The 144,179-nt window shown below is 40.1% G+C and overlaps 1 protein-coding gene and 1 pseudogene across 1 annotated transcript; one reads left to right on the forward strand and one right to left on the reverse strand.

Annotated features, from left to right (window-relative positions):
* Positions 1-34,451: 34,451 nt before the first annotated feature.
* Positions 34,452-87,184, reverse strand: LOC146893723 (uncharacterized). The gene is given in 4 exon segments (XM_087900686.1): positions 34,452-36,213; positions 36,215-37,331; positions 86,212-86,449; positions 86,521-87,184. Coding segments are annotated over 4 exon segments (2,124 nt in total). The 3' UTR covers positions 34,452-36,108.
* A 45,462-nt stretch (positions 87,185-132,646) lies between these two features.
* Positions 132,647-137,848, forward strand: LOC148118625 (2'-5'-oligoadenylate synthase 1A-like; annotated as a pseudogene).
* Positions 137,849-144,179: the final 6,331 nt, after the last annotated feature.

Here is a 144,179-nt window from a genome sequence, read left to right on the forward strand (position 1 = left end):
ACTGGGGTTCTACCTAGGAAGTGGTCTCCTGTGCCTATGTCTTGTAGACTACTTCCCACTTTCTCTTCTATCTGGTTCAAAGTGGTCAGATTAATGTTGAGGTCTTAATCCATTTGGACTTGATTTTTGTGCATGGTGATAGATATGGATCTACTTTCATTCTTCTACAGGTTGACATCCAGTTATGCCAGCACCATTTGTTAAAGATGCTTTCCTTCTTCCATTGCATACCTTTACCTCCTTTGTTAAAAATCAAGTGTTCATAGGTTTGTGGGTTAATATCTGGGTCTTCTATTCAATTCCATAGGTCAACTTCTCTGTGTTTATGCCAGTACCAAGCTGTTTTCAATACTGTTGCTCTGTAATAGAGTTTGAAGTCAGGGATGGTCATACCTCTAGACATTCCTTTATTATATAAGATTGTTTTGGCTCTCCTGCGTTTATTATTTTTCCATATAAAATTGATTTTTATTCTCTCAAGGTCTGTGAAGAAGTTTGATGGGATTTTGATGGGGATTGCATTGAATCTATAGATTGCTTTTGGTAGAATTGCCATTTTTACTATGTTGATCCTCCCAATCCAAGAGCAAGGGAGATCTTTCCATTTTCTGGTATCCTCCTCAATTTCTTTCTTCAAAGACTTAAAGTTCTTGTCAAATAAGTCTTTCACTTCCTTGGTCAGAGTTATCCCAAGATATTTTATGCTATTTGTGGCTATCGTGAAAGGTGAAGTTTCTCTGATTTCCCTCCCTGCTTCTTTATCCTTTGTGTATAGGAGGGCAACTGATTTTTTGGAGTTGATCTTGTATCCTGCCACATTACTAAAGGTGTTTATCAGCTGTAGGAGTTCTTTGGTAGAGTTTTTGGGGTCGCTCATGTATACTATCATATCGTCTGCAAATAACGAGAGTTTAACTTCTTCCTTTCCAATTCGAATCCCCTTGATCCCCTTATGTTGTCGTATTCCTATTGCTAGAACATCTAGCACTATATTGAAGAGGTAATTTGGGTGTTCTCTCTCTACCGTTTGAATTGTTTGGCTAGGGATTTGTCAATCTTGTTGAGTTTCTCCAAGAATCAACTTTTTGTTTTGTTGATTCTTTGGATTGTTTTCTGTGTTTCTATTTTGTTGATTTCAGCCCTCAGTTTGATTATTTCCAATCTTCTACTCCTCCTGGGAGAGTCTGCTTCTTTTTTTTCCAGAGCTTTCAGGTGTGCTGTTAAGTCTCCAATATGTGCTTTCTCCGTTTTCTTTAATTGGGCACTTAGTGCTATGAACTTTCCTCTTAGCACTGCTTTCATTGTGTCCCATAGATTTGAGTATGTTGTGTCTTTATTTTCATTAAATTCAAGGAAGACTTTAACTTCTTTCTTTATTTCTTCCTTGACCCAGGGATGATTCAGTAGTTGACTGTTCAACTTCCATGTGTTTGTAGACTTTCTGGTGTTAGAATTGTTATTGAATTCTAACTTTATTCCATGGTGATCCGACAAGACACAGGTGGTTACTAATTTTTTTTGTAACTATGGAAGTTTGCTTTGTTACCGAGTATGTGGTCAATTTTCGAGAAGGTTCCGTGAGCAGCAGAGAAGAAGGTATATTCTTTCCTTTTTGGGTGGAATGTTCTATAGATATCTGTTAAGTCCATTTGATTCATTACCTCTAGTAATTCTCTTATTTCTCTGTTGAGTTTCTGTTTGATTGACCTGTCCATTGGTGAGAGAGGTGTGTTGAAGTTTCCTAATATTAGTGTGTGTGGTTTGATGACTGCCTTGAGTTCTAGAAGTGTTTCTTTTACATAAGTGGGTGCTTTTATATTAGGGGCATAGATATTCAGGATTGAGACTTCCTCCTGATTAATTGTTCCTGTTATGAGTATAAAATGTCCATCTCTATCCCTTCTGTTTGATTTTAGTTTGAAGTCAGATTTGTTAGATATTAGAATGGCCACGCCTGCTTGTTTCTTAGGTCCATTTGCTTGGAAAACCTTTTCCCAACCCTTTACTCTGAGTAGATGTCTATCTTTGTGGTTGAGGTGTGTTTCTTGTAAACAGCAGAATGTTGGATCCTGTTTTCGTATCCAATCTCTTAGTCTGTGCCTTTTTATAGGTGAATTGAGTCCATTAATATTAAGTGATATTAATGACCAGTGGTTGTTGATTCCGGTTATTATTTTGTGTGTGTGTGTGTGTGTGTGTAGTAGAGTTTGTGTGTTTCTCTTCTTTGGATTATGAACTTGAAAATGAAATCCCTCTGCCTACTGTTATGTGTTAGATGGAATATATTGTATTTTTCTACTTAAGGAAAATAATTTTAAAATCATAATCATGCTTCTCTATTGAAAGATGTAATCTGATGATTCACTAAAAATATATATAATTGCTATATAATAAAGGATTTAAAATGTAAAAAACAAAAAACTGTCCATGTAAGGTCAAGCAACAGCTCTCACGAATGACAGTCAGTTTATTTGGGAGTAAAATCTGAGTCATCATGGCCCAAAAACACAAATTTAGGTTATCCCAAATTCTGTGTGCCAATGTGGAGGCTGTTTTGTGAGGTCTCTATAGTAACAGAACAACAAAAGTCACAAAACAAGGCATTTGAAAAAAAATGCATTGATGGGGCTGGAGAGATGGCTTAGTCATTCAATGCTAGGCTCTCCAGAGAGATGGGTACAGGCAGGGAGGGATCTCAGCTACAAGTCTCAGATGCAATCTGATAGCATTCATTGGACCTCTGGTTGGTTTTGTTAGTACAGTCCAAAGTTTGTGTTTTAAATCTGTTCATCAGGATATTAGCCCCCACACTACAAAGTGGGTGAAGAATACATCTATAGGGAACTAATGACAGCATTAGATAAATTTTAATTAGACTCTGGACCTGCAACATTCCAAACCCTCAAGGTCATTGAGTTTTATTCAACAACCTCTGTAAACATAGACTTTTCACAGGGATTCCCACTAACACAACACTGTACCACAGCAGAGATGTGCTAAAAGAATAGATTTGATCCTCTCTATCACACACCTATACACAGAAAGTAACTATGAGGTGTGCTACACTAACTCTGTGACTTGTATCTATTATTCTATAATTTCTATAGAAGGAGAAAAGATTACTTTTCCTAGGGATATCTCAGTCCCTCTACAATGAATGATAAATAACTCCTCTATTCCATTGGTCTGCAAGACTGTGTGTCTATTTCAAAATAGTCAGTATGGTTCCTGTTTCAGCACAATACAGTCACACCCCTTATGCAAAATAAGATGTACCAGATTAGAACCTAGTATCTGCAGATTAGCACCCAGAATCTCACCAGCACAGACACTGCATTGAGCAAACTCCTTCACTCTCAACATGCTGGACCTGGACTCCTGGCCTCATACTCCTCACAGTATCCTGCTGCTGGCCCTACTGCTGGGACTCTCAGGAGAGCATGCCCAGGAGTACAACAGTATCTCCTGTGTGAAAGAGAAAGTATTGACTCAGGACCCCCAAGTTCAAGTTCTTAGACCAAGTTCTCAGGACAAAGGTTCATTTGCCCTAGAGGGACAAAGGGTACTGATAAGAGATAATGACAGGAAACAGAGAAAGAGGGGAAGGGAACCAGGGAAAGGGAGCTGGGATATTTGTCCTGGAGCGACAAAGTACTGCCTCTGGATAGAGAGGAGACAGATGAGGCACATAGGAAAATGTCATTTTATAAAGGAAAAATAGGAAACCCCATGTTAGAAAGACGTACTTAAGTTTAATTGGGCATGTTAATTAGGTTAGCCCAAGAAGGCTTTTGATTGCTGGATTTTAATACTTTGATAGCAGAACCTTGGCAATCAGCCTCAGGAAAAGGGATTGTCCAAATACTGGAACAGACCTTAGGGGACTAGTGTCAGGAATGTAATCTAATGGTTTTTAGCAAGGCAGAAAGAACTGGGGAGAAAGTCAATGTCTGTTAGAGCCACATGCTCCAGTGGGCTAGTGTCCCCTTCACTGTGAACAGAACTGAAGGGTTCCCGGTAAACAACAGAACTGCCACAGGAGAGAAGCTCAGAGCATTGTTTATTTTCTAGAGGCCATGTGTGGAGTACTGCTATGTGAGTCCATGGGTTCCCACAGGTGACCAGAAACATTCTGTCTGAAAATCATTAAAAAATAATAATGAAATTTTTCTAATATTATAGCTGACAAACTTATTTTAGTAGAATCCCACTTAAATCCATGTACCTCTGAGTCCCATCAGAGACAGCATGTCAGTTCCAAAGTGGTTGATGGCCTGTCTGTCTCCACACTCGGCACTCTCTGCTCACTTCCTGAGTCAAGGGCCATGACTTGGCTAGAGGGAAGTGTCTCTGGCAGTGATCAGCCACCATCCTTCTCAATAAGTTTCCTCATTCTGTCCTCCAGTTCCTTCCTCGTGTGACCACAAACTTCTCAGTGAGTGTTGCTGTCTTACTAGTGCTTGTGTTTTATTGGTAGGGTTCCCACAGCATTGTACCACATACTGGTAATCAATAAAATAGACACTCATTTCATCATAGTTCTGGAGGCTGGAAACCAAGGGTCAAGATGACCACTAAGGTATTATCTTCTGTGATGTCTCTGCTATTGTGAATTGTACCTTCTCCTTCTCTCCACATAAGATCTCATTTCAGAATGTCTCTGTGCATCTTTTGTTTCTTGAAATGAAACCAGTCACATTGGGTCAAGATCCACCTTAATTGACTTTTACGCCTTCAAAGACCCTGTTTCAAAAACAGCCACATTATGAGGTACTGGGCTATGGCTTTGATATGTAGAGTGTAAGCAATTCATCTATACCAGGTACTCATACATCCCTGATCTTGTTGATATTCTCCAGGGAGCTTTGTTTCCCTTCATCTCATATAAGGATAATTGACACTCTGAGTGGTCCCTGCTCATGATTCTCAAAAACAATTTGACCTCAGATCCTTCTTTGATTCTTAGAAAAACTTTATGACTTCAGGTCAGGGCTTATCAGCCCTCAGGCTCCCACTTTGGTTAGGGGATCTATTGTGTCATCTAATAACAGAAGTCAAACTTTTAATCTGTCCTTACTGTTCTCTCACTGCAACTGATACTAGCAATAAATGATGAGTCTTTCTAGTGATTTGAGCACATTCTGAAACATTTTTTGTTTTCTAAAATTAATATATCATTACATCTTTTTCCCTAGTCGCATTCTCTAATTTATTGACTCTGTCTCTTTAACTGTTCTCTTTCTCCCTCACTTTCTTTATACATATTTCCTCTGTATCTCTGTTTTTGTCTCTCTTTCAAACACACACAAACACACTTCTTTCTAAATATATAAAAGCAATTTTCTCAAACCATATACTGTTACTGGAACAAGGACAATACCAATGCACATCATAGCATTAAAGGAGAATATTTTTCACTGACGGACATTGTGTGTCCTTGCTCTGTCTTTATATTCACATTTCATTCAGCCTTGCTTGCATTATTCCTATCTCCCCACCATTATCATCTGTTTTCCTACAGTCTCCATTACAACAGAATAGCCAGCAGATTGAAATTTCTAAACTGTGATATTTAGTACAACTTTGTCTTTTATTGACTAATTTACCTTAGGCATTTACTTCAGTATTGTGAAGTTGTCTAGTACGAATGTCATACTTGGAGTATGAAATACACCCAAAAACGTGTGTATTAAAGCCTTTGTTCCCAGCTGATGGAACTACCGTGAGAGATGATTGGGTGTTTGAAGGTAAGATGGACATGAACAATATTGTCCCATTATGCTCTGTCTGCATGAGGAGGTTCTGCCTCCCCTGAGACCACAGCAATGGAGCCAGTGAGAACTGTGACCCCTGAACTCTCTGAAACATGGAGAAAGATGTAATATTATTTCTTTGCACCCTCCAGTATTTTTCAAATCAATAGAAATATAATTTAGCAAGCTATCATTATATCCAGATCTACATCTATACCTAGAGGTAGATGGAGCTCCATAATCTGGACCAAGGTCCATGACACTATGCAGATACCCAGTGTCAGTGAATGATCCATGACCCAGAAAATCAGCTGAGGAATTACTTTTCAATGTCGTGAGCGTGAGCACTTGCTATGTCCCAACTACTGTAGGATGTACTCCACTGTTCTACCTCATATGGGCCTGCATGTCAGGTCAATGCTCTTGTCATACTGCCACAGACACAGAAGAAGAAACAGAAACACAAACAACCCTGACGGCAACATCTAGAGCTGTGGTTTGAAATCAGGGTGATTGAGTGAGGTCATAGGATTAGCAATCACTCCTCCCAGAGACTTTGTTCTCTCCCATGAGCTTTAGCTGGTGAAATGAGGACAGGGTCTATGGGTCTCTTCTCCTGAGCTCTTCAGCTTCCTAACATGAAAACAGCTTTCCTTCGGAAATGTCATTCACATGGGAAACAAGGTTTCTATTTCTACAGAAATTAGCAATTTCAAATGGGTTTGAGTCACATGGGAAGATGTTCACTGAGCAAATCACACATACGGGAGAATTTGTTGAGTCCTGACTATGAAGTAGAGACTGTTGACAAAAGGGATCCACTATCCTTTACTTTTACTCTTATGTAAAGTGCTCTTTTCTCTTCTTTGCTGAAGCGATTTTCTCCTGCATCCTGTGGCACTTGACAGGCTTCAATGTGGCTGTTGTTGTTTTCCTGGATATATTGAATATTGAGGTTGCAAACTCTGTAGTAGTGTTGTATGATTTCTGTGGACTCACAGGTCAGGGTGTATAAAGGACTGTCTACCTTCCACGACCCTAACTGGGTGACACAGAAACTCTTCCCTTGCTTAGATAGTACAGAGTTATAGCAGCCTGGACTCTAGAGATGGGACAGAGAAGAAAGCTCCTGTGCAGACTCCAGCTCTCCCTAAATCAGCTAAAGCCTGGAAGGACTGGATGCTTCTACTAGCTGTGATCATCTTCATCCATGCAAACAAAATTTGACCAGAGTCTCAAATCCACTCTTCATAGCAGATTTCACAGATGTCAGGATATTCAGTTCAGGTTTCTGTTGTCTCCTCCCAGAAACACAAGGTCCTAGCACTCACTTGATGACTTCCTTCTCTCTCTCTCATAGTTGGTGCAGCTCTTGCTATGGCTTTAGTTCTTTGTGAAAGATGAGGTGGGTCCCATGCACATGACATTGACTTTTAAATCTCCCCATACTTTCCATTTTACTTTTATAGAATCAAACTACTTTTTGATAAAATTGGCAAAGACATAATTTCATTTTAGTTTCTATTAAATATGTTAGAGCATCATTGCTAATAAGAAATGTTACAAAGGAATGGCTACTACTCATATGTCATGTTTAAGCAAGTCTATTGGAAAAACAAGCCATACATACTGTTTCTATACTTTTTGCTTCATCTCTGTCTCTGCATTATAGGTCCCATTGATCAATAAAATTGGAAGTTACAATTTTGTTTTTAAATACAACATTAAATCAGTTCATGAAGTTTTGAGAGTTGCTACATTTTTCAAATTCTGGACCTAACCTCATCTTAATACAAAAACTAATTAGGTCTTTTTAATCTTTATGATTTTCCTAATTTTTTTGTTTCTTTTTTTTAAAAGAAAACTATTTACTTATTATGTATACAATATTCTGTCTGTGTGTATACCCACAGGCCAAGAGGGCACCAGACCCCATTACAGATGGTTGTGAGCCACCATGTGGTTGCTGGGAATTGAACTCAGGACCTTTGGAAGAGCAGGCAATGCTCTTAACCTCTGAGCCATCTCTCCAGCCCTTAAATTTTTTCTTAAAAAAATTTGGTCTAGGAATTTAGGATTTCCAATTCAACAAATTATGGAACTGTGAGAAAATTATTTATATAATTTTGCATAATTTTATATAAGTTTGACTAAATCACCCTGCCTTAAAGAGTGACACAGCATACATGGCATTCCTCATACATAGCTTATTCTCTCTGAATGACATAGCTGCCTCTTATGTCCAGTCTTGAAAATGTGGGCTAGCCTTGGAATAAGGAGAAAATCAGGTTCTGCAGGAGCCCCTTGGAAAAGAGCCTCCTTTCTGGAGTTACCTGGAATGTTAATTTGGGCTAAAATTCCTCAAGTTTGATTCTTAGAGAAGAAGAGGCAGAGGCAGAATTACAGAAATGAGGACAGTTACTTTGTTGTGGTAAATGAAAGTGAGGCACAGTAAATGACCTCTGAGACACAGCAGGGAAGAGGGACAGAGTCCCTGTTCCAGCCTCAGTGTCCTCAGTGTGGCATGGTGATGATCACAGATCCTTTAGAGGGAGATGCTAGGCCCTCTGCATATCACATGAAAAGCAGCACCCAAGAATCACATGACATCATCATTGTGCAACTTAGATAATTTACTGGATTTGAATGACAGATTCCCCCTCTGTAGAACTTGGATACCTGCACCCACTTTTCTAGAGTGCTATGACTACCCCGAGAATTACTGAGAAACTAGCATCAGGAGGTAATGTTATCACTTCCTGTGATGATAACAGCCATGTTTCCTGATCAAGGGTAAGGACACATTCTAGATGGTGATATAAGTGACATTCCAAGGCAGCTATAGTGCAGTGATCTGCAGGGGAGAGGACTGAGACAGTGTCTGCATAGGCATCCCAATATGCATCCCATAACTCTCCTCTTTCATGTGTGCCCAGGGAAACCCTCCACAGGGGGTGACTCACTTCACAGACTCTCCCTGCTAGCACAGTATATAGACCTGCTATACTGAAGGAGTGAAGTCAACTCTCCACCCAGGGACTCACTTGACAGACTCTCCCTGCAAGCACAGTATATAGGCCTGCTATGCTGAAGGAGTGAAGTTATATAACACACTTAGAGAAACTCCTTACTTGTAGGAAATGTTTCATTAATGTGAACTTTGCTACTCAGAAGCCATGTGACCTTGGACTCTTATTTCCCTCTCCAGGCCTTAGTTATAAATTAAGTTGAGGTAGGGGGTAGGTGTTTCTCAACCTGGTTTCTCTTTTCTCTTTGGAATAATGTGGGAGACAGAGATAAATCTAAGATCCATGTCTCTTTATTTGATACGATATGGGTTTCAGCATCTGAAATATTAAATGTTTCCAGAATGTTCTAATATACAGCTTGGGTTTAAAATTTTCTCAGATACATTTTATGAAACAACAAGAGATATTTCTGATTAGTTCTTTGATAGACCTGATACATCACCAAGCTGAGGCAGGACCATCCTTATGCTTCAGAATAGCAGTGCCCACCATGCTGCACACAACACCCTAGAGACAAAGTAATTGGTTTTTCTTATGAATATTTCTCTTATGAGAAATGCCAGGGATATTTCTCAGGGAGGAGACCCCAGGGTCCCCAACATCCAACTAAGGCAGAACACTGTTCAACTCCAGTTTCAGGGCACAACTCTCATATAATGCACAGGACTACAGAAGAACAAGCTCTGAGGTCTGACATTTTCCTCTTACACTCAGAACTCAACCTCAAAGACACAGTATGTTGCTGAGCTCTGTCCTTCAACCTTCTCATGGTCATCTGCTCTCTATAATTAGCCCCTCTGGAGGAAGTGCTTGCAGTCCTGATTGTGCTGTAAAAGCCACTGGACAACTTAATAAGATCACCAAGAAAGAGGAGGATGTCAGAGTACAGAACAGGGTTTCTCAGCCTGTGGTTCACAACTTGTCTGCTGGTTGAACAGAAATTTCACAGCAGACTAACATCAGATATTTATATTATGATTTATAAAAGTAGTGAAATTACAATTATAAAGCAGCAATAAAAATAATTTTATGGTTGATGGGACCACCACATGAGAAATAAAGCATTGCAGTATTACGAAGGTTGAGAACTACCAGGATAGAGGCTCTGCTCCTTACATAAGTTTTTCAGAGTAGGGGCAGTGACAATCTACAGGCATGCCATCTTACACCTTTATGGATGTTGCTACAGCTATCAGTGGCAAAGAATAAATATATGATCTCACATCTAGTAACAGCTGCAGTTATGCATAGGATTTGCAAACACCTACTTAGGCATAGGAGTCTACCTTCATTTTCATTTTTCTTTGGTGATGTTTTTGTTCAGTTTTTATGGAGGGGAACATTGATGCACATTAGATGAAGACTGGGTTGCAAATTAATCACCTGTTGGGGTGAGACAACTTTTTTCATTTGGCCTGTGTAAATTGTCTACCCATGTACAGTATGATATTAATCCCACCAAAGGTTTGGTCACTGGAAACTGAACAATGTCAAGACAACCAAAACACTCCTGATAAGGAGTGGCTGGTCCCTCAAACCTATAGGAATATCACGTGTGCTCACATTTAAATAGAATGACTTCAATTGACACTTGGTTACACTCCTGGTTTGATGCGCATTTGAGGAACCACATATGAAGACATACAAATGTGTATGATATTTCCAAATGCAGCCTGTCACACATACTAATCTCAGGATAGGGCATCTGCACAGTGCACTGCCTTCCTCCCACTAGTCCACTCAAATGTATGTTTTCAACCAGGAAGTGTTAATGTCTGTTCAACTAGCTTCTGTCTGTGTCTCTTATGATTAACAATGAGGACATGAACCACCTTTAGCTTTTTCTGCAGAGGGTAATCACTGTTTTCAACCTCAAACTAAGTCCAACTTAAGCCCATTTAGAGACACAGACTAGTGAGCTCACAATGTCAAACTCAGGCTTGGCACAGATGAGACCTTTTAGTGTGCAGGTAAAATAAGAGAAAGCAAATGACTGGGAGAAACCGGGAGAGTTCCAGCTTTGTGGCCTTTCTGTGATGCTACTTCCTGAGTAAATGTAAAAATATTTTCCCTAGATTTGCAAAGTTTCCAGTGGAAGCCAGCAAAGCAAATGATAGAAAATATAAAGTACATTGATAATTGCCTTCCTTTGTCCAGAATGACAATCCCACTTGGCTTTGCCCTTCCTCATTTACTGGTGGGGATCTTTGCTAAACTCTGGAGACCATAAAACAAGGAATAAAACAGAAGGACAAATCCTGCCAAAAAAAAAACCCCCAAAAAATAAAAAAAAATCAAAGCAAGGATGATAGTTACTGTCTGTGTCTGGCACACAGCTATCACCTTGGAACAGAGCAGGTCCTTAGTATGGCTGAAGCTCTGGTATTAATCCAAAGGACTCTTCTTACACAGTGTGGAACCCTGTGTCTAATGAAATGGTGGCACCTACACTCTCCTTACCATCTCAACTAACAATCAAGATGATCTGCCACAGATACACTAACAGAATAACCGTATCTATAAAATTCTTTAGCTGAAATGTTCTTCCTAAGCAAATCAATCTTGAGGTAGGTGTACATTTACAACTACCAGTTATAGACAATGTCACAGGAAACGTGAGCTAGTAAGAACTCACACATCTGATATTTTTATTTACACCTTGCTAGTGTTAGTATTATAGGCATTGACTGCTAGACTGGTTGCTTCTTGTTGTTGCTGTTGTTGTAGTTGCTGTTGTGCTGGGGATCGAACCTAGGAACCCAACTAATCTTACATGTTAGGAATCACTACAACCAATGTACAACCTAACCAGTCTGTTTTTATTCCTAAAACCAAATTTTAACCTTTGATTAATTTCAAAATTTAAAACACCTTTTCTTTCCTGAATAACAGAAAAATTTTAGAAGGCATCTACCCTGGGGTGGACATGGGCTGTATAATGACTGAGACCACAAACTGTAACATCTATTCTCATAGACTCATCTATAGAGTCTTGATCCTTCATTTGCGTGTTTTCAGCAAGTGCTTTGATCAGGCTGTTTGCCTCTTGACCAGGCTCCCTTATGCCACAAATCTGGATTTTTTTCAGGATACTTTTATATAAACATGATACTGTGTCAATTGTCTTTCTTTCAATGGACCATCTTTATGTGCATGTCCTGCCACAGCTATTGCTGGGTAATTGAAAGACTGAGTCTGTCTTGTCCAAGGACAGTGTCCCAGGGATCATCCTAAATACCAGCAGTGAGGAGCTTCTCTGAATCCCGCTAACCTTGTGAGCCTACTTACAGATCAGCTTCCACAATGAAGAGTAAATAGTAATACTTAAACCATAATAGTTCAAATAGATCAAAATATGGGGGATCGTACCCAGGAACATAGATTTAGGTCACCTCAAAAGTTACTGTAGAACTTTTAAGCAATTTTTGCAGGAACAAAACAAAGAAAGCCATAAGTCAAGACAGTCACATTGCATTGGTAGAAACACGGAAGAGGTGGGTTACAACACAGCAGAGAATTCTGGTAGAGGCTTCAGATGCCATCTGATGATACCCTTGGTATCTTGGTTAATGGAAGCTAATGATCTGCTAAGTTAATACAATCTAAAGGGAAACTAATATTCTGCTTGTACATTCAAGTTATCGATCTAATTCTCACAAAACTGTTATGTCAAGTACAAAGGGAAGCAATATATAGCTATTAAGAGGGCTGAATATGGCCCAAGATAATTTGACTTTGGACTTGCTACATGTCAAACACTCCAATTTAAAAAATTTCAAAAAGTTAGTAACAATCACAAAAGGTACAGTTTGAAGGTTCAGTTTCTTTATGAGAACTTTTGTTCATAAAAGCAAGTGCTATGTGGCATTGAGTACAAATCCTTCCCTAGTCTCTCTAGAAGGGCAACATGGTGACCTGTCATAGGGCCATCAGGGAACTGGAAATATCTTTACTATAACATCTGTGAAATATTGAAGCTAGGATAGGTTAGAGATTCAAACTTCTCAGAGTTTTGGTGGGCTTGGGTGCACAAATGACCCAGGTAAAGGTCTCTAATGATAAACTCCATGTGTCCTCTCTAATGGTTCATTCTACCACATGATCTCCAGAACTGAAGACATCAGATACTGCTGAAATCCTTGTAGCTGTGTTCGTTGGACCCAAAATGCTACCGGTAATCGGTGTCTCTGCCATCTACATGTACAAGAAGCAGAAGGTCTAAGTGTAAGTTAGGAGGGATGGAGGGGTGTTAGTTACTATCTCTTGACGTGACAACATAGTACAATGAAAATAACTTATAAAATAAAAGGTTTCTATGGTCTTACTCTTTCAGCAGCATGAGTCCATCAAGCCTGAGAAGCGTGGAAGCAGATCAGGGAGCTAAGAGCTCACATACTCTGTGAAGACCATGAAACATAGAAAATAAACTAGAAGTGTGACAAGTCTTTTTAATATCACAGCTCATCTCCTTAACATACTTTCTCTGGAAGGACTGTACTGCCTAAACCTCACCAAAAAGTAACACTGACTGAAAAGCAAATATATATACATACACACACACACACACACACACACACACACACACACACACACACACACACATATATATATATATATATATATATATATATATATATATATATATATATATATACTAGAATATAGAGATTGTTTCTTTTTTTGGAGGGAAAGAAATTTTTAACAACATATTTACTAATAGTGCATTTTAAGTTCCCTTGTGTGCTAGATTATAATCCAATAGATTTATTTGCATGACTTCTTTTAATTTGTATCATTCTGCTATTTTCCCTGAATGGTAACTTTGAAGTTAAATATATATCCTTTACTATCTATCTCAAGCTCATAGACACTTGGCTTTGAAATCTAGTTTGTATTTTGTTATTTTTAATTGGGCTACATATATAGTCCCTAGTCCTTTTCCTTCCTCCTCTCTTGTTGCATAAGGAGCTTCGGCCTGCTTCCTGCAGCCCGGCTAGTTTTACCCAAAACAATACGGAAATTGTATTCTTTTAAATACTGCCTAGCCCATTAGTTTCAGCCCCATATTGGTTAGCTCTTACATGTTGATTAACCCATTTTTAATAATCCGTGTAGCACCATGAGGTTGTGGCTTACCAGGAAAGATTCAGCATGTCTCATCTGATGTCTGCCTCATTGCCCTCTTCCCAGCATTCTGTTCTATCTCTTCTGCCTATCTAAGCTGCTGTCTTATCAAAAGTCAAGGCAGTTTCTTTATTAACCAATGAAAGTAACACATAGACAGATGACCCTCCTACATCACTCTCTCCCCTTCCGCTCCCCCCCTCTGACCTCCATGCTCCCAGTTGACTTAGGAGATCTTGTCTTTCTCTCCTTCCTAGTCAGATCCATTTATTTCTCCCTTAGGTTTTCCTTCCAGGTTGGGGATTGTAGGCTGGTTATTCTTTGCTATATGTCTAAAAGCAACATATAAGTGAGTATATATTATAACTCTCTTTCTGGGTCTGGATTACCATACTCAGTATGTTTTTTTTCTAGTCCCATCCATTTTTCTGAACAGTTCAAGATGCCATTTTTTTCTATCACTGAGTAATATTCCATTGTGTAAATGTACCTTTATCCATTCTTCAGTTGAGGATCATTGAGACTGTTTCCAGGTCTGGACATTACGAATATTGTTGCTATAAACATGGTTGAGCAAATGTCCTTGTGGTATGATTGAGCATCCTTTGGGTATATGCCTAAAAGTGGTATTTCTGGGTCTTGAGATACAATGATTCCTAACTTTTTGAGAAATTGCCATACTGATTTCCAAACTGATTGTACCAGTTTGCACTCCTAGCAGCAATGCAGAAGTGTTCCCATTACTCCACATTCTCTCCAGCATAAATTGTCATCAGCATTTTTGATGTTGGCCATTCTTTCAGGGGTATGATGGTATCTCAGAGTGGTTTTGATTTGCATTTCTGATGACTAAGGATATTTTGATTTGCATTTCTGATGACTAAGGATATTTCCTTAAATGTCTTTCAGCCATTTGAGATTCCTCTGTTGGGAGTTCTCTGTTTAGGTCTGTTCTCTATTTTTTATTGGATTTTTTGTTTTTCTGATATGTAGTCTCTTGAGCTCTTTGTGTATTTTGAAGATCAGCCCTCTGTCTGATGTGGGGTTAGTGAATATCTTTTCCCATTCTGTAGGCTGCCATTTTGCCTTATTGACCATGTCATTTGCTGTACAGAAGCTTTTCGATTTCAGGAGGTCCCATTTATAATTATTTCTCTGTATGTCTGTGCTTCTGGGGTTATATTTAGGAAGTGGTTTTCTGTGCCTAATGGTTCAAGGTTACTTCTCACTTTCTCTTCTATAAGGTTCACTGTGGCTGGCTTTATGTTGAGGCTTTTGATCCCTTAGGACTTGAGTCAATATCCAGTCATATCATCACCATTTGTTGAAGATGCTTTCTTTTTTCCATCATATTATTTTGGCTTCTTTGTCAAAAACCGTATGTTCACAGGTATATAGATTGATTTCCAGGCCTTCAATTTTATTCCATTGGTCCTGCTGTCTGTCTTTCTGCCAATTTCAAGTGGTTTTCATTGCTGTAGCTCTATACTAAATTTTAAGTCAGTGATTGTGATGCCTCCAGAAGTTACTTTATTATACTGAATATTTTGGCTATTCTGGGTTTTTGCTTTTCTTTTTTTTTTAAAGTAATTTTATTAAATTATAAAAGTTTCCATTTACGCCCCTCTTCCCAACACCCTCCTACTCCCCCCCTCCCTCTCCTCCTCCCTTTTGTCCCTAAAGGCAGTCAGGGTTTCCTGCCCTGTGGGACGTTCAAGTTCCTCCCCCCTCCCTCCAGGTCCAGGAAGGTGAGTATCCAAGCAGACTGGTTCCCCAAAATCCAGTATATGCAGAGGAAACATGTCCCAGTGTCATTGTCAATGGCTTTTCAGAAAGACTCCGGGCCAGCCACATTGAGAGAATCCGGCCACATTCAGAGAAACTGGTTGGATCACGTCCTCGTTCAGTCGCAGTCCAGCTGGCCTTGGTAAACTCTCATTAGATCCGTCCCCTTGTATCAGTGGGTGATAGCATCCCTCGCAGACATTATTTCCTTTTTTCATTTTCTTCCTCCTTCTGCTCCTCATTTGGACATTGGGGGGCTGAGTCTGGTGCTCCAATGTGGGTCTCCGTCTGTATCGCCATCCATCGCCAGATGAAGGATCTATGGTGATAAGCAAAATATTCATCAGTATGGTTATGGGCCAAGGCCAGTTCAGGCACCCTCTCCTCTGTCCAGAGAACAATCTGGGGATCTCTCCTTGGACCTGGGATCCCATATATAATCAAGTCTCCTGTAAACCCTAAAATGATTCCCTTAGTTGAAGTATATTCTTCCCTGATCCCATATTCAACCTTCCTTCCTCCCCCTCATCCCGGTCAACCGAGCTTTCTCCATTCCTCCCCTACTCCCTCCTCCCTAACCCTCTCCCCTTCCAACACCCCACCCACCCCCCCATGCACCCGAGGTTACCTGGGACTCTTGACTATTTCCTACCTCCCGGCAGATAGCTAAATAATCTTCATCAGGTTCGTCTTCTTATTTAGCTTCTCTAGGATCACAAATAATAGGCTCAAAACCTTTAATTATGGTTAGAATCCACTTATGAGTGAATACATACCGTGTTCCTCTTTTTGGGTCTGGTTTACTTCACTCAGTAAAGCATTTTCTATTTCCATCCATTTGCATGCAAAATTCAAGATGTCATTGTTTTTTACCGCTGAGTAAAACTATAATGTGTATATGTTCCACAGCTTTTTTAACCATTCTTCTACTGAGGGGCACCTAGGCTGTTTCCAGGTTCTGGCTATTACAAATAGCGCTGCTATGAACATAGTTGAACAAATGCTTTTGTAGTATGTTAGGGAATCTCTAGGGTATATTCCCAAGAGTGGAATTGCTGGGTCCTGAGGGAGGTTGACTCCCAGTTTCCTGAGAAACCGCCACACTGATTTCCACAGTGGCTGCACAAGTTTGCATTCCCACCAACAATGGATGAGTGTTCCCCTCACCCCACATCCTCTCCAGCATAGGCTATCGTTGGTGTATTTGACTTTAGCTATTCTGACAGGTGTAAGATGGTATCTCAACGTGGTTTTGATTTGCATTTCCCTGATCGCTAAGGAGGTTGAGCATGACCTTAAGTGTCTTCTGGCCATTCGAAGTTCATCTGTTGTGAATTCTCTGTTCAGTTCAGTACCCCATTTTTTAATTGGGTTAATTAGAGTTTTAGTGTCTAGTGTCTTGAGTTCTTTGTATATTTTGGAGATCAGACCTTTGTCTGATGAGGGGTTGGTGAAGATTTTCTCCCAGTCAGAAGGCAGCCTTTTTGTCTTACTGACAGTGTCCTTTGCTTTACAGAAGCTTCTCAGTTTCAGTAGATCCCATTTATTCATTATTTCTCTTATTGTCTGTGCTACTGGGGTCCTACTTAGGAAGAGGCCTCCTGTGCCTATATCTTGTAGACTACTTCCCACTTTCTCTTCTATCAGGTTCAAAGTGGACGGATTAATGTTGATGTCTTTAATCCATTTGGACCTGATTTTTGTGCATGGTGATAGGTATGAGTCTACTTTCATCCTTCTACAGGTTGACATCCAGTTATGCCAGCACCATTTGTTAAAGATGCTTTCCTTCTTCCATTGTATACCTTTAGCTCCCTTGTCAAAAATTAGGTGCTCATAGGTTTGTGGGTTAATATCCGGGTCTTCTATTCGATTCCAGAGGTCGACTTCTCTGTTCTTATGCCAATACCAAGCCGTTTTCAATACTATAGCTCTGTAATAGAGTTTGAAGTCAGGGATGGTAATGCCTCCTGAAGTTCCTTTATTGTATAAGATTGTTTTGGCTATCCTGGGTTTTTTGGTTTTCCATATAAACTTGATTATTGTTCTTTCAAGTTCTGTGAAGAAGTTTGATGGGATTTTGATGGGGATTGCATTGAATCTATAGATTGCTTTTGGTAGAATTGACATTTTTACTATGTTGATTCTCCCAATCCAAGAGCAGGGGAGGTCTTTCCATTTTCTGGTATCCTCCTCAATTTCTTTCTTCAAAGACTTAAAGTTCTTGTCAAATAGGTCTTTCACTTCCTTGGTTAGAGTTACCCCAAGATATTTTATGCTATTTGTGGCTATCATGAAAGGTGATGTTTCTCTGATTTCCCTCTCTGCTTCTTTATCCTTTGTGTATAGGAGGGCTACCGATTTTTTGGAGTTGATCTTGTATCCTGCCACACTACTAAAGGTGTTTATCAGCTGTAAGAGTTCTTTGGTAGAGTTTTGGGGGTCACTTATGTACACTATCATATCGTCAGCAAATAACGAAAGTTTAACTTCATCCTTTCCAATTCGAATCCCCTTGATCCCCTTATGTTGTCGTATTCCTATTGCTAGAACTTCAAGCACTATATTGAAGAGGTATGGAGAGAGTGGACAGCCTTGTCGTGTTCCTGATTTTAGTGGAAAGGCTTTGAGTTTCTCTCCATTCAATTTGATGTTAGCTGTCGGCTTGCTGTATATTGCTTTTATTATATTTAGGTATGATTCTTGTATCCCCAGTCTCTCCAACATCTTTATCATAAATGGGTGTTGAATTTTGTCAAATGCTTTTTCAGCATCCAATGAAATGATCATATGGTTTTTTTCTTTCAGTTTATTTATATAATGGATTACATTGCTAGATTTGCGTATGTTGAACCATCCCTGCAGCTCTGGGATGAAGCCTACTTGATCATAATGGATAATTTTTCTAATGTGTTCTTGGATTCGGTTTGCCAGTATTTTATTGAGAATTTTCACGTCGATGTTCATGAGTGAGATTGGCCTGTAATTCTCTTTCTTGGTTGTGTCTTTGTGTGGTTTTGGTATTAGGGTAACTGTAGCTTTATAAAAGGAGTTTGGCAATGACTCTTCTGTTTCTATATTATGGAATACATTAAGGAGTATAGGAATTAGCTCTTCCTGGAAGTTCTGGTAGAATTCTGCATTGAAACCATCTGGTCCTGGGCTTTTTTTGGCAGGGAGATTTTTGATAACAGCTTCTAATTCTTCGTGACTAACAGGTCTATTTAGATTGTTCACCTGTTCTTGGTTCAACTTTGGTGTATGGTACTTATCTAAAAAAATGTCCATTTCTTTTACATTTTCCAACTTTGTGGCATATAAACTTTCGTAGTAAGATCTAATGTTTCTCTGAATTTCCTCTGTGTCTGTGGTTATGTTCCCCTTTTTATTTCTGATCCTATTAATTTGCATGTTCTCTCTCTGCCGTTTGATTAGTTTGGATAGGGGTTTGTCAATCTTGTTGATTTTCTCCAAGAACCAGCTTTTTGATTCATTGATTCTTTGGATTGTTTTCTCTGTTTCTATTTTGTTGATTTCAGCCCTCAGTTTGATTATTTCCAGTCTTCTACTCCTCCTGGGTGAATCAGCTTCTTTTTTTTCTAGGGCTTTCAAGTGTGCTGTTAAGTCTCCAATGTGTGCTTTCTCCGTTTTCTTTATTTGGGCACCTATTCCTATGAACTTTCCTCTTAGCACTGCTTTCATAGTGTCCCATAGGTTTGAGTATGTTGTGTCTTTGTTTTCATTAAATTCAAGGAAGTCTTTAATTTCTTTCTTAATTTCGTCCTTGACCCAGGGGTGATTTAGTAGTTGACTGTTCAACTTCCATGAGTTTGTTGACTTCCTGGGGGTAGCATTGTTGTTGAATTCTAATTTTAATCCATGGTGATCTTACAAGACACAGGTGGTTCCTAATATTTTTTTGTATCTGTGGAAGTTTGCTTTGTTACCGAGTATGTGGTCAATCCTCGAGAAGGTTCCATGAGCTGCAGAGAAGAAGGTATATTCTTTCCTATTTGGGTGGAGTGTTCTATAGATGTCTGTTAAATCCATTTGATTCAATACCTCCAATAAATCTCTTAATTCTCTGTTTGGTTTCTGTCTGATTGACCTGTCCATTGGTGAGAGAGGAGTGTTGAAGTCTCCTACTATTAGTGTGTGTGGTTTGATGACTGCCTTGAGTTCTAGAAGAGTTTCTTTTACATATGTGGGTGCCTTTATATTAGTGGCATAGATATTCAGGATTGAGACTTCTTCCTGATGAGTTGTTCCTGTTATGAGTATGAAATGTCCATCTCCATCTCTTCTGATTGATTTTAGTTTGAAGTCGATTTTGTTAGATATTAGAATGGCCATACCCGCTTGTTTCTTAGGTCCATTTGCTTGGAAAACCTTTTCCCAACCCTTTACTCTGAGTAGGTGTCTGTCTTTGTGGTTGAGGTGTGTTTCTTGTAAACAGCAGAATGTTGGATCCTGCTTTCGTATCCAATCTCTAAGTCTGTGCCTCTTTATAGGTGAATTGAGTCCATTGATATTAAGAGATATTAATGACCAGTGGTTGTTGACTCCAGTCATTTTTTTTTGGGTAGTAGAGTGTATGTGTTTTCCTTCTTTGAGTTGTGCTAGTGAAGGGTCGCTAGATGTCTGAGTTATTGTAGTCAGTGTTGGCAATGTTGGATTCCTTGGGATGTAATTTTCCTTCTAATATTCTCTGTAAGGCTGGATTAGTAGTTACGTATTGTTTAAATTTGTATTTATCCTGGAATATTTTGTTTTCTCCGTTGATAGTGAATGAAAGCTTGGCTGGGCATATTAGTCTGGGCTTGCATCCATGGTCCCTTAGTTTCTGCAGTACCTGTATCCAGGACCTTCTGGCTTTCATGGTTTCTATAGAGAAGTCTGGTGTAAGTCTGATAGGTTTACCTTTATAGGTTACTTGACCTTTTTCCTTTGCAGCTCTTAATATCCTTTCTTTAATCTGAATGCTTTGTGTTTTGATTATTATATGGCGAGGGGATGTTTTTTTTCTGATCCAGTCTATTCGGTGTTCTGTATGCTTCTTGCACCTTCATAGGAATCACTCTTTAGGATGGGAAAGTTTTCTTCTATAATTTTGTTGAATATATTTTCTGGTCCTTTGATCTGCAGTTCTTCTCCTTCTTCGATCCCTATTATTCTTATATTTGGTTTTTTTATTGTGTCCCAGATTTCTTGAATGTTTTGTGATGAGAATTTATTGGATTTGCTGATTTCTTTGATAAGAGCATTTATTTTCTCTATGGTATCTTCAGACTCTGAGATTCGTTCTTCCATCTCTTGTATCCTATTGGTTATGCTTGATTCTGTAATCTCTGTTTGTTTACCTAGATTTTCCATATCCAGCCGGCCCTCGTTTTGTGTTTTCTTCATTGACTCCATTTCAGTTTTCAATTCTTGAACTGTTTCCCTTACCTGCTTAATTGTTTTTTCTTGGTTTCCCAGTGTATCATTCATTGATTTGCTCATTTCTTCGAACTTTTTGTTATATTTCTCCTCCATTTCTTTACTCATTTCTTCAATCTTTTTGTTGTACTTCTCATCCAGTTCTTTAAGGGAGTTATTCATATCCTGTTTAAGGGACTCTATTGCTTTCATAATGGCATTTTTGTCCGCTTCTTCTGAATTAAGAGGTTCAAGACCTTCTATTTTAGGGTCATTGGTATCTGGTGTTTTCATGTTGTTTTTTAGATTGTTGGAGGAGTTCTTGCCTTGGCGTCTGCCCATCTCTTCCTTCAAATGCTCTCTATTGGAACCTCTGGTCCCAGGTCAGGTTCCCTTGTTGGGCAGGGACTTCACTGACAGAAGGTCTACCTTTCGGCAGGTAGTCTATTGAAACACAGGCCCTCCCTCCTGCCGAGTTGCACTCACAGCCCCGGCACAGCGCACAAGGGAGCTGCTCTGGGGAGATATTGTGGACCCAGAGGGAAGGGGGGGAAGAGAGGAAGGTGTGCCTGGATAAAGGCTGGGACAGGATTCGGGAGAGCTCTGCAGGGAGAAGCCTCCTCTGCCTGGTGATGAGAAAGTCGAGGGGGGCGGGGAAAGACTGAATTCCTCCTAGCCAAAGCCCCCGGGACAGGAGAAAACTCACCCCTCCTCCAAAGGATGTCTGCTAGAAGATTACTGTCTCTTGCTGGCCAGGAGTGTGGCTGAGCTGAGACAGAGCTTGGCTGTCCTCAGGCAGGCTCTCCAAGCAAAGGAAATGCCCCTGCCGGCCTGAGCCCACAGTCCAGGCCCAGCGTGCAAGGGAGCAGCTCTGGAGAGATCTTGTGGCCCCAGAGGGGAGGGGGGAAAGAGAGGAAGGTGTACCTGGATAAAGGCTAGGACAGAATTCAGGAGAGCTCCGCAGGGAGGGCCCGACTCTGCCTGGTGACCAGAAAGTCGAGTGGGGCGGGGAAAGTCTGAATTCCTCCCAGCCAAAGCCCTCGGGACAGGAGAAAACTCACCCCTCCTCCAAAGGATGTCTGCTAGAAGATTACTGTCTCTTGCTGGCCAGGAGTGTGGTTGAGCTGAGACAGAGCTTACCTGTCCTCAGGCAGGCTCTCAAAGCAAAGGAAATGCCCCTACCAGCCTGAGCCCACAGTCCAGGCCCAGCGTGCAAGGGAGCAGCTCTGGAGAGATCTTGTGGCCCCCGGTTTTTGCTTTTCTATATGAAGTAGAGTAATGTTTTTGAGGTATGAAATTCTGTTCATACAGATCTTTCACTTGTTTTGTTAAAGTTATCCCAAGATACTTTATGTCATTTGTAGCCATTGTAAAAGATTATGTTTCTCAGGGGCTGGAGAAATGGCTTAGCAGTTAAGAGCACTGGCTGCTCTTCCAGAGGATCTGAGTTCTATTCCCAGCTCCCACATAGTGGCTCACAACCATCTGTAATGAGATCTGGCACCCTTTTCTGGCCTTCAGGTGTTCATGCAGTATAACTGTGTATAAAATACAAATAAATAACTTTTTAAAAAAGATGATGTTTCTCAGACCACTTATCATCTATATATAGGAGGGCTACTGATTTTTTTAAAATTAATCTTGTATCCTGCTACATTACTGAAGGTGTTTATCAATTGTAGGAGTTTCCTGATGTTATATCTGGGGTCACTTCTGTATAATATCATCAGCAAACAATGAAAGTTTGACTTTTCTTTTCCAATTTGAATTCCCTTGATCTTGAATTTTTGTCTTATTGCTCTAGCTATAAGCTATAACTTCAAGTACTATACTGAATAGATATGGAGAGTGTTCTTTCATATTCCTGATTTCAGTAGGATCACTTTGAGTTTCTCGCCATTTAGTTTGAGGTTGGCTGTTGATTTTCTGTATATTGCCTTTATTATGTTTAGGTATGTTCCTTGTATCCCTTCTTGTATTTCCTTCTAGAACATTTTGTAGGGCTGGATTGTGGATAGGTATTGACTAAATCTTGTCTCATCATGGAATATATTATTTTCTCCATCTATGTTGAATGAAAGCTTTGCTGGGTATAGTAGTCTGTATGGCATCCATGGTCTCTTAGCCTGACCATCTGAGTTCCATTGTTTCTACTGAGTAGTTGGGTGTAATTCTGATAGGTCTGTCTTTATATGTTACTTGTTTTTTCTCTTTGTAGCTCTTAATATTCTTTCTTCATTCTGTATTTTTTTAGTGTTTTGATATGACATGAGGGGACATTCTTCTTTGGTTACTCTATTTAATATTCTTTAAACTTCTTGCATTTTCATAGGTTTGACTTTTTATAGGTTAGGAAAGCATTCTCCTATGACTTTGTTGAATATATTTTCTGTGCCTTTGAGCTGAATTTTCTTCAATTCCTGTTATTTTTAGGTTTGGTCTTTTAATGGTGTCTCATATTTCCTGGTATTTTGTATTAAGAATTTGTTAGATTTAGCATTTTTCTTTGTCTGGTGTATCTGTTTCCTCAATAATGTCATCAAGGCCTAAGATTCACTCTTCTATCTCTTGTATTCTGTTGTTTTTGCTTATATTTGTAGTTTCTGATTGTTTACTCAGATTTTCTATCTCCATATTTCCTTTGGTTTGTGTTTATTTTTTATTGACTATATTTCAGTTTTCAAGTCAGGAACTATTTCTTTCACTTGTTTGACTGCTTTTTCTTGGTTTTCTTTAAGGAATATGTTGATTTCTTCCGATTGTTTGTTTGTCTTTTCCTCCATTTCTTTAAGTTCATTTTTATTTCCCATTTAAAGACCTCAGTCATATTCATAAAGTTATTTTAAAGTTATATTCTTCTGCTTCACCTGCATTGGGATGTTCAGACCTTGCTGTTGTAGAACCACTAGTGTCTGGTGATGCTGTCTTGTTCTTTATGTTGTTGAGTGTATTCTAACCCTGTTGTCTATACATCTCTTCCTTCAATGAGAATAGGCAGAGTCTGTGTTTCAGGGGGTCCATTTTATCCAACTCCTGTAGTTGGGGACTGTAGCTATGTTGATTGCTTCTTCAGGTGTGGGCAGAAGAGAGCCTTTGGTGATTGCTCCCCTAGGTGCTTATGGGCCCAAGGCTCAGATGATCATACATCTTGGTGTTGGCAGGATTGAAGCTGAAGCTCCAGTGGTCAGATAATGCCTGGAGGCCACTGCTATCATCATGACTTGCTACATTGCTGCTCCCACTTTTCTTCCCAGTAGTCTGTCCCAATAACACCACTATGCTCAGGCTTCTCCTCCCCAGCAGCCTGATGCAGTCTGTCCCTTCATGCTGATGTTTATGCTTCTCCTCCCAGCCATCTGGCCTGGACTGGCCTGTTGCTCTGCTGCTATACTGCTTCTCCCAGCATTCTAGCTCAGCTACCTGTTTCTCACGGTTCCCCTTCCTGTGGTCTGGGCTTGTCCAGCCTGTCTCATTGCTGCGTAAGCATTTCTTCTCAGCAGGCTGGTGTGGCCACCCTCACTACTGCTCACCTTCTCCTCCCAGTGGTCTGTGGGAATATTTTTTTCAAAGCACCAGGGGAACATCAGTCTATGAACTAACATAGAAGAGGCAGGATAGGAGGAAGGCCAAGGCATTTGTCAAACAGATTTAGGATCTGTGCTGATGACATGTTGTTGAGGATTCTCAGGATACTCTTACAACCCTATGAGACATTCCAAGTAAGGGTTCATTCAGGGTCAGTATTTGATCCCCCCAAAAGGATTCATGGACCACCAGGTTGAGAATCACTGCTCTAAGCTGATATAAATAAAAAGATGAATAAATAAACAGCACTTAAAACATAGAATGAAATTCAAAACCTGGGAAACATTGGAAAATAGAAACAAAGCAGTGATGACAGTCATGCCACTAAAGAAAATGAAATCTAAAACATGATAACCAATAATTGACTTCTTAAAATGATAAAAATAATTGAACACTCAGCTATATGGACTTTGAAACTAAGTAGACACTTCCCTGGTAGGGAGAATGCCATTAGTAAGAGAACCTTGACTTTGTCCCATGTAAAATGTTAGCTGCTGAGTGCTGTATGCTGAAACATTGAGTTACAGTCAATAACATGTGTCTCAAACATCTGAGCTGACTTCACTCTGTCAACCAGGATTGAACATATCTGCATGGGAGAGTTCACTAATTGGAAACTAAATATGTAGTAGTTCAAGCTATCCTCCATAAACTCTATACCCACTGGTGTCTGTCTTCATTCACATGCAAGGAATTAAGGTATGATGGGAAATTACACAGAAAGTCACATACTGTGCCCAACCAGGTTCTCCTTTGTAATGGATACCCCTGAAGCTCTCAGTCCCTTAAATTTCATTCTGTGATCTAGTTATTGTCCAGTCTTTGTCCCCCTTCCATTGTACACAGTATACTGTTCCTACTCTTCTGGTCTGAAGGGAGAAGCCATGTTCCACACAAATCCTTCTATTGTTATTCCAATGGACGCCCCAAGATATGACTCAAACTGATAATTTTAGAACTCTTTGGTGCAGCATACTAGTAATGCAAAAATTTATGGTGGTTAGCCAAGAGGATAACAAGGGTAATATCCTGTGGGGCTACAGACAGGATTCAAGTCCACCTCAATCAGGATAAAGGATATTGACTGTAAACTGCTTTTCTAAAAACTGAAAAATGCAGCTGTTCTAGAATTAGTATACTTTCATGGCACACAGGTTGTGACCCTGTAATGGCCCTGTTAAAAGCATGTTAGAGGTTTTTGACTGGGAATTGGGTCTTTTGGCTGGTTGTAAATCATGGTTGTCTCATTTGTTATAGGAATGTACCTTAATGGCTTATTAATTCTGGTGAACTGTAACACCCGATTCTGTGTTACCCCTTTGGTACAGTTTGCCTGCCACTGCACCATATGTGGGCTGGGTAAGGGCCTGGAGATTGAAAGAACACATAAGAGACCTGGGTCATTTGAAAGGAGATCAACCGAATGCCATTTATTCAACTTTGGGGAAAATCTATTATACCTAGCTGCTGCACAAGGATTTCCTCCCAGGCAGGTGAGAAATTACCATACCAAAGATGAAACAATGTCCTACAGCTAATCACCAGGCAAAGGCAGAGGGAGCACAGGAAGAAACAGCATGTTTTAGCTGGCTGACCAGAAACAATCCTCAAGATGCACCCCAGGAGCAAGGGTAGACCCAGGGCCCTACAGTGAACAAACATTTGCATCTCATGATACTAATATCTAACAGGCATGATTAGCATACTAATATTTGGGGAATTTGGGATGCAGTCCTCCATTACTTAAATTCTACTTTGTGTGACTTAATGTCTCCTCAGAACTGATAAATTCTTATACCATTAATTCTATTATCAATTATGCTCTACTTCAGTTTAGCAGTGGAATGCTACTCTACACAGGAGAAACAATTTACGAGCTCCACATTTAACTACAGATGGATCCTAAACCTAAATGTTAAAAGGACAGAACTTCTTTTTTTTTAAGAAAGTAATTTTATTAAATTATAAAAGTTTCCATTTCTGCTCCTCCTCCCAACACCCTCCCACTCCCCCCTCCTCCTTTCCACCACCAAGATCAGTCAGGGTTTCCTGCCCTGTGGGAAGTTCAAGTTCTTCCCCCTTCCCTCCAGGTCCAGGAAGATGAGTATCCAAACAGACTGGATCCCCAAAATCCAGTATATGCAGAGGAAACAAGTCCCAGTGTCATTGTCAATGGCTTTTCAGAAAGACTCTTGGCCAGCCACATTCAGAGAATCCAGCCACTTTCAGAGAATCTGGTTTGAATCACATCCTCGCTCAGTCCCAGTCCAGCTGGTCTTGGTGAACGCTCATTAGATCAGTCCCCTTGTATCAGTGGGAGATCGCATCCCTCGCAGTCCTGATTTACTTTTTCATTTTCGTCCTCCTTCTGCTCCTCATTTGGACGTTGGGGGGCTCAGTCCGGTGCTCCAATGTGGGTCTCCGTCTGTATCGCCATCCATTGTCGGATGAAGGTTCCCTCTGGCCCTGCCCTCTCCACTCACGTTCTCTTTCTCTCTGCCTCTCATCCGGACCCAGGGAGTTAAGTCCAGTGTTCCAATGTGGGTCTTGTCTCCATCTCCATCAATCGCAAGACGAAGGATCTATGGTGATAAGCAAAATATTCATCAGTATGGTTATGGGCCAAGGCCGGTTCAGGCACCCTCTCCTCTGTCCAGAGAACAATCTGGGGATCTCTCCTTGGACCTGGGATCCCATATATAATCAAGTCTCCAGTAAACACTACAATGACTCCCTTAGTTGAAATATATTCTTCCCTGAACCCATATTCATCCTTCTTCCCTCCCCCCATCCCGGTCCAGCGAGCTTTCCCCATTCTTCCCCTACCTTTAGCTCCCTTTTCAAATATTAGGTGTTCATACGTTTGTGGGTTAATATCCGGGTCTTCTCTTGGATTCCATAGGTCGACTTCTCTGTTGTTATGCCAATACCAAGCTGTTTTCAACACTGTTGCTCTGTAATAGAGTTTGAAGTCAAGGATGGTAATGCCTCCAGAAGTTCCTTTATTGTATAAGATTGTTTTGGCTATCCTGGGTTTTTTGTTTTTCCATATAAACTTGATTATTGTTCTCTCAGGTTCTGTGAAGAAGTTTGGTGGGATTGAATCTATAGATTGCTTTTGATAGAATTGCCAGTTTTACTATGTTGATTCTCCCAATCCTAGATCAGGGGAGGTCTTTCCATTTTCTGGTATCTTCCTCAATTTCTTTCTTCAAAGACTTAAAGTTCTTGTCAAATAGGTCTTTCACTTCCTTGGTTAGAGTTACATCAAGATATTTTATGCTATTTGTGGCTATCGTGAAAGGTGATGTTTCTCTGATTTCCCTCTCTGCTTCTTTGTCCTTTGTGTATAGGAGGGCAACCGATTTTTTGGAGTTGATCTTCTATCCTGCCACATTACTAAAGGTGTTTATCAACTGTATGAGTTCTTTGGTAGAGTTTTTGGGGTCGCTTATGTACACTATCATATCATCAGCAAATAACGAAAGTTTAACTTCATCCTTTCCAATTCGAATGCCCTTGATCCCCTTATGTTGTCTTATTGCTATTGCTAGAACTTCAAACACTATATTGAAGAGGTATGGAGAGAGTGGACAGCCTTGTCGTGTTCCTGATTTTAGTGGAATGGCTTTGAGTTTCTCTCCATTCAATTTGATGTTAGCTGTCCACTTGCTATATATTGCTTTTATTATATTCAGGTAGGATCCTCGTAAACCCAATCTCTCCAACACCCTTATCATAAAGGGGTGTTGAATTTTGTCAAATATTTTTCAGCATCCAATGAAATGATCATATAGTTTTTTTCTTTCAGTTTATTTATATGATGGATTACATTGATAGATTTGTGTATGTTGAACCAACCCTGCATCTCTGGGATGAAGCCCACTTGATTATAATGGATGATTTTTCTAATATATTCTTGTATTCGGTTTGCCAGTATTTTATTGAGAATTTTTGCGTCAATGTTCATGAGTGAGATTGGTCTGTAATTCTCTTTCTTGGTTGTGTGTTTGTGTGATTTTGGTATCAGAGTAACTGTAGCTTCATAAAGAGTGTTTGGCAATGATTCTTCTGTTTCTATATTGTGAAATACATTAAGGAGTATAGTTATTAGCTCTTCCTGGAAGTTCTCGTACAATTCTGCATTGAAACCATCTGGTCCTGGGCTTTTTTTTGGTAGGGAGATTTTTGATAACAGCTTCTAATTCTTCACGACTGACAGGTCTATTTAGATTGTTCACCTGGTCTTGGTTCAACTTTGGTATATGGTACTTATCTAAAAAAATGTCCATTTCTTTTACATTTTCCAACTTTGTGGCATATAAATTTTAGTAGTAAGATCTATTGATTCTCTGAATTTCCTCTGTGTCTGTGGTTATGTCCCCCTTTTCATTTCTGATCTTATTAATTTGCATGTTCTCTCTCTGCCATTTGATTAATTTGGATAGGGGCTTGTCAATCTTGTTGATTTTCTCCAAGAACCAGCTTTTTGATTCATTGATTCTCTGGATTGTTTTCTGCGTTTCTATTTTGTTGATTTCAGCCCTCAGTTTGATTATTTCCAGTCTTCTAGATCTCCTGGGTGTATCAGCTTCTTTTTTTTCTAGAGCTTTCAAGTGTGCTGTTAAGTCTCCAATGTGTGCTTTCTCCATTTTCTTTAAGTGGGCACTTAGTGCTATGAACTTTCCTCTTAGCACTGCTTTCATAGTGTCCCATAGGTTTGAGTATGTTGTGTCTTTATTTTCATTAAATTCAAGGAACACTTTAATTTCTTTATTTCTTCCTTGACCCATGGGTGATTCAGTAGTTGACTGTTCAACTTCCATGAATTTGTTGGCTTCCTGGGGGTAGCACTGTTGTTGAATTCTAACTTTAATCCATGGTGGTCTGACAAGTCACAGGTGGTTACTAATATTTTTTTGTATCTGTAGAAGTTTGCTTTGTTACCCAGTATGTGGTCAATTTTTGAGAAGGTTCCATGAGCTGCAGAGAAGAAAGTATCTTCTTTCCTATTTGGGTGGAATGTTCTACAGATATCTGTTAAGTCCATTTGATTCAATACCTCCAATAATTCTCTTATTTCTCTGCTAGGTTTCTGTCTGATTGACCTGTTCATTGGTGAGAGAGGAGTGTTGAAGTCTCCTACTATTAGTGTCTGTGGATTGATTACTGCCTTGAGTTCTAGAAGTGTTTCTTTTACATAAGTAGGAGGCTTTATATTAGGGGCATAGATATTCAGGATTGAGACTTCCTCCTGATGGATTGTTCCTGTTATGAGTATAAAATGTCCGTCTCCATCTCTTCTGATTGATTTTTGTTTGAAGTCAATTTTGTTGGAAATTAGAATGGCTACACCTGCTTGTTTCTTAGGTCTGTTTGCCTGAAAAACCTTTTCCCAACCCTTTTCTCTGAGTAGATGTCTGTCTTTGTGGTTGAGGTGTGTTTCTTGTAAACAGCAGAATATTGGATCCTGTTTTCGCATCCAATCTCTTAGTCTGTGCCTTTTTATAGGTGAATTGAGTCCATTAATATTAAGTGATATTAATGACCAGTGGCTGTTGACTCCGGTTATTATTATTTTTTGTTTGTTTGTTTAATAGAGTTTGTATGTGTCCCTTCTTTGAGTTAAGCTCGTGAAGGGTCACTAGATGTCTGAGTTATTGTAGGCAGTGTTGGCAATGTTGGATTCTTTGGGTTGTGATTTTCCTTCTATTACTTTCTGTAAGGCTGGGTTTGTGGCTACTAATTGTTTAAATTTGTTCTTATCCTGGAATATTTTGTTTTCTCCATTGATAGTGAATGATAGCTTGGCTGGGTATAGTAGTCTGGGTTTGCATCCATGGTCTCTTAGTTTCGGCAGTACCTCTATCCAGGACCTTTTGGCTTTCATGGTTTCCATAGAGAAGTCTGGTATAAGTCTGATAGGTTTACCTTTATAAGTTACTTGACCTTTTTCCTTTGCAGCTATTAATATTCTTTCTTCAATCTGTATCTTTTGTGTTTTGATTATTATATGGCAAGGGGATATTGTTTTTTTGATTCAGTCTATTCGGTGTTCTGTATGCTTCTTGAACCTTCATAGGGATATCATTCTTTAGGTTGGGAAAATTTTCTTCTAAAATTTTGTTGAATGTATTTTCTGGGCCTTTGATCTGCAGTTCTTCTCCTTCTTCAATCCCTATTATTCTTACATTTGGTTTTTTTTATTGTGTCCCAGATTTCTTGAATGTTTTGTGATGAGAATTTGTTGGATTTGCTGTTTTCTTTGATCTGAGCATTTATTTTCTCTATGGTATCTTCAGACTCTGAGATTTGTTCTTCCATCTCTTGTATCCTATTGGTTATGCTTGATTCTGTAGTCTCTGTTCGTTTACCTAGATTTTCCATATCCAGCCGGCCCTCGTTTTGTGTTTTCTTCATTGCCTCCATTTCAGTTTTCAATTCTTGAACTGTTTCCACTACCTGTTTGATTGTTTTTTTTCTTGGTTTCCCAGTGTATCATTCACAGATTTACTCATTTCTTCAAACTTTTGGTTATACTTCTCCTCCATTTCTTTACTCATTTCTTCAATCTTTTTGTTGTACTTCTCATGCAGTTCTTTAAGGGTTATTCATATCCTGTTTAAGGGACCCTATTGCTTTCATGATGGCATTTTTTCCCAATTCTTCTGAATTAAGAGGTTCAAGTCCTTTTATTGTAGGGTCGTTGGGATCTGGTGATTTCATGTTGTTTTTTAGATTGTTGGAGGAGTTCTTGCCTTGGCATCTGCCCATCTCTTCCTTCAACTGCTCCATATTGAATCTTCTGGTACCAGGTCAGGTTCCCTTGTTGGGCAGGGACTTCACTGACAGAAGGTCTACCTTTCCTCAGGCAGTCTATTGAAACACAGGCACTCCCTCCTGCCAGGTTGCACTCACAGCCCAGGCCCAGCGAGCAAGGGAGCTGCTCTGGGGAGATTTTGTGGCCCCAGAGGGAAGGGGGGAAGAGAGGAAGGTGTGCCTGGATAAAGACTGGGACAGGATTCGGGAGAGCTCTGCGGGGAGGAGCCTCCTCTGCCTGGTGACCAGAAAGTGGAGGAGGGTGGGGAAAGTCTGAATTCCTCCTATCCAAAGCCCTCGGGCCAGTAGCAAACTCACCCCTCCTCCAATGGATGACTGCTAGAAGATCACTGTCTCTTGCTGGCCAGGAGTGTGGCTGAGCTGAGACAGAGCTTACCTGTCCTCAGGCAGGCTCTCAAAGCAAAGGAACTGCCCCTGCCGGCCTGAGCCCACAGCCCCGGCCCAGCTCGCAAGGGAGCTGCTCTGGGGAGATCTTGTGGCCCCAGGGGGAAGGGGGGAAGAGAGAAAGGTGTACCTGGATGAAGGCTGCGATGGGATTCGGGAGTGCTCCGCACGGTGGAGCCACCACTGCAGGGCAACCAGAAAGTCGAGGGGGGCGGGGAAAGTCTGAATTTCTCCTAGCCGAAGCCCTCGGGCCAGGAGGAAACTCACCCCTCCTCCAATGAATGTCTGCTAGAAGATCACTGTCTCTTGCTGGCCAGGAATGTAGCTGAGCTGATTCAGGGCCTGCCTGTCAGGCAGGCTCTCAAAGCACAGGAACTGCCCCTGCCCTGCTGAGCCCACAGCCCAGGCTTAGTGTGCCAGGGAGCAGCTCTGGGGAGATCTTGTGGCCCCAGGGGGAAGGGAGAAAGAGAGGAAGGTCAAAGTGCAGAACTTCTGAAGATACTGGAGAGACCAGCACTCTCCGAGTTTGGCAAATTTGGTGTTATCTCTCCACATGTGACAATACAAGCAATAAAGGCACCATCATTTGCGGCTCCCAAAATTCTGATCTGTGCAGACACAGCCCAGGCAGTGAAGTTATTCAGAGACTGCCAGCAGGGTGTTGAAAGGATCACTTAGAACTACTTAGGATAAGGAAGGAACACACTTAACTCTGTGTTTGCCCACTGACTCCCACCCACCCAGGAAAGGATGCACCACACCAGACAAGAGCCACAGCAGGATGCTCCACCTACTTTGAAAACAGTGGCCCCATGCTCGCCAAGCCCAGCTATTCCTCTGCACATGGGGAGAGCAGCCCCACGCACCGAAGCCAGCCACTTCTGGAGACATTGGCCCCTTACTTACCTTGGCGCACCACTCCTCCAATTTGCAATATTTAACTAAAATGGAACACATTTATAGCTCACTTTCTTGATCAACATTGTTCTTAAGAAAGAAAATAACTGTCTGTGTCCTGAGAGCAATTGACATTTTGTTGATCAGTCTGCTCCGAGGGACACCCTCTACAAGACTAGCCAGTAGGAAAGTAATAAAGAGGAGGCAGGATGGTGAATTGAGGGCCTCAAAAAGATAGAATGTATACAGATATATGTTATTGTGTTGATTGTGTTGTCTTTTGTGTCCTGGACTGGGGAATGACACTTAATTCTGGGAACTGCTAAAAAAGGTATTTTGGCTTTTAAATATGGACCTAAGGATTTGGTGCTTTGGAAAAGAGGTTCTGTTTTTGTCTCCACAGAGGATGAGTGCCTGTGGAGTCATTCCAGATTCTTGTGGTTTGATTCACCAAGAACACCTGGATTTTGTTATTAAAATAACCCCAAGAATGCAGCACCCCCACTCAGCAGGAAGTAGATAGACAGTTTGACTATGCCCAAATTCCCTAAAAGATTGTTCAAGTGGGGCCCCTTCAGTAATTCCAGAGCAGCAGGCCTGCTTTCCCAAGTTTTGCTCTGCTCCATGCACCAGTTTTGAGAGAGGGCCACTGCCAATTTCCATGATCAATATAGTAAGGGTCTCGTTTATGGTCTGATTTATATGCTCCACCTGGCCAGAACTCTGGAGCCTATAATTTCCATTCTGCCCCAAGGGGGCTAGCCCCTGAATTACCCATGCTGTAAAAACAGGTCCATTGTCTGAACTAATCAGAATGGGGGTGCCACACCTGGGAATGGTGTCCTCCAGATACTCCTAAAATACCGATTAGGCTGTTTCATGTTTGGTGGGAAAAGCATATTATTACATTTTGTCTTAGGGTTTCTTTTGCTGTGAGGAGACACCATGACTACAGCAACACTTATAAAGGAAAGTATTTCATGGGCTGGCTTTCCAGTTTCAGAGGTTCAGTCCCTTGTCCTCATGGTGGAACATGGCAACATGCAGGCAGACATGGTGTTGGAGAGGTAGCTGAGAGTTCTACATCTTGTGTAGCCAACAGAAAGTGGTCTGTCTCACTGGTGTGGCTTGAGCATATATAAGTTTTCAAAGCTGTCTTCCACAGTGACACACTTCCTCCAACAAGGACATTCCAAATCCAACAAAACACACCTTCTAATAGTGCCACTCCCTAGGAGCTTATGGGAGCCATGAGAATTCAGCCATGAGCCCCCACAAGGGAAGAAATGGGGCACCACAGGAAAACTCCAACTGTGATCCTTAGAAAACAGAGATGCATGGGGTATGCTAAGATAATACTGAGGAACTGTCCTGCCACATGGGACAAAATGACTACAGTTGCAATGTAGAAAAATAGAATTGGTGATACAAAGGATTGACCAATGCTTAGAAGAGAGTAAGCTGTACGAAATAGAATTTAGCTGAGGGAGGGCTGCCACTGAAATACCCCCAAAGACAAGTATTATGTTAATCAGGACTTTAAGAAATTTGGATGCTAAAATGTAAAAGTTTATTTAGCCTTTGTATATACATGTCTTTAGTGAAAAGAGCAAATGAGATGCTCACCCACAGAAAGGACAGAGAGTCTGCCTGTGTAACTCTAACATTATCAGAAACCAGTATGCACATTCACATACCCACAAAAAAACACACTTATAACACATAATCACAATTAAAACAACTCTTTAAACATATTTTCACTCATGAATGTTTTTCTCTTGTAAGAATTCATTCCTATAATACAGGTGTTAAGGTACCCAATGGCTTACAGAGTTTTTCTTCACCATGAAGCAATCAGGTAGGCATGAAGTCTGAGAAATCAACCCTTCTAAGTTGATGGAATAAATCATTTGAGAGGACTTATGAAATGAGTCCGGTTTCAGGTTCAGGTGTTTCTCTCATTGGCTCTGGATTCAGGAACAAAGTGTGTTTCTTTGTCTCAGTTTTAGAGTCAGAATATATTTCTTTGGCTCCAGCTTCACAGTCAAAATCATGTAATTCACTGGCTCTGGTTTCAGGGTCCAGATGTGTTTTTTTGATTGGCCCATTTACCCTACACATAGAGCTTCATAAATTCACAAATTCATTTTACCATGAGTGTGTAAGTACAAACAGTATAAAAAGGACATCATAAAGCTTGAAAAGATTGTTAACACTGTCAAATTTATTTCTACAGAAGAAATCATCTTGAATTTTAGGCAGAGGATTCTTATTCATTCCTAGCTGTCCAGACCAGAAATAATCACAAAGAAATTATATTAATTAATTAAAACACTGCTTGGCCTAGAATTACCTAGGGTTCTTATTAACTAACTCTAACATCTTAAATTAATCCATTTTGATTATTTTGTATTTTACCATAAAATTTGTGATTTACTAGTAAGGACATCTGCCTCCTTAATCAGCAGATAAATGGAGTCTGACTCCACTTTCTTTTCTCCACTATCTCTGCTTGGAATTCCTGCCTTCCTCTATGCTGCCCTGTCATAGGCCCAAAGCAGCTTCTTTATTAAACAATGGCAACAAAATACATTCACAGCATAAAGAGGAGAATCCCAAATCATTGTGTAGCTGATTATAAGTATTTTGGCTAAAGAGCTTACCAAATACTTTATAATAACAAGTCCTCAGTATCTTTTTCATGTAGTCAATGTCTATTGTAATATGCAAAGATTTTAACAGATTGTTGCACACAAAAGTTTTACTCCTATATAATGTACAAAACTTTATCACACTGAACACATTTATGGGGTTTATCTGCAGTATGATTTTTTCTCATGATTTAGATTATTCATACATGCAAATGCTTTACCATACTGATTACAGTCATAGAGTTTATCTCCAGTGTGTGATTTTTTATGCATTTGAAGAGTACTGTGAATTACAAAGTCCTTACCACAGTGATTGCATTCATAGGGCTTCTCTACAGCATGTGTTAGTTCATCTTTGAAGATGACTATGATAAACAAAGACTTTACTACACTAATTACATACATAATGTTTCTCTCCAGTATGTGTTTATTCATGCCTGTGAAGATAACTGTGCCATGCAAAGGCTTTACCACACTGATTACATTCACAAGGTTTCTCTCCAGTATGGCTTCCTTCATGAGGGTGATGATTACCATACTGTGAGAAGGCTTTATCACACTGATTCCATTCATAGGTTTCTCTCCAATATAGCTTCTTTCATGCTTTTGGAGAGTACTGGAACATGAAAAGGCTTTTCCACACTAATTACATTCATAGTCTTTCTCTCCAGTATGGGTTCTTTCATGACTTTGCAGATTATTGTGACTTGCAAAGGCTTTACCACACTGATTACATTCATAGGTTTTTCTCTCCAGTATGGATTCTTTTATGTTTTTGAAGACTATTGTGACATGCAAAGGCTTTACCACACTGATTACATTCATAGGGTATCTCCCCAGTATGAGTTCTTTTATGACTTTGAAGATGACTGTGACAAGCAAAGGCTTTAACACACTGATTACATTGATAGGGTTTCTCTCCAGTATGGATTCTTTCATGAATTTGTAGATGACTGTGACATGCAAAGCCTTTACCACAGTGATTACATTCATAGGGTTTCTCTCCAGTATGAGTTCTTTTATGTGTTTGGAGAATACACTGACGTGTAAAGGCTTTACCACAGTGATTACATTCATAGGGTTTCTCTCCAGTATGGATTCTTTTATGATTTCGGAGAGTACTGTTTTGTGCAAAGGCTTTACCACACTGATTACATTCATAGGGTTTCTCTCCAGTATGGAATCTTTTATGATTTCGGAGAGTACTGTTTTGTGCAAAGGCTTTACCGCAATGATCACATTCATAGGGTTTCTCTCCAGTATGGGTTCTTTCATGCAGTTGTAGATGACTGTGACGTGCAAAGGCTTTACCACAGTGATTACATTCATAGGGTTTCTCTCCAGTATGAGTTCTTTTATGTTTTTGGAGAGTACACTGACGTGCAAAGGCTTTACCACAGTGATTACATTCATAGGGTTTCTCTCCAGTATGGATTCTTTCATGCCTTTGAAGATGACTGTTACATGCAAAGGCTTTACCACAATGATTACATTCATAGGGTTTCTCTCCAGTATGGGTTCTTTCATGACTTTGAAGATGACTGTTCCATGCAAAGGCTTTACCACAATGATCACATTCATAGGGTTTCTCTCCAGTATGGGTTCTTTCATGACTTTGTAGAAGACTGTGACGTGCAAAGGCTTTACCACACTGATTACATTCATAGGGTTTTTCTCCAGTATGGATTCTTTTATGATTTTGAAGACTACTGTGACATGCAAAGGCTTTACCACACTGATTACATTCATAGGGTTTTTCTCCAGTATGGATTCTTTTATGATTTTGAAGATTACTGTGCCATGCAAAGGCTTTACCACACTGATTACATTCATAGGGTTTCTCTCCAGTATGGATTCTTTCATGCCTTTTAAGATCACGGTAATGTGCAAAGTTTTTACCACACTGATTACATTCATAGGATTTCTCTCCAGTGCATGTTTGTTTATGCATTTGAAGATGACTATGATGTGAAAAGGCATTACCAAACTCATTTTCTTCATAGGGTTTTAATGTAGTATATGTTTTCTCATGACTGTGAAGATGACTCTCATGTGCAAAGGTTTTAACACTTTGAGTATATGCAGAATGTTTCTTTCTAGTTTGACTTTTTTCATGCCTACAATTACAACAGTACATGTGAAAGCATTACTACATTTAATACATTATTGTAAATTTTTATCTGTATAAATTAATTTTACAATTTAGTACTATTTTAACTAGGAATTATATGTTAAGGTTCTATCACCATGTTTACAATCTCTTTTTTCCCCTTCATTAAGGTTTGCCTTTCACCATTGAAGATACCTGAGAACAGCCTTTAATATATGGTTCACATTTACAAAATCTTTTTTTGTATGAGAATTTTCATGTATTTGAAGAGAACTGAAAAATTCAGAGCTTTACCACTGTTATTGCATTCATAACGTTTCCTATACTGCGATTGATGATACATTTGATAAGTGAACTAGGAAAAACAGATGTATTTACACAGTCCTAGTACTCATGGGGCTTTTCTGAAATGTGAGTTTGTTGATATATTAACAATGAGACTAGAAAACCAATTACTTATATATACGTGTATATCAAATTCAACCAGTAGACTCAACATGGGGACTGCTACATATTTTCTATTTGTTCTGAGAGAGAGGTTTGTTATATCTTTTCACATCCCTATGCTCATGTGGTTTGTATCCAGAGTAATATATGATGTACTTAGTAAAGGAAGAATAACAAACAAAAGGTTTCCACATTGAGTTCATCCAATTTGACTTTCTGTCCTCATAGACTTGTGGTTTATGGATTAAGGTCGCTTCAAAACAGCTGCCCCTTGATTCATAACCATTAATGCCCCCTCACTAAACTTAACACAGCCACAAGTATATGGGTTAAACTACCTTTTCTATGGACTATTAGTGTAATAGATAGTTTTAGAGATCTACTTATCACCTATTCAACATGTATATCTTTTATAGTATGAATAATATGAGATAAATGGATTGACAACTTTACAGTATAGCTCTCATTGTATTATGATTCAAATGGTAATGTAAGTTAAGACATTGTTTTCTTTCTTAAAAGAATGACTTGCAAGTTTAGATCACCTATCTGAAATTCAGGTATATGATTTTGTGAGAATTTAATAAACATCAATTTACTTTATTATTTCCACTGTTGCTTTTGTTTAAAACATATAGGATTAATTACAAATTCTTCAGAGGTATATTTGTATCAACTTATACATGAAAATTACCTTTCATGTCTTTTAGAATTTTGACAATGTTCTTCAGTATTATGGTCTTCCCAACTGTATCCTAAAATATAATGCGAGAAATTGTATGTTTTATATTAAAAATTGTAAAAAATTTAGTTAAAGTTTGAAGCAAACCTTACAACCATGCCTGATTTATTTACCCCATTCTTCTTTCTCAATCATATTACAAAAGAGCATCACTAACCAATGAATAGTTGTTCCCTTATATGAAACAAGAAAGATCATATAGTCTTACCTATAGTAGTGAGGTTCCTGTAGGTCTCTACCATCACATCTTTGTAGAGATTCTTCTGAGAAGGATTCAGCAAAGTCCATTCTTCCCAAGTGAAGTTGACATGCACGTCATCATAGGTCACTGAATTCTAAAATATCCCATACAGGTGTACAACAGAAATTATGATTTTGACAACACTGTAAATGTATACTTCTTTGACAGTATAGTCATATAATTCTGGGGCTCCTCATACTTCTTCCATGACAAAGACATCATAATTTAATCACCAAATCACTTCAGAAGCAAACTGAATAGGAGGTTCACCTCTGTCATTTCTGAACCCTTTGAATGGGATATCACCTTGCAAGAGAAATGCTGACTAACCAACAATGAAAGATACATAAACATGTCACCAGTATAGAGTACAGATAAGAAAAATTGTATGAATGCTTAATTCCTAACAACAAAAAGAAAATAAAATGAAAAAGTTGGATGCATTGAATCATGCCTCTAATCTTTGCACTCAGAAGGCAGAGGCATGTATATCTATCTGCCTCTGAGTTGAATACCAACCTAGTCCATGCAATCACTTCTAGGGCAGCCAGAAATACATGTTAAATACTTGTTTCACATGGAAAAAATTCAATGAAACAAACATAAAAGCTAGAAATAACTCATAGGTTTTTGCTAAAGTTTCTACAAAGAGTTACACATTCACTTCAACTCTTTATTCATCTACCAGAAACCTGAAGTTGCCCAATTTAAACTGCAACAAAAATGAGATTTTACTAAAAGGCACTGTGTGTTTAAAAAATTACAAATGGACAAATGAAGACAATAGAAATTATTATGCTGATTACAAATAATCAACCCAGAGCAGGAAAGATGGCTCAACAGCAAAGAGTCCTCCTAGTCTTGCATACAGGTGGGCTCAAGGACTTACATGGGGGAATCATAACTATCCATTATTCCAAGTTCAAAGTTTCTAATACCATCTTTTGATCAATGTAAGGACCGGGTACTCACATGGTGCATATCCATGCATTCAGGTATAATACTCTTTTTAAAATAAAAATTCAAACAAGCAAAACAGGCAGGAAGACGGTTATGCACCTACAATCCAATAACACAGAAGGCACAGGCACTATTAATGTCATGAGTACATGCCATCCTGGGAAACATAATGATACCCTCTGTCAAATTTTAAAATTCAAGATATGGGTGAAGCTCAGTACAACAGCATATGCTTGAGAGGAAAAAACCACCATACAACAATATAAAAGCAAAAAAAGCCCACCTTTATCCCCAGCACTTGGGAGTCAGATTCAGAAGTTCTCTGAGTTTGAAGCCAGCCTGATATATAGAGCTACTTTCAGGACAGCTAGGGCTACACAGGCAAACCTTGTCTTCAAATATAACAAACAAAAATGAAAACAGTAGGCTACCAAACCACCTTAGCACTAAATAGCAGTTAATTCTACTGAATCTTGTGTGATTTAGAGATAGAATTTATGATAGTGGAAAGTTATGACAGCAAAAGAAGAAAGCTGACTGATTAGTTTCAACCACAACATAGCAGGCACAAAGAACAGGAAATGGGTTGAGGCTATAGAAACTCAAATAGTGGAATTCCTTTCTGTATGCTGTGATTATCATTAGTTAATAAAGAAACTGCTTTGCGCCTATAACAGAGCTATAGAACAGAATTTAGGTAGCTGGGGAAAACAAAACTGAATGCTGGAAGGAAGAAAGCAAAGTCAGAGATAAGTCATGTAGCCCCTCCAGAGACAGGGGCTGAGAAATTTACCTGGTAAGCCACAGCCACATGGCAATACACAGATTAATAGAAATTGATTAAACTAATATGGAAGAGTTACCCTCTGTATGCTATGCATATGTTTTATTCCCATTGGTTAATAAGGAAACTGCTTTGGGCCTATGGCAGCACAGAATAGAACAAGGTGGGAGTGCCAAATGGAGATAGAGGAGAAAAGAAGGCAGAATCAGGGAGATGCCATGTAGCCACTGAAGGAGACAGATGCTGGATGAAATCTTACCAGTAGGTCACAGACATGGGGTGACACACAGATTAATAAAAGTGAGTTAATTTAAGATGTAAAAGTTACTTAATAAGAAGTCTAAGCTATTGGGTATGCAGTCTTATAATTAATAAAAATTCTGTATAATTATTATAAGTCTGGGCAGTGGGGAAATGACCAAGCACCCTATGTCTATAAAAGGATATAATGAAGTTTACAAGCTATATAGCACACACAAGATTAATATCTAAGTTCTATTGTCCTGTTAAGCATTCATGATTCCTTGACTATTTAGGGATCATACAAAGAAGCACAAATCAGCCTGAATGCTTCACTGTCTGAGGGAATACAACAGTCTGTCAGGAACTGGGAGGTATATACTTACCCAGGAAGCATGGACCTTAACCTGGTGTCTCAAGATAGTTAGGCTGTGCCAGCTCCATGATTCCCTGAAGAGCCTACTGCCCAGTAAAATCCTATGTCCTTGACCTTCACTGTCTGCCATTACCTGCAACATTTCCATCTTCTAGCTCTTACGCAGATGATTAAGCTCTTTGTCCAGTTTTCTAATATATTAAGCATTCTTATAAGAGTCAACATTCCCAGGTCCTTTGCAGCAACAAAATCCTCTTTGAGTCCCATTTTTGTTCCAACTTTCTTCTCTGTTGCTGTTATTAAATTATGCAATCAAAAGCAACTCAGGTAATGAACATGTTCATTTGGTTGTTAACCCTATTTCACAATTCCTCCTTATGACAATGTAGGATAGATACTCAAGTTAATAACTAACGGCAAAACATGTGGAATCATTGTTTTCTGGCTTTTGCTCTTGCTTTGTCACTGCCTTGTGCTCAACTAGCACTCCTATCTATCCCAGGGCTGCTTGTTCAGAGATATTGCCAATCAGTGGAAGAGCCTTCCTATATCAATCAAAATCAACCTTCTCGGATACCTTAATCAGGTATTCTGATCTAGGCATACTCTCAATTGGTATTTTCTCAGATCAGTCTAAGCTATGTCATGCTGATAGCTGAGGCTATCTAGAAAAAGACAATAATATACAAGAAGGTTTTAAAGATCCAAAGGCAATGTATTAATCATATCAATCACTTAAGCAGCAAAAACACAAACAAAGATAGATATGCCAGGAAATGGAAAGAGGCAAACATCTAAGACAAAGAAGAGAAAACTAAAACTCTCTCCACAGAAACATCCCAAACCAACAAAAACTCAAGGAACTCATAACATGAGAAATCTTCTGAATACAAAATTAGTAAGAACACTATTTTCCAGAAAATAAACAATATACTTAGATAATAATGAATAAAATCAACAATATAGATGGGTAGCACTGACAAAGACTTATTACGCTCCTTTAAATGAAAACAAGATTCTAACCAAACTAAAACTCTAAGAAATTACTAACCAGCACTAATCCTATACACTTCAGTTCTTTATCCTTTACCAATAATAGAAAATGGCTTGGGTGCGGAAGGCTGTTCTACCAAAATTGGAGAGATTCACTTGAAACCTTCTTGTGTCTTAACTTCAGTGAAAATAGTTTTGACTACTTAAAAAAATTTCATTATCTTATAGTAAAGAAAATATGTCTGTTAGGATCACTTAGACACCATTTTGCTCCCCCTGACTGATGATTGCCTGTAAGTCTGCAATCAGAGTGAGGAAATGCAAACATTTTAAAACAAAATGCGAGATAATAGGTTTTTAAAGAATCAGTGCACACCTAAAGCAGCTTCTTTTACTCTATTGCTTTATAAGTGACAAGCACTTTGAAAAAAAATGATTACTGCTATTTTTGCATATATTTGTGCAAGAGTGAAGATTTCTTCCACATGTATACAATTAACAGAGAAAAGAGGGATTAAGATGCCCTCAATCTAAAATGGTAGAGTTATAAGCCTCACAGCTTGATGGTAGGTATCTGAAATTAGGTCACCTCCAAAACTAATATGTGCTGAGCCACCTGCCAACATTTATAATACCTTTTATCCAATAAACAAAAAGTCTCTAACAGATTTACAAGATCAACAAAACCTAAATAAATAAAGAAGTAAATAAATGATCCTTGGAAACAGGATGCATCAAAATTAAGATGATGTGTATGTTAAATTTGCCCCATAAATAACTACAGTAAAATGATAATTCCCAACAATTTATAACAGGAAAGCCGATTACAAAGCTACATTCATATTGGAAGCACAAAGAGTACTCAATGGGATTATGAAAAATAGTACACAAACTGACATAATATGACTTCTTTCTGGGAAGTGGTGGCACACAACTTTAATCCCAACACTCAGGAGGCAGAGACAGCAGGATCTCTGTGAGTCCAGCCTGGTCTACAGAGAGAGTTCCAGAACAGGCTCCAAAGCCACAGAGAAACACTGTCTCAGGGGAAAAATTACCACAAAGCTGATCAATCAAGAATGAGTATGATATTTGGGAAAGAATAAAGAGAATGGAGAGAAAAAGCCAAGAACAAACATAGAAAAATATAGTCAGCTATTAATCAAAAGACCAAAGGAAACTTAGTCAAGAAACATGTAATCTTGACCAATGTTATCCAGATACCTATGATTCTATGTGTATAGAAATTAAATGAAGACTTCACAATTTTCAAAAAATTAACTCAAAGTGACCCTTAAACTGTTGTAACTGATGATCCACCTACTGGTATTTCTTCCTGAGAGGCGCCATGCTCTTGAGCCTTTTCTGCAAAAAGAGATGATCTACTGCTATGGTCCTGCAAGTCCTTATACCTCCTTCTGTTTTCAGGTAAACCCAGCCATACTGATGCCCAATCACAAAAAAATATAGAATAATTTCTGCTTCCTGTCAAACGGATTATAGCACAAGATATTGATTCTGCTCTATCTACCTGCCCAACACCATACACACCTAAGAAACCTCTGCAGCTCTGAAACTCCCTTTGTCCCCTGGATCTAAACATCACTGAATCACACTATTGCAGCTGGTGGTAGCAGAAAGTTAAACATTTTAATCTTGCATTGCTAAATCAACATCACTGAAGGTCTACCAGCTTTTAAACTATTTGAAACATTTATAAGACAAACTTGAAAGTAGGCTGCAATATTCAGAACTTCTAGAAACCAGATTATTAGTTCTCAAATCTGTCTTCCCACTGCATACCAAAAGCATGACTCTGTTTCTACACTGGACAGTGAGATTTCAAGCATAATATCCTACCATACCAGGGCTGCAGAGTCTCCTCTCCCCCTGGAAATCCATACACAGGGAGGCTCAGAGGACAAGGACCACTGCCCAGGTCATTACATAGAGCAATAGAACCACAGCCTGGCTTATGATCCTTCCAAATCCCAGCAGAAATGACAGTTCAACAGACCTTCTCTGAACAGCCTACACTCACTCTGGCATAGCTTGTGGTCTTCCTTACAACTCATTACAACAGAACCAAAGAAGAATCCTAGAAAAAACTACCTGTAAGCTACCTCCCACTATTATTCCTGTTTGCTAAGCCTTCCAAGAGTCCCTCAGTGGCTAATGCCACCCAGCTGGGCCTCAGAATACTATCAGCTCCCCTACTGGGGGTGATCAGAGATCAAATTACTCAGATATCACAGAACTTTCTGCTTGGCCCTTCTAGTCCAGTGGACAGGGCCCTAGTCCAGAAAGTTTGTATATTAGTAGACATTCATCCAATTTCCTAGAGCATACCCTTTTCCTCATCCAAAGCACAGGGTCCTTTGTATGTACATTTCATTACACTCTCAATATCCAGTGCAGCCAACCCATCAACTCATACCTGGGAAATCCTGCAGAAAAACACAGGTCACATTCACAATTTTTGTTAAAGCAAAATATGCCATGAAATAGAAGATAATAAAGGGTCATGGTAAGGCTTGGGGACAAGAAAGAGAATGTGGATACTGTAGCATGAAGGGCCGGCTTGTTGGGGTATCTGTCCCGCTTGGTACCCCACAACCGGCAAGACCCAAAGAAAAATCATACACAGGACTCCATAAGGTTATAAACTGACTGGCCCATTAGGTCAGGCTACTTCTTAGCTCTTATAACTTATATTACCCCATTATCCTTATCTACATTAGCACATGGCTCAGTACAATTTCCAGCAGGCAGCTTACATCTTTCCTCTCCGGTGGTCTGGGCAGCACTGCGGTAGGAGCTTCCTGCTTTCCAGAATACTCCCAGTCTCTTTTCTCCACCTCTACTTCCTGTCTGGCTTTCCCGCCTATATTGCCTGCCTGGCCAATCAGTGTTTTATTAAAATATGATTGACAGAATACAGACAATTCTCCCTCACCATTTCCCTATTTTTTTTAAACAAAGGAAAATACCCATAGTCCATTTGTTGGGAATGTGGGCGTAGTATTTCAGGCTACTTCCTGCTGGTTGGGGGCGCTGATAATCTTATGGGGACCTAAAAAAAATTTAGAGTTATAATCAAGTTCTGACTGGAGTATCCTGTGAGTCTTGATCATCTCAGTCAGCAGTCTTGAACCTGTTCTGGATGAAGAACTCAGACATCTGGGCCATCTGTTCCTGTCGGAGATTTCTCAGGTGGCCTCCCTTGATCAAAGCTGATTTTTCTTAACTCAGAATGAATCCATAGCCTCTCATTTTCTGTGGAAACAAAAGCAAAATCTCTTCTCCAAAGTAACATACCTTTTGACTTCAGTTTTGAAGCCAAGGTATTTTCAAAATGCCTATCTTGGGGTTAGTTCAGCAGCATTTATAAACAAAAGTCTTTTAGCAGCTGTTGCTCCTTCCTCAGCATTCAAACAATTCAAAGAGAGAATAATAGCATACAGTATCAAGATTCTCTGTTTATTTTCCATCTTTATGCAGCTTTATTTCAACCTCTATTTTTTTATATTTTTACTTTTAACTTTTGCCTTTTTTGAGACAGGTTCTCTGTATATATCTTTGTCCTGGAATAACTCTGTAGACCAGGCTGTCCTTGAACTCACAGAGATCCTTCTGTCTCTGCCTCCCCAGTGCTGGGATTAAAGGTGTGTGCTACCACACCTTGAACTCACAGAGATCTGTCTGTCTCTGCCTCCCAGGCATTGGGACTAAAGGTGTGCACTACCACAACTTGAAGTCACAGAGGTCAATCTACCTCTACCCCTTGAAGTCACAGAGGTCAATATGCCTCTGCCTCCCAGGCATTGGGATTAAAGATGTGTACCACCACACCCAACTCTTCTTTTTCTTTCCTTTTAACTTTAAGAACTTTAACTTTCAGCCTGCATATATACACTGTAAACCATTTAGAGGTTTTCTTCAAATTTGAATCTTACTTTTACTATATATCTCTCTTTTTCTGACCACATGAGTCTTTAATTTACCAAGCAATATTGGTAGGACTAAAGCTGTGGCTTTGACAGCTAGATCCAGCCCATTATTTAGCTTTCCAGCCTCATGGCTGAGGTACCAGCCAGAGCTGTGTTCACTGCCACAACTCTATGGCATTTCAAGGTCCTTGCCAGCAAGCAAACTGCAACATTCTGCTCACAGACCACACTTATTCGGACTGCCTGCCTGAAAGAGTCAGAGTTTGCCCTGGCAGGATGGCCCAGAAAGCCGGCATTTGAAAACAGCACAGCTTTTTTCCTGCTACTGCTGAAAACCCAAAAAGCATGCATTCAGCTTTTCATCAACACTGTTTAAGTGTTTCATGGCAGGACCTCTTAATGAGCTGCAAAGTTTTGCAGCTAAAGCTGAGTCAGGAAGCCTCTCTTAGATGAGAGCATTTGCAGAACCGAGAAATTGCTGCTACCAAGAAACCATAATTTACTCTATTCTTTCCCAAGCTTTCTCAAACTTTCTGTGGATTCAGTTATCCACGTCTGGGCGCCATATGTAGCATGAAGGGCCAGATTGTTGGGGTATCTGTCCCGCCGGGTACCCCACAGCCGGTAAGACCCAAAGAAAAATCATACACAGGTCTCCATAAGGATATAAACTGATTGGTCCATTAGGTCAGGCTACTTATTAGCTCTTATAACTTATTAGGATACTATATAATTTTAATCTCAAAAAATTATTTTGAAAAGTAGAAAGAGCATTTATGGCCATGTGCCTCAGAAACAAGGGATTTATATTAGATCACATTAAAGATTTCTCAAACCTTCTATCTCAGGGTGTATATTTAAAACCAGTAAAAAAAAAAAAACAGTCCTGTTAGGCAGGGCCACATTTTACTCAGATCTATTTTGGTTGAACTACTGTAACTACAGCAACTTGGTTTCATGATAAGTTTGCTTCTTTATCAAGATTCTTGATTGCCCGGTCTGTGGACAGCAAGAAATGACGATCAGGACATTTATGGAGCACCTAAATTTTTTTTACCTACTTTCACATTGCTAATCTCAACTATGGTTGAAGTAGGAAAGTTCTCAGCCATTCTCCTGTCTCTCCCTTCCTGCACTGTGAATCTACCAGTTTCAAGCTTGACCTATGTACTCACCCTCTTCATCTATAATCATACACTGAAAGTCAGAGATACCGGAGGTTACTCCTTAGCTGGTTTATTTTTCCTTCCCACTGACCAGTCAAGGCCCAGTCCTGAAGAAATTGAAGGACTATCTACCAAGCACTGGGCAGCAGAGGGAGGATTAGGTTTTTAAAGCAATTCTCCATTGCATAGTCTGAGGCAACAATATTACAAGCTCATAGTCTCCCATGCCAGGATGGCACAGCCTTCCCCACACTCAACAAAGATCAGAGGCCAAGGGCCACTACCCAGGTGACAACATAGAACAATAGAATCTGCTTGGCTCATGGTTCATCCCTCTCTATGCAGCTCTGAAAGCTCAGCCCACCTGTTCTTCCTGGTCTGAGGACAGTTGCTTCTACATTCACCAAAGCATGGCTTGTGGTCCTCCTTACAGCTCTGTACAGCAGAATAAGAGAATCCTGGAAAGAACCTGTAAACTATCTCTGGTGCTCCTAATTGCCAACCAGAGTCCCTCTAGGACCACTCAGCTGGGCTTCAAGACATTAGCAGTTACCCTACAGGGTGAGCAGAGATCAAATGTCTCAGAAAGCAAACATCCTCCAGGTTTGTCTTTACAAGATATAGTCAGACAAAAACCTAATCTGAGAAATTTATAGTTTAATAAAATCTCCTATCCTCCCAGAGCACTTCCTGTTCCTCCTCCAAGACACCAGGTCCTGTGTGTGGTCTGTGAACCCATGAAATGGCCAGATGGGACATTTATGGAACATCTAAAATTGATCACCTCACTACTCACAGATAATGTCAACTACAGTCACAGCAGGAAAGATTTTACCCTCCTTCTTGTCCATCCTTTGTCTGTTGTGACTACACTGGCTTTACAGTCGGTCAGTGAACTCATTTCTTACACAGGTCACACTTCACTATTAAATTCACAATAAAATCTACAGAAATTGGAAGATGCTCACTCACTGATCTTTCTCCATGACACAGACCAGTCAAGGTCTTGCCTGGTAGGATTTACAGGACTGTCTTTCCAGCACTAGGTAGCAGAGGCAGGATTAGGTGTTCACAACAATTCTCAGTTACATAGTATTATGCAAGCCTGAGCTACAGGAGACATTAATCTAAACCAGTTGTTCTCAATCTTCCTAGTGCTGTGACCCTATAATACAGTTACTCATGATGTAGTGACACCCCCCACCTATAAAATTATTTATACTACTACTTCATAACTATGTTTTTGCTACTGTTATAAATTATAATATAAATATCTCTACTTTCTGATGGTCTTAAACCAGTGGTGTGATACGTTCAAAAGGAATCATGGTCCACAAGGTTGAGAATTATTTCTCTAAACTGATATAAATGAATAGACAAATAAACAGCACTTAAAAATGGAATAAAATGCAAAAACTGGGAAACATTGGAAAATAAAAACAAAGAGATTATAGCACTTATGCCATTGGAGAAAATGAAATCTAAAAAATGATAACCAATAATTGACTTCTTAAAATTATAAAAAATAAGAGAACAGTCAGTTATACTGACTTTGAAACAAAGTAGGCAATTCACTGGTAGGGAGAATGCCATTAATAATTTGTCCTATGTAAATTGTTAGCTGCTGAGTGCTGTAAGCTGACACATGGAATTACAGTCAATGGCCTATGTCTCAAATGTCTGAGCTGACTTCACTGTGTCAACCAGGCTTGAACATATCTGCATGGGAGATTTCACTAATTGGAAACTAAATACTTAGGAGTTCAAGCTCTCCTCCCTAAACTGTACACCCACCAATGTCTGTCTTCATTCACAAGGAAGGAATTAATGTATGATGGGATATTACACAGAATGTCAATCACTGTACCTCATTCGATCCTTCTTTGTAATGGACAACCCTGCAGCCCATGGCCTTAAACTTCAGTCTAATATCTAGCTATTCTCCAGTGTGTTTACCCCGTACAATGTACACAGTACACGGTTCCTACTTTTCTGGTCTGAAGGGAGAAGCCATGTTCCACATGCAAATCCTTTTATTGTTACTGCAATGGACAGTCCCACTGTATGACTCAAACTGGTACTTTTAGAGCTTGGTGGTGCAGCATACTTGTAATCCAAGAATCTATGGTGGTCAGCCAGGAGAATAGCAAGGGCAAAGCCTTGTGGGGCTGCACACAGGATTCAAGTCCACCTCAGTCAGCACAGGGGACACTGAGTCACATATCCTTTCCTAAGAGCTGAAAGAACCAGCTTTTCTAGAATTATTATACTCTCCTGGCACACAAGGTTGTGACACCTTAAGAGGCCCTGAGCAGCAGGTCAGAGGTCTTTGATGGGGAAGTGGGTTTTCTGGCTGCTTGTAAATCATGGTTGTCTCATTTGTTATAGGAATGTACCTTAATGGCTGATTAATCCCGCTGAACAAACAATTGCATCTCACCATACTAATCTCTAACAGGCATGGTGTGCATGCTACTCATCTTTGGATATTTGCGATGCAGCCCTCCCTCACTTTAGTTCTACTTTGTGTGAATTAGTGTCTCCTAAGTACTGGTAAATCCTTATACCATTAATTCTATTATCAACTATACTCGTCTACATCATAGTTTAGTAGCGGAGCACAACTCTACAAAGGAGAAACCATATACAAGCCACAGGAAATTAACTACTGATGGATCCCAAACCTAAATGTTAAAAGTGCAGAACTTCTGAAAACCCAGGAGAGACCAGGTGTCTCCGCGTTTGGCGAATGTGCTGATATCTCTTCACATGCCAGGATATATGCATGACAGACACCATCATCTGCAGCTTCCAATGCTCTGCTCTGTGCAGACACAGCCCAGGCAGCCCTCCCTCACTTTAATTCTACTTTGTGTGACTTAATATCTCCTAAGTACTGGTAAATCCTTATACCATTAATTCTATTATCAACTATACTCGTCTACATCATAGTTTAGTAGCGGAGCACTACTCTACAAAGGAGAAACCACATACAAGCCACAGGAAATTAACTACGGACGGATCCCAAACCTAAATGTTAAAAGTGCAGAACTTCTGAAGACCCAGGAGAGACCAGGAGTCTCCGCGTTTGGCGAATGTGCTGATATCTCTTCACATGCCACAATATATGCATGACAGACACCATCATCTGCGGCTTCCAACGCTCTCCTCTGTGCAGACACAGCCCAGGCAGTGAAGGGATTCAGAGGTTGCCAACAGAGAGCTGCAAGTTTATGACTACTCAAGCAGAAAACGCTAAACTCTGTGTCTGTAAGCTGCCTCCCACCCGGCCACCACACAGGCCGCGAGTCTCAGCGCCGCTCCACATACTTTGGGGACAGCAGCCCCTTGCTAGCCATGCCCGGCCACTCCTCCCATCTGTGTAGAGCAACCCCTCACTCACCATGGTGCAGCTGCCAAGCTTACAGGCTATCTGCCCCCACAAGAGAATGCAAGCTGCGGAAATGGATCGGAAGTCTGGCTACCATTAGGACCCTCCCATCTGACTGGCAGGTCTGCTGGAGGTTCTGATTGGCTGGTGCGGTTTGAGTGATGGGGCCGGGTGAGCAGAAGGGATTTAGCACCATGATCCAAAACTGGCTTCTATCTAAAGACAGACCTGTCCGAGATTGGCTGGAAATTTATGCCAAAATCAACAGCAAGTCTCTTGCTAATGTAAATCAATGGGTTCGGTTTTAAAAGGAAGCATACAATTTCAGAATATTAACTAAAATTAAACTAAATAACCTGGCATTAAAAAAAAATGAAATGAACTGATTGTTGGAGGCACAGGGATATAACCCCAAAACTCCACAAAGAACACAGGCAGGTCTCTGTGTGTTCATGGCCAGACAGCTAGGAATGTTACACAAAGAAACACTGTCTCGAGAAAAAAAATCATAAAAGTTTTTAGAAGCTGCTTTCAAGCTTCTGCTGGTGAATATTTATGTATCTGACATATGTGGCTGGTGGGGAAGGGATTTCTAAAAGAAATGGTCTGTGGCCAGAAGGGGCTTCAGGATCTGATAATGAATTCCAATGGCTGCCAGCAGAAGTGAACCTGGGTGTGACTTTAGGTCCCAGGAGGAGGAATGTAGCTAGCATTTACCTTGCCAATAGGCCCCAGTCATATGTTAATATCAGAGCCTGTAGTTCCTCAAAAGGGAATAAATGGAGACCCTTGCTTATCTAAATGCCTGACTTTGTGAAAAGGACTTGTAGGAAGCAGGCAGCACTTGAAACTAAGGGTTTTTTTTTTCTTAGTCTTGCCATCCAGATCTGTTCCCCTCAAAATGCTCCCTCTCAAAAGGGAAGGTCCTGATGTCTTACTCTCTTCCCAGGATAACTTTGTAGCTTCCCTTTTGATGGATTGTTATGTACTGATGATTCTTAACCCTAACTGAACTCTTTCATTGTAAATAAATAAAGTAAGCAAATATGTCAGCAGATGAATGAACGAACGGATGAACAAACCAACAAACAAACAAAGAAAGAAAAAGTTCACAGTTGTTTATTGACTTTTGTTTTCATAATAAAAATTTTGACATGTGACCTAGAAAGTGTCTGGAGAATAACTTTATACTCAACACCCTTTCTACTTTCTGTCTCTGTTTCTGTCTCTCTCTCTATGTCCCTCTCTCTCTCTCTCTCTCTCTCTCTCTCTCTCTCTCTCACACACACACACACACACACACATGTTGGTCCCGGGGGGGTGGGGGTCACACAAAAATGAGAACACCATCAAGTCTAATAAACCAGAAGCAAACTTTATTCCAGAAACCAGATCCTAGGAAAACTAGAACTAAACTTAAAAATAAAAAAAATAAAAATAAAACACCGCTAGGCACAGAAGCTTATCAGCTAGCTGAGACCACAGCCAGAGATGGTGTTTGTTAGGCTGTGACAAGAGGCCGGTTTCTGAACCCACTTTTTATAGTAGGGACACCAAGTATTAACTCTGAACAAAAGAATTTTTACAACCTTGCCCCGACCCTTGTGTTGGTCAGTGGAGACCCTAAAGAGGGGAGTGAGTGTTAATGTCAATGGGTAACAATTCAGCCATCATGAAATATGTATTAGAGGAGATTACAACGAAGGTCACTAATTGCGAGAAAACAGATGTCTTTAATAATTAATCAGAAAGGGACTGCTAGTAATACTAGAAGGTTAATAAATTAGGATTAACTGATTCTTAGGCTGAGAACTTAGGAGATAGCAGAAAGCTTTTCACACTATCTTAAGGTAAAACTCAGATACTAACTGCCATACTTTACAACCTCCATTATCAGAGCTCATTAATTAAACCATTGTGTTTGTCCACAATCTCCTGGTACCTCTAGGTGTAACCTGAAGACTTAGGCCTCTCCTCTGGTGGCACCAGTTTTCCATAATGGAGACAGTGTCTAACCCAAAGGTCACATATCTCTGTCTCCTAAAGTTTATCTCAGATTACATCTGTCGTTTATCAGGGATGGCCAGGACACTACTCTCAATTCGTAGGGTGAAGCTCTGGCCTTGTAAATAAAACAGCCAATTGTAAAATGACCTACGTTTCCCAAGCAACTGAGAAAATAGCTCACTGTGAATGAATGATCCTTGATCTGCTGAGAAAGCTGATGATAGTCTGTTCTCAGTCTCCTAGACTTATAACTTTATATTTCTTTATTCCTACATTCTTATTTTTGGAATCTACATTTTTATTTTCTTATTCCTGGACTCTTCAACACACAGAGAAACACTTGAATAAAATTGAAAATTAAACAAAGTATACAATAAAAAGAAGCAAAACACCTTTAATATCATCATCCCATCACTCAGGAGGCAGAGTTAACTCTGTGAACTCTGAAAGTGATGTTTTCAGGGCTACGTAAAGAGATGCCCCCACGTCAATATATGAACAAAGAAACATGGAAAGACAGTGCTTGCTGGTGGGGGGAGCTGTACATGACTTTACAGAAGAGGTTTTATGGGATTAAAATTCACAGTCTTGTCCTTCACAGGCTGCACAGGAAACCTTCTTTGGTCTTACCAAGGTTCAGAGAGCCATGAGGCACTGTGAGGTAGAAAACGGGACACCTCCTGGAGATTCTCAATGGAGGCCTAGCCCCTTGTTATAAAGCAGAGAGGTGGACGGAGGGCCTAAGTGGTGGGCACAGAGGAGTTGAGATGCCCACAGTGGTATTTAAATGTTTGCTCCCATCTTGGGTAGTGCCATGTCAGTCAGTCAAGCTGATGTCCACCTGAAGAGAAGAGGAGAGATCCAGCTGGGTGGTGCAGTGGTGGCACATTCCTTTAATATCAGCACTTGGGAGTTCCAGAACTGGTTCCAAGGCTACAGCTTAGAGTCTGGTTTCCTGAGCTCACTTCTCAGCAGAGATTTGGGTTTGTGTGCTCCTGAGACCTACCCCAATTTAATAGTGCCATTGCCCTTTCATAAAGGATAATAGGGCATGTACACGCATGCATGGTATCACACACATACACTGGCTGTCTGTCTGCCTGCCTGCCAGCCTCTGTGAACCCTGTGAGAGTGTCTGGTACCTTCAGAAGACAGAAGATGGGGGGGTGGTTTCTGCTGAAATTAGAGTTCTGGATGGCTGCCAGCTGTTTCTTGACTGCTGTGAGGAGGGTGGGACAGGAACTCACCCAAGACAGAAACATGCCAGACAGGAGTTTTCAGTAGAAAACTGAACTGAGTGGAAACCATTTTAGTGTTCCCAGAGTTATGTCTGAGGAACCTTCTACTTATACAAAAGAAAACCAAATCATTTCAAATGTCCAGATGTCCTCTGAGGGGGACAAATGGATGACAGAAAAGAAAAGAAGATAAGAGGGTTTTAGTTTTTTCAAAATCTGCAGGGACAAAATTTCCCCTTATTGGTGTACTGGAGAATAGCAAGAGTTCCCGCTGTGTTGTGTTTAGTTTTTCTCACTTGAGGTTGGATGGTGTCAACCATAAGATTTTCATCTTTTATGATCATGTGGGAGTCTAGTTTTTTTTTCACTTTGATAGATGGGCACATGTTCCCTCTAGTTCTACTGGCTATACAGCTTTGACCATGGAAGCAGGTTGGATTTCATCAAAGAAATTCTTTTTTCATCAAAGAAATTTTCTATTTTAGAGACATGGTTTCTTTGTAGTTTTGGAGCCTGTCCTGGAACTAGCTCTTGTAGACAAGGCTGTCTCGAAATCACGAAGATCTGCCTGTCTCTGCCTCCCGAGTACTAGGATTAGAGGACTGCACTGCCACCACCCGACTGAACCAGCTCTTATAGACCAGGCTGACCTCAAACTCAGAAATCTGTCTGTCTCTGTCTCCCAAGTGCTGGGATTAAAGGCACCAAACTAGATTTGTTTTTTCCTAATTCTTGAATGGGGTAACTACCAAAGGTATTTCTTCCTACTTGAATTGTGTTTGACTGCTGTTTTAAGTTTTTAAATCACCTATTCCCTGGTCCCTAGGCTCCACACCTGTCCCCTGAGGGCACCTGGTAGAGGTGAGGCACAGACTAGTAAAATTCAAGGTCACCACCCCTTGCTAAGGTCTTAAACTCCTGCCTGACCCATTAAAGGGTTAGGCTACAACTTGACTGGTCTGCTTAGATATGCTTTTTGTTTGTTTGCTTGTTTGTTTATGGAGACAGTGTTTCCCTGTCTAACAGTCCTAGCTGTACTGGACCTAGTTCTTGTAGACCAGGAGCTCACAGGGATTCACCTGCCTCAGTGTAATGACCATGAAAACAGATTCCTCTGAATGAATAAATAAAAGGAATCTGTAGTATAGATAGAGCATGAAATTTATAAAACAAAAATGAATGCAACTTAGGATAGTGTAAAAGCATTTCTTCTTGTGTGTGGTGTGGAAAATTACTAAGGTGAAATATTAAGAGAACATTTGCCCACTTGAAGGCTGCACCCAGCAACCTTGGTAATGAGGTAATCTTGTCACAGGAGAGGGACCCCCACCCTTCTGTGGCCAGTCGAGACTGATAACCTAGGATATCTGGTTATCAGAAGGATCAAATTGAGAGGCAGTTTCAAACTGGCGTAAAAAGAGAGGGCAGAAGCAGGGCAATTATCTCACTTCTTCGATGGCCTAGGCATCAAGCTTCATCGTAAGAGAAATCCTCTAAGCCTGTCTCCTTAATAGCAGAAATATTTATTGCCTTGTCTAAACATTTAATGCTCTATCTCCTGAGTACAGAGCTTCATCTTACAAAAGCAGACATTTAACTCCTTGCATCCTGAATGCAAAGCTTCATTTCCTGAGAGTGAACATCGAAGGTCTGTCTCCCGAGAACAGACAAGACACTCTGCCTTCCTGAGTGCAGACAGAACTCTCTGCCTTCCCAAGCACAGGCAGAATGCTTTGCCTTCTGAGACCAGGCCACAAACTACAGGGTCAAGAATTGATGCAGCACCTGACCAGCCTAAGAACAGGACATTGAACACCTTATCTCCCGAGCACAGACCACAGGGTCAAGAGTTGAGCCTCACCATCCAGCTCCCAGTGCTGTCAGGCATCCAACCTGAAGAAATTCAAGGACTAGAGAGATGCCTCAATGGTTAAGAGCACTGCCTCCTTTTCTAAATGTCCTGAGTTCAACTCCCAGCAACCACATGGTGGCTCACAACCATCTGTAATGAGATCTGGTGCCCTCTTCTTGCCTGAAAGAATGCTTGCAGACAGTATACTGTATACATAATAAAAAAGAAAACATTAAAAAAAATTCAAAAATTCCTTTTTAATCTGAAGAACACTAGGTCATATGATGCTATTTAATGTGTGCACAAAATTTTAAGAGAAGAGCATAGATGTGTTAATACATATGTTTATTAGACAGAATGTTAAGAGATATGCTATCAATAAGTGATAAGTTGTATTAAGTTTAAAAGGTGTTTTATACGTAATGGATAAGTTGTATTAAGTTTAAAAGGTGTTTAATAGGTAATGGATAAGTTGTATTAAGTTTAAGAAGTATTTTATAGGGAATGAATAAGTTGTATTAAGGTTAAGAAGTATTTTATAGATAAGTGATAAATTAGATTAAGGTTATGAATTGGTTTTATGTATTAGGATTAGTAGGATTAATAACTGTGATATTGAATTGCCTGTGTGTTGCCCATTATCAAGCCCCCATGCCTATGACGATTGTAAACCCCATTGATGCCTTGGATATTGAAGTTGCTAGTAAAGGATCATTAGAAAGACAATTCTCTTGCTTGGTCTGGTTACTCATCACTCTCTGGGGAGAAGTACACAGGGTCCTCATAGGTGCTACTCACAAAGAAACTGGAGCTGAAGTTCCCCAGCTCTTAACATTCAGCCTTCTGAGTGTTGGGATTAAGGGCACATGCCACCACTGCCAGGCCTAGATAGATAAGCATATTTGCTGCCTTCTTGCTGAAGTTGGGAAACATTACCTTCTTGTTGAAGTTGGGAAATTGATGAATTCACTCATTTTCAGGTTTCTTAGCAAAAAAACAAAAACAAGGCTCCACCCTGCTAAGCTGCCTTGCCAGCCATCCCAGCTTCCACCCAGAGGGCCATTGGAGGGGTGAGTTTGCTTAGGGCCCACGGCAGGGGCCCTGCGAGGAGGAGCTCAGACTCTCCCCGACCCCATAGACCCCCATAGTGACCCGGTACTGCTGGCTCCACCCTGCTAAGCTCCCCCCCCCAGCAGTGAGGGCAAATGGGAGGGAGTCCCTTTGTTCTAAAAGCCTACCTGCAGCAAGGTAAGACTGCAGGCAGGGAAACTTCTGACCAGCAGTGCTCTGATCCTATAGCAGAAGATACAATGGAGGGGTAAGTGAGTTCCTGACCGCCACACGAGTCCAGAAAGAGAACACACAATCTTCCCGCCATCCTTATCTCCCTGGCTACGCCAAAGGGGTGGCTTCCCCCAGCTAAACCCCCTCTCTTCCTACGCCATCCCGGCTTTCTGCCTGGAACCCCTACCCTTCCTCTCTCCCTTTTTCAGGGCTTAAATTCCTCCAACTCAGCCTGGTTGGGCGCCGCGGCCTGAACGGGTGGTGAGTGCAAATGGGAGGGAGTTCCTTTGTTTTAATAGCCTGCCTGTAGCAAGGTAGAACTGCAGGCAAAGTGATTCCTAAATAGCAAGGGGCACTAATCCAGTAGCAGAAGACCCAGGGGAGGGAAGAGCCATTGGAAAGCATCTGAAGGAAGAGATGGGCAGGCGCCAAGGCAAGAATTCCCCCAACAATCTGAAAAACAACATGAAAACACCAGATCCCAGTGATCTTACCACGGAAGGACTTGAACACCCTATTCCAGAAGAAGTGGAAAACAGTGTCATTATGAAAGCAATAGAGTCTCTTAAACAGGGTATGAATAACTCACTTAAAAAAATAGAAGAGAAATATAACAAAAAATGGAAGAAATGAGTAAAGAAATGGAAAAGAAATATAACAAAAAGTTTGAAGAAATGAGTAAATTCATAAATGATACCCTGGGAAACCAAGAAAAAACAATTAAACAGGTAATGGAATCAGTTCAAGAACTGAAAACTGAAATGGAGGCAGTGAAGAAAACACAAACCGAGGGCCGGCTGGATATGGAAAATCTAGGCAAACAAACAGAAACTTCAGGAATAAGCATAACCAACAGAATACAAGGGATAGAAGAACGAATCTCAGATTATGAAGACACCATAGAGAAAATAAACGCTCTGAACAAAGAAAACAGCAAATCCAACAAATTCTCATCACAAAAATTTCAGAAAATCTGGGACATAATAAAAAAACCAAATCTAAGAATGATAGGAGTAGAAGAAGGAGAAGAATTGCAGATCAAAGGTCCAGAAAATATATTCAACAAAATTATAGAAGAAAACTTTCCCATCCTTAAGAACGATATTCCTATGAAGGTTCAAGAAGCATACAGAACACCAAGTAGACTGGATCAGAAAAAAAACATCCTCTCGCCATATAATAATCAAAACACAAAGCATCCAGATTAAAGAAAGGATATTAAGAGCTGCAAAGGAAAAAGGTCAAGTAACTTATAAAGGTAAACCTATCAGACTTACGCCAGACTTCTCTATGGAAACCATGAAAGCCAGAAGGTCCTGGATAGAGGTCCTGCAGAAACTAAGAGACCATGGATGCAAACCCAGACTACTATACCCAGCCAAGCTATTGTTCACTATCAATGGAGAAAACAAAATATTCCAGGATAAAAACAAATTTATACAATATGTAGCTACTAATCCAGCCTTACAGAGAATATTAGAAGGAAAATCACAACCCAAGGAATCCAACATTACCAACACTGCCTACAATAACTCAGACATCTAGCGACCCTTCACAAGCACAACTCAAAGAAGGAAAGCACATACACTCTACTACCCAAAACAATGACCGGAGTCAACAACCACTGGTCATTAATATCACTTAATATCAATGGACTCAATTCACCTATAAAGAGGCACAGACTTAGAGATTGGATACAAAAACAGGATCCAACATTCTGCTGTTTACAAGAAACACACCTCAACCGCAAGGATAGACACCTACTCAAAGTAAAGGGTTGGGAAAAGGTTTTCCAAGCAAATGGACCTAAGAAACAAGCGGATGTGGCCATTTTAATATCCAACAAAATTGACTTCAAACTAAAATCAATCAGAAGAGATGGAGATGGACATTTCATACTCATAACTGGAACAATTCATCAGGAGGAAGTCTCAATCCTGAATATCTATGCCCCTAATATAAAGGCACCCACATATGTAAAAGAAACTCTTCTAGAACTCAAGGCAATCATCAAACCACACACACTAATAGTAGGAGACTTCAACACTCCTCTTTCACCAATGGACAGGTCAATCAGACAGAAACCAAACAGAGAAATAAGAGATTTATTGGAGGTATTGAATCAAATGGACTTAACAGACATCTATAGAACACTCCACCCAAATAGGAAAGAATATACCTTCTTCTCTGCAGCTCATGGAATCTTCTCAAAAATTGACCACATACTCGGTAACAAAGCAAACTTACACAGATAGAAAAAAATATTAGTAATCACCTGTGTCTTGCCGGATCACCACGGAATAATGTTAAAATTCAATAGCAATTCGAACACCAGGAAGCCTACCAATGCGTGGAAGTTAAACAGTCAACTTCTGAATCATCCCTGGGTCAAGAAAGAAACAAAGAAAGAAATTAAAGTCTTTTTTGAATTTAATGAAAATAAAGACACAACATACTCAAACCTATGGGACACAATGAAAGCAGTGCTAAGAGAAAAGTTCATAGCACTAAGTGCCCAATTAAAGAAAACCGAGAAAGCAAATACTGGAGACTTAACTGCACACCTAAAAGCTCTGGAAAAAAAAGAAGCAGACTCTCCCAGGAGGAGTAGAAGATTGGAAATAATCAAACTGAGGGCTGAAATCAACAAAATAGAAACACAGAAAACAATCCAAAAAATTAACGAAACAAAAAGTTGGTTCTTGGAGAAAATCAACAAGATTGACAGACCCCTAGCCAAACTAATCAAATGGCAGAGAGAGAACACTCAAATTAATAAGATCAGAAATGACAAGGGGGACATAACAACACAGTGGAAATTCAGAAATCATTAGATCTTACTACAAGAGTTTATATGCCACAAAGTTGGAAAATGTACAAGATATGGATTGGTTTTTAGATAAATACTATTTACCAAAGTTAAATCAAGACCAGGTGAACAATCTAAATAGACCTGTTAGTCGTGAAGAATTAGAAGCTGTTATCAAAAACCTCCCGACCAAAAAAAGCCCAGGACCAGATGGTTTCAATGCAGAATTCTACCAGAACTTCCAGGAAGAGCTAATACCTATACTCTTTAATGTATTTCACAATATAGAAACAGAAGAATCATTGTCAAACTCTTTTTATGAAGCTACAGTTACCCTGATACCAAAACCACACAAAGACACAATCAAGAAAGAGAATTACAGGCCAATCACACTCATGAACATTGACGCTAAAATACTCAATAAAATACTGGCAAACCGAATCCAAGAATACATTAGAAAAATTATCCATTATGATCAAGTGGGCTTCATCCCAGAGATGCAGAACTGGTTCAACATACGCAAATCTATCAATGTAATCCATTATATAAATAAACTGAAAGAAAAAAACCATATGATCATTACATTGGATGCTGAAAAAGCATTTGACAAAATTCAACACCCCTTTATGATAAAGGTGATGGAGAGATTGGGTATACGAGGATCATACCTAAATATAATAAAAGCAATATATAGCAAGCCGACAGCTAACATCAAATTGAATGGAGAGAAACTCAAAGCCATTACACTAAAATCAAGAACACGACAAGGCTGTCCACTCTCTCCATACCTCTTCAATATAGTGCTTGAAGTTCTAGCAAAGCAATAAGACAACATAAGTGGATCAAGGGGATTCAAATTGGAAAGGATGAAGTTAAACTTTCGTTATTTGCAGACTATAGGTTAGTGTACATCAGCGACCCCAAAAACTCTACCAAAGAACTCCTACAGTTGATAAACACCTTTAGTAATGTGGCAGGATACAAGATCAACTCCAAAAAATCGGTTGCCCTCCTATACACAAAGGATAAAGAAGCAGAGAGGGAAATCAGAGAAACATCACCTTTCATGATAGCCACAAATAGCATAAAAAAATCTTGGGGTATCTCTAACCAAGGAAGTGAAAGACCTATTTGACAAGAACTTTAAGTCCTTGAAGAAAGAAATTGAGAAGGATACCAGAAAATGGAAAGACCTCCCCTGCTCTTGGATTGGGAGAATCAACACAGTAAAAATGGCAACTCTACCAAAAGCAATCTATAGATTCAATGCAATCCCCATCAAAATCCCATCAAACTTCTTCACAGATCTTGAGAGAACGGTAATCAAGTTTATATGGAAAAACAAAAAACCCAGGATATCCAAAACAATCTTATACAATAAAGGAACTTCTGGAGGCATTACCATCCCTGACTTCAGACTCTATTACAGAGAAACAGTATTGAAAACAGCTTGGTATTGGCATAATAACAAAGAAGTCGACCTAGGGAATCAAATAGAAGACCCGGATATTAACCCACAAACCTATGAACACCTAATATTCGACAAGGTAGCTAAAGGTATACAATGGAAGAAGGAAAGCATCTTTAACAAATGGTGCTGGCATAACTGGATGTCAACCTGTAGAAGAATGAAAATAGATCCATATCTATCACCATGCACAAAACTCAAGTCCAAATGGATTAAATACATCAACATTAATCCGACCACTTTGAACCTGATAGAAGAGAAAGTGTCAAGTAGTCTACAAGATATAGGCACAGGAGACTACTTCCTAAGCAGAACCCCAGGAGCGAAGACAATAAGAGAAACAATGAATAAATGGGATCTACTGAAACTGAGAAGCTTCTGCAAAGCAAAGGACACTGTCAGTAAGACAAAAAGGCTACCTTCTGACTGGGAGAAGATCTTCACCAACCCCTCATCAGACAAAGGTCTGATCTCCAAAATATACAAAGAACTCAAGAAACTAGACACTAAATCTCTAATTAACCCAATTAAAAAATGGGGTACTGAACTGAACAGAGAATTCACATCAAATGAGCTTCGAATGGCCAGAAGACACTTAAGGTCATGCTCAACCTCCTTAGCGATCAGGGAAATGCAAATCAAAACCACTTTGAGATACCATCTTACACCTGTCAGAATAGCTAAAGTTAAAAACACCAATGATAGCCTATGCTGGAGAGGATGTGGAATGAGGGGAACACTCATCCATTGTTGGTGGGAATGCAAACTTGTCCAGCCACTGTGGAAATCAGTGTGGCGGTTTCTCAGGAAACTGGGAGTCAACCTCCCTCAAGACCCAGCAATTCCACTCTTGGGAATATACCCAAGAGATGCCCTATCATACTACAAAAGCATTTATTCAATTATTTTCATAGCAGCACTATTTGTAGTAGCTAGAACCTGAAAACAACCTAGGTGCCCCTCAATAGAAGAATGGTTAAAAAAGGTGTGGATCATATACACATTAGAGTTTTACTCAGCGGTAAAAAACAATGACATCTTGTATTTTGCATGCAAATGGATGGAAATAGAAAACGCTTTACTGAGTGAGGTAAGCCAGACCCAAAAATAGGAACACGGTATGTATTCACTCATAAGTGGATTCTAACCATAATTAAAGGTCTTTGAGCCTATTATTCGTGATCCAGAGAAGCTAAATAAGAAGGTGAACCTGGTGAAAATCATGTAGCTATCCGCCTGGAGATTGGAAATAGACAAGAATCCCAGGTAACCTCGGGTGCATGGGGGGGAGGGTCGTTGGAAGGGGAGAGGGTTAGAGAGAAGGGAATAGGGGAGGAATGGGGAAAGATCGGTGGACTGGGATGGGGGGAGGGAGGAAGGATGGATATGGGATCAGGGAAGAATATATTTCAACTAACGGAGTCATTTCAGGGTCTACAGGAGACTTGATTATAAATGGGATCCCAGGTCAAATGAGAGATCCCCAGATTGTTCTCTGGACAGAAGAGAGGGTGCCTGAAACGGCCTAGGCCCATAACCATACTGATGAATATTTTGCTTATCACCATAGAACCTTCATCCAACGATGGATGGCGATACAGACGGAGACCCACATTGGAGCACCGGACTGAGCTCCCCAAAGTCCAAATGAGGAGCAGAAGGATGAAGAAAATGAAAAAGGAAATAAGGACTGCAAGGGATGCGATTACCCACTGATACAAGGGGACGGATCTAATGAGAGTCTACCAAGGCCAGTTGGACTGAGACTGAACGAGGTCGCGATCCACCCAAATTCTCTGAATGTGGCTGGCCAGGAGTCTTTTTGAAAAGCCATTGACAATGGCACTGGGACTTGTTTCCTCTGCAAATATTGGCTTTTGCGGATCCAGTCTGTTTGGATGCTCACCTTCCTGGACCTGGAGGGAGGGGGGAAGAACTTGAACTTCCCACAGGGCAGGAAACCCTGACTGCTCTTAGGGATGGAGAGGGAGGAGGAGAGGGAGTGGGGGGAGTGGGAGGGTGGTGGGAGGAGGGGCAGAAATGAAAACTTTTACAATTTAATAAAATTACTTTCAAAACAAAACAAAACAAAACAAAACAAAAAAATCTAAAAAAACTTTATTTGCCTTCTTTGTTTTATTTCACATTTTAACTTGATTTTTTTTTTTGAGACAGGACCTGTCTTTTTATTTGTGCTTCAGACAAACTATTTAACTATTTAACTACATGGAAGAGGACTTTCTTCTGAACACTGCTGGTGCAAATACAATTTAGAAAAGGAAAATAAAATTAAAATAAACAATTTGGTATTAACAAAGAAAAAAGGAGAAAAGCAGCATTCTCTTTCTTTTTGTTTTCTTCTTTTTTCAATTTTTGAGGCATGGTTTGTTTCTCTGTATAATAGCCATAGCCATTTTGGAACTCACGTTATAGACCAGGCTGTCTTCTTGGTAACATTCTGATTATTTTTCCTTATTTCCTATCTGTAAATAAACATTTCTTCGCATTCTCTCTTTTGTTTAATTTATGTGTTTGGTTTTTTATTCTTTTTGTTTTACTCTGTTCTTGGAACTAGCTCTTGTAGACCAGGCTGGCCTCAAGCTCCAAGAGATTTACTTGCATCTGCCAGATATGGAACCAGTCCCCTCTAATGCTTTCATCTTGGTCTTATGGGTTTCATGCTCTCAATACTGCATGAAAAACTCCAGAGTGCAGGCCCTTGTCTGTCACGTCAGCAGCACTCAGGGACTGGAAAGCAAGGATCAGGAGATCATCTTCAGCAACACAGCAAATGTAAACCATCCTGATGTGAAACAGACCATCTAAAAGAAATTTAAAAAAATGACACTTTTACTTTTTATGTGAAGTAAAAACATTCAAAACAAATCACTATGTCAATATTATTCCTGGAAATGATATCCAATTGGGAATTTTTAAAATTATTCCACAGCTGTTTCAATTTTTTCTGACTCAGTATTTAGTCTGAGAAGGGGTCTGAGTTTGTAAAAACAAAACAACAGAAAGAGAACCCCAAGCAAGCAAGTGGTGGCCATGGTGAAATATCTTTGAAAGGAGACTTAGATGGCAGGGAACTGCACTTGCCAACTTCCTCCTTTCCTCCCTCAGTCCCTCGGTCCCTCCCTCTCATGATGCCATAATTATGGCAGCCCCTTGGCACACATAGTCCTTTTGCTGATCAGTCAGACACACTCTTTGTTTTATTTTGTAATTTTTGAATTATAGGTGAAGTCAATTATTTGAACTCTTAGGTTCATTATTATTATTATTATTATTATTATTATTATTATTATTATTATTATTGTTATTATTATTTGGGTTTTGTTTTTTTGACATAGGGTTTCTCTGTGTATCTCTTTATGCCCTCAAACTCACTTAGTAGACAAGATGGACTTTGGACTCAAAGAAATCCAGCTGCCTCAGTCACTAACTCCTAGTGCTGGGATTAAAGTCATGTACTAAACACATTATGTTTCAAAGCAGCTTTTCTCTGTGTCACTTCGTCTGTCATGAAACTCACACTGCAGAAAAAGGTAGCCTCAAACTCACAGAAATATGCCTGCCTCTGCCTCCCCTGTTCTCTGAGGTCTTTAAACATCTCTATCTATCTGTGTAGTTGTCTATCTACCTATGTATATATGTATGTATGTATAATCTATCTATCTATCTATCTATCTATCTATCTATCTATCTATCTATCTATCTATACATCTATCTGTCTACTCATTTAATATTTTACTTATTTATTTTTTGTTTTTTCAAAACAAGGTTTTTCTCTAGCTTTAAAGTCTGTCCCCTAGAACTGAGAAAAAGGACTGTATCACCACCACCACCCAGCTAGATGATTTTTTTCTTATGGTGGGCAATGAGACCTACAAATTCCCTCAAAGGACTGAATTCACTGTGTGCCAGATGTTCTGTAGGGTTATGTTTTCCTTTGCTTGGGGGAATACTCTGCCTCTCTCTCTCTCTTCCTCCCTCTCTCTCTCATTCTAGATCTCTATTTTGTCCCATTCCAAAAAGAAACTTCTCTGTTTCTCTTGAATATTTTTTTACTCAGTCTGTCTTCCATATTTCTTTTCTTTTCTCTCTCTCCCTCTCTTTTTAACCCTCTCACCCTAGACAGGAAGCTAAAGGCTTACGGTATTTTTCTTTACACATATAGTGTACTGTCACAATGTGCAGAACACTGATTTCAAATTGTGGTCTTATAGAGGCTAGGAGACTGAGAACAAAACGGACCTTGAAAATATGGCTTGTAGTGTCTACCATCTTGGTGAGGTCAGCACTCATCAAGGTGGTTACTAGAGGTAGCCTCCTAAAAGCATCCATCTTGGTGAAGTCATCAACCATGCTGTCTGCAAAGGGCCTTCACTAAAATGTTTTGAACTGTGACCCTGCACACCTCACACACACACACACAGGGACAGACATGGGTGCACTGAGAGAAACAAAATTTGAAGTTAAACTCAATGTATGAGAGAGTCAGAGAACACAAAACAAAACAAAACAAAAATATACAATAAAAACATGCTATGGGGTGGTCTCATGTGAAAGACCCTAGAATTTCTAAGGCCTTGAGGGAAGTCCCCAGATTCATTAATCCAGGCCAGTAGATGCAACAGCAAGAGGTTTATTTCGGTAGCACTATCGGGTGCCTCAGGGCTCCCCAAGCAAAATTTCAGCAAGATTATATAGGCAAAATTAATTACGTAATCAGCAGTTTTCAGAGCATAAAGATCACTAGTTATTTTAAACAGATCAGACAGTGACAATGGACAATGTTGTTTGTTCATGCTATTTCCTAGATGTTTCATTTTGGCCCTGAAATTTCCCATTAACAATCTAAGTTTGGCACATGTGCCAACCATAGATATCCTGTTCTCCTAAGCAAACGGGATGTTCTCATGAGAACAGCTGGCTGCAGGTCTTGATAGCAAACAGAATGTTCTCGTGGGAGCAGGCCAGCTGCAGGTTCTGAGAGGGGGTCCTGAGGGTCTTTCATTTCCCCTTTTCTTTTCTCATGGATTTAATCATAAATCCATGTGTTTGAAAACCTCTATATCATTCTGCTTTAATATCTGATATTGCTGGGATAGAACCATGGTTTGGATAACTGAAAGCCTGTCTTTTATAATTTGCACCAGGTGATTTAAAATGCAGGGGCCGAATGTAAAGATAAGAAGCAAAATAAGTAGGTGCCCAGCTATAGTGGACATTAAGGTCATTAACTATAGTGATTTATTAAACCATCTTTTAAATTATCCTTGTTGAGAATCATATTCTAATTTTCTCTGTTTTTTATTTATATATATATATATATATATTTATTTATTTATTTATTATGTATACAATATTTTGTTTTGTGTATGCCTTCAGGCCAGAAGAGGGCACCAGATCTCATTACAGATGGTTGTGAGCCACCATGTGGTTGCTGTGAATTGAACTCAGGAAGTTTGGAAAAAGAGGCAATGCTCTTAACCTCTGAGCCATCTCTCCAGCCCTTTTTTTCTCTGTTTTAAGTGTTCCCTAAGTTTGGTCATAGATTCCCTAATCAAGCTGGTATGGTTAGCATAAAAACAACATTCTTCCTTGAGTGCAGTGCAAAGGCACCCTTCCTTTAAAAACAACAGATCCAGGCCCTTCCTGTTCCAGAGCACCACCTCTAAAAGTAAAGTTATGGACATATATATATGTGTGTGTGTGTGTGTGTGTGTGTGTGTGTGTGTGTGTGTGTGTATGTGTATGTATGTATATATATAACAAAATTAAAAGACTTGCTCAGACAATAACCATATGAAAACTAGTATAACTGATATGACAAAATAACTCATATTTTACAGAGCATTATTTACATAGCAGCACTGTTGAGAGAAGATAGTAAAACACCTCCAGGGCATGCAGAATAGCTCTTAGAAAAATTATCTGATGAATGAGGCTTGAAAGTAACTACATGGTAGACATTGTGAACCATTGCAGACCCAGGAATAGCACCCATCACTGTGGCAATAATAATCTATTGACTACAAAGAGCTTATCTCAGCCCTAAGAAACACATGGATGCCTTATCACTTTAAAACAATGTCCTTTGTGAAATGTATTTTGCCCTTAAATGGCAAGTTTAGCATTATGAAGACAAATTTCCTTTGCTGTAGACACTGGGAGTGTTGATCCTCAACTCTAGAGAATGTGCCTGAGAGGTCAGCTTCAGCCCAGCTGGCACCATATGACATTCACCGGCTTCCATTGTGTTCTGTAGCATCAGCTTGATCCAAATGTACAAGGGTTGTGCCCATTGCAAGAACTTCAACAAGCAATAAAAGAAAATGCAATACAGAATGACAAATGTTCAAAACAAAACAAAAAGCCCTAAAGCCAGAGGATAGGCAATGAGGAAGCAGAAATCAAGAATTAGGTTTAGTTCATAAGAGGTACAGAAAGACAAATATAATTAACCCAGTAAGTCCTAAAAGCTCAACATGTCATTAAAACATTAGGCCAGCTTGGACCTAGGGACAACATTCAGAAATAAAATCAATGGGGGTGTAAAAGGGAGATGGTGTATTAGGATTTATGTTCAGAACTAAAACAAAAATAGAAGAAAAGGATCCGCAGTATCTTGAGAACCTAAACAGTGGTTCTCCAGCCTCAGCACTCAGAGGGACTGGAAAGGTGATCATAAATAAAACCATATTTGTTTATCTTCTGAAAGTCATGTCATTCCATAATATCATGGATTAAAGCAAGATTTTCCTGTAGAAAAGCAAAACCTGTCAAGAGGTGAGAAAGATTTTGGTGTGCTTGCTTCTCTCTGCAGTTATCTGCACAATATGGTCTATCTGGAAAAAATCTCAAACCGTACAAAATAATTCCTGTCAAGAGGTCCCAGACACATGGGGAGGAACAGAACAGAATTATTTTCTGCTTCTGCTATCTGATACTGTGTTTAAAAAGACATCAACTTTTAAAAAAATGAGCAGAGCCCTGTGGGCTTCTGACTTCAGGAAAGAAGAGCCTTAAAGGTGATGTAAACCCATCTTACAGCAGATGTGCCTGTCCTGTGCAGGCCTTGAGCTCAGGATATCCATCACCAGGGTCAACCACAGTCAGCAGATGCACGAGCAACAGCTAACTAGCCAGGAAACAGAACTAGTGGCAGAGATTGCTGGCGTGTTTTGAACCCAGAACAGGACAGAGGGAGGGAGATCTGTCCAGTCATTTTTTTCTGGTCTCTAGGGCCAATTTTGTCAATTTATAATTTTTTTTTTAGAATTTTATTTATCCTATCTATCTGACCTGAGCTTTGGGGTTGGTAAGCATAATTTAATCTTTAATTGATCCCCAGTGTCTTGGCCATGCCCTGAATTACCTGGGCAACAAAGGCAGGTCTATTATCAGACATGATTACCTTTTGCATTTCAAACCTCAGTAAGATTATTTTTATGATCTTCTTAGCCATTACATTGGCTGTCTCAGTCCTGGCCAATGTATGTTGGCTTTCTTCTTTGGCAAATATTTGGCCTTGAGGAGGCTAAAAATTTCCGCAAATGTCAACAGTCCTCTTTGTCTGTATATTGCTCCGTGTATATGGGTGGTGGCAAAAGCATACCTGCTGTCAGTGTAGACATGTCCTCTGTCATCCATAGAATTTGTGTCAAAGCCACAAGTTCAGCCTTCTGGATGGGCCAACATCCATGAAGGGAGGCTACTCACCCAAATCATTTGATTTCTGTTCACCACCGCTGCCCCCACCTTTCACTTACCTTTAGTCTTGTATACCTGCTTGGCTCCGACCCCCAGCCTTGTGTCCCAGGCAAGCTTCACCATCATTTCCGGCTCTGCCTGGCACTGCTCAGCCTGCCATTCTGCCAGCTGCCTGTCCTTTCTGCAGATGCTGGTATGATCCATAGTCCATCAACGTGAGCAGGGCACAGGAGCAGCAGCCTGGTGCACGAGGGCACATGTCGTAGCATTGTGAGTGCTCTATCACAGTCTGACAGGGGTGAAGGGAACAAGACTGCAGGTTGAGCAGCCAGGGCTCAAGCAGGCTTTAGGGCAAGTGTGGCACCAAGGCAGTTGCTAGGAGACAAGGATTTCTCTGGTGGTGATGGCAGGGGGAGGTGGTCATCCTGGTGAAGAGGGCATGGCGGAGGCAGAGGCAAGCAAGCAGCCTGTATCTCCTGCAGAACTGAAAACAGCAGGGAAAGCAAAAGTCCCTGGTTTAGTCAACAAAAGGCTTTGATCAGGGATGATCAAGGAGTCTATCTGTCTTCATTTGTCTTTGATCGTCTGTTGCCCAGGCTCCCTATCTTTCTGAGTCCTGTCTTGTTTTTCCTAGTTAAGTTTCTTGTCTATGATCCCTCCAGTTTTCTCTTTTCTCTGCCTCCCACCTTTCTCTTTCTTTACTTCCCGCCTCTCTCTCTTTTATTTTACTTTTTCTGTCTTTCATTTAGCATTTTCTCTGTCTCCCCCAATTCTGCAAGGTACAATCTTGCAACCTATCTATCTGCTGTAACTTTCTCCTTATATCTGATGCTGACTGTCCTATGAAGGCCATGGCTATTGCTGCCTGGTGACCTTCAGAGGTTGGGCAAAATGCCTGTAACCTTCATTAAACATTTAAGGAACATAGATTTTAATTGCCCCGTGGAGATCGTCTCTTACCTTGGCCGAATTAGTGGGTTGCCTAGCAGTCCCCCTGAGATTTGCCATTAGCCCGGCATTTTGACTGTCAGTTTCTCCCTTTAAGAATTTATTAGACATCTTCATGTAGAATGAAAATAGATTCATATTTATCTCTATGCACAAAACTGAAATCCAATGAATCAAAGACCTTAACAGAAAACCAGCAATATTGAACCGCATAGAAGAAAAAAGTTTTAATATATATTTTTAAACATAGCCTCAGTGGCATAGACGTCTTAAATATAACATCCTTAATTATTGGGAGAGTGCAAATCAAACAACTCTGAAATTTTATCTTATCCTTGTGAAAATAACCAAGATTAAAAATATTGTTTGACAATTTACACATAAAAGAATGTGAGATAAAAATAAACTGATACAGTTACCTTGAACAATAGTATGATGAATTTTCAGAATTAGATAACATATTATCTTAAATCTCAACAATATCCCTTCTGGGCCTATTTATAAAAGATGTTTAGTTATATCATAAGGACATGTGTTTAACTATATACATAGCAGAATTATTTTATCATAGACAGAATCTGAAAACAACCCATAATGTACTTTTTATATCAATAATATATGAAAATCATCATGTTTTTAAATAGCCATAAATATTATAAAGAATCCAAAGGACCATTTTGATTTAAACTCATCACAAGCATTGTGAGCAGTTAAGTGTCTAATTCAGATCTAAACATGGGCCGGCTAAGAAGCTCAACTGGGCTGTTTATATGGCCCTGGCCCAGGGCCAGGGCTCCTACAGCAATAGTTCTTCAAGACAGTGTAGTCCTGAATCCATCTAAACAGATCTGGAAAAATTTTTCCCCCTGGATACACTGCATAGTAAAAGATACAGAAACCAACAATCTGTAGTTTTTATAAGCACATTTTTAAAAAGTGATTCAGCTTATGTTTTTCCAATTTTTAAACCAGAAGCTTTACCCTGGACATAGCATCTGATGATTAAACAGAGCATCCCTAGAAGAGAGATGCTATCAGGGCTGGGAGGCCCTTGAAGACATACCTGCCAGTAGGAGCTGGGAAGACCTTGGCATTGGCTATAGGGGAAGGGAGCATGCTGGACTGTCTAAGGCAGCCCTCCTCCCCCCAGTCCTCCTGCACAGTGCTGGTGGAATCCAGGTCAGAATGGAGCCCTGCTGGAGCAAGGGAGGATGTCATATTCAGCACAGGGACTTCAGTGGGGCAAGCATTCCCCTCTCGTGGATGCTTCGGCCCAGTCTCTACCTGCTGTAGCAGGGAGAACTAGTTGTGAGCAGAGGTGGGCAGGATTACTTAGCACAATAGCAAAGGCTCCTCACCTGGGCAACTTAGCTGGAGCCTGTGGCGAGCTCTCCCTGGGCCTGTCTTTTCGCCCATGGTGATGGCAGAGGCAGAGGGGCCCAGCAGTCGCAACAGCAAGAGGGGGGGTCAGACTGGGTATCAGGGAGGCAGGGTTTTCTGTTTTGTCACTCCTGCATGGGAAAAGAGACAAGGGAGGGGCAGATTGCCATTATCAAAGTCAGAGGGAAGCCAGCCATGGTGCTTGCACCGTGCTCTGTAGGAGGGGTTCTCTGGACATGCTCTCTCAGGTGACAATATAGGAAACCTGGTCCGGGTGCCCATAAGGGTCAGCCTGGAAAACTTTTTCTTCAACCTGCAAAATAGTATCTAGATTGAATGTCCCACCCTGTGGCCAGTCCATTTTAAAAGTGGGCCATTCCAGGAAGCAGACCTCTTGCCAGCATTTCCTTCGGTTTTCCATAGCTGGGTCTGCAGCATCTCTCTAGAGTTAGAGTTAGGGTCAGAGAGGTGGTTACTTCCTGCCCCATGGTATCATATTTAGACTCGAGTACAAACAGATATACAAAAACAAAGACACAACATAAAAACAAAGCCACGAAGAGCCAAAACCAAACTCAAAATCAGAAGCTGCGCAGCGCTACAGATTCAGAGGAAGTGAACAGCAAAAAGCCATGCCTCCTGGGAACTACAGGAGTGATCTGGTCACTCTTAGGCCCTCCAGATACTGGAGAATCCTCCAGATTTACAGATTACTGGGGCATTCCCCAGATTTACAGATTACTGAAGCATCTTCCAGTTCAGATACTGGCCCTACATAGGTACAATTTCTCAGAATACCAACAAACATAGACTACAATAATGACTAAAACAAAGCAGACAAACAGACAAAGACAATAGACAGTGCTGGCTGGACTTACCTCCTGCTGGGAGCTGGGTTAATTGAGCCTGGGTCCATCAAATCTTGGTGTACCTCCAAATGAAAGACCCTAGAATTTCTAAGGCCATGAGGGAAGTCCTCAAACTCATTAATCCAGGCCAGTAGATGCAACAGCAAGAGGTTTATTTTGGTAGCACTATCAGGTGCCTCAGGGCTCCAGGGGGAGACTGAGAACCCCAGCAAAATTTCAGCAAGCTTATATAGGCAAAATTAATTATGTAATCAGCAGTTTTCAGAGCATAAAGATCACTAGTTATTTTAAACAGATCAGACAGTGACAATGGACAGTGTTGTTTGTTCATGCTATTTCCTAGATGTTTCATTTTGGCCCTGAAATTTCCCACTAACATTCTAAGTTTGGCATATGTGCCAACCATAGATATCCTGTTCTCCTAAGCAAATGGGATGTTCTCATGAAAACAGGCCAGCTTCAGGTCCTGGGGGTCGCGAGGGTCTTCCACCAAAAAAGGATGTTCTCGGCTGAGGAGTTCTACCCAGAGAGGTGAGTGGGTGCTCGCCTTGCAGCCTGCCTGTCCTGGAAGAGAGCACAGCCCCTCCCCCCTCAGCTTTTGTGGCAGGGTCTTCGGTGTTCCACAGGACCCCTCCCTGCCCCCACTGCTGCTGCCCTTTTGTATCCTGGGTCCTGGGTCCTGGGAAAACCAGTTAGCCCTGTTGCGGTGCTGAGGATTTCTACCCAGAGAGTGCTGAGGAGCTCTATCCAGAGAGTGCTGAGAAGTCCTACCCAGAGAGTGTTGAGGAGTTCTATCCAGAAAGTGCTGAGGAGTTTCATCCAGAGAGGAGGAGATGGGCAGGTGGCCAATGCAAGAATTCCTCCAACAACCTGAAAGGCAACATGACATCTCCAGAATCCAGGGATCATGAAACTAGAAGAATTGAACACCCTACTCCAGAAGAAATAGAAGAAATCGACTCTAAGCGGATCTTTATGAAAATAATAGAGGAACTTAAACAGGAGGTGAAAATCTGCCGTAAAGAAATGAAAGATAAATTTAACCAAAAGATTGAGGAAATGAGTAAAGAAATGGAAGAGAAATATACCAAAAAGTTTGAAGAAATGAGTAAATCCATAAATGAAATTCTGGGAAACCAAGAAAAAAACAATCAAACAGGTAATGGAAACAGTTCAAGGTTTGAAAACTGAAATGGAGTCAATGAAGAAATCACAAACCGAGGGCCAGCTGGATATGGAAAATCTATGTAAATGAACAGAGACTTCAGAAACAAGCATAACCAACAGAATACAAGAGATAGAATAAAGAATCTAAGACTCCTCTGAGGACACCATATAGAAATTAAATGCTCTGACCAAAGAAAACAGCAAATCCAACAAATTCTCTTCACAAAACATTCAGGAACTGTGGGACACAATAAAAAAATCAAATCTAAGAATAATAGGAATTGAAGAAAGAGAAGAATTGCAAATCAAGGGTACAGAAAACATATTCAACAAAATTATAGAAGAAAACTTCCCCAACCTAAAGAACGATATCCCTATGAAGGTTCAAGAAGCATACAGAACACCGAATAGACTGGATCAAAAAAAAAATCACCTCGCCATATAATAATCAAAACACAAAACAGTCAGATAAAAGAAAGAATATTAAGAGCTTCAAAGGATAAAGATCAAGTAAATTATAAAGGTAAACCTATCAGACTTACACCAGACTTCTCTATGGAAACCATGAAAGCCAGAAGGTCCTGGATAGAGGTACTGCAGAAACTAAAAGACCATGGATGCAAACCCAGACTACTATACCCAGCCAAGCTATCATTCACTATCAGCGGAGAAAACAAAATATTCCAGGATAAAAACAAATTTATACAATATGTAGCTACAAATCCAGCCTTACAGAAAGTATTAGAAGGCAAATCACAACCCAAGGAATCCAACATTCCCAACACTGCCTACAATAACTCAGACATCTAGCGACCCTTCACAAGTACAACTCAAAGAAGGAAAACACATACACTATACTACCCAAAAAAAATGACCGGACTCAACAACCACTGGTCATTAATGTTACTTAATATCAATGGAATCAATACACCTATAAAAGGACACAGACTTAGAGATTGGATACGAAAACAGGATCCAACATTCTGCTGTTTACAAGAAACACACCTCAACCACAAGGATAGACACCTACTCAGAGTAAAGGGCTGGGAAAAGGTTTTCCAAGCAAACAGACCTAAGAAACAAGCAGGTGTGGCCATTCTAATATCTAACAAAGTTGACTTCAAACTAAACTCTATCAGAAGAGATAGAGATGGACATTTAATACTCATAACAGGAACAATTCATCAGGAGGAAGTCTCAATCCTCAATATCTATGCCCCTAATATAAAGGCACACACTTATGTAAAAGAAACACTTCTAGAACTCAAGGCAGTCATCAAACCACACACATTAATAGTAGGAGACTTCAACACACCTCTCTCACCAATGGATAGATCAATCAGACAGAAACCCAACAGAGAAATAAGAGAATTATTGGAGGTATTGAATCAAATGGACTTAACAGATATCTACAGAACATTCCACCCAAATAGGAAAGAATATACCTTCTTCTCTGCAGCCCATGGAACCTTCTCAAAAATTGACCACATACTTGGTAACAAAGCAAACTTCCACACTTACAAAAAAGTATTAGTAACCCACCTGTGTCTTGTCAGATTACTATGGATTAAAGTTAGTATTCAACAATAGTGCTACCCCCAGGAAGCCATCAAACTCATGGAAGTTGAACTGTCAACTATTAAATCACCCCTGGGTCAAGGAAGAAATAAAGAAAGAAATTAAAGTCTTCCTTGAATTTAATCAAAATAAAGACACAACATACTCAAACCTATGGGACACTATGAAAGCAGTGCTAAGAGGAAAGTTCATAGCACTAAGTGCCCAATTAAAGAAAATGGAGAAAGCACACATTGGAGACTTAACAGCACAATTGAAAGCTCTAGAAAAAAAGAAGCCAATTCACCCAGGAGGAGTAGAGACTGGAAATAATCAAACTGAGGGCTGAAATCAACAAAATAGAAACAGAAAACAATCCAAAGAATCAATGAAACAAAAAGCTGGTTCTTGGAGAAAATCAACAAGATCGACAAACCCCTATCTAAACTAATCAAATGGCAGAGAGAGAACATGCAAATCAATAAGATCAGAAATGAAAAGGGGGACATAACCACAGACAGAGGATATTCAGAGAATCATCAGATCTTACTATGAAAGTTTATATGCCACAAAGCGGGAAAATGTAAAAGAAATGGACATCTTTTTAGATAAGTACCATATACCAAAGTTGAACCAAGAACAGGTGAACAGTCTAAATAGACCTGTTAGTCATGAAGAATTAGAAGCTGTTATCAAAAATCTCCCTACCAAAAAAAGCCCAGGACCAGATGGTTTCAATGCAGAATTCTACCAGAACTTCCAGGAAGAGCTAATAACTATACTCCTTAATGTATTCCACAATATAGAAACAGAAAAGTCATTGCCAAACTCCTTTTATGAAGCTACAGTCACCCTGATACCAAAACCAGACAAAGACACAGCCAAGAAAGAGAATTACAGGCCAATCTCACTCATGAACATCGACATGAAAATTCTCAATAAAATACTGGCAAACCGAATCCAAGAACACATTAGAAAAATTATTCATTATGATCAAGTGGGCTTCATCCCAGAGATGCAGGGCTGGTTCAACATACGCAAATCTATCAATGTAATCCATCATATAAATAAACTGAAAGAAAAAAACCATATGATCATTTCATTGGATGCTGAAAAAGCATTTGACAAGATTCAACACCCATTTATGATAAAGGTGTTGGAGAGACTGGGGATACAAGGATCATACCTAAATATAATAAAAGCAATACAGCAAGCCAGCAGCTAACATCAAATTGAATGGAGAGAAACTCAAAGCCTTTCCACTAAAATCAGGAACACGACAAGGCTGTCCACTCTCTCCATACCTCTTCAAAATAATGCTTTAAGTTCTAGCAATAGCAATAAGACAACATAAGAAGATCAAGGGGATACGAATTGGAAAGGATGAAGTTAAACTTTCGTTATTTGCTGACGATAGGATAGTGTACATAAGCGACCCCAAAAACTCTACCAAAGAACTCATACAGCTGATAAACACCTTTAGTAATGTGGCAGAATACAAGATCAATTCCAAAAAATCAGTTGCCCTCCTATACACAAAGATAAAGAAGCAGAGAGGGAAATCAGAGAAACATCACCTTTCATGATAGCCACAAATAGCATAAAATATCTTTGGGTTGCTCTAACCAAGGAAGTGAAAGACCTATTTGACAAGAACTTTAAGTCTTTGAAGAAAGAAATTGAGGAGGATACCAGAAAATGGAAAGACCTCCCCTGCTCTTGGATTGGAAGACTCAACATAGTAAAAATGGCAATTTTACCAAAAGCAATCTATAGATTCAATGCAATTCCCATCAAAATCCCACCAAACTTCTTCACAGACCTTGAGAGAACAATAATCAAGTTTATATGGCAAAACAAAAAACCCAGGATAACCAAAACAGTCCTATACAATAAAGGAACTTCTGGAGGCATTACCATCCCTGACTTCAAACTCTATTACAGAACTACAGTATTGAAAACAGCTTGGTATTGGCATAATAACAGAGAACTCGACCTTGGGAATCAAATAGAAGACCCGGATATTAACCCACAAACCTATGAACACCTAATATTCGACAAGGGAGCAAAAGGTATACAATGGAAGAAGGAAAGCATCTTTAACAAATGGTGCTGGCATAACTGGATGTCAACCTGTAGAAGAATGAAAGTAGATCCATATCTATCACCATGCACAAAACTCAAGTCCAAATGGATTAAATACATCAACATTAATCTGTCCACTTTGAACCTAATAGAAAAGAAAGTGGGAAGTAGTCTACAAGATATAGGCACGGGAGGCCACTTCCTAAGTAGAACCCCAGTAGCACAGACAATAAGAGAAACAATGAATAAATGGGACCTGCTGAAACTGAGAAGCTTCTGTAAAGCAAAGGACACTGTCAGTAAGACAAAAAGGCTACCTTCTGACTGGGAGAAGATCTTCACCAACCCCTCATCAGACAAAGGTCTGATCTCCAAAATACACAAAGAACTCAAGAAACTAGACACTAAATCTCTAATTAACCCAATTAAAAAATGGGGTTCTGAACTGAACAGAGGATTCACATCAGATGAACTTCGAATGGCCAGAAGACACTTAAGGACATGCTCAACATCCTTAGTGCTCAGGGAAATGCAAATCAAAACCACTTTGAGATACCATCTTACACCTGTCAGAATAGCTAAACTCAAAAACACCAATGATAGCCTATGCTGGAGAGGATGTGGAATGAGGGGAACACTCATCCATTGTTGGTGGGAATGCAAACTTGTACAGTTGCTGTGGAATTCAGTGTGGCGGTTTCTCAGGAAACTGGGAATCAACCTCCCTCAGGACCCAGCAATTCCACTCTTGGGAATATACCCAAGAGATGCCCTATTATACTACAAAAGTATTTGTTCAACTATGTTCATACCTGCACTATTTGTAATAACCAGAACATGGAAAAAACCTAGGTGCCCCTCAATAGAAGAATGGTTAAAAAAGGTGTGGAACATATACACATTAGAGTTCTACTCAGAGGAAAAAAACAATGACATCTTGAATTTTGCATGCAAATGGATGGAAATAGAAAACGCTTTACTGAGTGAAGTAACCCAGACCCAAAAAGAGGAATATGGTATGTACTCACTCATAATCGGATTCTAGCCATAGTTAAAGGTCTGTGAGTCTATAGTTTGTGATCATAGAGAAGTTAAATAAGAAGGTGAACCTGAACAAAATCATATAGTTATCCTCCTGGATATTTGAACTTGGCAAGATTGCCAGGCAAACTCGGGTGCATGGGGGTGGGGGGTGGAAGTAGGGGAAGATGGTTAGGGAGAGGGGAGAGGGGGAGGATTGGGAATGGCTTGGGGGAATGGGAGGGGGAGGGAGGAAGGATGGTTCTGGGAGCAGGGAAGTTTATATCTCAACTAAGGGAGCCATTTTAGGGTTTACAAGAGACTTGATTCTAGAGGGGTTCCCAGGCCCAAGGAGAGGTCCCCAGATTGTACTCTGGGCAGCAAAGGAGATGGTGCCTGAACTGGCCTTCGCCCATAACCATACTGACAAATATTTTGCATGCCACCACAGAACCTTCATATGGTGATGGACGGAGATAGAGACAGAGACACATATTGGAACAATGGACTTAACTCCCTAGGTCCATATGAGAAGCAATGGGAGGGAGATCATGAGCAAGGAAAGCAAAATCAGAGGGGGCCTTCATTCAACGATGGATGGAGATAGAGACGGAGACCCACATTGGAGCACTGGATGTCAGGACTGCGAAGGGTGCGTTCACCCACTGATACAAGGGGACTGATCAAATGAGAGCTCACCAAGGCCAGCTGGACTGGGATTGAACGAGCATTTGATCAAACCGGATTCTCTGAAAGTGGCTGACATGGGGGCTGACTGAGCCCCCGAGGTCCAAATGAAGACTGAGAAGCCATTGACAATGGCACTGGGTCTTGATTCATCTGCATGGACTGGCTTTTTGGGATCCTGGCCTGTTTGGATGCTCACCTTCCTGGATCCGGAGGGAGGGGGGAGGAACTTGGATTCCCCACAGGACAGGAAACCCTGACTGCTCTTGGGAATGGTGAGGGAGGAGGAGAGGGAGTGGGGGTTGCGGGAGGGTATTGGGAGGAGGGGAGGAAGTGGAAAGAGTGTTTTCGGATACTTGAATAAACAAAAAAAAAAGAAAAAAAGAAAAATAAAAGCTAATAAAGTGAAAAAAAATTGGGAGAAATAAATATTTTTGTATGTTGATACAAATATAAGAGTATTTTTATTATACTGTATGTATGTTTCTACCTCTGTTTGAAATATTTTGTATATGTATGCAAATTAAAGTTACTTTTTTCATATTGCAAAAAAAAAGGATGTTCTCATGAGAGCAGCTGGCTGCAGGTCCTTATAGCAAACAGGATGTTCTCATGGGAGCAGGCCAGCTGCAGGTTCTGGGGCGGGGTGGGGGGGGTTGGGAGGGGAGGGTCCTGCGAGTCTTTCACATGCAGGACTCTCATGCATTTGGCGATGAAATTCTGCCAGGGGACTTTGATTTTTAGTGTTATTCACATCCCATGGTGACGGTAGTTCTCCTCTTGAACAAGGAAAGTATCAGAACTGGAGAGATGAAATTTCTGCAACTTTCAGAAACCACAACGTGGGGGATCTATTGCACTCTTCTGGTGAAATGGAGTACATGCAGACAGAGTGCTCATGCATAAAATAAATACATTAATTTTTTCCTAAATTAAAGAAACAAACAAGGGCTGAAGAAATAGCTCAGCGTTTAAGAGCACTGGCTATTCTTCCAGAGATCCTGAGTTGTATTTACAGGAGAAATATCTCAGTGGCTCTTCCTGAAGAGGTGGCTTCATTTCCCAGCACCCACATGGCAGCCCATAAGTGATTGTAAATCCAGTTCCTGGGTGATCTGACAACCTCACACCATTGCACATATAATAAAGTTAAATAAATTATATAAACTTCTTCTCTCTGGCTTTGGACCTTGTCCTCGACCTAGGTCTTGTAGAACTGGGAATAAAGAAATATGCTGCCACCACCACTCAGCTAGATTTTTTTTAAAGATAGGCAACAAGACCTATAAATTCCATCAAAGGACTGAATTCACTGTGTGCTCTCCCGGCCAGCGGGATACGAACGGGGTCCCTGATAAACCTAGTGGAGAGGAATGATAGGAGACAAGAGACACAAGAAATGATGGCAAGACAGGATTTCAAATCAAGCCGTCTCAGTTTATTTCCTCAGAAGCTGTTTTGTAGCAAACGGGCAAAAGGGGGAAGGGAAGGGTGTCAGAAAACTCAGGTCTGCTGGAATTCAGGTCTGGAGGCATCCCCAGCTAATAGGTAAATGCTGAGGGTCTGTGATTATTGACTAACAAAGCAAAATGCTAGTGAGTTCCTAGAACCTGATTCCTGCAGGTCTCTGCTAGGAGATAAGACACCAGGTTGATTTTCTAGACCCTGCAGGGGGGAGAGGTAAATATTTTTCTTAACCTGTGAACTTAAGATGGCTATTAAAAAAAGTGCAGATCTCAAAATACAGGTCTTTGCTTCCTGCAGTGTGCCAGGTATTCTGTAGGTTTATGTTTTCCATTACTTGAGGGAATACTGTGTCATCCCATCCCTTTCTCTTCCCCTCATTCTAGGTCTCTATTTTGTCCTGTTCCACATAGGAACTTCTGTTTTTCTTGATTTTTTCCCTCAGTCTCTGTTCCACATTTATTAAACTTAATGTATGAGGAGAGAGTAACCAAGCATGTTGTTAAAAACATGGCTGGGGCTGGGAGGTGGTAGAACAAGCCTTTGACTCTGGCACTTCATTCAACCAGATTTCTACCTGCAGGAGAACAGGAAGAAACAGATCCTGCCAGGTGGTCATGGCCCATTCCTTTAATCTCAGTTCTTGGGTGTCAGCCTGGTCTACAAGAGAGTTCTGGATCAGGTTCCAAAACTATGGAGAAGCCCTTTCTTGGATATAAAAAAAGGAAGGAAGGTGCTGCAGGAACTCCTTCTGCTCCTTCAGCCAATGCCCACTACGGCATGGTCTTAGCTGCTTTTAAAGCAGCAGTAGCCCTGAGCTCTCTTTCTTGCTTCAGACTCTGCTTCCATCTACTAGACCCATTTGACTGGTCATCCAGAGGGTTGTTGTCTAGGATGGTAATCTGTAAGTTTTTCTTTTAAATAAATAACTCTTTTTTTATTTAAAATAATTCCAAACTGGTGTGGGATTGTTTTGTGACTTATGCATTTAGGAAGGAAGGAGGGAGGGAGGGAGAGAAAGGGAAGGAGGGAGGAAAGGAAGGAAGAAGGAAAGAAGGAAGGAAGAAAGGAGGAGACATCTTGAAAGACTCCCCAGAGGGTGTCTTGAACACTTGGAGACCCTTGCCCAAGAACCGAGTCCGAGCCACTGGATGCAAGAGGCAATTTTTATTGTTCACACAGGACCTGTGGGTGCTGCAGTCATATAGAGAACTGAGCACCCCGGTCTGGGTTTTGGGACAGACTATATAGGGTTGGGGTAGGCAAAAGCAAGTGTACAGAAGCAGATGCATCTCATTGGTCAGTTTGGATGAGGAGAGGGGTGAATTTGAGGGCAGGTCCCTCGGCCCCCTGGCCGGGATCAAAGAAGCCAGATAATAGCTGACCTGACCCTATCTAAAGCACATATGGTTTTCCCAGAACTTTCCATTCCCCTCCCAGGCCAGGTGTCTGACCATAAATCTCCTGTTTAACCAATAATTGACTTCTTAAAATGATAAAAATAATTGAACACTCAGCTATACTGACTTTGAAACTAAGTAGACACTTCCCTGGTAGGGAGAATGCCATTAGTAAGAGAACCTTGACTTTGTCCCATGTAAAAGGTTAGCTGCTGAGTGCTGTATGCTGAAACATTGAGTTACAGTCAATAACATGTGTCTCAAACATCTGAGCTGACTTCACTCTGTCAACCAGGATTGAACATATCTGCATGGGAGAGTTCACTAATTGGAAACTAAATATGTAGTAGTTCAAGCTATCCTCCATAAACTCTATACCCACTGGTGTCTGTCTTCATTCACATGCAAGGAATTAAGGTATGATGGGAAATTACATAGAAAGTCACATACTGTGCCCAACCAGGCTCTTCTTTGTAATGGATACCCCTGAAGCCCTCAGTCCCTTAAATTTCAGTCTGTGATCTAGTTATTGTCCAGTCTTTTCCCCCTTCCATTGCACACAGCATACTGTTCCTACTCTTCTGGTCTGAAGGGAGAAGCCATGTTCCACACAAATCCTTTTATTGTTATTGCAATGGACGCCCCAAGATATGACTCAAACTGATAATTTTAGAACTCTGTGGTGCAGAATATTTGTAATGCAAAAATTTATGGTGGTTAGCCAAGAGGATAACAAGGGTAATATCCTGTGGAGCTACAGACAGGATTAAAGTCCACCTCTATCAGTATAGGGGACATTGACTGTAAATTGCTTTTCTAAAAACTGAAAAATGCAGCTGTCCTAGAATTAGTATACTTTCATGGCACACAGGTTGTGACCCTGTAATGGCCCCCTAAGAAGCATGTTAGAGGTCTTTGACTGGGAATTGGGTCTTTTGGCTGGTTGTAAATCATGGTTGTCTCATTTGTTATAGGAATGAACCTTAATGGCTTATTAATTCTGGTGAACTGTAACACACGATTCTGTGTTACCCCCTTGGTACAGTTTGCCTGCCACTGCACCATATGTGAGTCGGGTAAGGGCCTGGAGATTGAAAGAACATATAAGAGACCTGGGTCATTTGAAAGGAGATCAACCGAATGCCATTTATTCAACTTTGGGGAAAATCTATTATACCTAGCTGCTGCACAAGGATTTCCTCCAAGGCAGGTGAGAAATTACCATACCAAAGATGAAACAATACCCTAGAGCTAATCACCAGGTGACGGCATGGGGAGCACAGGAAGAAACAGAATGTTTTAGCTGGCTTACCAGAAACTATCCTCAAGATGCACCCCAGGAGCAAGGGTAGACCCAGGGCCCTACAGTGAACAAACATTTGCATCTCATGATACTAATATCTAACAGAAATGATTAACATACTAATCTTTGCGGAATTTGGGATGCAGTCCTCCCTTACTTAAATTCTACTTTGTGTTACTAAATGTCTCCTAAGAACTGGTAAATTCTTGTACCATTAATTCTATTGTCAATTATGCTCTACTTCAGTTTAGCAGTGGAATGCTACTCTACACAGGAGAAACCATTTACGAGCTCCACATTTAACTACAGATGGATGCTAAACCTAAATGTTAAAACTGCAGAACTTCTGAAGATACTGGAGAGACCAGCACTTTCTGAGTTTGGCAAATTTGGTGTTATCTCTCCACATGCGACAATACAAGCAATAAAGGCACCATCATTTGCTGCTCCCAAAATTCTGGTCTGTGCAGACACAGCCCAGGCAGTGAAGTTATTCAGAGACTGCCAGCAGGGTGTTGAAAGGATCACTTAGAACTACTTAGGATAAGGAAGAAACACACTTAACTCTGTTTTTGTCCACTGACTCCCACGCACCCAGGAAAGGATGCACCACACCAGACAAGAGCCACAGCAGGATGCTCCACCTAGTTTGAAAACAGTGGCCCCACACTCGCCAAGTCCAGCTACTCCTCTGCATGTGGGGAGAGCAGCCCCACGCACCAAAGCCAGCCACTCCTGGAGACATTGGCCCCTTACTTACCTTGGCGCACCACTCCTCCAATCTGTGGAGAACAAACAGTTAATCATCATGTGCAGCTGCCTAGCTGAAAAACTCTCCCCACAAGGGAGCCCAAAGCACAGTGCATGAGAGAGACTGTGATTTCTTCAGGAAGTGCTAAGCCAGAATCCTTGCTCCTGGAAAAACCCTCCCATTTGAGGGGTGGAGGCTCTGATTGGTTAGTGAAGTCTGAGTGTCAGAACCAGGTGAGCAGAAGGGATACAGCACAGCATTCCCGGGATGCTAATCTAAAGACAGACATATCCCAGACTGGCTGGAGATATAAGTCAAATTCAACAGCAAGTCTCTTGCTAATGTAAATCAATGGGTTCGGTTTTAAGAGGAAGTATACAAATTCTGGAAGAGGCTAATCAGACAATGTTGCACAAGAGGAACATTGGGTAAATCAAGAACATTATAAACAAAGTCCACAGCGGTATTGGAACTGGTAACCACAGTTTTCACCCTTTTGTGAAAAGTCTTGGGTTCTGAGAATCTGAAACAATCCTTTTCCAAAGGCCCTGGCCCCACATCTTTATCAGCTTTCCCAAGCATATTCCTGAGATTAAAGACAGAGCTATGTTGTTGCTTTATACATCAGGGCCTTCGAGTAACCTCCAAAAGCCTAGGCAGGTTGCCAAAGACTGAGAGGCCTAGTTTCAAGTATTTTCTAAAAGTTCTGAACTTAGCATTTGACATTTAGGTGCAAGGTCCAATTGGAGTTAATTTGTGAAAGTTGAAAATGGGGTCTCATGTACTGTGTAATAAATACACTACAAAGTTGCAATGTAGAAAAATAGAATTGGTGATACAAAGGATTGACAAATGCTTAGAAGAGAGTAAGCTGTACGAAATAGAATTTAGCTGAGGGAGGGCTGCCACTGAAATACCCCCAAAGACAAGTATTATGTTAATCAGGACTTTAAGAAATTTGGATGCTAAAATGTAAAAGTTTATTTAGCTTTTGTATATACATGTCTCTAGTGAAAAGAGCAAATGAGATGCTCACCCACAGAAAGGACAGAGAGTCTGCCTATGTAACTCTAACATTATCAGAAACCAGTATGCACATTCACATACCCACAAAAAACACACTTATAACACATAACCACAATTAAAACAACTCTTTAAACATATTTTCACTCATGAATGTTTTTCTCTTGTAAGAATTCATTCCTATAATACAGGTGTTAAGGTACCCAATGGCTTACAGAGTTTTTCTTCACCATGAAGCAATCAGGTAGGCATGAAGTCTGAGAAATCAACCCTTCTAAGTTGATGGAATAAATCATTTGAGAGGACTTATGAAATGAGTCCAGTTTCAGGGTCAGGTGTTTCTCTCATTGGCTCTGGATTCAGGAACAAAGTGTGTTTCTTTGTCTCAGTTTTAGAGTCAAAATATATTTCTTTGGCTCCAGTTTCACAGTCAAAATCATGTAATTCACTGGCTCTGGTTTCAGGGTCCAGATGTGTTTTTTTGATTGGCCCATTTGCCCTACACATAGGGCTTCATAAAATCACAAATTCATTTTACCATGAGTGTGTAAGTACAAACAGTATAAAAAGGACATCATAATGCTTGAAATGATTGTTAACACTGTCAAATTTATTTCTACAGAAGAAATAGTCTTGCACTGTATGCAGAGGATTCTTATTCATTCCTAGCTGCCCAGACCAGAAATAATCACAAAGAAATTATATTAATTAATCAAAACACTGCTTGGCCTAGAATTACCTCAGGATTCTTATTAACTAACTCTAACATCTTAAATCAATCCATTCTGATTATTTTGTATTTTACCACAAAATTTATGATTTACCAGTAAGCACATCTGCCTCCTTCATCAGCAGATACATGGAGTCTGACTCTACTTTCTTTCCTCCACTATCTCTGCTTGGAATTCCTGCCTTCCTCTATGCTGCCCTGTCATAGGCCCAAAGCAGCTTCTTTATTAAACAATGGTAAGAAAATACATTCACAACATACAGAGGAGAATCCCAAAACATTGTGTAACTGATTATAAGTGTTTTGGCTAAAGATCTTACCAAATACTTTATAATAATAAGTCCTCAGTATCTTTTTCATATAGTCAATGTCTATTGTAATATGCAAAGATTTTAACAGATTGTTGCACACAAAAGTTTTACTCCTATATAAAGTACAAAACTTTATCACAGTGAACACATTTATAGGGTTTATCTGCAGTATGATTTCTTTCTCATGATTTAGATTATTCATACATGCAAATGCTTTACCACACTGATTACAGTCGTAGAGTTTATCTCCAATGTGTGATTTTTTTATACATTTGAAGAGTACTGTGAATTGCAAAGTCTTTACCACACTGATTACATTCATAGGGCTTTTCTCCAGCATGTGTTAGTTCATCTTTGAAGATGCCTATGATAAACAAAGACTTTACTACACTAATTACAAACATAATGTTTCTCTCCAGTATGTGTTTATTCATGCCTGTGAAGATAACTGTGCCATGCAAAGGCTTTACCACAATGATTACATTCATAAGGTTTCTCTCCAGTATGGCTTCTTTCATGAGGGTGAAGATTACCATGCTGTGAGAAGGCTTTACCACACTGATTACATTCATAGGTTACTCTCCAATATAGCTTCTTTCGTGCTTTTGGAGAGTACTGGAACATGAAAAGGCTTTTCCACACTCATTACATTCATAGGGTTTTTCTCCAGTATGTCATATTTCATAACCATGTAGATTACTGTGCCATGCAAAGGCTTTACCATGCTGATTACATTCATAGGGTTTCTCTCCAGTATGGGTTCTTTCATGCAGTTGTAGATGACTGTGACATGCAAAGGCTTAAGCACAATGATTACATTCATAGGGTTTCTCTCCAGTATGCGTTCTTTCATGTCTTTGTAGATGACTGTGACGTGCAAAGATTTTACCACAATGATTACATTCATAGGGTTTCTCTCCAGTATGGATTCTTTCATGAATTTGTAGATGACTGTGACGTGCAAAGGCTTTACCACAGTGATTACATTCATAGGGTTTCTCTCCAGTATGAGTTCTTTTATGTGTTTGGAGATTGCACTGATGTACAAAGGCTTTACCACAGTGATTACATTCATAGGGTTTTTCTCCAGTATGGTTTCTTTTATGTTTTCGAAGACTACTGTGTCGTGCAAAGGCTTTACCACACTGATTACATTCATTGGGTTTCTCTCCAGTATGGGTTCTTTCATGCAGTTGTAGATGACTGTGACATGCAAAGGCTTTACCACAATGATTACATTCATAGGGGTTCTCTCCAGTATGGGTTCTTTCATGACTTTGAAGATTACTGTTACATGAAAAGGCTTTACCACCATGACTACATTCATAGGGTTTCTCTCCAGTATGGGTTTTTCATGATTTTGAAGATGACTTGTATATGCAAAGGCTTTACCGCAATGATTACATTCATAGGGTTTCTCTCCAGTATGGGTTCTTTCATGACTTTGTAGATGACTGTGACGTGCAAAGGCTTTACCACACTGATTACATTCATAGGGTTTTTCTCCAGTATAGATTCTTTTATGTTTTCGAAGACTACTGTGACATGCAAAGGCTTTACCACACTGATTACATTCATACGGTTTCTCTCCAGTTGGGTTCTTTCATGACTTTGAAGAAGACTGTTATATGAAAAGGCTTTACCACAATGACTACATTCATAGGGTTTTTCTCCAGTATGAGTTCTTTCATGCCTTTGAAGACTACTGTTCCATGCAAAGGCTTTACCACAATGATTACATTCATAGGGTTACTCTCCAGTATGGGTTCTTTCATGCCTTTGAAGATGACTGTGACATGCAAAGGCTTTACCACAGTGATTACATTCATAGGATTTCTCTCGAGTATGGAATCCTTCATGCCTTTTAAGATCACTGTAATGTGCAAAGATTTTACCACACTGATTACATTCATAGGATTTCTCTCCAGTGCATGTTCGTTTATGCATTTGAAGATGACTATGATGTGAAAAGGCGTTACCAAACTCATTCCCTTCATAGAGTTTTAACGTAGTATATGTTTTTTCATGACTGTGAAGATGACTCTCACGTGCAAAGGTTTTAACACTTTGAGTATATGCAGAATGTTTCTTTCTAGTTTGACTTTTTACATGCCTACAATTACAATTGCAATGGTACATGTGAAAGCATTACTACAATTAATACATTATTGAATATTTTTATCTGAATAAATTAATTTTACAATTTAGTACTATTTTAAAGATGAATTATTTGTTAAGGTTTTATCACCATGTTTACAATCTCGTTTTTCCCCTTCATTAAAATTTGCCTTTCATTATTGAAGATACTTGAGAACAGCCTTTAATATATGGTTCACATTTACAAAATCTTTTTTTTGTATGAGAATTTTCATGTATTTGAAGAGAACTGAAAAACTCAGAGCTTTACCACTGTTATTGTATGCATAACATTTCCTATACTGCGATTGATGATACATTTGATAAGTGAACTAGGAAAAACAAAAGTATTTACACAGTCCTAGTACTCATGGGGCTTTTCTGAAATGTTAGTTTGTTGATATATTAACAATGAGACTAGAAAACCAATTACTTGTATACATGTATATCAAATTCAACCAGTATACTCAACATGGGGACTGCTACATATTTTCTATTTGTTCTGAGAGAGAGGTTTGTTATACCTTTTCACATCCCTATGCTCATGTGGTTTGTATTCAGAGTAATATATGATGTACTTATTAAAGGAAGAATAACAAACATAAGGTTTCCACATTGAGTTCACCCAATTTGACTTTCTGTCCTCATAGACTTGTGGTTTATGGATTAAGGTCGCTTCAAAACAGCTGCCCCTTGATTCATAACCATTAATGCCCCCTCACTAAACTTAACACAGCCACAAGTATATGGGTTAAACTACCTTTTCTATGGACTATTAGTGTAATAGATAGCTTTAGAGATCTACTTATCACCTATTCAACATGTATATCTTTTATAATATGAATAATATGAGATAAATGGATTGACAACTTTACAGTATAGCTCTCATTGTATTATGATTCAAATGGTAATGTAAGTTAAGACATTGTTTTCTTTCTTAAAAGAATGACTTGCAAGTGTAGATCACCTATCTGAAATTCAGGTATATGATTTTGTGAGAATTTAATAAACATCAATTTACTTTATTATTTCCACTCTTGCTTTTGTTTAAAACATATAGGATTAATTACAAATTCTTCAGAGGTACATTTGTATCAACTTATATATGAAAATTACCTTTCATATCTTTTAGAATTTTGACAATGTTCTTCAATATTATGGTCTTCCCAACTGTATCCTAAAATATAATGCCGGAAATTGTACGTTTTATATTAAAAATTGTAAAAAATTTAGTTACCGTTTGAAGCAAACCTTACAACCATGCCTGATTTATTCACCCCATTCTTCTTTCTCAATCATATTACAAAAGATCATCATTAACCAATGAATAGTTGTTCCCTTATATGAAACATGAAAGATCATATAGTCTTACCTATAGTAGTGAGGTTCCTGTAGGTCTCTACCATCACATCTCTGTAGAGATTCTTCTGAGATGGATTCAGCAAAGTCCATTCTTCCCAAGTGAAGTTGACATGCACGTCATCATAGGTCACTGAATTCTAAAATATCCCATACAGGTGTACAACAGAAAGTATGATTTTGACAACACTGTAAATGTATACTTCTTTGACAGTATAGTCATATAATTCTGGGGCTCCCCATACTTATTCCATGACAAAGACATCCTAATTTAATCACCAAGGCACTTAAGAAGCAAATTGAATAGGAGGTTCACCTCTGTCATTTCTGAACCCTTTGAATGGGATATCACCTTGCAAGAGAAATGCCTACTAACCAACAATGAAAGATACATAAACATGTCACTAGTATAGAGTACAGATAAGAAAAATTGTATGAATGATTAATTCCTAACTACAAAAAGAAAATAAAATGAAAAGGTTGGATGCATTGAATCATGCCTCTAATCTTTGCACTCAGAAGGCAGAGGCATGTATATCTATCTGCCTTTTAGCTGAATACCAGCCTAGTCCATGCAATCACATTTAGCGCAGCCAGAAATACATGTTAAATACTTGTTTCACATGGAAAAAATTCAATGAAACAAACATAAAAGCTAGAAATAACTCATAGGATTTTCTTAAAGTTTCTACACAGAGTTACACATTCACTTCAACTCTTTATTCATCTACCAGAAACCTGATGTTGCTCAATTTAAACTGCAACAAAAATGAGATTTTACTAAAAGGCACTGTGTGTTTAAAAATTACAAATGAACAAATGAAGACAATAGAAATTATTATGCTGATTACAAATATTCAACCCAGAGCAGGAAAGATGGCTCAACAGCAAAGAGACCTCCTAGTCTTGCATACAGGTGGGCTCAAGGACTTACATGGGGGAATCATAACTATCCATTATTCCAAGTTCAAAGTTTCTAATACCATCTTTGATCAATATAAGGACCAGGTACTCACATGCTGCATGTCCATGCATTCAGGTATAATACTCTTTTTAAAATAAAAATTCAAACAAACAAAACAGGCAGGAAGACGGTTATGCACCTACAATCCAGTAACACAGAAGGCACAGGCAGTATTAATGTCATGACTACATGCCGTCCTGGGAAACATAATGATATCCTCTGTCAAATTTTAAAATTCAAGATATTGGTGAAGCTCAGTACAACAGCATATACTTGATAGAAACAAAACCACCAAACAACAATATAAAAGCAAAAAAGCCAACCTTTAACCCCGGCACTTGGGTGTCAGAGTCAGAAGTTCTCTGAGTTTGAAGCCAGCCTGATATATAGAGCTACTTTCAGGACAGCTAGAGCTACACAGGAAAACCTTGTCTTCAAATATAACAAAATAAAATGAAAACAGTAGGCTACCAAACCACCTTAGCACTAAACAGCAGTTAATTCCACTGAATCTTGTGTGATTTAGTGATAGTATTTATGATGGTGGAAAGTTATGATAGCAAAAGAAGAAAGCTGACCGATTAGTTTCAACCACAACATAGCAGGCACAAAGAACAGGAAGTGGGTTGAGGCTATAGAAACTCAAATTGTGGAATTCCTTTCTGTATGCTGTGATTATCATTAGTTAATAAAGAAACTGCTTTGCGCCTATAACAGAGCTATAGAACAGAATTTAGGTAGCTGGGGAAAACAAAACTGAATGCTAGCAGGAAGAAAGCAGAGCCAGAGAGAAGTCATGTAGCTCCTCCAGAGACAGAGGCTGAGAAATTTACCTGGTAAGCCACAGCCACATGGCAATACACAGATTAATAGAAATTGATTAAATTAATATGGAAGAGTTACCCTCTGTATGCTATGAATATGTTTTATTCCCATTGGTAAATAAGGAAACTGCTTTGGGCCTATGGCAGCACAGAATAGAAAAAGGTGGGAGTGCCAAATGGAGATAGAGGAGAAAAGAAGGCAGAATCAGGGAGATGCCATGTAGCCACTGAAGGAGACAGATGCTGGGTGGAACCTTACCAGTAGGTCACAGCCATGTGGTGACACACAGATTAATAAAAATGAGTTAATTTAAGATGTAAAAGTTACTTAATAAGAAGTCTAAGCTATTGGGTATGCAGTCTTATAATTAATAAAAATTATGTATAATTATTATGAGTCTGGGCAGTGGGGAAATGACCAAGCACCCTATGTCTATAAAAGGATATAATGAAGTTTACTAGCTATACAACACACAAGATTAATATCTAAGTTCAATTGTCATGTTAAGCATTCATGATTCCTTGACTATTTAGGGATCATACAAAGAAGCACAAATCAGCCTGAATGCTTCACTGTCTGAGGGAATGCAATAGTCTGTCAGGATCTGGAAGGTATATAATTACCCAGGAAGCTTGGACTTTAACCTGGTCTCTCAAGATAGTTAGCCTGTGCCAGCTCCATGATTCCCTGAAGAGCCTACTGCCCAGTAAAATCCTATGAACTTGATCTCCACTGACTGCCATTACTCGCAACATTCCCATCTTCTAGGTCCTACAAGAACAGATGACTAAGCTCTTTGTCCAGTTTTCTAATATATTAAGCATTCTTATAAGAGTCAACATTCCCAGGTCCTTTGCAGCAAAAAAATCCTCTTTGAGTCCCATTTTTGTTACAACTTTCTTCTCTGTTGCTGTTATTAAATTATGCAATCAAAAGCAACTCAGGTAATGAACATATTTATTTGGTTGTTAACCCTATTTCACAATTCCTCCTGATGACAGTGTAGGATAGATACTCAAGCTAATAACTAAAGGCAAAACATGTGGAACCATTGTTTTCTGGCTTCCCCTTTTGCTTTGTCACCACTGCCTTGTGCTCAACTAGCTCTCCTATCTATCCCAGGGATGCTTGTTCAGAGATATTGCCAACTCAGTGGAAGAGCCTTCCTATATCAATCAAAATCAATAAATCTTCTCAGATACCTTAATCAGGTATTCTGATCTAGGCATACTCTCAATTGGTATTTTCTCAGATCAGTCTAAGCTATGTCATGCTGATAACTGAGGCTATCTAGAAAGAGACAATAATATACAAGAAGGTTTTAAAGATCCAAAGGCAATGTATTAATCATATCAATCACTTAAGCAGCAAAAACACAAACAAAGATAGATATGCCAGGAAATGGAAAGAGGCAAACATCTAAGACAAAGAAGAGAAAACTCAAACTGTCTCTCCACAGAAACTTCCCAAACCAACAAAAACTCAAGGAACTCATAACATGAGAAATCTTCAGAATACAAAATTGGTGAGAACACTATTTTCCAGAAAATAAACAATATACTTAGATAATAATGAATAAAATCAACAATATAGGTAGGTAGCACTGACAAAGACATATTATGCTCCTTTAAATAAAAACAAAAGATTCAAACCAAACTAAAACTCTAAGAAATTACTAACCAGCACTAATCTTATACACTTCAGTTCTTTATCCTTTACCAATAATAGAAAATGGCTTGGGTGCAGAAGGCTGTTCTACCAAAATTGGAGAGATTCACTTGAAACCTTCTTGTGCCTTAACTTCAGAGAAAATAGTTTTGACTACTTAAAGAAATTTCATTATCTTATAGTAAAGAAAAGTATGTCTGTTAGGAACACTTAGACACCGTTTGCTCCCCCGAATGATGATGGCCTGTAAGTCTGCAATCAGAGTGAGGAAATGAAAACATTTTAAAACAAAATGTGAGATAATAGATTTTTAAAGAATCAGTGCACACCTAAAGCAACTTGTTTTACTCTATTACTTTATAAGTGACAAGTACTTTGAAAACAAGTTTACTGCAATTTTTGCATATATTTGTGCAAGAGTGAAGATTTCTTCCACATGTATACAAGTAACAGAGAAAAGAGGGATTAAGATGCCCTCAATCTGAAATGGTAGAGTTATAAGCCTCACAACTAGATGCTAGGTATCTGAACTTAGGTCACCTCCAAAACTAATATGTGTTGAGCCACCTGCCAACATTCATAATACCTTTTATCCAATAAACCAAAAGTCTCTCACAGATTAACAAGATCAACAAACCCTAAATAAATAAAGAAGTAAATAAATGATCCTTGGAAACAGGATGCATCAAAATTAAGATGATGTATATGTTAAATTTACCTCATTAATAACTACAGTAAAATGATATTTCCCAACAATTTATAACAGGAAAGCCAATTACAAAACTACATTCACATTGGAAGCGCAAAGAGTACTCAATGGGATTATGAAAAATAATACACAAACTGACATAATATGACTTCTTTCTGGGAAGTGGTGGCACACACCTTTAATCCCAGAACTCAGGAGGCAGAGACAGCAGGATCTCTGTGAGTCCAGCCGGGTCTACAGAGAGAGTTCCAAAACAGGCTCCAAAGCCACAGAGAAACCATGTCCTGGGGGAAAAAATTACCACAAAGCTGATCAATCAAGAATATGTATGATATTTGGGAAAGAATAAAGAGAATGGAGAGAAAAAGCCAAGAACAAAGGTAGAAAACTATAGTCAGGTATTGATCAAAAGGCCAAAGGAAACTTAGTCAAGAAACATGTAATCTTGACCAATGTTATCCAGATACCTATGATTTTATGTGTATAGAAATTAAATGAAGACTTCACAATTTTCAAAAAATTAACTCCAAGTGACCCTTAAACAGTTGTAACTGATGTTCCAGCTACTCGTATTTCTTCCTGAGAGGCGCCATGCTCTTGAGCCTTTTCTGCAAAAAGAGATGATCCACTGCTATGGTCCTGCAAGTCCTTATACCTCCTTCTGTTTTCAGGTAAACCCAGCCATACTGATGCCCAATCACAAAACAATATAGAATAATTTCTGCTTCCTGTCAAACGGATTATAGCACAAGATATAGATTCTGCTCTATCTACCTGCCCAACACCATACACACCTAAGAAACCTCTGCAGCTCTGAAACTCCCTTTGTCCCCTGGAACTAAACATCACTGAATCACACTATTGCCGCTGGTGGTAGCAGAAAGTTAAACATTTTAATCTTGCATTGCAAAATCAACATCACTGAAGCTCTACTAGCTTTTAAACTATTTGAAACATTTATAAGACAAACTTGAAAGTAGACTGCAATATTCAGAACTTCTAGAAAGCAGATTATTAGTTCTTAAATCTGTCTTCCCATTGCATACCAAAAGCATGACTCTGTTTCTACACTGGACAGTGAGATTACAAGCATAATATCCTACCATGCCAGGACTGCAGAGTCTCCCTCTCCCCAGGAAATCCATACACAGGGAGGCTCAGAGGACAAGGACCACTGCCCAGGTCATTACATAGAGCAATAGAACCACAGCCTGGCTCAGGGTCCATCCAAATCCCAGCAGAAATGACAGTTCAACAGACCTTCTCTGAACAGCCTACGCTCACTCTGGCATAGCTTGTGGTCTTCCTTACAACTCATTACAACAGAAGCAAAGAAGAATCCTAGAAAAAACTACCTGTAAGCTACCTCCCACTATTATTCCTGCTTGCTAAGCCTTCCAAGAGTCCCTCAGTGGCTAATTCCACCCAGCCTCAGAATATTCTCAGCTCCCCTAATGGGTGTGATCAGAGATCAAATTACTCAGATAGAACTTTCTGCTTGGCCCTTCCAGTCCAGTGGACAGGGCCCTAGTCCAGAAAGTTTGTAAATTAGTAGACATTCATCCAATTTCCTAGAGCATACCCTGTTCCTCATCCAAAGCACAGGGTCCTTTGTATGTACATTTCATTATACTCTCAATATCCAGTGCAGCCAACCTATCACCTCATATCTGGGAAATCCTGCAGAAAAACACAGGTCACATTCACAATTTTTGTTAAAGAAAAATGTGGCATGAATTAGAAGATAATAAAGGGTCATGGTAAGGCTTGGGGACAAGAAAGAGAATGTGGATACTGTAGCATGAAGGGCCGGCTTGTTGGGGCATCTGTCCCGCTCGGTACCCCACAGCTGGCAAGACCCAAAGAAAAATCATACACAGGACTCCATAAGGTTATAAACTGACTGGCCCATTAGGTCAGGCTACTTATTAGCTCTTATAATTTTTGTTACCCCATTATTCTTATCTACGTTAGCACATGGCTCAGTACCTTTTCCAGCAGGGCAGCTTACATCTTTTTTCTCTGGTGGTCTGGGCAGCACAGCAGAGGGAGCTTCCTGCTTTCCAGAATACTCCCAGTCTCTTTGCTCCACCTCTACTTCCTGTCTGACTTTCCCACCTATACTGCCTGCCTGGCCAATCAGTGTTTTATTAAAATATGATTGACAGAATACAGACAATTTTCACGCACCATTTCACTCTTTTTCTTTTTTTAAAACAAAAGAAAATACCCATAGTCCATTTGTTGGGAATGTGGGCGTAGTATTTCAGGCTACTTCCTGCTGGTTGGGGACACTGATAATCTCATGGGGAGCTAAAAAAAATTTAGAGTTATAATCAAGTTCTGACTGGAGTATCCTGTGAGTCTTGATCATCTCAGTCAGCAGTTTTGAACCTGTTCTGGATGAAGAACTCAGACAACTGGGCCATCTGTTTCTGTCGGAGATTTCTCAGGTGGCCTCCCTTGATCAAAGCTGATTTTTCTTAACTCAGAATGAATCCATAGCCTCTCATTTTCTGTGGAAACAAAAGCAAAATCTCTTCTCCAAAGTAACATACCTTTTGACTTCAGTTTTGAAGCCAAGGTATTTTCAAAATGCCTATCTTGGGGTTAGTTCAGCAGTATTGATAAACAAAAGTCTTTTAGCAGCTGTTGCTCCTTCCTCAGCATTCAAACAATTCAAAGAGAGAATAATAGCATACAGTATCAAGATTCTCTGCTTATTTTCCATCTTTATGCAGTTTTATTTCAACCTCTATTTTTTTATATTTTTACTTTTAACTTTTGCCTTTTTTGAGACAGGTTCTCTGTACATATCTTTGTCCTGGAATAACTCTGTAGACCAGGCTGTCCTTGAACTCACAGAGATCCTTCTGTCTCTGCCTCCCCAGTGCTGGGATTAAAGGTGTGTGCTACCACACCTTGAACTCACAGAGATCTGTCTGTCCCTGCCTCCCAGGCATTGGGATTAAAGGTGTGCACTACCACACCTTGAAGTCACAGAAGTCTATCTACCTCTACCCCTTGAAGTCACAGAGGTCAATATACCTCTGCCTCCCAGGCATTGGGATTAAAGATGTATACCACCACACCCAACTCTTCTCTTTCTTTCCTTTTAACTTTAATAACTTTAACTTTCAGCCTCCTTATACACACTGTAAACCATTTAGATGTTTTCTTCAACTTTGAATCTTTCTTTTACTATATATCTCTCTTTTTCTGACCACATGAGTCTTTAATTTACCAAGCAATATCGGTAGGACTAGAGACATGGCTTTGACAGCAAGATCCAGCCCATTATTTACCTTTCCAGCCTCATGCCTGAGGTACCAGCCAGAGCTGTGTTCACTGCCACAACTCTATGGCGTTTCAAGGTCCTTGCCAGTAAGCAAACTGCAACATTCTGCTCACAGACCACACTCAGTCGGACTGCCTGCCTGAAAGAGTCAGAGTTTGCCCTGGCAGGATGGCCCAGAAAGCCAGCATTTTAAAATAGCACAGCTTTTTTCCTGCTACTGCTGAAAACCTGAAAAGCATGCATTCAGCTTTTCATCAACACTGTTTAAGTGTTTCATGGCAGGACCTCTTAATGAGCTGCAACGTTTTGCAGCTAAAGCTGAGTCAGGAAGCCTCTCTTAGATGAGAGCATTTGTAGAACCGAGAAATTCCTGCAACCAAGAAACCATGATTTACTCTATTCTTTCCCAAGCTTTCTCAAACTTTCTGTGGATTCAGTTATCCATGTCTGGGCACCATATGTAGCATGAAGGGCTGGCTTGTTGGGGTATCTGTCCCTACCAGTACCCCACAACTGGCAAGACCCAAAGAAAAATCATACAGCAGACTCCATAAGGTTATAAACTGATTGGCCCATTAGTTCAGGCTACTTATTAGTTCTTATAACTTATGGTAGGATTCGATATAGTTTTAATCTCAAAAAATTATTTTGAAAAGTAGAAAGAGCATTTATGGCCATGTGCCTCAGAAACAAGGGATTTATATTAGATCACATCAAAGATTTCTCAAACCTTCTATCTCAGGGTGTATATTTAAAACCAGTAAAACAACAGTCCTGTTAGGCAGGGCCACATTTTACTCAGATCTATTTTGGTTGAACTACTGTAACTACAGCAACTTGGTTTCATGATAAGTTTGGTTCTTTATCAAGATTCTTGATTGCCCGGTCTGTGGACAGCAAGAAATGACCATCAGGACATTTTTGGAGCACCTAAAATTGATTAGCTACTTTCACATTGCTAATTTCAAGTATGGTTGAATTAGGAAAATTCTCAGCCATTTTCCTGTCTCTCCCTTCCTGCACTGTAAATCTACCAGCTTCAAGCTTGACCTATGTACTCACCCTCTTCATCTATAATCATACACTGAAAGTCAGAGATGCTGGAGGTCACTCCTTAGCTGGTTTATTTTTCCTTCCCACTGACCAGTCAAGGCCCAGTCCTGAAGAAATTGAAGGACCTAGCACTGGGCAGCAGAGGGAGGATTAGGTTTTTAAAGCAATTCTCCATTGCATAGTCTGAGGCAACAATATTACAAGCTCATAGTCTCCCATGCCAGGATGGCAGAGCCTCCCCCACACTCAACAAAGATCAGAGGCCAAGGGCCACTACCCAGGTGACAACAAAGAACAATAGAATCTGCTTGGCTCATGATTCATCCCTCTCCATGCAGCTCTGACAGCTCTGCCAACCTGTTCTTCCTGGTCTGAGGACAGTTGCTTCTACATTCACCAAAACATGGCTTGTGGTCCTCTTTACAGCTTTGTACAGCAGAATAAGAGAATCCTGGAAAGAACCTGTGAACTATCTCTGGTGCTTCTAATTGCCAACCAGAGTCCCTCTAGTACCACCCAGCTGGGCTTCAAGACATTAGCAGTTACCCTACAGGGTGAGCAGAGATCAAATGTCTCAGAAAGCAAACATCCTCCAGGTTTGTCGTTACATGCTATAGTCAGACAAAAACCTAATCTGGGAAATTTATAGTTTAATAAAATCTCCCATCCTCCCAGAGCACTTCCTGTTCCTCCTCCAAGACACCAGGTCCTGTGTGTTGTCTGTGAAACCATGAAATGGCCAGATGGGACATTTATGGAACATCTAAAATTGATCACCACACTACTCACAGCTAATGTCAACTACAGTCACAGCAGGAAAGATTTTAACCTCCTTCTTGTCCATCCTTTGTCTGTTGTGATGACACTGGCTTTACAGTTGGTCAGTGAACTCATTTCTTACACAGGTCACACTTCACTCTTAAATTCACAATAAAATCTACAGAAACTGGAAGATGCTCACTCACTGATCTTTCTCCATGACACAGACCAGTCAAAGTCTAGCCTGGTAGTATTTTCAGGACTGTCATTCCAGCACTAGGTAGCAGAGGCAGGATTAGGTGTTCATAACAATTCTCAGTTACATAGTATGATGCAAGTATGAACTACAGGAGACATTAATCTAAACCAGTTGTTCTCAATCTTTCTAGTGCTGTGACCCTATAATACAGTTGCTCATGATGTAGTGACACCCCCACCTATAAAATTATTTATACTACTACTTCATAACTATGTTTTTGCTACTGTTATAAATTATAATATAAATATCTCTACTTTCTCATGGTCTTAAACCAGTGGTGTGATAAATTCATTTGGTCCCCCAAAAGGAATCATGGTCCACAAGGTTGAGAATTATTGTTCTAAACTGATATAAATAAATAGACAAATAAACAGCACTTAAAAATGGAATGAAATGCAAACCTGGGAAACATTGGAAAATAAAAACAAAGAGATTATAGCACTTATGCCATTGGAGAAAATGAAATCTAAAAAATGATAACCAATAATTGGCTTCTTAAAATTATAAAAAATATCCCCAGTCTCTCCAACACCTTTATCATAAATGGGTGTTGAATTTTGTCAAATGCTTTTTCAGCATCTAGTGAGATGATCATATGGTTTTTTTTCTTTCAGTTTATTTATATGATGGATTACATCGATAGATTTGCGTATGTTGAACCAGCCCTGCATCTCTGGAATGAAGCCGACTTGATCATGATGGATAATTTTTCTAATATGCTCTTGTATTCGGTTTGCCAGTATTTTATTGAGAATTTTCACGTCGATGTTCATGAGTGAGATTGGCCTGTAATTCTCTTTCTTGGTTGTGTCTTTGTGTGGTTTTGGTATTAGGGTAACTGTAGCTTCATAAAAGGAGTTAGGCAATGACTCTTCTGTTTCTATATTGCAGAATACGTTAAGGAGTATAGGTATTATCTCTTCCTGGAAGTTCTGGTAGAATTCTGCATTGAAACCATCTGGTCCTGGGCTTTTTTTGGTAGGGAGATTTTTGATAACAGCTTCTAATTCTTCGCGACTAACAGGTCTATTTAGATTGTTCACCTGTTCTTGGTTAAACTTTGGTATATGGTACATATCTAAAAAAATGTCCATTTCTTTTACATTTTCCAACTTTGTGGCATATAAACTTTCATAGTAAGATCTAATGATTCTCTGAATTTCCTCTGTGTCTGTGGTTATGTCCCCTGTGAGAGTGCCTGGTACCTTCCGAAGACAGAAGATGGGAGTGGGGTTCTGCTGAAATTAGAGTTCTGGATGGCTGCCAGCTGTTTCTTGACTGCTGTGAGGAGGGTGGGACAGGAACTCACCCAAGACAGAAACAGGCCAGACAGGAGTTTTCAGTAGAAAACTGAACTGAGTAGAAACCATTTTAGTGTTTTCAGAGTTATGTCTGAGGAACCTTCTACTTATACAAAAGAAATCCAAATCATTTCAAATGTCCAGATGTCCTCTGAGGGGGATGAATGGATGACAGAAAAGAAAAGAAGATAAGAGGGCTTTAGTTTTTCCAAAATCTGCAGGGACAAAATTTACCCTTATATGGTGTACTGGAGAATAGCAAGAGTTCCCGCTGTGTTGTGTTTAGTTTTTCTCACTTTAGGTTGGATGGTATCAACCATGAGATTTTTATCTTTTATGATCATGTGGGAGTCTAGCTTTTTTTTTCACTTTGATAGATGGGCACATGTTCCCTCTAGTTCTACTGGCTATACAGCTTTGACCATGGAAGCAGGTTGGATTTCATCAAAGAAATTCTTTTTTCATCAAAGAAATTTTCTATTTTAGAGACATGGTTTCTTTGTAGTTTTGGAGCCTGTCCTGGAACTAGCTCTTGTAGACAAGGCTGTCTCGAAATCACAAAGATCTGCCTGTCACTGTCTCCCAAGTACTAGGATTAGAGGACTGCACTGCCACCACCTGACCGAACCAGCTTTTATAGACCAGGCTGACCTCAAACTCACAGAGATCTGTCTGTCTCTGTCTCCCAAGTGCTGGGATTAAAGGCACCAAACTGGATTTGTTTTTTCCTAATTCTTGAATGGGGTAACTACCAAAGGTATTTCTTCCTACTTGAATTGTGTTTGACTGCTGTTTTAAGTTTTTAAATCACCTATTCCCTGGTCCCTAGGCTCCACACCTGTCCCCTGAGGGCACCAGGTAGAGGTGAGGCACAGACTAGTAAAATTCAAGGTCACCACCCCTTGCTAAGGTCTTAAACTCCTGCCTGACCCATTAAAGGGTGAGGCTACAACTTGACTGGTCTGCCTAGATATGCTTTTTGTTTGTTTGCTTGTTTGTTTATGGAGACAGTGTTTCCCTGCCTAACAGTCCTAGCTGTACTGGACCTAGTTCTTATAGACCAGGAGCTCACAGGGATTCACCTACCTCAGTGTAATGACCATGAAAACAGATTCCTCTGAATGAATAAATAAAGGGAAATCTGTAGTATAGATAGAGCATGAAATTTATAAAACAAAAATGAATGCAACTTAGGGTAGTGTAAAAGCATTTCTTCTTGTGTGTGGTTTGGAAAATTACTAAGGTGAAATATTAAGAGAACATTTGCCCACTTGTTCACCGAGCAACCTTGGTAATGAGGTAATCTTGTCACAGGAGAGGGACCCCCACTCTTCTTTGGCCAGTTGAGACTGATAACATAGGATATCTGGTTATCAGAAGGATCAAATGAGAGGCAGTTTCAAACTGGCATAAAAAGAGAGGGCAGAAACAGGGCAATTATCTCACTTCTTCTATGGCCTAGGCATCAAGCTTCATGGAAAGAGAGATCCTCTAAGCTTGCCTCCTTAATAGCAGAAATATTTATTGACTTGCCTAAACATTTAATGCTCTATCTCCTGAGTACAGAGCTTCATCTTACAAAAGCAGACTTTTAACACTTTGCATCCTGAATGCAAAGCTTCATTTCCTGAGAGTGAACATCGAAGGTCTGTCTCCCGAAAACAGACAAGACACTCTGCCTTCCTGAGTGCAGACAGAACTCTCTGCCTTCCCAAGCACAGGCAGAACGCTTTGCCTTCTGAGACCAGGCCACAGACTACAAGGTCAAGAATTGATGCAGCACCTGACCAGCCTAAGAGCAGGACATTGAACACCTTATCTCCTGAGCACAGACCACAGGGTCAAGAGTTGAGCCTCACCATCCAGCTCCCAGTGCTGTCAGGCATCCAACCTGTAGAAATTCAAGGACTGGAGAGATGCCTCAGTGGTTAAGAGCACTGCCTCCTTTTCTAAATATTCTGAGTTCAATTCCCAGCAACCACATGGTGGCTCACAACCATCTGTAATGAGGTCTGGTGCCCTCTTCTGGCCTGCAGGCATACACACAGAATATTGTATACATAATAAATGATAAATAAATATTATAAAAATAAAATAAAATTGAAAGTCTCATCCTCTCACGACTGTGCCTGCTCTGTCTTCACAGGCTGTTCAGGCAACCTTCTTCCTTTGGTCTTACCAAGGTTCAGAGAGCCATCAGGCACAGTGAGGTAAAAAATGAGGTACCTCCTAGAGATTCTCAATGGAGTTCTAGCCCCTTGTTGTAAAGCAGAGAGGTGGATCAATGGCCTAAGTGGTGGGCACAGAGGAACTGGGATGCCCACAGTGGTATTTGTACCTTTGTTCCTGTCTTGGGTAGTGCCATGTCAGTCAGTCAAGCTGATGTTCACTTGCAGAGATGAGAGATCCAACTGGGAAGTGCAGTGGTGGCACATTCCTTTAATATCACTGGTTCCAAGGCTACAGCTTAGAGTCTGGTTTCCTGTGCTCACTGCCCAGCAGAGATTTCTGTTCATGTGCTCCTGATACCTACCCTAATTTAATAGTTCCATTGCCATATCATAAAGGATGAGGGCACTGCATACACAATTGCTTGATATCACACACATACACTGGCTGTATGTCTGCCTGCCTGCCAGCCTCTGTGAACCCTGTGAGAGTGGCTGGTACCTTCAGAAGACAGAAGATGGGGGGGGTGGTTTCTGCTGAAATTAGAGTTCTGGATGGCTGCCAGCTGTTTCTTGACTGCTGTGAGGAGGGTGGGACAGGAACTCACCAAAGACAAAGACAGGCTAGACAGGAGTTTTCAGTAGAAAACCGAACTGAGTAGAAACCGTTTTAGTGTTTCCTGAGTTATGCCTGAGGAACCTTCTACTCAAATGAAATAAAACCAAATCCTTTATAACATCCAGGTGTCCTCTTTGGGAAATAAATGGATGATGGAAAAGAGAAAAAGATAAGGGGCTTCTAGTTGTTCCAAAATCCTCAAGGGCAAAACTTCCCCTCATATGGTATACTGGAGAGTAGCAAGAGTTCACTGGGCATCTGTGTGTCTGTCCTCTCCTGCATTGTTTCAAGTTTTTCTCATGAGGATGACTGGTGTCAACCATAAGATTTTCATCTTTGACTTTTAGGACAGAGAGGGCTGGAGCAAACAAACTCTACTGGGAGCAGAAGCCAAGAGCAAATCCAGCCCTGGGAGCCAACCCAGTCCTGGGACACTGGCAGACCAGGATTGAGCCAATAACCTGACTCAGATTCTGCAGTCTCCACCGGAACCAGAGTGGGACTGAAAGAGTTACCTAAGACACAGACAGAACAAGCTCCACCAGGAACAGAAGCCAGGAGTAAACCCAGAACCAGGACACAGGCAGATTGTGATTGAGTCATCGACCAGAACCAGAGTCAGTGATTGCCACCACAACAGGTCCAACTCCAACTCAGGGACTTTTGCAGAAGGATATTCAGACCAAGATTTACAGAAACACGTTAAAGCAAGCATCCTAGGCCAAAATTGGTCCGAGACAGCAAACTCCAAGAGAGCAGACCAAAGCATAAGAGCACCGAGGTATCTCCTGGGACAGGAATAACCAATGAGGTAACTAGAACTGTGACACTGACTGTACCATGAGGAAACTACCATAGCTTTGGATTCACCAGCACCTAGATTAATCAACAGAATCTCAGACAGCTCCAACCACACCTATTAGAGGAAAAGATGAGTAGAAAAGGTAAGATCACATGCTATACCACAAAGAGCAACACAATAGCAGTAAAACCTAAAGACCCTACAAAAGCAACACCTGAACAACCAAATATGGATGAACCAGAAGAAAATGATCAAAATAATAACCTCAAGAGAATGTTTGAAATTCTTAAAAATAAAATGAGAAATCATCTTAAAGGAATGGAGGAAAAAACAAATAAAACATTGGAAGATATCAGCAAACCACTTAAAGAAAACAACAACAACAACAAAAAACTTTAACATATAACAGAAACTATTCAGGACTTTAAAACTGAGATTGGAAAAATAAAAAAAACACAAGCCGAAGGAATTATAGAAACAGAAATCATGAGGAAAAGAACAGGAACTACAACTTTAAGTATGAACAATAGAATACAGGAAATAGAAGAGAAAATCTCAAGGGCTGAAGATAAAATAGAGGAAAGAGACTCATCAGTTAAAGAAAACATTAAATCTAATAAAAGCTTAACCCAAAATATCCATGAAATATGGGACAACATAAAAAGGCCAAATATTAGAATAATAGGTATAGAAGAACAAGAAGAAGTTCAACTCAAAGGCACAGAAAACTTATTTAACAAAATCATAGAAGAAAACTTTCCCTACCTAAAGAAAGATAAGACTATGATGATACAAGAAGCTTACAGAACAACAAAAGGATTTGAGACTTGTTTTGTTATTGAGTATGTGGTCAATTTTTGAGAAGGTTCCACGAGGTGCTGAGAAGAAGGTATATTCTTTTCTGTTTGTTTGGAATATTCCACAGATGTCTTTTAAGTCCATTTGAGTCATAACATCTGTTAGTTCTCTTATTTAATTTTTCATTTTCTGTCAGATTGACCTGTCCATTGTGAGAGGGAAGTGTTGAAGTCTCCCACTATTTGTGTGTGGGGTTTAATATATGATTTAAGCTTCGGAAGTTTTTCTTTGACATAGGAAGGTGCCCTTGTATTTGGGACATAGATGTGCAGTATTGAAATTTTCTCTTGAAGAATTTTCCTGTGACTTATATGAAATGTCCTTCTTTGTCTCTTTTGATTGATTTTAGCTTGAAGTGTATTTTGTTAGATATTAGGATAGCTACACCTTCTTGTTTCTTAGGTCCATTTGATTGGTATATTTTTTCCACCCTTTTATAATGCAGGAGAGTCTTCTATCAATCTGTTGCTTTCATTGGTTAATTAATAAAGAAAACTGCCTGGCCTGATAGGTCAGAACATAGGTAGGTGGGGAAGAGAGAACATAATTGTGGGAGAAAGAAAGCTAAGGCAGGCAGTCTCCATGACTCTCCTCTCTGAGACAGATACAGGTTAGGATCTTTCTCAGTAAGCCACCACCTCATCGTGATTACTAAATATGGGTTAAACAAGATGTGAGAAGTAGCCAATAAGAGGCTGAAACTAATGGGCCAGGCAGTGTTTAAAAGAATACAGTTTCCATGTAATTATTTCGGGTAAAGCTAGCCAGGCGGGCAGCTGGAAGCAGCCTGCTGTTCCTTTTCTACAGAGTGGTGTCCAACGTGGTAACTAAATCCACTTAAAAACCTGAGAGAGCTTAAAAATAAGGGAAAGAGAGATTAACACAGCTTTTTGCTGTTTGCTAGGGTGTGCTGTAGAGAGATTTCCTGATTCAGCAATAGCAGCAGAAAAAAAAGCCATGCCAGCCATTTTAAAATGCGGCATCCTGGGCCCTGCAAACTCCGGCTATAGAGCATTTCTGAGCCCACTCGGGGTCAGGAACAAAGTAGCTGAGACCATGCCTGTGGCTCAGCTCTTCCTGCCTGAGAAGGCAGCAGGATCAGGTCTACTGGAAAGTGGCGGTGTTGAAATACCAGTTTCTTGCCTGTGCCACTATCTCAATCTCTGTCTGGCTCCTGTGGGAGACAGAGCTTTTGAATGGAACATTTGGAGTAAAGTACTACAATTTGTTTGATGGCAACTAGACTTGCTGTGTGCCTAAAAGGAGGTCATTGCGTGCTGCAGCTCAGAGACACAAGCGTGTCTGCCATTCTAGCAGTGCAATGTGTAAGGCTCAGAGGCACAAGCAGCTCTGCCATGTTGGGCTTGGCGGGGTAAGCAGGCAGTACCTATTTTTAACCTAGGAATGTCACAGCTAAGATTCTTAAGTGCTTAGTGATTTAAAAGTACAAAGCAAAAAATGTTTCTGGACAGTAAAAAAATTACAGATTTACAATAGGACAGATTCAGACATAAAAGATCTCTAAATGGGTCATAGTGTTGGATGACTGTACGTAGGCTTGGCAGAGAGAAGAAAAGAAGTATAGAGAATAAAGTTAATGCCTTAAAAATTGGGTAAAGTCTTTAAAGAGACAGAATACAGATAGTTATAGATTAAATAAAATAAAAATAAGCCATGTAGAAATGGAAAATTCACAGAGAGTCTGGATTAGGTACATTGCATTTTCTTTAAAATTTTTGACTGTGAAGGGACTAAGTACAGAAAAACATTTCATTGTATGGGCTGCCAAACTAAACCAACATATATGTTCTAAAGGTATAATGACTTCAAAATTTGGATCTAAGGTTATGATACTTTGGAAAGGAAGTTCTTCTTTTGTTTTCACAGAGGATGAGATCCTATGGATTGCTTCTATCCCAATACGGTATGATAGACCATGCCCTCCTGAAATGTTGCTGTGAATATCCTCAAAAAATTACTTCATTCAACTACGAACTGAGATGAAGCTAGCAAACAGGTTTTACCGAGAAAGACTTGATTAACAGTGCCCCTATACAGCATGAAGAAGTTTGGAGAGAAATAACTACGTCCATATTCCCAAATATTGTTTATAAATGTTCTTTTATATTTAATGGGGGATATGATACAGATATGAATCATTTGCACTGTTATGGATATTAAGATCAATTTGTTATATGTGTATGTATTTCTGATCTTAATTAAGGTATTGTGATTGTGTAGGTCATTGGAAAATGTAATGTATAATTAGGAAATATAGATTGTTAATGGATAATCATCGATAATAGTCAAGCTTGTAGTCATGCTAGTTAGATTTTCTAGATATATAGAGAAATATTTCAGTTAGGCATTCTTCATATCTTTCAAAGACTACAGAATATGGCATTCTAAATGTTTTAATAATTTAGGGCTTTTCATGACAATGAGACACATCTGCTCCTGGCAGCATCAGCTACTTCAAGAGGAAGATGGGCATTGAAGAGTCTGCTCATGGAGTTTGATAGTCATTTGGGAAAGAAACTGCTCTTGCCTGGACTGATGCATAGACTGGACACAATGAACCCGCAGAGAGAGGACTGCTGAATTTGCCTAAAGGTGAAACAGTCTTTTGGCGTTCCTGACTAATGAGAAGAGTCTGTGAGACATTCTGCAGGACACAGAAAAAAGTGACTGAACTGTCTTTGAATGTTCCTGTTTCATGGAAATGTCTGCTGAATACTATGAGCCTGTAGGCTGAAGATGGATGCCCCAACAGTACAAAAGAACTTTGGGTGACTGTCCAGGCAGCGAGATGTCTTTGTTATTTCTAGAGTTTTAGAAGTTGCTTACTTCTTATTTTCTTAGGTAATATTATATCCTTCTGGAGTCTTTGATGGAGTTGAAGAATAGATAGTTATAGTTTTCCTTAGTTATGATAAAAGATAAAATAGATATAAATATTGTAACTGTAATTCTTGCTTGATAACTGTTTTGTTACATGTATTTTTACTATGTTTAAGTTACAGCCTTTCTTTTTCATTAAACAGAAAAAGGGGAAATGATGTATGAGAGTCTTCTATCATTATGTTGCTTTCATTGGTTAATTAATAAAGAAAACTGCCTGGCCTGATAGGTCAGAACATAGGTAGGCGAGGAAGACAGAACAGAATTGTGGAAGAAAGAAGGCCGAGGCAGGCAGTCGCCATGACAGATGCAGGTTAGGATCATTCCCGGTAAACTACCAACTGGTGGTTCTGCACAGATTACTAAATATGGGTTAAAGCAAGATGTGAGAAGTAGCCAATAAGAGGCTGAAACTAATGGGCCAGGCAGTGTTTAAAAGAATACAGTTTCCATGTAATTATTTCAGGTAAAGCTAGCCAGGCGGGCAGCTAGAAGCAGCCTGCCATTCCTTTACTACACTTTTACTCTGAGATGATGTCTGTCTTTGAGGCTGAGATGCGTTTCTTGCATGGAGAAGAAGGATGGATTCTGTTTTCATATCTAATTTGCTAGCCTGTGCCTTTTTATGGGTGAGTTGATTCCATATACATTAAGGGATATTAATGACCAGTGGTTGCTATCTCCTGTTAATTTAGTTTTCATCATTGGTGATGTTAATTTGTGCATTATTTTCTTCTTTGGGATTTGCTGTAATGAGATCAATTGTCTGTGTTTTTGTTGGTGTAGTCATCTTCCTCAGGTTGGAGTTTTCCTTCTAGTATTTTGTGTAGGGCTGGGTTTGTGGCTAGGCATTAATGAGATCTAGATTTGTCATGGAATATCTTGTTTTGTCCTTCGATGGTGATTGATAGTTTTGCTGGGTATAGTAGTCTGGGCTGGTAGGTGCGGCAGGCCTTGAAATCACTGATATCCTCCTATGTTTGCCCTAATTTTTTTTTCTTTTTTGTTGGTGGTGTGTTTTCATTTTTTGAGACAGGGTTTCTCTTTAGCTTTGGAGCCTGTCCTGGAACTAGCTTTTGTAGACCAGATTGAACTCAAATTCACAGAGATTTGTCTGCCTCTGTCCCCCAAGTGCTGGGATTAAAGGCTTGGGCCACCACAGCCCAGCTATTTTTTTCCTAATTCTTGATTTGGGTAACAATCATAGGCATTTCTTCATACTTGGTTTGTGTTTGATTACTCTTTTGAGTTTTTAGCTCACCTGTTCCAGGGGCCCTAGCCTCCACACCTGTTCCCAGAGGTCACCTGGTAGGAGTAAGACTCACAGACTTAACAGACTAGTTCAAGGTTACCACCCCTTGCTAAGGTCTTGAACTCCTGGCTGACTGATTAAAGGGTGAGGCTACAACTTGACTGGTTTGCTTAGATATGCATTTATTGTTTTTATTTTTCAAGACAGAGTTTCCCTGGGCAACAGTCCTAGCTGTCCTGGTACTAGCTCTTGTAGACCAGGCTGGCCCCAGAGATCTGCCTCCCAAGTGCTAGGAGCAGGTAAATGATACAGGATTCAGTGTGCAGTGGGATACATGGGCACCATTAAAATGAAGGAGAAGCCAGGTACAGTTGAGCACACACTGTGCAATCCCAGCAATCTGGAGGCAGAGGCAGATGGATATCGTAGATCAAAGTCAGTGTGATTTATAGAGTCAGTTCCAGGACAGATTGTCTTGTTCAAGAAAGAAACAAACAAACAAAAACAAAGACAATGAAAAAATTAAATTTCAGAAGGGTGTCAGGCACCTGTTTAATCCTAACATTTTGAAGGTGTAGGCAGAAAGGTTTCAAGTGTGGGCAATAGTGTTGAGCTGGAAGAATTCTGATCCATACATTAAGGTCATATAAAATAACAGTAGGGGATGGAGAGATGGCACTGCAGTCAGGAGCACTTGCTGAACTTGTGTAGGGCCCAGGCTCTGGTCCCAGCACCCACGTGGCAGCTCAAATTGTCTATGAGCTAAGTTCTGGAAGATCACACCATTTCTCTGGCCTCTGTAAACACTGATCATACACAATTCACAGACAGACATGCAGGCAAAACACTCATACACATTAAATAAAAATAAATATTTTTTAAAATGTTAAGAAAAATTCAAATTGCTGTGGCACATTAGGGCCGGGTAAATTGGTGCCAGGAAAATATGGCACAGCAAGAGGGACTTTCTTAGCTTGTGCAAGTGAATGCAGTGGACTTGAGGCTGCACATCAAGTATGACCTTGGCTGTCTGGGAATTTTCCCTGTAGATCAGGCTGGCATTGAACTCACAGAGATCTGTATTCCTTTGCTTCTGAAATGCTGGGATTAAAGGCAAATGCCACCAACTCCTGGCTGCAGTGGACTTTTCTAAGGAGTCCTCTGAGGTCAGATTTGGAGGTTCAATGTGCCAGCTGTTGAGGACATGAGGGAGAGGAAGGAACCCCAACCTATTAGACCCCAATAGGAAGAGGAAACCGCAATTTCAGGTGTTACAAGTGGGAGCTTGCACTTGAAGAGAAGGCAGATGGTGGGGTCGCTCAGAGAGGACAGGGGTCCTACCTGTGGGCAGAGTGACCAGCAGAAGGAGTTTCATCTTGAGTGAGAGGAGGACACAAGTGACTTCTCTCTTTACAGTCCTGTAGCTGTGCTCTGACAGGGTCCAGTCAGCAGGCAGGACCTGTGATTACTGTGTGTGTAGCACAGAAGTAGAATATCTCCACCCTCACAGACAGTCCTGACCGGCACAGGTACTGTAGATGGTGGCAGAACCTGAATCAATGGTCTAGCTGTCTTTCCTATACATGATCAGAGTGAACTAGTGAACTTGTACTTCACTGTCTTAGTCAGGGTTGCTGTTGCTGTGAAGAGACACCATGACCACAGCAACACTTATAGAGGAAAATATTTATTTGGAGCTGTCTTGCACTTCAGGACTTTGATCCATTATCATGGTGGATGGCAATGGCAGTATGCAGGCAGACATGGTTCTGGAGAAGGAGCTGAGAGTTCTACATCTTGATAAGCAGGAGACATAAGCAACTGTGTGTTACACACTTTTGTAGCCTTAGCAACAATGTCCTCAAAGCCCACTTCCACACTGACACACAAATTCAACAAGACCACACCTATTCCAACAAAGCCGTGTCTCCTAATAGTACTACACATTGTGGGTGTCAATTTCTATCAAACCACCATAATGACCAATCAATATGTCTAGAAGAATTTTGAGGAATTGGCAGAATGATGTCGAGCTGGTAAACAATTCAACAAAGTTATAAAACAGGCCAACACAGGTCACATAGAAGGAACTACCACACAGCTGCACACCAGCCACGCACAGGGAGAAATCCAGATGAGAGCATCAACTTAAAAGCACATCAATAGAAAAATACACATATACAGCCATTCAAACAGTCATTGATTCTGTTACATTCCTTGTCCCTGCTCTCCAGAGTGTACCTTATCTTCTCTCCAGAAATTCTTAAGGAAACATCTACAATGGGTAAGATGGAGAGCAGAAATCATAACATGTAGTTAAAATGACAAGGAAATTCATTTGATGTAGAAATGGCAGGTTCATGGATAAAGGATCACACTTTTAAAATTGTTCACTCAGGACTCAATCAGCACATCCGCTCTATTACTATGAGCAGCAGTGGGAATGCTCATATCACTGTCCCTATACAGATTTGATGGACCCTGAAAACAGTACAGGTCGAAGACAGGGAGATGGCCATCCATGTGCTGCCTGCTGAGAAAGCATGGGGACCTAAAATGGAAACGCAGCATTCATATTTTCAAAAATGGCACGGTTGAATTCATCTGTTACCCTGTATGCTAGAAGTTTTTCTTTCTTTCTTTCTTTCTTTCTTTCTTTCTTTCTTTCTTTCTTTCTTTCTCTCTCTCTCTCTCTCTTTCTTTCTTTCTTTCTTTCTTCCTTTCTTTCTTCCTTCTTACCTTCCTCCCTTCCTTCCTTCCTTCTCTCGTTCCTTCATTTTTTTCTTTGTCTTCAACTTGATACAAAGTAAGGTCAATTATAAAGAGGGAACCTTAGTTGAGAAAATGCCTCCATCAAAGTGGCCTGAAGGGAAATATGTGGTGTGTTTTCTTGATCAGTGCTTGATTTGGGAAGGACAGCCCTCTATAAGTAGTGCCATCCTGTACTTGTCATTTTGGGTGGTATAAGAAAGCGAGCTGGGTAAGCCATGAGGAGCAATTCAGTATACAGTGTTCCTCCATGACCTCTGCTTCTGTTCCTGCCTGCAGGTTTCTTTCTGAGCTTCTGTCCTGGCTTCTCTTCACGGTCAACATTTATCTGCAATTTAAAGAAATGTCTGCTTTTCTGAAGTTATATTTGGTGAGTATTCTATCACAGCAAGAAGAAAGAAGGCAAAGACACCTGACAAGACAGCAGGTCACCAGAGTTCACTGGTCAGTTTTCCCAATTGGTGAGCTGTTCAGAGACAGAAAAGCTTCCATCCTTTAAACCCACCCCAAACATATCTCCTGACAATCTCTTCTTTCTGGGCTCTTTTATGGGTTGAAAATCAATTTTTAATAATGAAACCTTTCATCCAGTACTCAAAATTAATGTAAAAGAAATGATAAATTCTAATTTCATCATTACCACCACTGTGTAACAAGCCCTTTTCTCAACATCCATCTACTGTCTCCAAAAAATCCAATAGAAAGCCCACACATTCTGTCATTTAATTATCTACCAACAGATGAAATTTTAGCCAAATTTATACCAGGAAACTGTTACCAGGGATATGTCAATCACATAGCTGAAAATATGGAGAAAGGACAGGCAAAAAAATCATTAACTGGTAGTAGTCTTTTTGCTCTTTTAAAATTTCTATAAAATACATCAATTTGTGAAAGTAAAGTATATAATGACATGTTGGTGTCAACTCACACAGATGAAAGCTGATGTCAGCTCTTTTTCTAACTAAAGTCCATGTCTCCAAACTTTATTATGTTATCTGGATATCCAAGTAAAGTGTCTTTTAATTCCACACAAAGAAATGTAATATACAGTGATTTTATATTAAAAATGGTTAGCAGGAATGATTCCTCTTCCAATCACATTACACACGTTTTTAAGACAATGGAATCTCTGGCCTTTACTTGATTCTTCAATTCATGTGACTGTTTCCCAGAAAAGGAAAAGGTATGTTGGCTTCCTTACTTAACTTACCCACAAGAGAACTGTGAAACAGTCTGTTTCACTCCCAGTCTGTCTTTTCTCTTGCTGTTTCCAGGACTATACAGACCCTTGGCTGAGATGAAACTGGAAGAAGACACCACCAGTTGTCACTGGATTTCTATAAAGAGATGAACTTGGCAACCCTAAAATGGCTCCCTTAATTAAGATATCTTCTTCCCTGCTCCCATATCCACCCTTCCTCCATCCCAAACATCCCATTCCCCCAGGGTCTCCCCATCCTCCCCTCCTCACTTTTCTCTCCCAATGCCCCCTTATCCCCACCCCCACCCCACCCCCAAGATCCTAATTTTTGCCTGGCAATCTAGTCTACTACCAATATCCATGAGGGTAACTATATGTTTTTCTTTGGGTTCACCTTCTTATTTAGCTTCTCTAGGACCACGAATTATAGGCTCACTGACCGTTATTTTTGGCTAGAATCCACTTATGAGTGAGTACATACCATATTCATCTTTGTGGGTCTGGGTTACCTCTCTCAGAATAGTGTTTTCTATTTCCATTCATTTGCTTGCAAAATTCAAGATGTCATTGTTTTTTTTTACCACTGAGTAGTATTCTAATGTGTGTATATTCCACACTTTCTTTAGTCATTTTAGGGTTGGCAAGAGACTTGACTCTGGAGGGGTTCCCAGGTGTCCATGTAGATGTCCCCAGCTAGTTCCTTGGACAGCTGAGGAGAGGGAGCCTGAAGTGGCCCTATCCTATAGCCACACTGATGAATATCTTGCATAACACTATAGAAGCTTCATCTGCTGAGGGATGAAGATAGAAACAGAGACCCACATTGAAGCACTGGACTAAACTCCCAAGGCCCAAATGAGGAACAGAAGGAGGGAGAACATGAACAAGGAAGTCAGGACCATGAGATTTGCGCCCACCCACTGAGACGGTGGGGCTGATCTAATGGGAGCTCACCAAGGCCTGCTGGACTGGGTCTGAAATAGCATAGGATCAAACTGGACTCTCTGAATGTGGCAGACAATGAGGGATGACTGAGAAGTCAAGGACAATGGCACTGGGTTTTGATACTACTCCATGTACTGGTTTTGTGGAGCCTAGGCTGTTTGGATGCTCACCTTCCTGGACCTGGATGGAGGGGGAGGACCTTAGACTTCACACAGAGCAGGGAACCCTGACTGCTCTTTGGACTGGAGAAGGAGGGGGAGGAGAGTGGGGGGATAGGGAGAGAAATGGGAGATAGGGAGGAGGCGGAAATTTTTTAATAATAAAAAAATAAAAATTAAAAAAAAGAGATGGACTTGGTTAGACCCTGCAGCAATTGCAAGGTGTGGGTTCAGCCACTCCCAGCAAGTCCTGCAGAGCTTCACCACAGTGACAGGAGACATTGGTCTCCTGGATAAACTCACCTAGCACATCAGTCTGCCTTTTAACTAACCACTGATGTGCTGGCTAATGTACGGCTTCAGAGAGAGAGCAAGCACACTCTGATATCTTGGTCAGTAATGGTGGTGGAGTAGAGAAGAGAATGATGTTTATTTTTTAAACCTCCTGTATCTATCAATTCTGAGTAAAAATGGCAATGGAATATACACACCGTGCACAGTCCACATCACTATGCAAATCCAGCAACACATGCAAGATGACAGGGGACTCATAGTGGATGAATGGGAATTTCCCCTTGTTTCTTACAGCCTTTGACTTCAACACAACTGCATTTCTTATGCCCACTGTCTCTCCAATTTTTACTGTGTTCTGAGAATGCAGATCACTTGAGGATAAAATGGGAATTGTGTTTCAAAGTCATTCACACACAACAGCTACAACTTCAATTTCTCTTCCTTCCCAACCAACGCACTGAGCTGCTTGTGTTAGCAAACAAAGGTGTATTTTTAGTCAACAGTTGTGCTTAATTTTTTTTCTTACTTTACCCCCTTCATTTTAGAAAATGAAAAATCCACAATGTGAAATCGAGGATTAGGTCTTTGGGTGGATTTCTGATCAAATCAGAAAGGTGGGGCCCATGGCCTCCTCTCTCCAGGAGCCACTGTCTTGCTGACCAGATCCAGAATCAGCAGATGGTACTGATTCTGCTGTATGTTTGGGAAACTGGTATTTTTGCCTAAAAGAAGCAAAATATAACCAAGGGAGGGGGGCAGCTTTGATTTGCTTCCTTTGTATTTCACATTCATAGAAAAAGGCCATTAGCGGGTTTGGAAAAATAGGGATACTTAGCATCTCATATAGTGGAGTTAGGAATGAACGATTAATGAAAATCCTCACTGAATTCGTTTTCTCTTATTAGATATCTAGTACAACTTCTGCTATGTCCAGGATCCACTTGTATTTCTTTTCAACTCAAAGGAAGATACCAAAGTGATGTTAACAAATAGCTGTCTTTGTAATACATCCAAATGTAAACGCACTCAAGATATGGGCTGGAGCAATGGTCAAGTGGTGGAGAGTATTTGCTGCTTACAGGAGACCCAAGTTCAGTGCCCAGTCCTTGGCATTGAATGGTTCATAACTGCAACTCCCTCCACTGGACTCTAGAAGCATGACACTCACATGTATACACACACATATGCATACATGATTAGAAATAAAACAAAATTAAAAATACTTAAAATAGGAAGAAACATTTGTTAGTCTTTGATTACTTCATAGATACATGCAATGAAATAAGATTATCATCCCATTCCCGCTATTCCCTCTGCAGCTTCTCCAGCATTCCCCTCAGACTTCCCTTTCACAACATCATGTTGTTTAAAAACCCTCTTATATCTTCAGTGTTGCCCTCGTGTGCACGGGAGTGAGACCGTCCACTGCAGCATGGGAAACTGAACAGTGACTCTCTTCCCTAAGTCCCTCAGAGAGGGGTGGGACCTAGAGAGCATCTCTTGCATCTATAGTGGGAATATTGATCGGCTTGATCTAGAGTAGCTTATGTGAGATTGAGGGTATGAAAGCCATTAAAGTCCAGAAGATGGTGTTCCTCCTCCCTTACCAGAATTTACATTCACTGCATTCCTCTAAAGATAGGAATAATTTTGATAACAGTGCATACTATTTAATGAAAAAGACGGTCAATGTTAGGTCTAAAGTGGGAATGGTAAGCACATGCCTTCAATCCCAACATCTCTACTCTTCTGGCAATAGAGGCAGGTGAATCTCAGTGAACAATTTTTAGAACAGCCAGGGCAACATGGGCCCTGTGTCCCCAAAAATAAACAAATAAATAAAACTTTTCAGGAATATACTGCCCAAATAGGATGAAACTGGGGGAACATTAAATGTTCATAACCTCAGCTCTCATCATGTGATTTAGAGACTAAATCATATGACTTCATAAAATTGGACATCATAAAACCTTAAAACATTTAAAAATGTTAAATTTATTTTAAAAATAAAAAATTTTAAAAGTGTTCTTCAAAGGATCCATCCCATCAAGAACAGTAAAAGTCATCTAAAAAAAGAGAAAATATACCAATTACATGCCGGGAAAGTGACTGCTACTCATGATACACACGCCAATCTTACAGCTCAATGACAAGTACATACACAATTCAGCTACGCAGGAACAAAGGTTGCACAGATGTTTATCTAAGAAAGAGAAGAATGTCTCTGAGTGTGATTACCACTTGGAAAAAACACAGCCCAGCACTCATGGTGCTGTACTATTTATGTCCACTATAAGGCAGGAATGAATATCATGAAAATACAATAACCCAAGGTGTCCAATGGGAGTCCTCATGAACTTCTAAAAAGAACATAAAATGCTGCCTCTATCAAAGAAAAATCCTCTCAGTTGCTCAATAATTCAAACACGGAGTTCCTATGCAATTTGCTAATTTGGGGTGTAATTTACACCCCCAGTGCATACCCAGAAAACATAAAAACAAATGTTCAACCATGTCAGATGCCAATGACAGCTTATTTCCAACACTCTGAATCTGAAAATAAGTTGAATGACCATCAGATGGTACAGAATCTGACTTGTCTACAGAACATGGGAGTGGCAACAAATGGTTCTGTTTAATATATTCTGTTAAGTGAAAGAAGCTAGTCACTAAATTCTATACATTCTATGACATATTTATAGCATATTTTTATGGCATACCAGGAATAGGCAGATCTACAGGAGCAGTGAACTGGTGTTTTTATTGCAAGGAGGAATGGAAGACAGGAATGAAAATATGTGGGTTTTCTTGTATAAAATGTTTCCTGGCTCGATAATGGTGACAAATACACTTTGCTTTGTATGAGCAAAAGCTGAATTACAAATTATAATGAAGGACCCCAACTCGATTTAACCACAGTTATACCGTTTTGCAAAGGTTCATAGATAACTAGCTCAGGATCTCCGGAATGCTGAACAAATAACAGGCTCAGTGCCTCCGGAATGACTAAGCAAAGATACCTGAGGTTAGAGCAAGGACAGCCTTATCAGGCTGCAAGACAGGGAATTTAAGAACTGGCCATAGTAACAAAGAAAGAAAGGATTGCGAGGCCTGAGTCACGTATAAAGCAGGGCTCTCACGAGTCAGGGGCTGTGCAAATCAGACATCTGGTCGCCAGCCAGGAAAGGGGAAGGCAGGATGAGAGGAACAATAAACCGCTGAGCAGTCTCCTCCTTGTTATCTAGGTTAAAAATTTACCACCCTGCTTCTTGCTTCTGTAAACCTCGCTTTTTGCTCTCCTATAAAGACCCCTCACCCCCAACCTGCAGCGCGCAAGTCCTCCGAGAGACTTGGTCGCCCAGGTACCCGTGTTTTCCCAATAAACCTCTTGCTGCTTGCATCCGGCTGCATGTTTTCGACTGATCTTTGGGGCACGGGGCCTCTCCCGAGGGAAGACACCCAGCGGGAGTCTTTCAATAAGTGGCTACAGTATTTTTATATATGAATTGTATCTCAGTAATGATGGATGATATTTTTGATGGAAGTATGTGAGGAAGGAAGAAAAAGAGGAAGTAGCTGAGACTGGAGCCTACAATTTGGGGCCCATGGGCAGTTTAAAATCCCAGTTTTCAGCAGGGAAATAGGCAGCCACTTCTACTACAACACCATGGGAACTAGATTCTGTTCTGTCCCCTTGAAATTACAGCTGGAAAAGGTAAAAAATGGTTGGTCTGTCTGTCTTGAATGCATGAATTTGGCCACTGCATATTTGCATCTGATTAATCTTGAATATATGAGTTGGCTGTGTTCTGTGTCTTGGTTACAGCTCAACTGTTACTTTTGCAACTGTCAGAGCCCATAGGCCCCAACAGAGAAACTATCTTTCCCTATCTTGACAAGTATGGAGGCATGAGAAATTAGCGAGACACAGTTTACACAGTCATTACAGAAGGATATCTCAGGCTTCCTCTGTCCTGAAGATCTACTCGCATTTATTTTACCAAACTCCCAGGTAAACCAAGGTGGAAGCTCATTAATATTCTCTTTCCAGGGGATGCAGGGCTAGGGAAACACCTGCAACTTAGTCATCAGCTTTGGCAAACACCTCTCCCCAGGCGATCTACATTTTTAACGAAGAAGAAAGGAACAATACCTCAGGGCCTTTGTTAAGCAACTGTCTTACTTGTTTGGCAGGGTTGCTTCTTCCTATTGTGCAGTGAGCCTGCCGGTAAATTATTTTATGTGAAATATGGGTGCACAGCACCCAGATGCCCAGGCTCAGAAATTATATCTGGATAATCTGGCCACTGAAACTAATGTAATAAGAACTTAAATGTCAATTGGGTATGAGTAATATTATAGTTGTTTTGTTCTGTTCAGTTTAATTGAAAAGCTGACTCTGGGTTTGGGTTATGGTCCACCCTTTTTAAGATCCAGGCTTGCTTTTAATGTTTCTATGTGTGGGTCAAATATTGGCAGGCAGAAGAGGCAAGAGCACAGCAGCCGAGAAATGATTGGCTTATAAATTACTGGGTATAGTTAAAAATCTGCAGTATTTGTGACAAAAAGTTAACTTAAAACTTGTATATGAAATTAATAATCAGAAGGCTACACAAGTAAATCTTAAAACAAAGACATAATTCATCATCATCTGTAGATCTGGGCAATTATTCTAATGTGTTAACCTTTTTAAACTCCTTTAGTCCTCCTTATGACTAACCATACATGTTAAATGAAATATGTCAGTCCAAAACATGGCTTTTATGCTTAAAAGCTCACATTGAGGAAGGCTCAAGACTAAACTGGAATCCCAGTGACCCAGTGTAGTCACTGGCCAACTAAAGTTAGGGGCACAACTAATAAGCAACAGAAACTAGGATGTTTCTATCTTATGATGCAATAAGAAGTTGACCTGAAACAGTCTGACAAAGAACATGGTGTTATGGATTAAGTAAAACTGCTACAGGTCCCCGAGTGGCTGCAGCTGGCAGCTGGAATCCAGACCATGTTTCATGTCCCAAAGTAACAGCAGGCAGTGGATTGCTGGTCCTAAGAGTGGCCAGTCCCAGGCAGGAATGGAACAGTTCCCCAAGTGGCTGCAGTGGGCCACGAGGAGCAGCAAGTCCCAGGCAGGGAGCCATGTGGTAGGTGAGAGAGCCCAATAGGGCATATAGTCCCACAAGGAGAGACAGAGAAATGGGCATGCCATGAGACCGCTCTGCAGGTCTCTGAAGATTACTGGTCCTGGGCAGGGAGCCATGTAGCAGGTGAGAGATAGATGGATAGGCACACCATGCATAGTGAGGTTGGATATTTATTTAATGGGTATGGAGGAGAAGGGGGATAGATGGATAGGCACACCATGCATAGTGAGGTTGGATATTTATTTAATGGGTATGGAGAAGAAAGGGGAGAAGGGGAGAAGAACAAAGAGAAAGGCTGAGAAAAAGAGAGGGGGGAAGGGGAGAAGTGGTGAGAAGGGAGAGACAGAAAGTGCCTCTTCAAGAGAGAGAAAGGACTTTGGCTGGAAGCTGAAGATCAGTTTGCTTCAGGAGGATGAGGGGGAGTGGACATAGCTTGTCTCTTAAATGGACAGTGTAGACAATAACACTTGCGGCAGTTTTTCAACTTATGGGCCTTGGATCACCTGCATGTCAGACATTACATAACCATGCACCACAAAAAAAGAAACCTATTGGCTTAGAAAATGTCTCTCCTTACTTAAAGCCCATTCAAGTTAACAAAAATGTGTTAGACCCTGCCTTCCTGTGGATACCCACTCCCGATCCAGGCTCACGCCTTCCCGAACTCGGGCCCACGAGAATGGACGACTGTCCTGAGGGTTTAAAAAGACACACACAAAAAAGAGACCTTTGCTCATTTACCAAGAGTAAATGGCCACTTTATTAAACTCAAGTCGGGTATTTATACCAGTGGACTAGAGGGATCAAAAGGGCAAGGCCTCCTCCCATCCAGGAGCAGGAGAAGAAGATTAAAGTCCCCGGCGCCTCAGGCAGAATCAGCTGGGGGAGGCAGGCTATGGGCCCACTGCTAGAACCTTGAATAGAGGTGGAATCACCACAACAAAGAGAGCCAGGTTCTTCCTAAGCTATCTCCTCAAGCCAGTGCTAGTGCAGAATCTCCAGGGAGCCGGAGGTCACATGGCCCTGCGAATGGCCAGGAGAAGGGAAAAGGTCCTTGATACCAACAAAAAATGGGTTTAAAGATGTGTCTAATTTTCTTGATTTTGCTAACATTGTTAAGCTGTAACTATTTTGGTAAACTGAGTCATACAATAAACTTATATCCTATAATTAAACACTCTAGAAGAATCAGGAAAAAAATTCCCAGTCCCTTTGTAGACTATGTTTATAAATTCAAAGTCTTATCTAGATACAGAAAAAGTTTTAATTCAGAAATTGTTATTTTACTTTTAAACAGTTAACGATGATTAAGCCCTGAGATGATCAAAACTATACTATAAATCATGTTAAGTACTAATTTAATCAAGTACAGGAAAAATTTATCTAATCTCTCAAATATTTTCAAAGTATAGCTTATAACAAATAACAAAGAATAAATGAAGGTGGTTTGACTCAGGTCCTCAAACTGTCAGAGATTTGCTGAATGTGGAATTTGGATATTTACATTTATATAACAGACAGACTCTCAGATACTAGCAGTGATCCACAAGATCTCCAAAAAGACAATGGACATAGAAATGGACAATTCTACCTGAATGGTCATAAACGAAGCACTGGGAAAAACTGCCCCAATCTTTGCCTTCAACCAGGGCTTGGCCCAAACCACAGACAAGCAAGCACTGGAGAGCTGCTGGCCCACTTTGCCTAGACAAGTTGAGGCTGACAGGAAAACCTCTCATCCTCTGGGGCTGGCAGACAAGACAGTTGTTCTGGTACTGCTAGGTCCTGGTGTTGCACAGATAATAAGAATCAGACTACCGAAGTCTATTAACCAGAAGCAAACTTATTTAAACACAATGGGTATAAAACTTATAACTAGTTAGGGCCACAGGCAAAAATCAGGCTTGTGACACAGGGAAGGGGCCATAAGCATCCTTTTATAGCAAAAGATTATGTGTGGGGTAGGTGGGAATACACTCCTGGGGTCAGAAGTTACTGCTCCTGATTTTGTGCTCTTACACTCAGGATTCATGTCCCCTGCAGTGTGCATCTTTGTGCAAGGATTTCCAACCTACAATACACATTGTTAGTTCAAGATGTTTACAGAGACATGGGTTTGTTTTAATTGTGTTTTACTTATCTGGGGAGAGTGCATGGCAAAAGAGGTCAGGTGGCTTATTCAAGGCAACTATAAGCCCCTGTACTCTTAGAAATATGCATATGTACTATTGACATAAAATTTTCATATTCCTGGGCTCCTCAGTACCTCTGCTCTCAATGTCATGGAGACCACAGGAGCCTGGTAGAAGTGTTGGGTAAAGGACTATGGACTAGTCTCTGTCATTTTGGTGAGTCCTTCTCAGATTTCTTACATTGACAGTTAAGCAAACTGTAGCTTTGTCAGCTGGGCAGCAACAGCAAATCAGCTCCATCCCCCGAGGCTACAACCACCATGCTAATTCATTAGTTGTTCATTAGTTAGTTAAAGATCCTAGGTATCTCGTTAAGAAAAGACAAAGAGGTTTGCCTTGCTGCATATTACCCATGTCTCTGGTAAGCGATTTAAAAAATAGTTCAAAGTCCATGCAAGGTCTAAGGATGTAAAAGCTTTAAGTTCTAGGGGTCTCAGAAAATAAACTTACAATATTTAAATACAAACTAAAAAGTTATATTGTTATGCTAATATTTCAAAGATACAGAAATTTAGCATTGGTCAGCAGAGTTCTGAAAACATAGTAGAGCACTGACTACTTGTTTTTCAGTCATAAGCTCAAGATTTTATATTTCCTTTGGTTGTCTCTATGTAGAATTAAAGGTGTTTTTCATCAGGCTAACCCATCGAGGTTTATTCTCATTAAACTTCTCAGGATCCAGCTAAGATTTTTTTTAATTGGGCAATAACCTGGCTACTTGAATCTGAAGGTAAACGAAATAAATCAACTCAGTACATTGCCTCTGCCTGTTCTTTATTCTTTTCAAAGAAGCAGAAAAAAGAGAAGGGCAATATCCTCCATGTTTTTACCTTTTACGGATGTGGTTAAGAAAAATTCCACATGCAAAAACAATGATATCAATATGCAATTCAGAATCACACACATGCACATGTGTGAGCACACACACACACACACACACACACACACATAAAAGGTAGAGTATACAAAATGACTGCTCCTGGAAAAGGTGACACTATTCAGGATGAGCCAATGTCCAACGGGAAATACTTGGTGTTCCAAACCGTAGACAAAGTTACTAAAGGTTCCAAAGAAAGATGTGCTTGTCTGGAAAGGGTGTCTCCCTAACTTTATTGAAATTTCTACTTGGTCTATTAGGAAAAATAATGTGGAGAAACTGACTTTATGTAAATTTGACTATTGGAATAAAGAGTGAATGTTATTTCTCTATGGTCTCATGGAAGGTCATTCTGTTGCCTGTGTAGGAGGAACTTAAACTGCTGACGTATTTTGGGAATGAATCCCATCTTGAAGAAAGAAATGCCATGAGTTCACAAGATTTTTCAGAAATGACAGTGACTTATCCGAAAGACAAATGTTCCTGCAGCTCTGAAAACAAGTTCCTCATAAGTTGTACACTAGTGGGTCTAAGAATTTCTCAGCTGTACATTACTGTATAATAAATGTGGCTCCCACACTAACCCACAGCCACACTCTTGCTATGTCTCCTGATGAACCGATTCCCTTTTGCTATGTCCCTTGACAAACATAAAGGTGTTTTGCATCAGGCTAACCCAAAGCCATACTTTTGTTATGTCCCCAAATCTGTCCCAGCTCTTTACAGGCACCTATTAACTGCTTTTTCTACAATGTGGATTTCAGTGCAATTAAAAGGCTACTAGAACTTTTATCTCCTTTGAAAAACTAAAAAAATCATGAGAGATTAGGGGAGTCCAGAAGGTTTGAATCCAGCTGTCTCAGTTCAAAGACTTGAGATAAGTAAAAGTCCTGAAACATATAAGGTTCTCTTTTAAACTCCGAAAATTTTAACTTGTCCTTGGTCTGGTTTTGTCTTAGTAGATTTAAAAGACACCACCCAGGGAGCTTCTGCAGACGACTGAGCTCTGGACTTGCTGAAATCTGACATGAACAGTGCAGCTGATGTGATTGCTCTCTGTCCCTTCACCTGGAACAGCTGATCAAATGCTTCTGGTAAATGCTCCATTGCCCAGTCTTTGACGAGCCTTTCAACCCTGACAACCATTACACTGATTTTAGCTGAAAGCAGTTACAGAAAAGAGTACATTGTCCCTGCCCCCTAAATAACCTGAGAATGCTAGATCATAGACAAGATCCCTTTGGGGGACACTTGTTGCTTGCATGTCAATCATTCTGGAATATTCCAGCAGTAGGAGTATAAGGAGAAACAAAGGTGACCTTCACTCAATTAACCCTAAAGACTGATGTGGACTGGATTATACTCCTTCCCTTTGCCCTCCTCCAGGTCAGCAATGCCCCTTACATGGAGGGTCTATGCGGTGCCAGAATGGCAACTGTAGTTCTTCTGGGTGAGGGACATTGGGATTAACACAGAACACAACTTCAGGTCCTGCAGACAAGCATTTATGCTACTTTCTCACACAGTATACAAAGCCCTCAGCAGGGGAGACCAAGCCAGCAAAAGCAGGAATCTCATCACCATAAGTCACATGGCTTAGGGGTTAACATCCTTAGAAACATTGCTGAAAACAACAGATGGATCCTGTTTTTTTTCTGTTTTTGGAATAACCAACCACAAGAGTGCCATACCGATCAAGTAGGGGTGCGAAGGCCTGTCCTCAAGGGACAAAACAATTCCCCCCCCTATTTATTTGAAAAGCATGAGAGCCCCTGCCTTAGGATTCCCCTGGATAGAGATTCTTACCTGTTTACAGGAGGCCTTAATCCCTGTCTTAGGCAAGCTCTCCATACCAGGACATTTGCCCATTGTTGGGATTCCTCATGACTTCTGCAGAATCTTCAGCCAGACTTGGGGCAGTTCCTGATTATTGTAAGACAGCATGAGCAACACTTGTTGAGTCACAATGTGCTATCCATGGGGTTGCCACATAAAGCAGCAGAGAATCCAAAAACAGATAACGCCAATAGCAATGTCAGTGCAGTGAGAGCTTTCCAGACAATTGCTGGACCCAGCCCCCAAACTGGGCCATGGCATTCCACAAACTGGATCCAGACACAGCAGGGAACTGCATACTATTAATACTAACAATATGATGAGCTGCCTGCAGGGTAAAATTCAAATGGGAGGAATTCCAAGGACCATCCAAGCATGCATTCCATTATTCAACCACATCAGAAGCACCCACAACATCAGCAAGTGCAATGCAAGCTGCACTACAAGAATGCGAACAAGACATCCGTGCAAGCGTCAAAGGGAATCCACCCACTCCTGAAAAAGCACAGTCCATTGATCCAAATTCAAAAGTCCAAATCCAATACGAGAGTCCAGAACACTCTGTGTCTGCAGGGCCTTGCCAACCTTCCCAGACAGCACAGTCTCTGCAGTCACAGCCATTTGTGAAATGGTAACTCCAGCAACCATAACTGCAGTGGCAGTGAGCGCAATAGCAGCAACACTTGCAGCTGTTATGCCAAAGTCTTGCCACTGTCCATAAAGGATGACATTCTGATGTTCTTGAGACACCAGCACTGGAAGGGAACCAGTCAACAAGGGGGCTGGTTCCATCCATCTTCCTGTTTGCAGATCTTTCAACGAACCCATCCTAGGCTCTGATCCCTAACTTGTGTATGGTGCTCCATAGGCGAGCGCTCTTCAGCATCCACAGTTAAAAATTGAAAATAAAGAGAATGGTGGATAATTGAATTGCTGGGGAGAATATGAACTCCCGCTTTTTATTTTTTGAAAATATTGCTTGAGGGTCTGATTGGCTCTTTCCACAATTGCTTTACCCACTGGGCTATACAGGATGCCTGTTTTATGGGAAATTTCATAGAATGAACAAAAGAATAAAATAATTTTGTTGATATATGCTGGACCATTATCTGTCTTAAGAGCTGCAGGTTTGCCCATATAGGCAAAAGCAGATAGGCAGTGTGCAATGACATCTTTTGCTTGTTCTCCCAAATGCGAGAATGTGAAAATTACTCCTCAAATGGTGTCTACTAATACATGAATGAACTTAAGTTTCCCTGTGGCAGGCATGCATGTAACATCCACCTGCCATAATTGATTTGATTGTAACCCTCGTGTGTTAACTCCTAAATTGGGGCTGCTTAGGAAAGAGGCACACTGAGGACAAAAAGATAAAATGGCTTCTGATATAGGAGGGTTATCTGTCTATGTGTTACTTTCATTGGTTAATAAAGAAATTGCCTTGGCTTTTGATAGGACAGCAGCTTAGATAGATGGAGTAGCAGAACAGGATGCTGGGAGAAAGAAGCAGAATCAGGCAGATGCCATGAAGCTCCGGCCCAAGATGGACATAGGTTAGAATCTTCCCAGTAAGCCACCACCTCATGGTAATATACAGATCATTAGAAATTGGTTAATCAAGATGTGAGAGTTAGCCAATAAGTGGCTAGATATAATGGGCCAGGCAGTGTTTAAAAGAATACAGTTTCTGTTTAATTATTTGGGGTAAAGCTAGCCGGGTGGCAGGAAGCAGCCCGCTGCTTCTTTTACAAGTGGAACCCAACGTGATGGACTAAATCCACTTAAAAACCTGGGAGAGCTTAAAAAGGAGAGAGAGAGAGAGAGTTCAACACAGCTGTTTGCTGTTTGCTGGCAGGGTGCTGCAAAGAAATTTTCCTGATTCAGCAGCCACAGCAGGAAAAAAGCTGTGTCATTTTAAAACGTGGCTTCCTAGGCCCTGCTGCCAGTGCAATCTCCGGCTATGGAGCATTTCTGGGCCTGAACATTTGTGTGCCCACTTGGCATCAGGAATAAAGTAGCTGAGACCATGCCCATGGCTCGGCTCTTCCTGCCTGAGTAGGCAGCTGGATCAGGTCTACTAGAAAGTGGCGGTTTTAAAATACCAGTTTCTTGGCTGTGCCACCATTGCGATCTCTGTCTGACTCCTGCGGTAGACAGAGCTTTGGAATGGAGCATTTAATGTAAAGTGCTATGATTTGTTTGATTGCAACTAGTCTCACTGTGTGCCTAAAAGGGGGGTCATTGCATGCTGCAGTTCAGAGGCACAAGCACCTCCAACATGCTAGCAGTGGAATATGCAAGGCTCAGAGGCACAAGCAGCTCTGCCATGTTGGGCTGGGAGGGATAAGCAGGCAGTACCTATTTTTGACCTGGTAATGTCACAGCTTAGATTCTTAAGTGCTAAGTGATTTAAAACAGCAAAGCGAAAATACTCCTGGATAGTAAAAAATTACAGATTCACAATAGGATAGATTCAGACATAAAAGACCTCTAAATCGGTCATACTGTTAGATAAACATAGGCTTGGGAGAGAGAAGAAAAAGAGTATAGAGAATAAAAATGGTAAAGTCTTTAAAGAGACAGAGTACATATAGTTATAGATTAAAAGAAATAAAGAAAAACAAGCCACGTAAATGGAAAATTCACAGAGAGTTTGGATTCTGTATATTGTATTTTCTTTCAGTTTTTTGACTGTGAAGGAGCTATGTACAGAGAGACATTTCATTATATGGGCTGCCAAGCTAAACCAGAATGGATATCATAAGGGTATTATGACTTCAGAATTTGGATCTAAGAATATGATGCTTTGGAAAGGAGGTTCTTCTTTTGTTTACACAGAGGATGAGACCCTGTGGATTGTTTTATCCCAATATGGTATGATACACCACGTCCTCCTGAAAGGTTGCTGTGAACCCCCTCAAAAAATTTATTTCACTCAACTGCTGACTGAGATGAACCTGGCACACAGGATACACCATGAACTACGGTATATTAGTTCATATTGTGCCTCAAGTCCTATACCAAGGGGAGGCAGGAAGAATGCATATGGGGACTATAGGATTACTATTCACCAGGAGGGTACCTCCTAAACTTGTTCCCCTCAGATAAGAGCAGAGACTGCAGGGTCAACAGCCTGTGGGACAGCAGCATAATTACTGGGGACTGCAACTTGTGAGTCCTAAGCAAACAAACCAACAGAGATATTATCTTCCACCAATTTCCTAGAAAATCAAGCTGTTCCTGCTGTTGGAGGCCATAGTCCTGGTCAACCCCTGAGCATGCTGAGGCCCAATATTGCACAGTAGTGGATATACTCATTAACATGTCCTTTCTGTCAGAAGGAATGGGTGACAGCCTGGCCTGCGATATCAGCATCCTCACATGCCAGTTGCTTAAGAGTAGGATTTCTGCCTCTCCATAAGCCACATGACACCTGATCACCTGTTGAAGATGAGAAACAAATCTCGATGGGGCACAATTACCTGCATTAGAAGTTACCTCTGTCTTTTTTCCAGAACCTAATAATGTATGCCTTGCATCCTCACTCCCAGAAAACAAAGGTGTTCTTCTAGGAATGGCATTTTCCCCTCCCCCATTCATTGCACTCATCATAGTCCTCAGGCAGAGGAGGGTATAACAGGTCAGGCAGGGGAGTGGACAGCAAGGTGTTCATCCTTGAACAGAGCAGACATTTTTACTTTTGATTTTGTTTCACTGGGTCCCTTCAGAACTTGCACTGAAAAAAAGCCCTTTGTAGCTTGTAAGACTTTGTGGGGTGTGTGTGCGTATGTGTGTGTTTCATTATTTATCTCATACCCACATGATGAATCTGGAATAGTATTTTCTAAATCCTTTGGCTTGTCCCCATTTATTATTTGTATCGCAATATAGACCAATGTCCATACTACCCAGAACTGTATCAGAATTCTTTCTTCTTGTCAATGGGTTTTCACTATTTTTCCATTAACTTGACTCCACACTCTGGGATCTATTGTGCCCTTTTCAGGAAACTAAGAATTACAGTTTGTTATTAAATCCCAATGTTTTTGCAACAGAAATGTAGACATTGTAGCACCTGTCACTTTAAAGAAACAATGTATCAAGTTAATATATGGTGCCTGTTTTCCTGGCCTTTGCCCACCATTAATCCCTGCTTTCTTCCTTAATAGTGCAGGCATCCACCAGTCTTCCTGTGAATTTTCATTCAGGTCCCTGGTTCAAGTGCCACTTGTTGACTTTCACTGACCTGTGCAGATCTTGTCAGCCTGGCCTGGGATTTGAGGACCTGAAGGAAGGGGACAGACTGCAGTGCAATGCTGCAGACAGCCTGACTTCAGTTTCAGTGTACTTTTTTCTTACTTTTCTTTCAAGGTTTACTTTTTATTTATCTATTTTTTTGAGCTATACATTTTTCTTCACTCCCCTCCTTTCATCTCCTCTCCCCTTCTACCCTCTTCTGTGACTCCCATGCTCCCAATTTACTCAGGAGATGTTGTCTTTTTCTCCTTCCTAAGTATATCCATGTATGTGTCTCTTAGGGTCCTCTTTGCTGTCTGGGTTTTCTAGGGTGTGGACTGTAGGCTGGGTTTTCTTTGCTCTATGTCTAAAAACCATTTATGAGTGAGTACATATGGTATTTGTCTTTCACTGTCCGAGTTACCTCACTCAATATGTTTCTTTCTAGATACATCCAGTTGCATGGAAATTAAGATGTCATTGTTTTTTTTAACCACTGTGTAACTCCATTATGTAAATGTACCACATTTTCTTTAACCATTCTTTGGTTGAGGGGCATTTGGTTTCCGGGATCTGGCTATGACAAACAAAGCTGCTATGAACATTGCTGAGCACATGGCTTTGTGGTAAAATTGAGCATCCTTTAGGTATAATACTCAAAAGTGGTATTGCTGGACCTTGAGGAGGATTGTTTTCTAATTGTCTGACAAATCACCATACTGATTTCCAAATATGCTTTAAAGTTTGCATTCCCACGAGCAATGGAGGAACTTTCGCCTTAACCCACATCCTCTCTATTATAAGCTGTCATCAGTATTTTTGATCTTGAATATTTTCATAGGTGAAACGTGGAATCTCAGCGTTATTTTGATTTTTATTTCTCTAATGGACAAGGATGTTGAATATTTTCTTAAGTGACCTTCAGCCATTTGATATTCATTTACTGAGAGATCTCTGTTTAGGTCTGTATCCCATTTTTTATCAGATTGTTTTTTCCTTTTTTTAAAAAAATTATTTATTTATTTATTTATTTGTTTGTTTGTTTGTTTATTTATTTTGGACATTGGTGTTTTGCCATGAGTGCTGGGTCTCCTGGAACTAGAATTACAGACAGTTGTGAGCTGCCATGTGGGTGCTGGGAATTGAACCCGGGTCCACTGGAAGAGCAGTCAGTGCTCTTAACCACTGAGCCATTTCTCCAGCCCCCTAGATTGTTTCTTCTTTTGATGTCAAGTTTCTTGCATTCTTTGTATGTTTTGGAGATAAGTCCTCTGTCCAATGTGGAGTTGGTGAAGATCTTTTTCCATTCTGTTGCTGCCATTTTGTCTTGTTGACCATGTTCTTTGCTTTACAGAAGTTTCTTAATTCCAGGAGACCCCATTTTCAAGTTGTTGCTCTCAGTGTTTGTGCTACGGGGGTTATATTTAGAAAGTGGTCTCCTGTGCCAATGCATTCAAGTGTACTTTCTACTTTCTCTTCTATGAGATTCAGTGTGGTTGGTTTTATGTTGAGAACTTGAATTTTGTGTATGGCAATAGATATGGATCTATTTTCATTCTTCTGTGTGTTGATATTCAGTTATGCTAGCACTGTTTGTGAATATGCTTTCTATTTTCCATTTTATATTTTCAGCTTCTTTGTCAAAAATCAGGTGTTTATAGGTGTGTGGACTGATATCTGGGTTTTTTATTTGATTTTGTTTGTTGTCCTGTTTGTTCTTATGCCACTATCAGGCTGTTTTCACTACTGTAGCTCTGTAATAGAGTTTGATGCCAGGGATTGTGATACCTCCAGAAGTACATTTACTGTACAGAATTGCTTTGGCTATCCTGTTTTTTTATGTTTTCATTAAGTATTGTTTTTCAAGGTCTGTGATTTTGCTGGGCATTGCTTTTGGTAAGATTGCCATTTTTACTATGTTGATTCTATCTACACCAGCGCATGGGATATCTTTTCTATTTCCTGATGTCTTCTTCAATTTCTTTCTTCAAATATTTAAAGTTCTTCTCATACAAGTCTTCCACTTGTTTTGGTAGATTTACTCTAAGATATTTATGCTATTGTTACTATTATAAAGGGTGATGTTTCTCTGATTTTTATCTCACCCCATTTATCATCTGTGTATAGGAAGGCTACTGATTCTTTTTGAGTTAATCTTGTATCCTGATGCATTACTGAAGGTGTTTATGAGTTGTAAGAGTTCCCTGGTAGGTTTTCTGTGGTCACATACATATACTATTAAATCATCAGGAAACAGTGAGAGTTTGACTTTTTCTTTTCCGATTTGTGTCCCCTTGATTGCCTTTTCTTGTCTTATTGTTCATGTTAGAACTTTAAATACTATTTTGAATAGATATGGAAAGTGGGAAACCTTCCTAGTTCCTGATTTCAGTGGGATTGCTTTGAGTTTCTCTCCATTTAGTTTGATATTGATTGTTGGCTTGCTTATATTGGATTCCCCTTTGTATGCTGAGAATACCATTGGTTAATAAAGAAGCTGCTTTGGGCCTATTGCAATGCAGAGTAGGGCAAGGTAAGTGTTCCAAGAAGATAGAGAGAGAGGCAGAGTCAGTGAGAAGCCATGTAGCTGCTGCAGGAGACAGACACTAGACATATGGAAACTTACCAGTAGACCACAACCACATGGCAATACACATATTAAAATAACTTGGTTATTTTAAGATACAGGAGCTAGCCAATAACAAGCATGAGCTAATAGGCAAAGCAGTGTTGTAATAATACAGTTTCTGTATGGTTATATTGGCATCTGGGCAACCAAACAATGAACGGGCTGTCTCTGACTACAGGCTTGCTGTATACTGCCTTTATTCTTTTTACGTATGTTTCTTGTATTTTTGCTTTCTCCAAGACTTTTATCATAAAGAGGTGTTCAATTTTGTCAAAGGCTTTCTCAGCGTCTAATGAGATTATCACGGTTTTTTTTTCCTTCCAGTTTGTTTATATGGTGAATTACATTGACAGATTTTTGTATGTTGGAACATCCCTGCATCTCTAATATGAAGTCTACATGTTCATGGTGTATGAGTTTTCTGATGTGTTCGTGGATTCAGTTTGGCAGTATTTTTTTTTTGACTATTTTGCTTCAATGTTCATAATAGATTGGTCTGTAATTCTCTTTCTTAGTAGTGTCTTTCTGTGGTTTTGATATCAGGATAACTGTAGCTTTGCAAAAAGAGCTTGGTAATGTTTCTTCTGTTTCTATTGTGTGGAATAACTTGAGGAGTATTGGTATTAGTTCGTTGAAAATCTTGTAGAATTCTGAGATGAAACCCTCTGGTCCTGGCGGTTTTTTTGGTGGAAAACTTTTGATTACTGCTTCTATTTACTTAGCAGTTATGTGTCTATTTAATTTATTCATCTGGCCTTGATTTATGCAGTGATGTTTATCCAGAAAATTGTCCATTTTCTATAAGTTTTGCAATTTTGTGGAGTAGAGGTTTGTGAAGTATGTCCTGATGATTATCTGGATTTTCTCTGTGACTATTGTTATACCTGCTTTTTCATTTTTGATTTTGTTAATCTGGTTATTCTTTCTCTGCCTTTTGGTTAGTGTAGATAAAAGTTTATTTATTTTGTTTATTTTATCAAAGAACCAACTCTGTGTCTTATTAAGTCTTTGAATTGTTTTCTTTGTTTCTGTTTTGTTGATTTCAGCTCTCAATTTGATTTTTTCCTTCACCTAGTCCTCCTGGGTGAGTTTGCTTCTTTTTGTTCTAGAGTTTTAAGTATTCTGTTAGCTCTCTATTGCAGGATTTTTCCAGCTTCTTTATGTAGGCACTTAGCGTTATGAATAAACATGTCTTATAAATGAAATGTAAATGTTTGTCACCTGAGGCACAATACCACATCCAACAGAAAACAAAGTGCCTTTGAGACCTCTTTTCCTGGAGCCTTTCTCACAGTTCCCCAGGGCATTGTTCACAATGAATCATTCTGGCCATGTGCCCACAGAATCCTCAGAATCACAGACTTGGAAACACTGGCAGCCTCACCCATTCCTAGAAAGCAAAACCGAAAAGCCCTGTGCCTGGGTTCAGCCATCCTGGGAGACACAGGAGCCTCAGACTGCAGAGAGAAGAAAAGCCTCAGGGCCTGAGGATGGGACAAGGACTCAGCAGCACCTATGCCTCAGAGCTGGACAAATTCATAGATTACTACCTCCAACCCAACATCTGCTTCTGTAATGATGTCAGAACTGTCGTCAACACCATGTGTGCCTTCCTGAAGGAGAGAGGCTTCCAAGACCCAGACTACCCTGTCAGGATTTCCAAGGTGGTGAAGGTAAGCCCCTCTCAGCCTGAACTGACCCAGATGGGAGGAGAGGACCCTCAGGAGTCAGACTGCAACCGTGATCCTGTTCCCCACCTCTGATCACAGCCGTGTAGTGGTTTCTGCCCCCAGGTCCCACATCTGTGTTAGAAAAAGAGCCCCAACTACAGTTTGTGCTCCACTCTCCAAGGTCACATCCATTTCAGAGTCAGGGAACCTGAGCCCAAGCTTGGGGAAGTAGTTTTCTGGAGGGTGGTGGATCAGAGGAACCTACCTTCACACTGCTGTGTGGCCTTTGGTTGGTTACCTACCTTCTGTGTGTACAGTGTTCTCTGCACACCTCCTGTGATGGCACAGGACATGTAGACTAAGTCAAACGTGACATGGGACAGGACAGGACCCCATGTGTGGGTAGCTGGATTGATGGGCCCTTACTAGGCTTGGGTCACAGTCTGTCAAACCGAACTTCATGACAGTACCTAAGTCTCAGTCACTGTTAAAGCTGCAGAAATAATGTTGCTCTTGGTTTATTTCTCATTTTACTTTTAAATTCGTTTGGATATGTGCTGTGCATGTGTTAGTTTGGTGCCTTCAGAGCTGAAGAGTGGATATCACATCCCTTTTAGCTGTAGTTACATAGGTGGTTGTGAACTGAACTACGTGGGTGCTGGGCACTAAACTCAGAACATTTGTAAAAACAACAGGGTCTTTTAACTACTGAGACAACTTTCTGTCCCCAGATATGATGTTTTTCATCATCATCATCATCATCATCATCATCATCATCATCATCATCATCATCCTGACTATGGTTTTCTCTCTCTCCTTTCCTACCTCCCCTGTGTCCTCCAAGTCTACTCCTTCACAGTTTCTATACAGAAGAGGAAAGGCCTCCCACGGCTACTAGCTAGCCATGGCATATCCTTCCCCTCACATAAGGCTGGATGAGCCGACCCAGAAGGGGGAACAGGTTCCCAAAAGCCAGCAGAAGAGTCAGAGTCTCCCCTTGCTCCCACTGTTAGGAGTTCCATAAAGAAACCAATCTACATAACCATGTCATATATGCAGAGGTTTAGGTCAGTCCCAAGCAGCCTCCCTGGTTTTCAGCTCAGTCTCTGTGAGCCCCTATGAATCCTGGTTAACTGATTTTGTACATTTCCTGGTTTTCAGCTCAGTCTCTGTGAGCCTCTATGAATCCTGGTTAGCTGATGCTGTAGGTTTCCCAGCAGTATCCTTGACCCCTAACCTTCATATAATCCTTCCTTCTCCCTTCCAAAGACTTCCCAGTTTCCCTTTGATGTTTGGCTATGGGTCTTCAGACATGACATTTGTAATGATCTTTGGCCGGTGTTCACATGTGTTAAGTGATTGTTCTCAGCATTTTATTTAGGGAGGTTCTCCTTAGTATGAGTTCTTTTTCTTCTTTATTTTATTGTTGTTTTATAGGTTTGGATTCATTTTTACTCTTTTTTCAGTGGTTCTATGACTTTTATGTTATTCTAGATAAGAAAATGCCAATTTGTTATAAGTATGTGATATTGCATAAACATATTCCCTCCAACTAACAATTCTAACAATGAAGTTCCTGACAATACTTTCATATGTACATATTAATTATATATGGATATACTCTCCTCCCACTGACTACCATCCTCTTATTTACCATCCCTCTAATCAGAACATTCCCAGAGAGTCCCCTTCTCATTTCATGTCACATGAGTGCAGCTACATCTAGGTTATACCTTAGAGGAAATGTGCTACCCTTTCTACCACCATCGCCATCCCTTGCCCCTCATTTCCTTCAGACCCCTCTGTCTTTCTCATAGTCTCTGTCTCTCTCCTCTGTCTGCCTGTCTGTCTTTCTCTCTCTCTCTCTCTCTCTCTCTCTCTCCCTCTCTCTCTCTCTCTCTCACACACACACACACACACATACACACAGATATTTAACTCTAAACTCCAGAGATAAAATCTGATGTCTGTCATTCTGAGTCTGACTTATCTCTTCTACCATGAGGAGATCCAGAACCATCTATTTTCCCACATAGATCCTAATTTTACTCCTCAGTGCAAGTCCAGCTTTCTCTATCCATCGTCACGCTAGCTGGTGGACCCTTAGGCTGTTCAGCATCTGGTCTCCCTGATCCTAGTCTTTCTTATTTTGTTTTTCAGGGTGGCTCCTCGGGGAAAGGGAAAATGCTCATGGGCAGGTCAGATGCCAAACTCATGGTGTTCCTTAACAATTTCACCAGTATTGAGGATCAGTTAAAGCAATGAGAAGAATTCCTAAAGGAGATTGAGAAACACTTGTGCCAGTTATAGGGCAAGCAAAATTTCCCAGTGAAATTTGGGGTCCTCGAATCATGGAGGAACAACTCCCTGGGATAATCTTGAAGCTGAGACCCTCCGAGCTCTGGCAGGAGGTGGAGTTTGATGTTTTGCTGGCCTATGATATCCTGGGTAAGCCAGCTAGAGCCTCAGCTCATCCCTCTGAATGCCTTCATCCTCTCTTCTCTTTCTCTCTGTCTCTGTCTCTGTCTCTGTCTCTCTCTCATGTCATATGTGGATTCATTGTGCGGAGGATGTGATCATGAACCATGGCTAAAACACCTCAACAGCCATCCATCTTTTCTGAGTCCTGGTCTCTCTCTGACCATGAATTACACATTAATCTTGACTGACTGGACAGAGCCCTGGGAATCCTCTTGTCTTCACCTCCCCAGCTCTGCAATTACAATCCTGTGCAACCACTCCCAGTGTTTCCATGAGTCCTGGGCTTCCAACATGGGTCCTCATGATTGTGAGCTAATTACATTACTAACAATCTCGCTAACCCACACCTCCTTTTCCTGAACTGAAAGTATTTATCATTAGAGAAATTCACCCAAACAGAGGATCACTTTAGAGATGAGCTGGGATTTAGAATTTGGGAGTGGGGAATGAGAATCCATCGGACATTAAGTAGCAGGCTGCCTCACTGAGGAAATGAAGTCACCTTAAACGACCCATCAGTTTACCAGCAAAATTTGTGACTGACTGGCTTTTGTCTTTCTAAACATGAGAACTCACTGAAATTTAATAACTGATTCATCTTTTCACAATGGAAACTTCAGACATGGACAGAGGCCTGGGTATCTGTGGGAGGTTTAGTGCAGAATGCATATCTTGTCAGAGAAGTGCCATCTGCATCAGGAATCCTGGAAACCCAGCCGTCATGACCCCAGCCTCCAGCATGCATACACATGTTATATTATTCATGAAATGACCCTCTACATTAAGATCTTATACCAGGCCTGACACACAATGTATCTTCAAAATTGAAAATTACCCAGCTCTACCCAAAGACAACCAGGGACCCCCCTGAAAGCACACTGGAGATTGGGAAGTGTAGAGAATACTTGAGGCTTTATATTTGGGGAACACAGGACCCCATAATGGCCACTGTGTGAACAGCTGCTGTTAACTTAAAGACAAGGTCATTGGTCTTGGCTTAGGAGAGCATAGAAACAGTAGAGTCTCAGGCATTAGGGAATGAGAGGCCAGCCTGGGAGAAGGAGCAGCCACATGCTGTGGGAAGCTGCAAAGGGAGGGGGCCCATAGGGAATGATCCAGAAATACACTCTAATGCGGTTCTCCCAGAAACCTGTCTTGATCATAGACTTCCCCAACCTCAGGCAGCTTTCTAGTAAGGAAGTAAGGCCACCACAGAAGAACCCCTTAGAAATGGCAGTGTGGGTGACATCCCAAGAGAGGACCCTGCCACAACCCTACCCAAGATGACATAGCCAATGAGCCCTATTCTGCTGGATCCTCAAGTTTAAAATAAGCCCATGAGTCAGTGAGTGATTGGGCATGTCCCCAATTCCATCAGAAGGTGACTTTGTCCTATGTCAGCATCAAAGCCTGATGGTATGGCTTGCTGTAGCCACAGACACACATGTGCACACACCTAAGACATAGCCTGCTGCCTGCCTAATCCACTCAAATGTGCGCATGCACCCACACACAATTGCACACAGCTATTCCATAGCATGCTGTCCATCTAAAAGTTCATAGGACACACACACACATACACCCTGCTCTTCTCAGAAACTAGACAAATAAAGTCACGTGATATTAAGTTACGTACCACAATGTAAACACAGTGACTGGGGAGATAGCATAGTGGATAAAGGTAATTTTGAGCAAGTACGAGGACCTGAGTTCAAATCCGCAACATCCACCTAACTTAGGAAGTGTTAGTCATGGATCTTTAACCCTGGCACTATGGGGGCAGAGACAGGAGAATCTCTGTGGCTTTCTGGATGCCAGCCCAGGTCCTTGCTCACAGAGAAAAAAGGGATCAGGTGACAAACTATAAAGGAAGACACCCAATGTCCTCTACTACCTTCATTCATACATGTATAATTTCTCATGAACACAAACAAATATCAGACTCTGTAAGCCTGAGATGCATTATATAAAATGCAGCAGACTGCTCCACAGTAAATCTGGCATGAGCAGGAGTACAGACACATGACAAGCCCTGTGCAGAAGATACTGGGCACACAGGATGTGCTTGACCATTATTAGATGACCGTGCAGCCCTCTTGTGTGTGACCTCAGTATGATGTTTCCTCCCACCACTGTCTCCAGGCCTGTGAGGAAGGCACTATATTAGGACCACATGGTGTATGCAGTCCTGAGGTGTGCTGGGGCACATGGATGTATGGGGAATGATGCTTACAGTGGTCAACCTCTGCCCTGTTCACAGAATCCCACAGTCTGTGAGCTTATCACCCCGACAAACCAAAGAACCTCAAAAAAGAGCTGTGGTGTTAACTAAGTGAAGCCTCCTTTATAGGTGATGTCAATGTCTACAACAAGCCTGACCCCCAAGTCTACAGAAGGCTCATCAATGAGTGCACCTCCCTGGGGAAGGAAGGCGAGTTCTCCACCAGTGTCACAGAACTGCAGAGTAACTACCTGAAGTATCGTCCACCCAAGCTGAAGAATCTCATCTGCCTGGTCAAGCACTGGTACCAATTGGTATGACATCTAGTCCAGCCACTGCAGGTCCTGTTTATACATGGATGGATACTGGGCCAGAGAAAAGCAGGGCTATTCTAGTTGGCTTTATATTGACACGATATTTTATCACATGACCAAATGTCTCTTGGTAAGGAAAGGTCTTATTAGGTTGCACATCCCAGTCACAGTCCATCACTGAGGAAGTCAGGGCAGTAACTGAAGCAGAGACCATGGAGGAATTCTGCTCACTGGCTTGCTATCCATGACTCAGGCAGCTGTCTTTCTGTACACTCCAGGGTCATCTGCCCAGACATGGCACCAGTCACAGTGGGCTGTCCCTCTCTCGCTAATCATTGATCAATACAATGCCCCACAGGGAAGTTTGAGAGAAGCATTTTCTCATTTGTGAGTCCATCTTCATAAGATGGCTCTACCCTAAGTCTGGTTCACAAAAAGAAAAAAAAAGAAACACAAAGGGTGAGAAAATAGAAATTGAGAAGGAAAAGAGGGGAAAGAGAAGCAGAAGGGGAGGATTTGAGAGAAGAGAAGGAAAGGGGAGACAGCAGAGGAAGGTAAATCCACTCCCATACAGGTAAATCCACTCTCCCTTATGCAAAGCTGAAAGAATCCAAACATACTTCTGCTACCTCTTTTGAATTAAGAGGTTTGACTTAGGGAATGGCTGCCTTTTGCATACTTGGTCTAGGAAGGGTTCTCTCCCTGAATAACAGAATGTTTTTCTCAATAATTAAGGACTTGGCTCAAAGTATTGAAGGAAGTAACTGTTCTAGCTGTCTTTTGCATTATGCAAAAGCAGTATTTTGTCTTCTTCCTTCTGTTCTATTGGGGTATAAAACTGTTTGAAAAATTGTTCTTGAGAGATGGCTCAGTGATTCAGAGCATTTCCTGCTCATCTAAAGGTCCTGAATTCAATTCCCAGGAACAACATGGTGGCTTACAACCATCTGTAATGAGATCAGCTGCCTTTTTCTGGCCTGCAGGCATGGATGTAGGCAGCAAAACATTTACACATATAAAAAAAGTATATGAAAAATTAAATGCAGGAAGATACACAGTATTCACAGGAACTCCCTCCTGGTACTGTCCTCTACTTCTGTTTTATTATTTTCACTTGTGTCTTCATTCTCTTTACCTATGTTCTAATCCCCATGCCCCTACCCTGGTAAGTGGTATACTGTCAAAGATGGTCCATGACATATACTGACTATTGGGAAATCTGGCTAGACCTGAAGCTGTGTTCCAGTTGGCAATGTTCCCCTAAAGGATGTAGCAATACTGCTGCCCTACAAAATAGAGCCATCACAGCTGGGCCCTGCTTCATTCTGCTAAGAGAGCTTCAAAGCAGAGACAACCATTGCTGTTCCACTCCACTTCCCTAAGGGAGTTTCCTAGCAGAGTTGTCCAATGCTTCTCTGTTTACCAGACTAGGGAGTTTCCTAAAAGAGATGTCAATTTCTTTCTCAGCATCAGGCAATTTGTAACTTCTCTGCTTCACTGGAGTTGATGGGAAACCATTGCAGAAATGTTGCAGTCTCTGGTGAAGAGTGGCTACTTCTGCTCTGCTCCTTTAAGGGGGTTTGCCAGCAGAGGTGACCAAAGCTTCTCTGTTCAAACACACTACAAAGCTTCTGATCAATCCAGTCAAAGGTCTTCACACAAAACTCATTCACGATATTTATTTCAAATAGAAGAATCCAGGAGAGGACTGCCTCAGCCAGGGCAGAATTGGGCAGATGGCAACTGAACATGTACAGAACTTATATAGGACTTGTTAGGGGCAGAGATTTCCCATGGAGAAGATTCTCAGGGTGGGAATTGTTTAGATGTCAATCCCTGATCTTGAACAACTCAGAGACTGGCTGGATTTTATGCTCAGGTGTTGGTAGATCTGGAGCTTAGGGATTAGCTGGTTTTAATGCTCAGGTGGTCAATGGTAGAGTGTTTTTTGGCACTTGTTTCAGGGAGAAAGTGTGTTCCTTCACTGGCCCCTTATAAACTTTAGAGTCTGGATTGAGAGTCAGGTGTTTCTTTTATTGGCTCTGGATTCAGGAACAAAGTGTGAGCCTTTGTCTTGGTTTTAAAATCAGGATGTATTTCTTTGGCTCCAGTTTCAGAGTCAAAATTACATATTTCAACGACTCTGGTTTCAGGGTCAGGATGTATTTCTTTAGCTGGTCCATTTACCCTACACATAGGGCTTTATAAATTCATTTTACCATGAGTTTATAAGTACAAACAGTATAAAAAGGACATCATAATGTTTGAAAAAATTGTTAACACTGTTAAATTTATTTCTACAGAAGAAATAGTCTTGTGCTATAGGCAGAAGATTCTTGTTCATTTCTGGCTTCCCAGATCCAAAATAATCACACAGAAACTATACTAATTAGCACTGCTTGGCCTATTGGTTCAGGATTCTTGTTAGCTAACACTGACATCTTAAACCACCATATTCCTACTATTTCGTATTTATCACAAGACTTGTGATTTATCAGTAAGGTTCCAGGACATCTGTCTCCTTCAGCAGATCATGGAGTCTGATCCCACTTGCTTTTCTCCTCTATCTCTGCTTGAAATACCTGCCTTGCTCTATTCTGCCCTGGCATAGGAGTAAAGCAATACATTCACAGCATACAGAAGGGAAACCTAAATCATTGTGCAGCTGATTATAAGTGTTTTGGCTAAAGATCTTACCAAATACTTTATAATAAGAAGTCCTCAGTATCTTTTTCAGATTGTGAGTGTCTATTGAAATATACAAAGATTTTAAGAGATTGTTACACACAAAAAGTTTTACTCATATATAAAGTACAAAACTTTTTCACAATAAAACTCTTACAGGGTTTCTATGCAGTATGATATTTCTCATGATTTAGATTATTCATACATGAAAATGCTTTAACACACTGTTTACATTCACAGAGTTTATCTCCAGTTTGTGATTTTTTATGCATTTGTAGAGTACTGTGAAGTCCAAAGGCTTTACCACACTCATTACATTCACAGAGTTTATCTCCAGCATATGTTAGTTCATGTCTTTAAAGATGACTATGATAAACAATGCCTTTATCACACTAATTACATATTTAATGTTTCTCTCCAGTAGGGGTTCTATTATGTTTTCAGAGATCACTATACATACAAAGGCTTTACCACATTGATTATAGTCATAGGGTTTCTCTCCAGTATGTGTTCTTTCATGTGTTTGGAGACTACTGTGACACACAAAGGCATTACAACACTGATTACATTCATAGGGTTTTCTCTCCAGCATGGCTTTATTCATGACTTTGTAGATGAATGTGCTGTAAAAATGATTCACCACACTGATTACATTCATAGGGTTTCTCTCCAGTATGGCTTCTTTCATGCATCTAGAGATAACAGTGACACACAAAGGCTTTACCACACTGACTACATTCATAGGGTTTTTTCTTCAGAATGGCTAATTTCATGACTTTGTAGATAAATGTGCTGTAAAAAGGATTCACCACACCGATTACATTCAGAGGGTTTCTCTCCAGTATGGATTCTTTAATGATTTTGAAGATGACCGTGCTGTGCGAAGGCTTTACCACACTGATTACATTCATAGGATTTCTCTCCAGTATGGATTCTTTCATGAATTTGAAGATTACTGTGCCATGGAAAGGTTTTACCACACTGATTACATCCATATAGCTTCTTTCCAGTATGTGTTCTTTTACACATTTGAAGAGCATGCTGATGTGCAACAATTTTACAACATTGATTACATTCATAGGGTTTCTCTCCAGTACATGATCTATTATGCATTTGAAGAGGACTGTGATGTAAAAATTCTTTACCACACTCATTTTCTTCATAGAATTTCAATCTAGTATCTGTTTTTTCATGCCTGTGAAGATGACACTCAAATGCTTTAACACATTGAGAATATACTGAAGTTTTCTTTCTAGTTTGACTATTTTCATGCCTACAGTGATAATGGTACATGTGAAAAAATTACTACATTTAATACATTGTTGAATATTTTTATCTGTATAAATTAATTTTACAATTTAGTCCTGTTTTAAAGAAAAATTATATGTTAAGGTTTTATCACCATGTTTACAATCTTGTTTTTCCACTTCATTAAGGCATGTTTTTCATCTTTGAGGATAACTGAAAAGAGCCTTTATTACATTGTTCACATTTACAGGATCTTTTTTTTCTGTATGAGAATTTTCATGTATTTGAAGAGAAGTGAAAAAACACCGAGGTTTACCACTCTTATTGCAGTCATAATGCTTCCTACACTGTGAGTGAGACTACATTTGTTAAGTGAACTAGGACAAACAGAAGTTTTTTCACAGTCCTAGTACTCATGGTGCTTTTTTGAAATGTGAGCTTGTTGATATATTAACAATGAGACTAGAAAACCAATTATTTGTATACTTTTACATCAAATTCAACAAGTATCCTCATTATGGGGACTGCTATATATCTTCTATTTGTTCTGAGAGAGGGGTATGTTATATTTCTTCACATCCCTATGCTCGTGTGGCTTGTCTCCAGGGGAACATATGATATACTTAGTAAAGGAAGAATAACAAATATGAAGCTTCCACATTGAGTTCATAGTTTGACTTTCTGTACACGTAGACTTGTGGTATGGATTAAGGCCTCTCCACAACTGCTGCCGCTTGATTTGTGACTTTAACTGCTCCCTCACTAAATTAACACAGTCACAAGTATATGGGTTAAACTACCTTTTCTTTGGAATATTAGTGTAATGGAGATTTTCAGAGACACACTTATCACATTTTTAAAATGTTTATCTTTTTAATATGAATAATATGAAATAAATGCATTGACAATTTTACAGAATAGCTCATTGTATTATGATTCAAATGGAAATATAGGTTAAGGCATTGTTTCCTTGACTTCATCTTAAAAGAATGACTTTCAAATGTAATTCACCTATCTGAAATGTAGGTATATGATTTTGTGGTAATTTAATAAGCACAAATGCACCTTATTATATACATTGTTGTTTTGGTTTCAAACATATATGATACATTACAAATTCCTCAGGGGTACATCTGTATCAGCTTATACATGGAAATTACCTTTCATGACTTCTAGAACTTTGACAATGCTTCTCAATATTATGGTCTTCCCAATTATATCCTAAAATATAGTGCCAGAAAAATGTATGCTATATATTAAATATTGTAAAAAATTTAATTATCATTTGAAGTAAAACTTAAAACCATGTCTAATTTCTTTACCCATTCTTCTTTCTCAATCATTTTACAAAAGAGCATCATTAACTAATGAACAGTTGTTCCCTTACTTGAAACATAAAAGATTATTCAGTCTTACCTATAGCAGTGAGGTTTCTGTAGGTCTCCACCATCACATCTTTGTAGAGACTCTTCTGGGAAGGATTCAGCAAAGTCCATTCGTCCCAAGTGAAGTCAACATGCACATCATCATAGGTCACTGCATTCTAAAATCCAATACAAATATACAACAGAAAGTATGATTTTGATAATACTGTAAAAGTGTATTTCTTTGACAGTATAGTCATAGAATTCTGGTACTCCCCATACTTATTCCATGACATAGACATCATAATTTAATCACAAAGTCACTTTAGAAGCAAACTGAAAACTGAATAGCAGGTTCACTTTTGTCATTTCTGAACCATTTGAATGGGATATCACTTTGCAAGAGAAATGTCTACTAACCAACAATGAAAAATACGTAAACAGATCAACAGTACAGAGTACAGACAAGAGAAATTGTATAAATAATTAATTCTGACTACAAAAATGAATAATAAGATGAAAACCTGGATGCATTGAATCATGCCTCTAATCCTGGTACTCAGAAGGCAGAGACATGCATATCTATCTGACTCTGAGTTGAATACCAGCCTAGTCCATACAATCACTTCTAGGGCAGTCAGAAGTACATGTTTCATATGAAAAAAATCAATGCATGTATATCTATCTGTCTCTGAGTTAAATACCAGCGTAGTTCATACAATTACTTCTAGGGCAGTCAGAAATATATGTTAATTACCTGTTTCATATGAAAAAATCAATCAAAAATGAAAGTTAGAAATAACTCACAGGTTTTTCTTGAAAATTTCCACAAACAGTTATGCATTCACTTCAACTCTGTATTCATTTACCAAAAACCTGATGTGACATAACATAAACTACAACATAAATAAGATTTTACTAAAAGGCAGTGGGTGTTTAAAGTTACAAATGGACAAATGAAAACAATAGCAATAAATATGCTGATTACAAATAACGAACACAGAGCAGGAAAGATGGCTCAACTGTAAAGAGTCCTCCTG

Source organism: Myodes glareolus, chromosome 22 (genome assembly GCF_982192425.1).
Source record: "Myodes glareolus chromosome 22, mMyoGla1.1, whole genome shotgun sequence".
NCBI lineage: Eukaryota > Metazoa > Chordata > Mammalia > Rodentia > Cricetidae > Myodes > Myodes glareolus.